General features: G+C 45.7%; 3 protein-coding genes across 8 annotated transcripts; 1 reads left to right on the forward strand and 2 right to left on the reverse strand.

The window, feature by feature from the left end:
- Positions 1 to 12557: 12557 nt before the first annotated feature.
- NKX2-5 (NK2 homeobox 5) lies at positions 12558 to 14985 on the forward strand (the record flags this gene model as incomplete). Its single annotated transcript, XM_081302559.1, has 2 exons — positions 12558 to 12885; positions 14345 to 14985. 2 exons carry the CDS (start codon positions 12558 to 12560, stop codon positions 14983 to 14985), a joined length of 969 nt encoding a protein of 322 aa, XP_081158685.1.
- A 23466-nt stretch (positions 14986 to 38451) lies between these two features.
- Positions 38452 to 49606, reverse strand: BNIP1 (BCL2 interacting protein 1). The gene is made up of 6 exons (XM_081284270.1): positions 49450 to 49606; positions 47699 to 47791; positions 44492 to 44583; positions 42099 to 42200; positions 41236 to 41354; positions 38452 to 39034 (listed from the first exon to the last, which is right to left on the reverse strand). Exons 1-6 carry the CDS (start codon positions 49531 to 49533, stop codon positions 38838 to 38840), a joined length of 687 nt encoding a protein of 228 aa, XP_081140396.1. The 5' UTR covers positions 49534 to 49606; the 3' UTR covers positions 38452 to 38837.
- Positions 49607 to 53848: 4242 nt separating this feature from the next.
- Positions 53849 to 104672, reverse strand: CREBRF (CREB3 regulatory factor). Of its 6 annotated transcripts, none has more exons than XM_081284210.1 (10): positions 104532 to 104672; positions 85633 to 85818; positions 83651 to 83776; positions 80970 to 82056; positions 69374 to 69568; positions 67610 to 67799; positions 66152 to 66225; positions 65093 to 65215; positions 59340 to 59475; positions 53849 to 54318 (listed from the first exon to the last, which is right to left on the reverse strand). In XM_081284210.1, the coding sequence occupies exons 2-9, from the start codon at positions 85639 to 85641 to the stop codon at positions 59360 to 59362; spliced, it is 1920 nt and encodes a 639-aa protein (XP_081140336.1). In that variant the 5' UTR covers positions 85642 to 85818; positions 104532 to 104672; the 3' UTR covers positions 53849 to 54318; positions 59340 to 59359. The 6 variants fall into 6 exon arrangements, with proteins under 6 accessions (XP_081140336.1, XP_081140335.1, XP_081140337.1 ...); XM_081284213.1 differs by lacking the exon at positions 53849 to 54318 and adding an exon at positions 62248 to 62310 and having other exon boundaries at positions 59374 to 59475; XM_081284209.1 differs by lacking the exon at positions 53849 to 54318 and having other exon boundaries at positions 54427 to 59475.
- Between the last annotated feature and the right edge of the window lie 3948 nt (positions 104673 to 108620).

Below are 108620 nucleotides of genomic sequence, written 5' to 3' on the forward strand. Positions count from 1 at the left end.
AGTTAGGGTTGCTCAATCTATAGAACATTAATAAAATAAATTGCCACACAGCAGTGAAAGGGGGCTTGACTAGGGCTACAAACAATGTGGATGGATCTCACCAACATAGGTTGCATAAAAATCGCCCTACACAGTCCACATCCTCTATAAGCAGACACAGAGTGAAGTTCAAAACTGGGCAAAAGCAATCTATGCAGGATGTCAGACAGGGATTACCCAGAGGGAAAGGTGATCCAAGGGGCTCCCAGGTGCCAGCATGTTCCGTTTCTTGGACCACGTGCTACTACAAGGCTGAGTTGGGCTTGTGAAAATTCCCAGGGCTGTTCATTTTTATTCTGGGCACTTCTGGGTTATGCTGGAGTAAAAGGTTCCTGAAAGCTAGGAAGGCTGCAAAGCCACACACTCCCGTCCAGAAAGGGGAGCAAGAGCATTGCTGGATCTGGGAGGGGGCTGAGGCACCCCAAGGTTGGTCACAGCAATGGAAAGCTCACTCCTGTCCTAAATAGGAACTAGGAAAGCTCACTTTCCTAAATGTCCTAAATAGGAAAGCTTACTTTCCTATCTAAGAAGCACGTCCCGGAGCCTAGGATCCAGGATTAGGCTGAGAGTTGCTCCCAGTCTTACCTGTCTCACCTCCCCCTCTGGTCACTTTCCACTGAACAGGCAGTACAGCTTCCCCTAAAGAAAAGGACCTAAGGGTCCCACAGGGCAGTCACATCTAGGGAAAGGGCAATGGGAGATGTCCATACCAAAAGCCGGCTGTTCTTATCACTCTGCATCTTGTAAATGTTCCAACTTCCCCATCTCACCCCACACATTTTGTTATAAGAAAAGAATTCAGGCACCCTGGCCCCCTCCTAACAGGTGCCCACTCAAAGGCAGCCCTCCCAGGAGGGCCCTGTCCTGGCAGAGGAGATGGCTGCCCCTCCACAAAGGCCTTCTCCGTCAGTCTACCCAGGACTGAACAGCTGGGTCCTCAGAGTCACTCAAGGAGAGTGCATGAAACCATTGGGCCCAGAATGCAATGGTGCTGTCCAACTCACACAGCACAGCACAGCACAGCCCAGGATATGTGGGACCACTCTTCCAGAGAACACAGCACGCACTCCCTTTCCACACCACCAACCTTTGGCAATCGCTAATAATCAAATTATTTTCTTTCTTTCCTTTAAATGAGGGCTGAGATGATATGGAAAGACCCACAAGGAGAAGGAAGACCTAAAGAAGATTCAGGAATGCTCTACCTCACCAGGATGGAGAAAAGTGATGTTTGCCCCTATTCTATTTCCCGACAGAAATTTCTATTTTAGAGAAATAAATCCTGATAAACGGGAAAACAACGTTTTCCAAGGTCTGGGTTTTCCCCTGGTTGTTTTGGTGGGTGGTCCTCCCCCAGCAGTTGGAGCAATCCAGAATGATCCTGGGCGATTTGCAAGGGAGCAAGTCTGATTTGAAGCCAAGAAGTCACTCCTCCTACTACTTCCCAGGAGAAAGAGCCCTGTGGGGAATTCTGAGTCTAGAAACACCGGGGAGCTTATGCCCTGTTGCCCAGATGGCTGGTGGACTGGTGCATGATTTGGGGATGGGAGAGTGGAGGGCAACAAGTTTTTATTATTGTAATTTGATTTATTTTCTTAAAAAAAATAGATAAAGCAGACTCTGAATTGAGGCCGGGTGCACGAAGAGATGTGCATAACAGTGCTTAGACATTGGAAGAGGCCCGGGGTCTTCCTGGTCTTAGAGATTGTTCCAACCCCTAGAAAGACTTGGGCACAAGGCCTGGCCCGCAGAAGATCTTCGAGGATTGTTCCAGGGTTTGCCACTTCACCGCTGTGCGGAAGGTGACCACCGGCCAGGCAGCGCTTTCTAAAATCTGAGCAGTCCTCTCGGAAGGACAAGCCTAGTTTTCCTGCAGGCACCGACCGGCAATTCAGGTTGTGCGCCTAGCTGCCGTTCACTGCTCCCAGTTAGCTGCAGTCCAGCTATTTTTGTAGTTAGAAGAAGCCCATCCCTGAGTGGTATGAACCCAAATGATTCCCCCTTCCCCGGACGGAGCCCCCAGAGCCTCTATCCTGTCCCCCACCTCATCTTCCCACCCCCCCCAGGACCCCAAAGAGGCAGCAGGGCCCGAGCTGAGGGCGCAGCGCGTGACCCCGAGCGGAAGGGCCCCAGTCTGGGTCCTAATGCGGGTGGCGTCTCCCTTGACAGGCAGCGTTTGGGGACAACAGCGGGGACGGGAGATAAGGTGACATACCAGAGCAGATTTGGTGCACACGCTGATACTCCTCGCCGGACAGGAAACGCGGAGCTATTTAAAAGACCCTATCGATTACTTTATCTCTCCCGGAGGAAAGCTTCTTGCCGAGAGACAAAAGATGTCCCCTACCTAAAGATACAGGGCCACACAGCAGAAGGACTGCCCAGGCGACGTCCAGCTAGGGCACAGGGAGAGCAGACTCGTTTACACCGTGGAGTGCACGAATACGTGCGCGCCAGGAGCAGCCTGGAGCCCTGTAGGAACGGAGGGGACAGCAAGGGGCACTTCACCATGTCGCCTCTGTACCCCTGGAAAATTTTTTTGACCGTGCGCTCGTAAAACACACGCAAAGAGAGACAAAAAGTGACTGTGCGCTCAGAGAACACGTTTGTGTCCTCGCGTGGTCTCAGTATGCTTAAAGCACACCAGCATGCACATTCGAAGCGGTTTCTGGTCGCTGTGAACGTGCCCACCGATGCAGGTCTACACCGTAAACGCTGCATTGTGCTCCTTTTAAGGGCTTGAATGTCTACAACCGTCACGTGTACGCTCAAAGTAGGGGATGTGTCCATTACGCTCATTTGGCGTTCGAATCCCCGCATTTTGCCAATTCTGTCAGGCGAACAGAAGGCTCTTGGCGGCATCCTGCGACATCCTGCTGCCGGTCCTTAACGTGCTCCGGAATCCCGGAGCTCGTTGGCCTCCTGGCCCCCCGCGTCATGCCCCGGGACACTCTCCATAGAAACTGATGGAACCCAGTTGTACGGAATCGAATGGGGCTTTTCCTGTGCCCGATTTCCCACCTATTGGTCTCCGTTGGGCAGTGGAAATGTCGCAGCCCTTCCGCAGAGCAGGTTGAAAGGAAGAAAGCCGGTGAAGAGGGAGTAAGGGCGGCGACCTGAGAAGGTTTGATCGTCCGCCCACCCGGCGGTTTCCAGCCAGAATTCGACACTGACCAGGCATCAGCCTGCGGGGTGGGGGAAGCTCCCGGGACCGCGGCTGGGGCTCAGCCGGAGCCAGGATCCGTCCAGACCCGCGACACTTCTTCCCCCGAGCTGTGCCGGATCACCCAAGCCCAGCCCCCAGCTCGCCCCTGCGCTTTGGGCAAAAACTGGCGGCGTCAGTCAGCCCAAGAAGCTTGGCGTTTACCAGCCCGAGCGCCCAGCCTAAAGTTCTTCCAAACCGCGGCTCCCCAGGTTCACGCCCGCTGGGCATTTTCCTCTTCATCATTTTCTGAATCGTCATCTCTCCGACTCGAATGTCACCTGATTTTTCCAGCTGTGGCCTCCCACGACAGGATCCTAAAGGACTGCGCCCTGCCTCTCCACGCGGTGTTCGTCACCGGGCGGCTGCAGCCGTCGGGGGAGCAGGGATGGAATGTCCTCGGCCGTCCGCCCAGCCCGGGGAGGAAAGAGGACGAAATTAATGCGAAAGGACAACGGAAGTTGAAAAGTGACTCCCTCGTACCCGGCAGCCCTAAGACGAGTTTTAAAGTCGATCATGCCCAATGACCCAGGACAAATTCGGTTTTAGAAACTTACTCCCAAAAGCATTAGGAAAGTGACTTCCACCAAGATTCTAACAAAAACCGCCAACAGCAAGAATGCAAAGGGAACACAGTTGCTCTCAGAGGACCAAAAAAAAAGAAAGAAAGAAAGAAAGAAAGAAAGAAAGAAAGAAAGAAAGAAAGAAAGAAAGAAAGAAAGAAAGAAAGAAAGAAAAATGCATTCTACGATATAACTTAATTAGTAACAAATAAAATTCACAGAAAATATCTTCAGACACTTTTAAAAATATCTTTAAAAACCAGTGACAGTCTGTGTGGCAATTAACTAGGAAGAAGCAGGAAAAAAAAAAAACTTTGGGATGATGTCAATGTTTCTCTTCTCTTGATTATTGGTGGTCTTTCCACAAGCTCAGGCACGTGTCCCAGAGCCTTGGAAATGTAGCTCCAACTGTTCATTTTGTTCTAAGAACATTATGCCTTGATAAAGTGGGTTTTAAAACCAGGGCTTTCCTAGCACATGCAAAGCCTTGAGTTGGATCCCCAGCACCCAGAGGAGGGAGGAGGAGAAAACCCAAATCAGCCTTTGGGGGAGGTAATTGGGTGACTGCTGGAAAGACCTGGTCCCCTGAGTCCCTCTTTTTTACATGCTTGTTTTGTGTTGTGTTGTGTTGTTTTTACGATGCATTACTTGTTTTTAAATATATTATTTGAGCAGTCTTTGATGTGCCTGTAAATCAGTTGTTAAGAAAATCAAAGTGGGACCAGGAACCAAGCCCGGGAACCCTCTGGGGAGGGAGACGGCTGCAACATGCCGCTTTGTTTTGTTTGGGCTTTACTCATTATTTAACACCACCAGAAAAAGAGGACCCAGAACTTTCCTGGTGGTTAGGTGTGCTGTGTGTGGCTGTCATATCCCCCTCGAGGGCCATAGGGCGCTTGGGCACAGGGGAGCAGGATGTAGATCTCAGGGGTGACAGCAAGAAGGGTTCAGTTAGCTGCTCAGGCTCCCGCCGGCCCACAGTCCCGCTTGGAGCAAAGATATGGTGGCGGCTGCGCTGCAGCTTAAGGCCAGACCCTGGCGAATTCAGGACCCTGGGCTCCCTCTGGGAAGGGGGAGGGGGTCGCCCAGATGGAAGGGACCTTGATAACCTGAAGGGTCCAGAGAAGCCAGAAGCCGTGCCACCTGTGTCCATCAGAGCTTCAGGGAGCTGCTGGGTCCACCTCACTGCAGCACGCAACCAGTGGCTGTAAAGGTCCCCACGTGTTTGGGGGGGACAAGATATGAAATACTTCTGTCACCCAAGATTGGGGATTGTCACTTCAGTCTTTTGAGGACATTCCAGTGCCTCTGGAGGCTGGCTCTCAGGAGAAGCTGAACAGTAGGCCCAAGGACAGGCTCCGGAACTGAGGGACCTCCACACTTCACCCTGGGCGTGGGGGCAGAGCCAGGAGGGGGTTCCCGAGCCTGTGGGCCAGCCTCATCGTGCCACTCACCGGGACCAGCAGGACCGCGCGCACTGACCACAGTGGGGGAACTGCATCCCCAATGACCCCAAAACTTGGGCCCTTAAGACCAAAGCACAGTTCGGGGAGAGTCTTTGCCTTATGCAGCCAGAAACATTAAGGTCTTGTCCTCAGACAATGCTGGACAAGGCCACCGCTCCTCCTACCTCTGGGGCTCTGCTGACCACCGTACTGGGTCTCCCTACCAGGCAGGCTTCCCTCGCTGCTGCTGCCGGGAACTACAGGCACCTTTGATTTTTAACTTCCAGGATGAGGGTCGGACCCAGGAATTGCATTTTTAACAAATGTCTCAGGGGATTCTGACCTAGATATTTATTTCCCCAGCCCTGAAAGTGAAAAAGCAAGTGTCCCCCGAAATGTAGTATTTAAAATGCCATGTTTTATACCTGAGCCCCGTTCCCAAGTACTCTTCCCCAGGCGATTCCCTGCCATGTTGTTTACCCTTCAAAAAAAAAAAAAATTCCACGGCTGGAAATGTAGCTCAGCGGAGGAGTGCTGCGCACACACAGCCCCCAAGTCCCCAGCATCACAAAGAAAACAACAACGACAAACAAACAAACAACTCCATAGAACCATATGAGTGAGTGTGTGTGAGTATGCCCATATTTAAAATATGTTTTTTAAATTTCTGAATCTTGGTTTGATATTTAATGTATCACAAAGTGTATCCGTAAGAACATGTATAAATGAAACTAATTAGTTCTTATAGCTGCTGGTATTGGTGTAACATGATTTTTTTAACCAGTCCCTAATGTGGATATATTGTTGTGTGTGTGTGTGTGTGTGTGTGTGTGTGTGTGGCGCTGGGGATTGAACCCAGGGCTTGTGCAGGCAAGGGAAGCACTCTACCAACTGAGCTGTATCCTCAGCCCTTGCATTGTTTTTTAAATATTTTCATTGTTAAAAAATATGAAAACCTGCCATGAAAAGACTGTGGGTGCATGTGTCTATACCTATAGTCCTAGAAGGGGAAATATCTGCTTGAAGGACTTTTGCATTTAAAATTTTGTCAGTACCCAATTGCTCCAAAGAGGTTTACCACCTTACACGCCCAATCAACCATATAAAAAGGTGAGCAGGCACAGTCATTCTCTAACTTGGGGATGGAACCCAGGCCTCAGGAACACAGGCACGCCTTCCACCACTGAGCTACACTCCCTGGCCCCAATTGAATTTTTTCTTATTTCACTCAGTTTCTTTCTTTTTCCTTTTCCCTTTTTCTCTTCTTTTTTTCTTTCTTTCTTTCTTTTTTTTTGTACTGCTGAAAATATCAAACTTTTTGATCTTTGACAATCTGATCAGTGTTTTAATTTGCAAGTTCTTTATTTTTATTTGTTTTTCTCTCCTGTTTTCAGCAAGGCCCTACTGCTCTCAACCATTTTTTCAATTTTATTGAGTCGTGTTTTTGTTGGTTTACAGGAACTCTTTCCATATTATGGACATCCTTTTTGTCACATATTTCTAGCATTTTCCTTTTGTGTTGTGTCCTCTGTGTTGTTGGTTTTTTCCCCTGTATGACAGTTTTTACACAATCTTGTATGGTTTCTATGTCTTTTTTTCCTCCTCATCCACCCTCCAAAATATACAAACACTCCAAAATTATTATCTTATCATGTATAGCAATCCTATACTTCATTTTTAGATTTAAATTTGCAATCTATATGGTATTGAGTATATTCATCATGAGACTAATCCATTATATTTCCCTTAGTTTGAAGGTGCACTGCCCTATGGGCTATGCTCTCACCCCCACTGAACAGTATAATACTACATTGGCAGGGGCCTATTTCTCACTTTATTGTATAGGTTAGATGACCGCCAACATTGCTCTATGCCCCTCCTAACTGTTCAGGTGAGTCCAGCACAGCTGGAAAGAGCAGGGGTGTACCTGATGCCCCTAAGGAGGCAAATACAAATGGCGGGCCTGAGAGGGGACAGGAGGAGGAAGTTGGCTGCTTGTGAGTAAGGCAGGACTGTGTCCAGTACTGGCTCCACTACCCCTTCTCATACAGCTGGGCCTCCCTCAGGGCCTGGGGAGCGCTGTGCACCCCTGCACCAGGTGGTTGCTGGGCACCCAGTCAATGTGGGTGAAGGATGTGGCTCAAGCGGTAGCGCGCTCTCCTGGCATGCATGCGGCCTGGGTTCGATTCTCAGCACCACATACAAACAAAGATGTTGTGTCCGCCGATAACTAAAAAATAAATATTAAAATTCTCTCTCTCTCTTTCTCTCTCTCCCTCTCTCACTCTCTCTTTAAAAAAAAAAAAAAGGAACGGAGGAAATGGAGCCAAGCACCCAATAGTGGGTGGGAGTTCTGACCTACTACTCTCTCTCTCCCTCCGTGTTCTCTCTCTCTCTCTCTCTCTCTCTCTCTCTCTCTCTCTCTCACACACACACACACACACACACACACACACAGGTGGATTTGCTCTTCCCTTTGATGGCTCAAGGTCCTTGGGCTAAGCCACTTTGCATAGAGTCTTTGAATCAGCTCCTGAGGCTTCCTGCCTGCCCCTATTGACTAGCAGGAGCTAGATCCTGGGGAAAGGAAGCCAAATGCCAGACCAGGAGAAGTGAGCTGGGAGATTGTTCACAATAGCAAAAGTGGAAACAACCCAATGACCACCAACTGATGAATGGATAAAATGTGGCATATCCATACAGTGGAATATTATTCAGCCATTAAAAGGGACACTGCTGATACATGGTTCTACATGGATGAACCTTAGAACATGAGGCAGATACAGAAGGTCACATAGGAAAGGATTCTGTTTATGTGAAACATCCAGAATAGGCAAATCCTTGTAGGCAGAGCACAGACTAGTGGCTGCCTAACAAAGGTAGGGGTGGGCAGGGGCAATGAGTAATGGTTACAGCTCTGGGGTCTGTGACATTCTAAACTCGATGGTGGAGATGGTGGCACAACTATGTGCATATACTGAAAAATCACTGAATTGTATACTTTAAGCAGGTGAATTGTATGTTGTATCAATTATATTTCAGTAAAGCTGATCCCAAAAGAGAAGGGGGAGGGGAAAGTGAGATGGGAGCATCTTAAATAATTCTTCTTTTTCTTTCTTTCTCTCTCTCCATCCCCTCTCCCCTCCCTCCCTCTCTCTAGTTTCCCTTGATCCAGGAGGTTGTGGGAGACCCAGCATCTCAACTCCAGGAGCCCTAGCCCTGTTCTCTAGCTGCCTGGGGAGGGGCTGTCTTGCTCCTTCTGCAATCAATAGAAGCAGCAAAGTGCAAGGAAGGAAAACAGTCCCACCTCTGGAGTCCGGTCTACGTTGGAATCCTGACATCCTGACACCGACACACTGGAGATCTGTGCGCGCTCCAGCTAGTCACTCCACCTCTCTGAGCCTCATTCCCTTCGGACAAGTAATCGAGAGAAGAGAGTCCACCACAACGTCTTGTGAGCGCGCGTGGAACACAGGGGGCTCTCAAGCAATTGGCAGAATTAGGACTTGGTCCCGGCTGTGCCACACGAGGGGCTGGGCCTGTCCCTGGGCAGGAAAAATCCGGTGTCTTGGAGGCCGCGGACACCCACCCTGCCCCCGCAACCGGGGCCAGGAAGGAAGCCAGGGCGCGCAGGGGCGCGGAGGCCGGGCCGGGAGCCCAGGCGGAGGCCGGGAGCCGGGCCGCAGCCGCCGCTGCTCATCCATCAGCCGGACGAAGAGCAGAGTCGCGCTCTCCGCCCTCTGTTTGCTTTCTCGCCAATTATTGCCGCGCCGCAGCCCCTTTGTTGATACAGTAGTCCGAAAAAGTGCTAATGTCCATTTATCAGGGGGCCCGCCGGGGACTCCCACGAGTTGCGATTCTTCCCAAAATATAAACACGGGGCGAGCGTCCCAGACAGAAACCCCCATCTGTTTCCCCGGCGCGGCCGAGAGCGAGGCGTTGTTGAAGATAAAGCCGCGGATAACGCCGCCTGTCTCCAGTGGACGTCTCCCCGGCGCATTAATGACATTCCCGGCGATAGTTCCCGCTTATCTTTCAATTAATCATATATACCTTTTGCGGGCGGCCCCCGCGGATTGCAGGAAAGGGAGACCGGCTCTAGCAGCCCCCGTTCGCTTTTCAATTAATAATAATTTATTTGCGCAGAATGCGCTCGAGTCACCCTGGAAGGTCACTAATCTTAAAGCACCAAGTCTCTAAAAGGCAACGAAGTCGGTGCACAGCTTTCCCGTCCCTCATTCTGTCTTTCAGCTGAGGACTGTCTGTCCTGCCAGGTTGGTCAAAGTGCGGCCAGAGAGGCGGCCAGGTTGGGCCCTCCGCCCTTGGAAGAAAGACGCATCCGGGCTGGGGCTGGAGAATCAAATTTCGACCCACCCCACCCGCAGCCATTGCGTATTTAAAGAAAAAAAATGTTTTTGCTTTTGTTTTTGTTTTTGTTTTTTTGTACTCGCTCAGAAACAATCAAGACTGCAAAGCAAGATGCCCCGATTTTGATTTTACGCGGTATTTATCCAGTTTTGCCCTGTTTCCTCTCTCCCCAAATTCCAGGGCTTTTTCTGCAGCCGAGAGAAACTAATATCAGATTTGCAGAGGATATAAGGGTGGAAAAGTCAGATTTTTTTCTCCAAATAGGACGGGTTTTCTTCCCTTCCCTCTTCATGAACCTGACCCACAGATCTATCTACTGGGGGGGGGGGGAGAACTCCTATATCTGAAAATAGGTGATAAATCTTCACTGCCTTGATTTGCAAAGGAAATGCATTTTTTTTCTTTCTTAGGACTATCTCCTTTAAAAAAATTCTCAAAACAGGGATCCCGGATGCAGCCTCGATGTCCCCCATTAAACGGTAATATTTCAGGCGACGGGCCCACACTAATCTTTCAAACTGTCATCGCGAGCCGCCGGCCAGCGGATTCACTTAACAGCGCTCCCAGGACCCCAGCTCCGAGCTCTTTTCAGCGAGACGTTTAATTGAATCGGATGTGGCTCGTTTGCCAGACATCACCGCCTTGGTGATAGGCATCCTCTCCCACACCCCAAAAACAGTCTTCAAAGGCCAGCGGCGGGCCCCCAAGCTAGGTGAGTCGAGAGCTAGTGAAGAAGAAAAAACAGGTTGCATGAGAGTCGAGGGAGAAGCGGTGGTGGGACCAGAAGTGTTCCTGAGGCCGAAGAGCCCACGCTTGGGGAAAAGGCATTCTCCGTTCACAAGTCCCAGGACTAGCGACATCCCTGACTGCGGCCCCGGGCCTGGGCCTGACGGCTGGCGCCTAGAAGCCTGGGTTGCCGGCAGCGCCCTCGCAGGGAGGCTGCAGGCCTTGGGAGTTTGGATTTGATGAGAGGCAGTTTGGGACCCAACCAGGCCAACGCTAGTCACCGCTGGGCCCCCGACGCTGGTGCCGCCCGATGGCTCACAGTCCGCTAGAGCACAACATTCATATCCTGGACGGGACTCCCGGGTAGCCCCTGCGCTTTGCTCGTTCCCGCTGCGCTTCGGGCGAGCATTCAAGGCCCTCGGGTTGGTGATGTCCTGAGCCAGTCTTTGGCGCTGCATCCCCTTTCTCCTATTTAAGACCCTCTTGCCAGGTGCCCGACCAGCCCTCCCCAGGAGCTGAGCCCTCCCCAACTCCTTCTTCTGCAAGCCCGCGCACCCTGCCCAGGCCCTGCCTCCACTAGCTAGGCTTTTCCAAAGACAGGCCTCTCCATCCCAGGCGGTAGGTAGGGTAAGGCGATGTCCTTCGCCTGGCCCCTCTGTCTAGAAACTACCAACAAATAAGCGCCACTGTGCAGCGTTCTAGACTGGGGGTTGGGGGCTAAAGGCCCAGTTTTCCTCAGCTCTCCCAAGGAATGCAGCGTCTCCTGGGAATAAGGCCGGCCACCCAGCATCTGGCAACTTCATTTGTGCTTCCTAAACCCTGGCAGATGTGTCTGGCAGAAGCGACCTGCTTTAGTGACCCTGGACTAAAAATGACCATCTCACCTGTCCTGTCCCCCCTGCTGCCTGAGCCTGAAGTCAGGAAGCCCTACTCGGAGCACAACCCAGATGCCTGGGAGAGTCCCTGGCCTCCAGAGCTGGGGTTGTGGCTCATTGGTAGAGCGCTTGCCTAGCTGGTGTGAAGCACTGGGTTTCATCCTCGGCACCACATAAAAATATTAATTAAATAAGCATATAAAATGCAATAGTGTATTCTACTATTATATATAACTAATTAAAGCAAATTTAAAATTTTTAAGAATGCAATTTTTTTTTAAAAGAAAGAAATCCTGGCCTCCTTGCCTGAGAGCTGAACCTGGTCTGGGGCTCAGGGGAACTGGAGATGGCAGAGGCTAGAGGGCCTTGAAGCTGGACAGGGAGAGTAGACGAAAAAGGGGGGCAGGATTGGTGGGCTCCAGAAGAGGAAAAAGGGGGCGCTGGTCTTGCTGTGCCCCCCCTAGAGAGAGCTCCCTCCTGTCTCATTATTAAGGGGTGAGTCACTGCCCTGGGAGGGTACTGGTGTAAATGGCAGCCCTGGAGTTGTGGCTAGCAACTTGCTCTGTTGAAAGTGGCCCCTTTCACCCACAGTCACCCACCTTGAATTTTCTTAAAATGTGACTTACCCAGGAGCCCTCCGGGCCTGGGATACCTGGGAAGGAGGGACCTCTGGGACATGACTGTGTGTAAAACCGAGATGCTCCTCTAGATTTCCAGAATCCCCCCTCTTGCCCTCACCCCAGAACAACCTTCTCTTCTTATTCATTCTCTTCCCAGCCAGGCACACCTCTGCAGTAAAGCCTTAAAGACCCCTGGAAATAACCCCTCTCCCCCAACTTCTTACCCCACCCTTCACTCTCCCCTTCAGCTGTGGGTGCCATTTTTTCCCCAAATTCCAGATCTACCCCAACTGGCCCAGAAGCCCAACTAGGAGGAGAATAAGGTCCTTGCCCACGTCTGGGTTTTTCAGGCTAATGTAGAACAATCTCAGGCTCCTGGAGCAAAAGGAGAGTTCCAAATGCGTCGTGGCCCCTTTAAAAAAGCTGAGCAGGATTTTTTTTTTTTCCTAGCCGTATGACTATATTAGGTGACACGAAACTGCCCGTCGCTCCTGTCATCGAGGCCCCTGGCCCAATGGCAAGCTGAATCCCCCTCCTCGGTCCTGGTCCCGCCTCTCCTACCCCTTGTGCTCAGCGCTACCTGCCGCCCAGCCACATCCAGAGCAGGAAGGCGGGTGCGCAGGCGGTGGGCGGCGGGCACCATGCAGGGAGGCTGCCCGGAGCCGCGGGCAGCGCCACTCTCTGCCGCCCACCTGGCGCTGTGAGACTGGCGTGCCACCATGTTCCCCAGCCCTGCACTCACGCCCACGCCGTTCTCGGTCAAAGACATCCTGAACCTGGAGCAGCAGCAGCGCAGCCTGGCCGCCGGGGAGCTCTCCGCGCGCCTGGAGGCCACCCTGGCGCCCGCCTCCTGCATGCTGGCCGCCTTCAAGCCCGAGGCCTACTCCCGGCCGGAGGCGGCGCCTGGCCTCCCAGAGCTGCGCGCAGAGCTGGGTCCTGCGTCTTCGCCCCCCAAGTGCCCGCCTGCTTTTCCCGCCGGCCCCACCTTCTATCCGCGAGCCTACAGCGACTCCGACCCGGTCAAGGACCCTCGAGCGGATAAGAAAGGTAAGGGGGAAACACCGGCCCCTTTCCCCTCTCGGGTCGCTTTCACCCCCAGACCTCTCCGCCCAGGAACCCGGGCCCTGGAGGAGGAGGAGCGCGCTTGGGCCAAGGGCTGGTCGCAGAGAGCTCCAAGTGTGAGATGCTAAGTTGTCGTGAGGGTCCCCGCGACCAGTGTTTAGAGGAAATGCCGGAATGAGGGGATCAGAAAGGAGAGACCAAAAACCGTGGGGGTTTTCAGCCTAACAAAGCCTCCGGCGGCTGCGGCCCTGCTCTTGGATCTGTGGCGAAGTCCAGCGATCACTTGTGGTAGAACAAAGCAAGAAACAGAATCTCTGCGCCAGAGGATTTAGTATCGCTTTGGGGTGTCGGGTCTGTTGGGGATCTAGGAGAGTGCTAAACAGAAATCAGAGCGCCGCACAGCAGACAGGCTTGGGCGCACAATTGGAGAGGAATCCTGGCCTCCGCAGTTTGGGGGGCCTTTTCTCCTTTGGGCCAAGAGCAGTGCAGTCTTTGGGAACAAGGACCTGGACTTTAAAATGGGATACTGCGGACCCTCTGGAAAATGCTTTAGTTTTATTTTTCCAGCACGGTTTCAGGACAGGGCCAGGGCCAAGAGGTTCTCTCATGGGATACGTTAGAAAATGCCGCGGCACTGATGGCCCCGGGAAGAGAAGACTGTGAAAAGTGACCGGATTCACTCTCAGGACATCTCGTGGAAGTGGGTAGTGGGGAGCCTGATCTGCTCACAGAAAGGCGGGGGCTAGGGAGACCAGGGCCCAGCTCCGGGTCAGCCGCCAGCCGGTTGGAGGGCCGGGGTGCTGTAAACCCCAGTAAGCCAGAAAAGGATTCCTAGGTTTGTCTAGGAGCAGAGATGAGGCCCAGGAGCCTCTGTGGGCGACTAGAATTGATTGCGAACTGAATCCGGCTTGAGTAAGCGGGCAAGGTTCCCCTGCCAACCCGCGGCAGCTTGGACATTGCGTAAATGCTGCGACGGCTACCAGGAGTCTTTGATTACCAAACCAGCACCTCTTGGCCTCTGTTTCTTTGTTTCCTTAATTTTGACACAAAGTGATCCGCCTCCAGGGTGAGAACTCCCTTCACTTCACTCCTCAAACCAAAATAATCCAAATATAATTCACCCCAGAGCATCACTGGTTTTTGTTTTTATTTTTTCTTTCTTGGCAGTCAGATATCTTAACCACGGGTCTCGCTCACCAGGATGAACTGCCCCAGGGCAAACACTTCTCTTCTCCAGCGCCTAGGGCTTTCCCTGGCACTTAGGTTTTCAACAAATGCTTAACTGTCAAGGGAAAATCGCTCGGCGTCCATGGAGCCTAGTGCCAAGTTGGTCGCTCCAGGCAGGACAGGGTGGCACCCACGAGGACCTGTTACCTGCTACCTGGTGCTACTGGCTTCGGGCCGCTCTGATTAAACGTCTTTCTACCTTTCTGTTCCCGCTCAGAGCTGTGCGCGCTGCAGAAGGTGGTGGAGCTGGAGAAGCCGGAGGCGGACAGCGCGGAGCGTCCCCGGGCGCGACGACGGAGGAAGCCACGCGTGCTCTTCTCGCAGGCGCAAGTCTATGAGTTGGAGCGCCGCTTCAAGCAACAGCGGTATTTGTCCGCTCCGGAGCGCGACCAGCTAGCCAGCGTGCTGAAGCTCACGTCCACGCAGGTCAAAATCTGGTTCCAGAACCGGCGCTACAAGTGCAAGCGGCAACGACAGGACCAGACTCTGGAGCTGGTGGGGCTGCCCCCGCCTCCGCCGCCGCCTGCCCGCAGGATCGCGGTGCCGGTACTGGTGCGCGACGGCAAGCCGTGCTTAGGGGACTCGGCACCCTACGCACCTGCCTATGGCGTGGGCCTCAACGCCTATGGCTATAACGCCTACCCCGCCTACCCCGGCTACGGTGGTGCGGCCTGCAGCCCGGGCTACAGCTGCGCCGCGGCTTACCCCGCTGCATCTCCCGCGGCGCAACCCGCTTCGGCTGCAGCCAATAGCAACTTCGTGAGCTTTGGCGTCGGGGACTTGAACGCTGTGCAGAGCCCCGGTGTTCCGCAGGGTAACTCGGGAGTGTCCACCCTGCACGGTATCCGAGCCTGGTAGGGAAGGGACCCGACCGGATCCCACCTTAGGAGAAGGGCATTGACTCTGGGGAGAGGAAGGGCCCCCGCCACGACCCTGGCCCTGCGTCCTTGGGTTTCACATTTACTCCTGGGGGGGGGGGGTCTTGGAACTTTTTCCCGCCTTATTTACCTTTTCCCCAGGCGCGTTCACACAGCCTGCGGTGAGTGATCGTGCAGTCTGGTGTCTTGGTTACTGCCCTGGGAGTGCCCTCCGAGCGCCCAAGGGCACCTCCGACTGACCCAACACCAGCGATTCGGGACCGAGAGCCCGGACGCGCGCGGGCCTAAGATCCAGCCGCTTTTTCCCGAGCCTGGGCCGGGTGCCTGGGATCTTGCTGCCTTGACGCTGCCCACCCACCCACCCGTATTTATGTTTTTTACCTATTGCTGTAAGAAATGAGAATCCCCTTTCCATTAAAGTGAGTGCGCTGACCCGGTACGTGTGCTTCTTTCAGCTCGCGCGGTTCAAAAACGGACTTTCTAAGGAGGAGACAGCCAGAGGATCCCAGGGCCAGGCTTGTTCTGTGCCAATTAACCCACGCGGGGCCCCTTATCAGGACTTTCTAGGATTGTCTCATATAATCTAAGAGAAATCCTATGTTGAAGTTTAGCAACTGTGGCCTGCAGAGGTTTAATGACTTGCCTCCAACGAACTAGCCAGAATCAATGGAGCTAGCTGTTTGATTCTTTCACTTTAGTGACTGATGGTGCTGGTCTGGTCCCCAACCACATCTTCTTGGATTCTAAAATGTGCCAGGCAGGCACTGTTACAGGTCCTGGGCACTAAATGAAAGGCAAAAGTGCAGTGTTCTATGCTATTGGAACAGCACCATGACTGATCCTATTTAAAAGAATGCCTTAGCGTATTTCACAGATGCAAAAAACGGAGAACCAAGGCCCTGGCCCTGTTCCTATTGGACAAGGTACTCCTAATGGATTTGTACCTCACGGTCCCCTGCCTAGGCTTCAACTGCTGCCCAGCTAGGTTGAGCAGACCCTAGAAGCAAACAGGGCTCACCTTCGGCTGTGGCCAGACGGCAAGAATCCACATGGGCAGGGAAGACCCTGTGCCCTAACCTGGCTGGTGTGTTTCCTTAGGACACTCAACTAATTTCACCATAGATGGCCCAATTTTATAAAATGCTATTGCTGTACCAGTTTTACAGATGAGAAAACTAAGACTTGATGAAATCAAGATAAAAAACGTGCTAGTGGGAGGGTTCACCTACTGTGCCCATTCGTGGTTGTTGTGTGTAAACTGGGGGAAAAGAGAACCTAGCTCCAAGTCCTGGCCTCATAAGTCCCTAGGGGCTCAGACCCAACCTCTAACTTGTCTATCCCCAACCCCCAGGGCCAGAGGAGGAACTATTCCAGCCTTATAAAAGGAACAAAAGGGAGGGGGACTTGGTGTTTTGTGTACCCAAGGAATAAGGGGGTTTTGTTTCTTTTGTGTTTGATATTTGTTCGGAAAGCGCTGGGCTGGCTGCATTGGGCATCAGGGCATCGGCCGAGAGCTTTCAGAAGCAGCAAAATATTGCCAATGGAGTCCAGGGACAGCGCTGCTCACTGTGCCCCTGATACCAGGAAAAGTAGCCTGACCAAATCTGGAGCAATCAGGGGCTGTCTTGATGCCTCTATGGGAATCCCACAGCTCTGCCAGTGCCTTTGAGTCATCTCTTTGGGTAAGTGCAGCCCCACCCCCGATGCCAGCCCCATGCGCCTGAGGAAGAGGGTAAGATTTGAGCTAATACAGCCACTTATTTAAAGCCCCACCCCGACTTGTTCAGTGGTAAGCCACATTGGATAAGGGAGCACTCAAGATGGGCTGGGCTGTGGGAAGCCACGGGAAAGGGCTGTGCCCAAGGCTTGGCTAGGAGTCACCAGCCCTGAATTCCCTCTGTTGTCAGGTCCAGGCTGGGCTGGCATGTCCACAGGTAGCTGGGCATGTTCAGCCTAAGAGCCTGCTGGACCAAGGATCCCAGTCCCTCTGTAGTGAATGCTGTGCTCTCTGCTCCTCTGTGCTGAGCACAGTGGTTCTGTCAGCCCCGGGTGCTTCCCTAGCACATAGTCTGACTCGCTGTCTGGGAAGCCCTGCTACCCAGAGCCATCCACTTGTGCACTCATAAGGAGATCCTCTGGGCCTTGCATACCCCTGAGCTGCTTTCATCTACTTCATGTGACATTTGTCTGCAATGACATTAGAAGCAAAATTTCTTTCACTTAACAGCCACACTTCATCTCCCCCACATTTGGTGATGTTGAGGATGGAACCCGGCCTCTAGCACAGGCGCCCTATCCCTGAGCTCCGTCCCCAGCCCTCCGGAGGATTTTTCCAGGATGCCTTCTCTTTGTCACCCTGTTTTCAGGGACCAGGTGAGTGACTCCAGGGTCTCCTGAGCTAAGAGAGGGATAGCAACGATGGGCGTTTGCGGAAGGATAGCGAAAAGCCCGAGTCGGACCAACTTGCTCTACAAACTTTTTCTAATATAACCGATTCTCCTTTGCAGACTGGGAAACCAAAGAGGTAACGCCAACGGTCCAAGCCATGTGGTGGTAGGCGAGGCCGGGAAATGCGCGGAGCCCCTCCTGGAGGGCGGAGGGGAGAGTGGCTTTAAAGCCAGCGCGGGCGTATTAGGGGCGACCCTCCAGTTCGGACGCCACGGACTGGCCCCAGCAGCAGCACGGAGTGGACCCCTGGCGAAGTGACTAGCCTCAGGGGTCGGGTCAGCCGCACTCTGCAGTGGGAGTTGCTCTGGGGAGAGGCGCCAGGGGGCTGGCCGGCCCAGCTCCCGAGCCCTCAGCCCTCGCCCAGGCTCTCATCCAAGTGGGTTGGAGCCGGAGCCAAAGCGCACTGCGGGGAAGGTCCGCGGCTCCCCGCCCGCCGCGATTGGATGGGTGTTGTTTTGTTTATCAATTATTATATAAACGACGTGATCGGGGTGAGGACAGTGGAGAGGACAGAGAAATGGAGAGAAAGGAAAAGCGAGTCGGTGGAAAGCCTTCGGGTTGGGGCCGTGCAGCGTGGGCTCCGCAGGCCTGGAGCGCCAGGGACATGCGACGGTTTTTACTAATTTTTGAAGAAATCAAAAAAGCTCAAGAGACGTTTCAAAGTAATCAGAAATAAACTGATTTTTATAGAAGGCTTCCCGGCCTGGGTTGAACTTGTTTCCTCTGAGGGCCCCTTGCTGCAGAGGCCCTAGGATGGAGGCCTGGCCCCTGCCCTCCCAGCCTGCGCCCTCCCAGCCTGGGCACCGGCTAGTCTGCCCCTATCTGCCCGCGCAGGCTTTGCCAAATGGGAAGAGCTCCCGTCCTCTGGTTTAGATTTCTCCTTCTTTCTCCTTACGATGACTGAATCTAGATGAACCTGCAGGGCCCGCCGCCTTCCCAGGACCTCAGAAGCAGCCATCCAGCGCTGGGCTCTGCCTCCGGGGGCCACCTCTGACTCCTTATCCGTCTCCCTACCTCCCAAGACACATTCCTTCTGGGGACACCTCCAGGGCCCCCACCTCTTGCTGACCACCCTACTAGATTGGTCTCCCAAAGAAAGGGGCCTGTGACCTGGATTTCATTTAGATATCACTCACAGAATTTGCCTCCTGCCAAGGGCTGCCCTGAGCTCTTGACAATGAACTTATTTAATCCTCTTTTACTCCTCTGAGGAAGCAGCTGAAGAATTCACCTTAAACTGGGAGAGGGGGAGTGACTTGCTCAAGGTCACACAGCTAGTCAGTGCCACCACTTGGTTTCAAATCTAGGGAACCCAGCTCCAGAGCCTGAGGGCCCCGGAGCCATTCCATGCCCAGCTCAGGGCTAGCAAAGAGCGGTCACTGTGACATGTTGGTTAACTGGTTAAAGAGGACAGAGATAGCATTAGCGACCACCTCTTGGAAGACTCATGGTGAGATCAGCTGCTATGGTTCCCTGGGAGCAGGAAGGAATGACAGCTGGGCCCTGGCCAGCGGTCTGTCCCTCTGGCCCCACTCTGCTGCTCTCAGAGGACAGCTTATTCCAGAAACAGTGGGCAGTGGAGAGACCCGGCAGGCGGGTCACCCAGAGCCACCCTGGACTACTACCCTGCCCCACCCACAGCTGCACAGGGTAACGGCAAGGAGTGTTGCCTAACATCTGTTGGCCCTTACTCTGTGCCAGGGCCAGCACTAAACATTGTCCCTTCAAATCCCCTTCTGCCATTTTCCAAGAGGAAATTGAAACCCAGACAAGTCCAGGACATCACCCACCTAAGACCTCCCCTGGAGTAGTGTGGAGTGCTTGAATCCAGAAGGTTCCACCAGAGCCCTGGCTCTTTAGACACTCCCAACAGTTCCGGAGCTTTCCTGCAGACACAGAGGCTAAGGCTGGGACAGACCCAAGCCCTGGCTTCGAAGCTCCTTCCCTGGGTTCTGCAGACCCAGGCCTGCAAAACTGCCTTGGTAGCAGGTGACTCTCGTCATTTAGCAAGTTGGAGAAGCACAACCTGCAGGGGCCCCAGACCTCCCGGGCACCAGCAATTGAAGGCCTGGGAGAAACCTGGAGTCAGATTTCCTGCTCCTCTGTCTCAGGGCCTCCACATTCATTGGGACCCACTGGACCCACCCTGGGGAGGGAGGAAGGGGCAGGGAAAGTAGCTGGAACAGGCTAGGAGAGGGACTCTGAGACCCCTCAGTGTGGCCCAGAAGGGGAAGCCACCCTTGCCTCCTGCACAGGCCGGTGCTCCAGAGAAGAGGGACTGGGGGACTATTCAGAGACACCCACCTGATCTGGATCCAACTCCACCCTGGGGTCCTGCAGGAAGGGGAGCAGGAAAGCCAGCCCCGGGGGCCCTCAGCCTGCCGGCTCTCTCTGCAAGATCCCTGGTGCCTGCACTCAGCTGCTCCCAGAGCCAGCCTTGAAAGGCTCTACCACTTGCCCTGTCCCCAGAGTTGAGAAGGAGCCAAGCCAAATCAGACCCCAAAGCCTCTTCTCTAGCTCAGCCCCACGCCCTGTGCTCCTGCTGCTAGAGACCTCCCTTCCCGCCAGCTCCGCCTCTTGCTTGGCTTCCCTGTTTCAGGGCAAGCTTGGTGGGCAGCTCTGGGGAAGGAGCCCTGGGTGTCAGTGACGCAGCAGTCGTTATTCTTCTCATTCTCAGGGGCCCTGCAGTCTCAGCTGGGTCTGGTTGGTGGCCGTTGCTTAGATTTTTCTTTTACAAATTAAATTAAAAAGATCTGTTTTCCTTTCCCCCCAAATTCAGGCAAATATGATGCCCCATTATTCCCTCAAACTTGCCCTCACTGGTGGCTCCGTGTGACTTCTTCCCATGATCTGGATTTCCTCATCACCTAATATAAACACCGCAGAAGACTTGAGAAGATTTGAGGTTTAAAAACATGTAAAGAATTGATGGTTTAAAATGTCCCTATTATTATTATTATTTTTTTGAGGTACTGGGGATTGAGCCCAGGGGCACTCTATAGCTGAGCCACATCACCAGCCCTTTTTATTTTTTATTTTGAGATCAGAGTCTCCATCAGTCACCCAGGCTGGCCTTGGACTTGGGATCCTCTTGCCCCAGGCTCCTGAGTGGCTGGGATTACAGGTGTGGCCCAACCACCTGCCACAGGTAAGGTAAAGGTTTCAGTGAGGTCCCAGGCTGCTCCTGCCCACTCTGTAACTTTGCAAGTGGGTCAGAAACCTGTAGAAATGCAGAGCTGGAAGACCAGCCAGGAGGTTCTCAGATGGGGGGATGAGGTGGGGTTCTGTACCAGTGACCAGGGTGGCACAGCTGTGGTAATGAACTGCGTGCTACAGGGAGGACAAAGGCCAGTCGAACAGAAGAGCGTGCCCAGAATCAGACCCACACATTGGCGATCTGTGACAGATGTGTTCTTAAGGTCAGCAGAGGAAGGGGGAACCTCCTAGAAACCATTCCCTAGAGGACAAAACTCAAGGCAAATTAGACCCCTACCTCACACATTCCTGAAAATCAAATCAAGGTCAATTAAAAACCCACCTGTGACTCAATACCCAGGACCCCCCCCAACACACACACATCATAATAATAAATAATGAATTAAATAAAACTCACCTGTGAGAAGCAAAACCACACAACACTTAGAAGACAATATTGGAAACTATCCTTATGACCTTATGGTAGGAAAAGGCACTTAAATATAATACCAAAAAGCACACACCTTAAAGAAAGATGGACTATATTAAAATTTAAACTGGATATTCCCTAAGACACCACGGGAGAGTGAAAAGACAGGCCACGAGATAGGAGAAGACACTGGAACACATACCACCAACAAAGCCCTGGCTTCCGGCATGCAGCGGGCGTCCAAACTGGCCCTGGCCGCTGCTTGCTGGCTTCCTTGCTGTTTGCCCCCAAAAGCCAGGCACGTTCCTGCCTCAGGGCCTTTGCATGGCTATTCCCTTTACTTGGAATGCCTTCCTTCCTGGTGAAGTGCTCACTCAAAGGCCGCCTCACCGTGAGGCCCAGCCCGGTGCCCCCACACATCCCCAGAAGCTTCTGCTGAAGCCAGGGTCCTGTGGAGTTTTGTGACTTAGTCTCAGCATCAGGAGGTTCCACCCCAAGACAAAATTTAAAGGGAAAGACAATAAAATGAAAGAGGCCTCAATCATGCAAACCAAACAAGCAGGAAGGCGCAGACATCCTAATGCCCGGCCTGACATGAGTTTATCCTGTCTTCTGCCGCTTTTCCTGGGTTTCAGGTATTACTTAGCCGGCTGTCCCTGCACCTTTAAAGGGACATGCCCAACTGGGAACTCCCAGCTGCCCCAAGGGCGCAGGTGCTGCTGCTGAGGACACTGGGTGAATCTGGAGCTTGTAGGAGCTGAGTCAAAGCCAGGACAGGGACTTCTGTCTCCCCGTGGGGGGTCACTGTCCCCCGCAAGACAGGGGTTGGTGGGGAGGAGGTGGAGAGGAAACCCATCACTACAGCCTGGCCCACGTGACTCCGTGACTCCGACTTCACACCTCCCAGGACCACTGAGGCCACAGGTTGGCGGGAAAGTGCAGTTCCTGGTGTCAGATGTGCACCAGAGGGAAGCGATGGGCGTGCCTGCCTGCAGGAGTACAGGATTGCAGGTTTTATTATCATCAAACTTACCGACACCTGTTCATTGTGCCCATGGATGGGGTTCACTGGCCATCCCCAGTAGGCATGCATCGCGATGGGTTGTGCCACTCACCCCCTTCTACCTGCTCCCCAGCTCCCTGAGTCCCCTCCCTGTCTCCTGACCCCTGTACCTTCTCTTCTGCCCCCAGATGGCTTCGTTTGTTTCTCAGTTTCCACATTTGAGACAAAACTTGCGGCACATGTCTTTGGGTCTGACCTATCTCACTCAGCACAAAGTCCTCCAGTTCCTTCTATTTCCCAGCATAATGCCAGGATTTTGAGGCCACTTCTCCCCAGCGTGATTCCTGGCACCTTGGTGGAACACCAGCTGGCCGAGGGGTCTCAGGGAGGGACTTCCCAGTCCTCTGCTGATGCAGATTCATACATAGAATACAACTGGCCCCTCCAGCCCGTCCTCTATAATGAGCGACGAGATCAGAGTTTAAAAATGCAAATACTAAATATAAGTCAGCGGGTGGGCGGGCCTGCAGCAGGAGCTTCCAGAGCTATGAACAGGGTCCAGGCCGGAGGAAATGCCCATGTCATCCTTGCTCCTGTCTCGAAGCTGCCCTGGAGGCCCCGTGAGGACTGAGGCTCTGGGCTCCCCTGTTGAGGGCCACAGCCGAGTCGGGATGACGCATGGCACTTTTGCCAGAAGTAGTGGTTGAGAGGTGACGCCAGCGAGCCATTAAGATGATGACTTTTGAGTTCTCGCGGAGTTCCCATTGAGTTTCGGTTGAGCTCTCTCGGGGATTCCTGAAGAGTTCCCACTGGTTGGGGAGGTGCCGGAGGAGGGATTTCCGGTTGGTGGTTCCTGGAGGAGCCGCGTAGCGTTCGGGAGAGTTCCCGGGGAGTGTGTGTGGAGTGTGCTGGTGGAGTTCAGAAACAAAGTTTGTTCCTCTTGAGTGGCTCATGATTCTTGCCCAGCCAGACTGTGGCACTCCCCGGTCCTAGGACACTTCCTGGGAGACGTGGACTCAGCCTCGGCTACTCAGGGCTTGGCACTGGCTCTGTCTCCCCACCTTGCCCATCACCCAGGTTCCCAACAGGGACCTGCCTCCTGGCCTCCCACAGGGGCTCTTGCAGCTGGTCTCCCAGGCGAGGCCCAGCTGACCCCAGGTTGGCCATTGCCTACTGTGCGGAGGGGACCGCAGGAGGAAGAAGGAGGCCGGGCCTGCTGCAGGAACGTGGCTCCATGGCCCCGGCAGCCCGTCTCCATGGCCAGGTGGCAGGCAGTGGGCAGCCCACCAGCACCCACATGTCCTCCTGGGTGACATGAGGATGGCCCCTTCACCCCATGTGAGGTGGGCCCAGGGTGCGCTGGTCACCTGCTTGTCTGAGTAGGGGGGCAGCAGCCATGTGCGCCGCCCATGGCCAGATCCGCGGGCAGCAAGGGCCAGGGCCAGGCTTCACTGCGAGCTGTCCCCAGGTTCCCAGGCGCAGGAAGCTGCGGGGGGGGGGGGGGCGCGGGGGACACCGTCCTGCCTGCAGTGTGTCTCTGGCCAGGAGGCCCTGTGAAGTGGCCCACCATGGGGTGTGCACCTTGGGGCACCAGGACACCCGGGCTCGAGTGCAGATGGACACCTGTGGGGAGGGGGACTGGCCCTGGCTCCCCACGGCCACTCTGTCCAGCCACACTGCAGATCTCTCCTCAGCCACCGTGGCCTGTCCCTGGTACCCTCAGGACCCGGCCTGAAGGCCCCTTCTCAGGCTGGACCTCCCGCGCCCTCGGGTCGCTCTGCGGCTCTCGTTTGCGGCTCATTGGTTTTTTTTTTTTTTTTAATTAACTTGTACTTCGTGGTAGTGGGGGTTGGGCCCCAGCGCTCTCCTCTGAGACGGGGTCTCACTGAGGTGCCAAGGCTGGCCTGGGACTTGAGACCCTCCTGCCTCAGGCTCCCGGGCAGCTGGGGTACAGGCCCAGGCCCCCAGGCCTGGCTGACCTACCGTCCTCCCTCCTAGACGTCAAGCACACGATGGCAGGGAGGTGTCATCACAGCTCATCTTACTCAGCAATGGCACTCTCCACGTGAGGCACGGCCCTCGTGGGAGCCTAAGGCAGACAGCACCGTCGCCTGCACTGCTCAGACAGGCCCAGGACGCAGAGGGCCAGGAGCAGAGCCAGGACCGGGAAGGCTGCCTCCAGCACCTGCACCCAGGGCCCTGCTGACCGCCTGGCTCACCATTGCCTGGCACACAGTAGTCACTCAATAAATGTGTAGCAAATGAATGGCTGTGATCTACAAGTATCCTGGGTACGCAGACAGTGTGAGGGTGTGCCCAAATGTTCACTGTGTCGCACACTTGGCCATGTTAAGAGGTGGTAGTGCCTGTAAGAGGTGGGACCCAAGTCTTCAAGGGAATTAACCTAGTTCTCAGGTGCCCTCTGGTAGCCTTTCTCGCACGTGGTCACTCCCATTTGCATCCTTGACATTGCAATGCCATCTGTCACGAAGTGATGGAGCCAGGGGGCGCCTCACCAGAGCCTGCACCATGCTGTGAGGACTTTCAGCCTCCAAAACTATGAGCTAAACAAACCTCTTTTCTTTACAAGTTACCCAGCCTCAAGCACTTTGTTACAGTAAGGAAAGTGGATAAGCAGGAGATGCAGCAGCAAGGTGGAGAATTAGACATCCTCTGATGGGAAGAGTGACCTCCGTTTAAATAAAGACACACAAATGAAAATCAAAAGAGAACAACATCAAACTACTCGGGGCCATAACTGCCCATCTGTTCCCTGTGCTGCCCTGTTCTCATCAAGTGCAAGCTCGCTGGAGGGGTTTGATCTTGCTAAAGCTGAAAGCAAGTCCCCCCTCAGCAGTGTTGACAGAGGGCTGGGCCGCGGGGAATGAGCGCTTTCAAACCTGCGTTTCCCAGCGAGGAAATAAACTCATGGCTCCTGCAGGCGTCGTCGTCTTCAAAGCCAGGGGGCCTGGTTTAAGCACCACATTTAGAAGGAGCCACTCGCACCCCCAACCAGATGGCGGGCCCTCCTTTCCCTTGTGGAATAAGGGGCCTGACTCATCCAGCTGTCCAAGTGCGGGCGAAATCAAGATTCTGAACTGATCCTCTCTGCTCTTTCATCTGCAGCCTCTGGGGCCTGCGGTCCAGAGTCAAGTGTGGGTCGAGCCCCCCCCCCCCCCCCCCCCCCCCCCCCCCCCCCCCGTCGCCGGCAGGTGAGGCAATTAGGCCCCCTGCCTAGACGGCACTTCTTTTCATGTTCCTGGTGTTTTAACCAGAAACGTGGTTTTGCCCTGAGCTGTGCTCCTGGGCGGCAGGCACCCCTGGGGGCTCAGGAAGGCAGGTGTTTTTAACAGTAGGTCCCTTGTGACCATGGCCCCACTCTGGCCCCACTTGGTAGTAATGAGTTCCAGAAGAACAAGAGGCTACCGGAGAAAGTGACAGTCCGACACACAGAGGACACGTTAGGAAACATCAAATTTACAAACATCAAAATTACAAACTTTTATAAAGAACACTGTCACCAGAATGAAAGGCCATACACAAAAGGCAGAAAATATTGCAGCTCATGTATCTGATAACAAACTGGTATCCAGAATATATAAAGAACTATGGCAATTCAACAACAATGATGGTCCACATCACTAGTCGGGGAAAGGCAGATCAAACCAGAGTGCGGGGAAGGCACAGTGGGGCAGCTGCTATAGTGACCAGGATGGCAATGGCCAAAAAAGAAACCAAATGTCCATATGATGTAGCAATCCAACTTCTGAGTACATAATCCAAAGAAGTAAAAGCAGGAACCAGCATAGACACTGAACACCCACAGCCACAGCAGTGTTGCTCACAATAGCCAAATGGTGGAAGCACTCAAGTGTCAGTCAACAGACAGAGAATAAACAAAAAGTGGTATGTGTGAACAGTGGAATATTATTCGGCCATAAAAAGGACAGAAATTTTGACCCACGCCGCAACATGACCAAGTCTTGAAGACACTATGCTAAGTGAAGTAAGCAAGATGCCAAAGGACAAATACTGTATGATTTCATTTATATAAGGGGTGCCTACAGCAGTAAAGCTCCTGGAGGGTGGTGGGTCCCAGGGTTGGAGCGGGAAGGGGAGTCACTGCTTACTGTGTACAGGGTTTCAGTTGAGAAGATGCAAAGATGGCGGAGGTGATGGCTGTGCGATGCGAGTGTGCTCACTACCATCGAGCCGTTTGCTTGAAAATGGCTAAAATGGAACATTCCGTGTTATGAGTATTTTACCACAATTAAAAAAAAAAAAGAATTGTTCATCCAGCAACCAAACTGCAGGCTCCCCCTTGAGTTCCTGCTTATCTTTATCTGATAAACTCCTGTTTCTGATAAGGAACCCACACATTCAAGTTCCCAGCGTTTAAGCTCTTGGTGTCTGTGGCTGGTTGATGACAGAATGGCCCCTCAGCCCCCTCTGGACCTGCACCCTTACCATGTGACCTCGTGAGGAGGTGAGCCAGGGGACGGCCTTCCTTCTCCACCGGGTCGTGGAATGAGGGCGTCAGCTTTGAGCCTAGCATTCAAGAGGGTTGGTGATTCTGCTCACTGTCTTGGAACCCTGTCCCTGTCATTAAGGCATGACAGAGGTAGCCTGCCAGAGGGGGAGACAGGCCATCCAGACCAGCCTCCCGCAAGCTGGCCTTCGGCAGGGCAGAGTCCAGCCAAGATCAGTAGAGCTTGTGGGGAGAACACACACTGGCTCACAGCCCAGCCAACCCTGCCCCACCAGAAAGTGCCTAGTTACCTGGAAACTCAAGAGTAGCAGCAAGCGCCCGTGACGTAAGCCCTGCTGGGCGTTGTTTGTTACACAGCGAGTGCTGACTGCTACAACATATTTTCTATCCATTCCCTCTTTTTTTTAATTTTTTTTAAAGAGAGAGAGAGAGAGAATTTTAATATTTATTTATTTTTTTAGTTATTGGCAGACACAACATCTTTGTTTGTATGTGGTGCTGAGGATCGAACCTGGGCCGCACGCATGCCAGGTGAGCGCGCTACCGCTTGAGCCACATCCCCAGCCCCTATCCATTCCCTCTTTATCTTCACCACTGTCAGTAACTACTCAGGGCCTTGGTGAACTTATGCACATTTCTGTATAAATTACTTCTTCTTGTGTGCCTTTGGTTTACTTTTTATCTTCTTGAATTAGAAGCATGGAATATTGAATATAGCCTGTTTATTATATGACTCCTCTGTGTGTGTATTTTGCCTAGTTGGTTAAATAATACCCTACTAGATTTTATTAAAGTCTCCATGACACGGTGATCTTGTCAAATACTTCCTGTATTTCTAGTTTTTGAATCATTTGTTACTGTCCTGTTCCTTGGCATATGGTTATCTATGTGTTCCACGGTGTGTTTATCCATTAGTACTCTCTTGGTAGACACCAGGCGATATTCTCAATACTTTGTCCAGTTTTGTGAGTGGGAAGTCCACTCCCATTTCCATTGCCTTCCTGGTGCCATGGTCCAGTTCGTCAGAAGGCAGATCCGAGGTAAAGCTGCCCGTCTCCTGCTGGTGGGTGGCCCCAGGGGGTCAGCTCCCCCGTTTGTGGGTTTTGTGTGCATGGGGACCCACATACAGGCACAGCGTGGCCCTCAGGGGGCGCAGGGCAGCCCTAGCACAGGCATAAGAGGCCTGATGTGTGGCCTAGGGCTGGCGCCATTGGGCGGTGCCCAGGTGAATTTCACGGAGCTCCTGGGGCGGGAGGCTGCTGCAGCAGGGACCACGGTGACCCAAGGACAGGTGAGGCCCAGGAGACCTCGGATACTCCTGTGTATCACCCATCCAGCCTCCCGTGCCCTTCGCTTTCAGACCACCATGGTGTTTATTATGTGTAAGGGACTTTGTGGACAGATGGGGTTGGGACAGCCAGAGAGAACGGGGGTCAGTAAGCACCCCCATGGGACCACCCCTTACAGCCCCACCCCCCACCATGGCCACAGGGGGACCAAGCTCCCAGCACGTGACCCTTGGGGGTCACAGTCCACCCTAGCGATGCCCTTAGTAATGAAGCCTGGGGGGAGGGGCGGGTGACATCCCCAGTAGCCACTCTGTCCACCCGTGTGCCACCTGCCGTGCCCTCTGTGCAGAAGCCTCCCCTGGTGGCCCTGGTAAGACCCCCTCAGCCTTCCAGTCTCGGCCGGGCTGCTTCTCCTGCCCACTCCTGCCCTGCCCACCCGAGCCCAGCCTTCCCCTGGCGAGCGCTCGGCCCTGTGGGTCAGACTCTGCGGGGCCACCGGGCTGTGTTCTGACTCCCACTCATGAAGCCCTTCACCTGGAACACGTTACTGAACTCCCGTGCATCCCAGTATTCTCCTCCACAAATGGGGAACGTCAGGACCTGCACCAGAGTGGCTGAGACAGATGAGAAAACCCAGCTCAAGTGTATCACGGCACCTGCACATAATAGGTGCTCAGACAACAGTAGTGATGTGTTCCTGTCTGTCGAGGGCCTACTGTGGGAGCCCCCCGCCAAGGACTAGGAATCCAGCAATCGGCAAGGGTCCCAGGGAGCCGTGGGATGCAGTAGATGCATTTATTACTACAACATATTTATCATTACATTTCTCTTTTCTCCACTTTTATAGGCAGAAAATACATCCTAGCAAACAACATGGCAGTAGAGGCTGGAGCAGCTTTTGCACAGTTAGGTTGTGCTCCGTGTGTCTCCCTGTGGCTCAGGAGGTGGGGAGGCCCCTGGAGTGAGGTCTGCCAGCCCAGACCAGCCCGTCCCTACCAGTCCCCAGCTGGCCCACTAGGGCCAGAGAGCTCATTTCATGTTTGCCTCTGAGGTCTGGGGTACTCTTTGTTATGCAGCATTATTGGGGCCATTGCTAACTGATACAGAAAGGATTATAAATGGATGAGTGTGACAGGATGTGGCAAATGCTATGATGGCAGTGGCAACAGCTGCAGGAGCCAGAGCATCAACCAGGCAGCCTCGATTCAGAATTCATGCCAACGATTTTCCCATGAGAGGTCAAGGTCACATTCAAGAGTGTCTCAACCTTGGACCTTGTCCACCTTCGTAGGTTTTCCACAGAGTAACCTCACTCTCAAATCCTGCTGGCCCACAAGGGCCACAGAGTCACTTGGGTCTCTCTCTACCCAGGCCTCATGCACATGAAGGCTGCTTCCATCCCTCGATGCTACCCCGTCTTGCCCAGCAGTCCCCACCCTCCTGTCTCCCAAAGGGCAGGGAGAGCCAGTCACATCCTGCAGCCACGAGCAGGTGGCCCGTAGAGGGCTGGGCCTGGAGCAGGAGTCCCTGGTGTGACAGATAGGGACCTGATGACTGGGGAGCAAGAGGACCAGGAGGCTTCTTCCAGAAGAGACCACAGGGTACCTGTTTTAGCATCCGATGACCAAGACCGATCCCCACTCCACCATCACTATCAGACAGCCCCTCTGCCCCTCTGATTCCCTTGCCTGCAAAATGAGGCTCAAATCCCGTTATGGCTGCTGCTGGACACTAAAGCCAGATGATGACAAAGGTCGATCCCTTCCCGTGGTTCCCCGATGCGGTTCCTGGGAGACACTCCAGGGCAGGCGGAACTGGGTTGGATGGTGCAGTGGTCAGGGAACAGGCTTGGGACTCACCAGCTGTTTGACCTGCGCCCACGGGCCTCTGGCTCCTCCCCTGCCCCTGGGATAACAGCATCCCCATCTCAAGAGCGGCTGCGAGGGGCTGAGGCGAGGCCCTCACTGAGTGGCAGCTGTCGCAGGATTTGGAAACCACTAAGCGGAGGAGCTGGAGTAATGGCTCTGCCGGGTCTGATCCCTGGCCAACATGACTGATTCTTGCAGGTTTGCTAAGGGCACCAGCCCGCTCCCCTGTCACTGTCCCTAGGCACCTTGAGCCCCAGAAAGCAAAGGGGGAGCAGGCTCCAGGGCCGGGGGCGGGGCGGGGGGGGGGGGCGTGCGACCCCGCGGTCCGACCCGGGGCGGCAGAAGGAGGCGGTTATCGCGGGGCGGCTGTATTTTGCTTTCAGGTTAAGTCTCCGCAAATCAAATGTCCAGTGATTTCCTCTAGATGACCGCCATGGCTGCGGCCACCTCCCCGTCCCCCTGGATCCAGCCTCAGCGTGGTTCAAGGGCGCTTTGTCCACCCGTGGAGCCCAGGGGACGGCATCGACCGGATGGGCCTATCCCAGCACCCCCCTCCCCCGCCCGCTGGGGCGCTAAGGTGACGCACGGGACCCGCCCTTCCTGGCCCTTAGAATGGGCAACACTGGCGGGTTGAGGTGAGGGCCACCTGCAGGGAGGAGCAGAAGGACCCTTGGTTTTCCATAGAGTAACCTCTATGGACAGCACCCTCTCCCGGCAGGGGACACATCAGGGCCCCCAGAAGCCCCTGAGGTGCCGCAGGGGGTGCCTGATGGACCCCTCCAGGCCTGGCTCTCCCCCTTCTCCCACTGACTCCGAAGACCTTGGAGCAGCAGCACAGGGTCGGTCCTTGTCCCTAGGGTGAACCAGGTTATCCAGGCTATTCAGGGTGGATTGTGTCCCCTGTAATGACGCAGCCAAGTCCTGCCCAAGTACGTCAGAATGTGACCTTAAGGTAGGATGTGGTCATCAGGTGAGCCCTAATCCAGCAGGACTGATATCCTTACAGTAAAGGTCACAGAGCCTGGGCATAGAGGGGAGTTGGGGGCAGGGTCACAGGAGAAGATGACGTGGGGGTGGAGGCTGGGGCTGGGTGGGTGGCAGCAAGCCAGGCCACGGGCAGCGATGGCCAGCAGGCCCCGGAAGCGGGAAGAGGCTGGGAGGGTTCTCCACGGAGGCCCAGGGGCGTGGCCCTCGCACACCTTGACTGCAGCCCTGGGGCCTCGGGTACCAGGAGGTGGCAGATTCCCACCTTAAGCCACCTGGTTTATGGTACTTGGTTACAATGACCCAGGAAGCTGACAAATGTGCTCAAAGGGTGATGTCAAGTGTCTTGCCATAAAAAAAATAATTAATTAATAAAAAATGCAGCAAACGTGGACGGGATCACTTGGTATCAGGTCAGCAAATTCTCCTGAGCACCAGCCCTGTGGGAAACCAACCTGCGGCCTTCATTCAGGGCCAAGCACTGAGGGGGCAACTGTCGTGTGCCAGCTCTGTGCTGGGTGCGGGCACACCTGGAGGTGGGCAGGAGGGAGGCCCGGCCAGAGGTGGCAGGACTGGAGCACTGAGTGGTCCTGCAGAAGCTCCTGTGGGAGAGGGGGTGCCCTCCCTGGAGGCCTCTGGGGCACCTTCCCCTATCAGCCCAGTGGAGCCCATTGACAGCCTGGTCCCCGAGACGGGCACCTGGTTCCCGAGAAGGCCTTCTGCTTCAGAATCTCCAGTCCCTTCCAATCGCCAAGTCTCCAGCGGCAAAAACTCCAGCACTTTTGTGTGTGTGTGTGTGTGTGTGTGTGTGTGTGGTCCTGGGGATTGAACCCCGGGCCTTGTGCATGCAAGACAAGCACTTTTCCAACTGAGCTACATCCCCAACCCCAAACCCTGGCATTCTAATGTTCTGTAGCCAATGATTCCGACAATGCACCGTGTGGATGGCTCCTTCCTACTCCACAAGGTCTGTCGCAGCCTCCGCTGGGAGACTGGAAGGGTGTGGGCTCGGGTTATCCGGAGGCCTCTTCACTCCTCTGGTGCCAGAGTGGGACGACTCGGAGACAGGACTCGGAACTGTGAGCCAGAGTGCCTTGCGGTGGCCTCTCCACGTGGCTTGAGACAGGGTCTGCCGGGTGGCTCCCACCTCCCCAGTGCAGTGTGGCTGTGGGCGGAGTCTCTTGAGGAGGCCAGACTGTCTGCACCAGAGCCTCCTTGGCCTTGCTCATTTCTGGTGTCCAGAGACTCCGGAGCCCACCTGCCTGGATTTGAATTGAAGCCCAGATCCACCAGCTCCTGGCTGTTGCCTTGGGTAGGTTCCTTGACTTTCCTGGGCCTCAGTTGCCTCAGCTGACTGTACGTCTACTGCCTCCCTGGTGGAATTCCTGGATAAAGTGAAATATTTGCACACAGTAAGTGCTCAGATTTATTAATACGGTGTGGACCTGCAGTCCCAGCACTGGGGAGGGTGAGGCAGTTCAAGACCAACTGGGCAACACAGCAAAACCTCATCTCAAAAAATAAAAATTTTAAAAGTAGCATCATCACATACTGAACTGAAACTCTTCATCAAATATTGCACCCTCCAGTCCTCCCATCCACTATCCTGCAGCCTGTCCAGATGAAGGTGGAGGACCCCAGGAGAGTCATCTTGTGAAACCAGGAACCCCTTTCTTAGAAACTCAGCTGTGTCCGGGGCACTTTGGTTTCCACACCAGCGAGTGCTCCATGTATAACAGCTAATCGTTAATTTTATTTTGAGCACCATTGTTTCTAAGTGGTTCAAAGGAATTGTCACTTTAGGCTCCCCTGGGATCCCTGGGCCTCCTCTTGAGTACTTAACACTCTCCGGAGCACCCGTTGGGACTCAGGTCAGCCTCCAGCAGGCTGCTGGCTCTGCAGAGCAGGTGGGATCTTGTATTCTTGTCCTCAGGACTCAGCACAGAGTGTGGCCCAATGACACAGCAGTACCTTAGTGGAAAGGGGAGGGAAGGGGAGGTCACGGGGCAGCCAGGAGCTTACAGTTTAACGCACGCACTCCGGTCCTCCCAACCACTGTCCTGCAGCCTGTCCAAATGAAGGTAGAGGACCCCTGAGAGCTGTTTTGTGCAAACCAGGAAACCCTTTCTTAGAAACTCAGCTGGTCTGCCGAGCCCAGCCCAGAACGCTCGGCTTTAAACCAGTCAGTGCCATCCTCATTCCACATCTGCTTCCCTGTGGAATAATTTGATCTGGGAGCACTCTTTGCCAGAGAACAAGATGGCAAGAGGAGAAGGGAAACAAAGATTCAAGTTTAAAAGTGAAGATCACTTCACATGGAGCTACTTCCACGCCTGCCCTTTCCCCCGGTTGGAAGGCCGGCTGTCTGCCACCGCTTGCCCACTCTGCCGAGTGCCATTTGAGGAATCCCTCCCTCCCTGGATCCTGACTCCTTGCCAACCCCTGCTAGACACTGTTCTCTTAAAGTTAAGTCCAAAGTGAGGTTGCTTGGCTTCTGTTTGATGTAGAATGTGTCACCTGTGGGGGCCACTCTGAGAGGCACCATGTGAGCTCTTGGGGAAGAGGTGCAACTTAGAATCCCCCAGCACGACTAGGGTCAGAGCTGCCCAGCTGTCCCTGTGATGTAGATGAGCAACCCATATCAGAGAGGGCAATCCTGTGCCCAGGGACATATGGCCAGCAAGAGTGCAATTAGAACCCAGGCCTCTCTGCCACCAAAGGCCACGCTTTTAAAGGCACTGTGACCCATTGAGGTGCAGTTGACCAACACCGTGCTGGAGGCCGTGGGCCTGGGGCCTCTGGTGTGGAGCCTGGGCTGCTGGGTCTGAAGGGACACTGGGGGGGGGGGTGATAACACCAACCCTCCCCTCGCTCCCAGGCTGTAGCCCTTCGTTCCTGACAACACCACTGAGACTGCCTCCTGCTATCTCTTAGATTAGCCCACAGCTATTTTTATTCTGTCCTTGCTTAGGGGAGAAACGCAGCATGGGCCAACCCTGGCCAGGGCCCCAGGAAGACCACCGTGAGCCGGGGAGAAAACTACTTGTTTTACTTCCTTTTTTTTAATATATAAATTTTTGTTGTAGATGGACACCATCTCTCTATTTGTTTGTTTATTTATTTATACATGGTGCTGAGGATGGAACCCTGCGCCTCACACGTGCCAGGCAAGCGCTCCACCACTGAGCCACAGCCTTAAAGAAACAAATTTTTTTTTTAAATTACCTTTGTCCCCTGAGACGTATCCACACGTCTATCCGCACGTCGAGTCCCCTGTGGAAGCGCCTCCCACAGGGAGTCCTGGCCGCCTACACAGAGAACACGGTGCACCAAAGCCTGCCCTGAGCGCCACCATGAGTGCCACTTGCAGTGACGTCTTGTCCCCTGGTTCCATGGGAGGGAGGCTTGGGGAAGGGAAAGGAGCGGTAATGGAGGGAAATATGGCTTCCCTCCCGCCTTTAGGTTCTTTGGATAATGAATTAAATATACGGAAGACAGATGAACGGGGAGAAGCCACGTTTGAGGAGGGGAGCCGCAAAAAACACAAGGTGAGGGAGGGCCGGTGACTGAAGCTTGTCCAGCCTCCTGAGCTCCAGGAAGGACCACGGCCATGGGCCCCGGGGAGGGGCGGGTTATGGGGGGCCAGGGGAGTGTGAGTGACAGCTCTCTCTTCCCCCTGCAGATGCGTGCTACTGTGGGTTGGCCCTGTGCACCAAAGTGCTGTCTAGAGGACAGCTCTGCAGGTGTACTTTGGGACAGCATATTCTGGTCTCGCAGTCACATTTTGGGATGGTGTTCGCTGAGCCCCACAGGACCCCTGAGGACAGTGTGGTTGGCCAGCCTCAGGGAGGCCAGGAGGTCTGCCGAGCCCAGGACAGGGGAATGGAGACAGTTTGGGTCCACAGCTCTGCCGGGAAGTCCGTGGCACGGCTGTGGCTTGGGAACCACTGGAGGTCCTCCCACAGTACAAGGGCTTGCTGTGGGGCCGCGGCCACCTTGTCTTTGAGAGAGGTTCAGGACAGGGGGAGAGAACCCGAGCTAAGTCTGCACTTAAGGTTAAAAAGATGAACCAAAATTGAGAGTGTCCAAGAAGAGGAAAACCCAGAGAGCCTGGTACCCGGGACAGGGAAGTTTCTGGGGGAACCAGTGTCCACGTGATCATTGCCTCTGGGAGGGATTCGGTGTAGAGTCTTCAGGACAGGGAGACCTTGCGCTCTGCTCCGGCCACACTGGATTCCCTGCAGTTCCCGTAGGTGCCTGGCCTCCGCTCCCCCTGCTCTCAGCAGGACCCTCCCCCAGCTCACCCCCTGACCATGCAGAAGGTGGCTATAAGGTTTAACTGTGGCACGTCACATAACATTGGCCATCCAGACCATCCTTCAGCACATAGGTCAGTAGTTCTGAGTTCGTCGTCCAACACATCTCCAGAGACCAGACGCCGTGGAATAGCAAGCCCACGCGGCTCTCCCTGGCTGTGACTGCCTGCCTCAGACTCCTCAGGTAAGAGGAGCTGCCCAGCCTTGTCTATTTGTGACATTGAGCTTTGCCACTGCCCTCAGGTCCAATCAGATCCCGTTTTAAATCCTTTTAAAAGCCCTCCCATAAACAAGACAGTTTTGATGATTTTTGTGGCAAAATACACATAAAATTTGCCATTAGTGATGCTTCGTGCATGGGTGCCTCCAGAACATTGTCATGAGCCCCCAAAGAAAATCCCACACTCCTTAAGCAGTCACTGCAGTTTCCTCCTTGCCTGGCCCCAGCCCTGGCCCTGGCCACCACCACAGCTGTCCACATGGGTACTTCATATAAATGGAATCACATGACCTGTGGCCTTTCATAGCTGGCTTCTTAAACGACCAGCAGCGTTTTCAAAGCTTGGTGCGCAGTGGTGGCTCAGCCTCCTTCCCTAGCTGAGCGGCATCCATTGTGCACATACACCATTCTGTTCACCCACTTGCCAAAGGACCTCTGGATCCTGGGGGGAGTGCTGCTGCCAACATGTGTATATGAGTTTTTCTTTGAATGCATTTAAAATGATTTAGACCATAGATCTAAAATTTGTGACATTTTATTAAATAATTTTTCTTGTTTTTTAAAAAGCCACCCTGGACTGCTCTTCTTCCTGCTTATTGCACACCTGCCCATTCCCATGTCCCACATAGCCATGAGCCTGTTCCCCTTCCCCAAAGGCACTATTGTCCACTGTGTCCAAAGGGACCAGTTCCAGGACCCCTGAGGACACCAAACCCCACAGAGCTCAAGTTCCTCATATAAAATGGCACAGGATCTGCACAGAACCCATGCACAACCTCCTGTGCATTTTATTTTAAAAAAATATTTTTTAGTTGCCAATAGATTTTTCACTTTATTTATATGCAGTGCTGAGGATCGAACCCAGGGCCTCTCACACACACGCCAGGCGAGTGCTCTACCACTGAGCCCCAGCCCCTCCTGTGCACTTTGAATCCCCTCTAGGTGACCTGCAATGCCTAAGACATGTGAATGTCTGTGAATAGCTATGCTAATTGGGGGTAATGACAGGGAATGAAGTCACACACATTTTCAACCCAAGAATGGTTGAATCCAAGGGATGCAGAGAGCCAGCTGCATTTTCCAACCCAGACTTCGTGTATGAATTACCTGCTTACCCTCCCCCACAAATCATCAGCTCCACGACAAAGGGACTCTTGTGTTCACTGTGTCCCTAACACAAATGCCTGGCAAATAGTGGGTGCTCAGAAACACTTCTTGAATGAAAACCGTCTTGAGGGCTGCTGTGTTTTAATTCCTTGACTGTAGGCTCATCGAAATGTAGCACATGAACTCACCTTATTGCTTAAGAGTGAAAACTAAAGCCACTCATGAAATATACTCCAAAACCAAAAGATGGGTAAGCTTCACACATTGATTAAGAAAAAAAAAACTGGAAAGAAAAAGAAAAAAAAAAATCCACAAGAGTTTTTCAAATGGCCTAAGGAGCCCTTCATACCTACCTCAAGACAGAGCGAATGTGGACACTGCCCTCTCATGGCTGATAGCAGGAGGGCCGATTCCTGCAGGCCAGTCTGGCAGGGTTGTAGGACAGGACGTTTCAAAATGGGTCAAGTTTGATGCTATATTCAGGCGGCAGGTCAGAGGGAGAATTTCAGGAAGTATGGAGCCACACATCTCCATACTGTGAGGAGGCTGTTCCAATTAGCAGGAAGTAGTGAAGAGAAATGTTGAGACAAGAAAATCCCGACTTGAGGGCGCCCATCTGCTGCACGTACAGCTGGAATCTGAGTGGGAACTTCCCATCTGTGCTTTATTCTCAGCTTTAATTTGACCCAAAATAAGACACATGTGTGTATAATTTGTGCTGAATGTCTTTTGGGGCCAAGAACTGTTTAAAGATGATCTATGTAAAGTATGTTTCCATCGCAGTGGCCCACACAACAGCTCTCCATCCCAGGCTGGCTCTGAAACCCCTGGTGGGTGCTGCAGTGCGGCCAGCACAGACCCTGTGCACTGCGATCCCCAGCAGTGCATCGCCAGCTGACCAGGCCGCCGAAGGGCTAACGGGAGGCAAAAGGCACAGTGTGGACGTGTTGGACAAAGGGACAACTCACATCCTGGGAAGGAGGAAGTAGAATGGCCTGAGAGCTCACTGTGCTGCTCAGAAGAGCATACAATTAAAGCTTGCAAACTCTTCATTTCCAGAACTTTCCATTTAACATTTTCAGATCATGGTTGACCATAGGTAACTGGGACCACAGAACCATCGAAACACAATGTACTACTCAGGACCTACTGTGAAGCTAGCACGAGAACTGCAGGTAATCCAGCGTGGTCCTTGGTACTGCTCCCCACACCGCCCCAGCCCTCAACACCCTCCACTCCCACAGGTCTAAAGACCGGCCTCTGCCTGGCTAGCTCTTCTGGAAGCCAGGGGCTTCTGCTGCAGGACATTTCAGGGCCCAGAGCCCCGGGGATGGCAGCATTCAGGAAGCCCAGCCAGGGGCTGCATCTACTTCTTCACACTGTCCTCTGATTCTCAAATTTGACTATGAACTTTAAACCAACGGTCACCCCCACTCTACAAATGGGTAACCCACTCTGGGTCGTGTATTAGCACCAATCGTAGAGCCCCAGACTCCAAGCCCAGTGCTTCAACCAAGTCCAAAATCCATGTTCTTTCCACTGACTCTTCTTCCTCCACATCACCTCTTCCAGGTCCTCTGGGGCAGTGGGGAGGGGGACTTCAAGTGTGAGGTCAAGCAGGCCTACATCTCAAGAAGACACTGACAGCTCCAGGACTGGCCAGGCCCAGGCCCTGCCCCTGGCCTTGGCAGAACTCGGGTCCAAGTGGGCCTCAGCTTTCCTTGGCTTCCCTCTCCTTGCTTCCACTTGGTCTGGACCTCAGAAAGGGGTCAGCTGGCCCCACAGTCACTGCCCAGCGCTGGACTCGCCAGGCTGCTGTGGTCAGAAAGCCTCTCCCTCTGCACTGTCAGACATTGGCCTGAGTCACCTCGCTGGAGCAGTCGGCAGGCCCCTCCCGACAGACACTCTGCTGCTTGAGGGAGGAGCATGCTGGCCTCCCAACCTCGGTAACCACCAGCAGCATCTGGGACATGGTGCTGCGGCTGCCTAACAAGGCTTTACTGAACAAATGGACAGACTGTTTAAATTCATGTCTGAGAAACCAGAACAAGAGGCACATGGATCCCAGAGCGAATCCTGAGAAACAGACACACTGCATCCACTGAATACAGGCCGGTTTATTCAAGGAATGACCAGGAGTTTGTGTCACCCTTCTTCCACCTCTTCTCTCGTCCCCCTACCAGACTGGGCACTAAGCTTCCAGGGGGGCAGGGCATCTGGAGCTGGTGCCCCTGTGGCAGCCACCCACAGTGCTCAACTGCCCAGTGCCCTTGGATTCCCTGTGTCACACAAGCAGCCCGTTGCTCTGCCTGCCCTTTACACACCAGTCACCTCAGAAAAGCTGGGGGCCGAGTCTCCTCCCTGACCCGCTGAGCAACCGGAGCCGATGGGGACTGGCTCAGTTTGGCAGCCTGGCCGGAGCTCGGGCTGGATGGCTCCTGAGACAGTGGCCTGAGGAGAACCAAGCTGGCCGCTCCCGGAAGTTAGAGAAATGGAAAGAGGCGCTTCTTCACGATGTAGAGGACTGTGGCCAGAAAGAGGGCCAGCGCCAGGAAGATGAGCAGCTTGTCGGTCAGCTCACGGCGGTTGTATTTCGTGATGAGCTTCCGGCCCAGCTGGATGGTCCCGGACATGGATTTGAATTCCTCGTTTGCATCCAGGATGGTCCGCGAAGAATTGACTGAAAGAGAAGAGGGAGGGCCTGACTCAGAGACCCTTTGCACGTGTGGCCAGGAGCTTGCTGCCGCTGGCTGTCAAGAAGGCACACTGCGTTGGGAGCAGAGAACGGCCTGGACAGGGAGGCTCCTCCCAAAGCCCAGTCAGCTGATGGGGTTGGCTCAGGAGTATGGAAGAGGGACACTAGCAAGGAGAAGGGAGGCAGGTGGGCCACCCAGGCACCAAACTCAGCTCTCCAAAGTAGACAGGCTCTACCAAGACCCACCAGCCACCAAACCAACTGGGTGATCATGGACAGGTGCCATGAGGCTAGGTCAGCTCATGGGCTGGGGGCACCGGTACCTTCCACCTGTGAGCTGTGGCTCCCCCAGGACACCTGAGGTCAGATGCGCTCTTTGCAATCCACACAAAGGCAAGGACGGCCTGGGCCCTGGCAAGAGTCATCCCATGTACCAGCCCTTCAATCCTGGACACTGGCTGCAGCTTTAAAGATGTAACTAACACCTATGCTCCACCTGGGTGACTCCCAAGAGGTCTGTGTCCTTTAAGGGCTCACTGTGCCAAGTCAGGAGTCCTTCTGAGTGCAGACTGTGGGCCTGACACTCAGAGAAGAAGGTCTGCCTGGCCAGCTTCACCTACAAAGCCCAGTAAGGTGTCCTCAGAATATCCACTGAACAAGCGTCGCACGTGAAGGCAGGAGCTAAAGGTGACAGCCACTCCGCTTGCGCAGGAAGGGGCATTGGGGATGTTCATTTGCTTGTGTTCACAGCCTGGAGGACCCCGGATGTAAAAGAAAATGGAAGCCCAGGTGGGCTCTGGAGAGGGAACCGGAGGGATGAAGGTCAGGGGTCTCTGACCTCTCGGGACAGTGGTCTGTTGTATTTTCTTTTTGTTCTACTCGGTTGGGCACCTTTTGCACTGATAATACAGCAGCTGTGACACACTCATGACTCCTGACCATGTAAGATATGGCGAATGCAAACTGAGAGATCTGGAGGTATAAAATACACACGTGGTCTCAAGACAGCAGGAGGGCACAGCGTACAACACAGGCCTCCGACACCTCCTCAGGCTCCACACCCCTGGATTCCACCAACCTCAGGATGGATGTGTGGAAAAAAAATGTATCCATAATAAACATGTAGAAATTTTTTTCTTGTCCTATTCCCCTGAAGGACACAGCGTGCCGACTATTACACAGCATTCCCACTGTGTTAGGTATTGTAAATCATCCAGAGGTACCTTAAGGTCCACAGGAGCATGTGAGTAGGTTGTATGCAAATACTGTGCCATTTTACATGAGGGACTTGAGCACCCTCAGATCCTGACATCTGTGTGGTTCTTGAACCAATCCCTCAGGGACACTGAGCTGTGACTATTTCAATAATTTTACTACTAACTGCCTAATGAAATGGGAATATTTTACATATAATGGCTTAAATGAAATAAATCATTCAAATTAACTTCACATTTCTTTTTACTGTTTATAACGTATCTACCAGAAAATTCAAAGTCACATGCGTGGCTCCCATTATGTTTCTACCAGGCAGCACATGGACAGCATCTTTCCTTTAACCATGTTATGTATTTTACCTTTTCACAAAATTAAGCTAATAAATGAATCATCGGAGGAAACAGAGCATTTTGAAAATGACAGATAGACCGGCTGGAGCCAGGGGGCGGTCAGGGCTGCACTCTACCATGCTCTCTACTTCTGCCTACTGTGACTCTTCCAAGTTCAGCAGCCTCTGACTGGTCCTGGGAAAAGGAGCTCGCGGTAAATAATGCTCAGGAGTACAGCCGTAGCAGTCTGGGCATCTCGACAGCAGTCGTGATTCCCAACCTGCCTGGTCACACAGGACCCCAGAGCACTCACTGAAAACCAGACGCCAGGCCTCCTGCCCCCGGCTGCTGGCACACAGTCCCCAGGGGAGGGCCGGAATCCCTGAGGCCCTGGGAATGCTCTACTGGAAACGCTGCTGGGGCTGTCTGTGGCACACCTGCAGGCACAGACAGGAGAGGCAGGAGCAGTGTGCCCTACTCTGGACAGGGCCAAGATGTCACCTCACCTCACGAGCAAGATGCCACATAAGCCAGGAAGCTTCAGGTGGGCAGAGGCGAAGGAGCCCTGGGCAAAAGTGGGGGGGGGCAGCCGCCCTGGAGCTGGCAACCCTGGGAGAAGACTCCCGCCCAGGCTGGGCTCACCTAGAGTCTGCATGGCCTCCTCGCTCTGCTGCACCTGCTGCGACATCACCCTGCTGATGCCCATGAGGCTCTCCGTGATGGCACTCGACGTCTGCGCAAGGCTCTCTTTGGTGGTTTTCCTAAAAGCCCAGAGGAGGGGAAGGAATGTCAACTAAAATGCCCTCAAGAAAGCCCCATGTTCAAACGAGGGCCCCAATTCTTCGTCTATCACATTAGTGGGCATTTTAAATGACTGGTCAGTGCCAGAAAGGGTGTGTGTAGAGACGGGGCTTGTGCAGACTGTGACAGCGCGACAGGGACGGAATCAGTGACGCCGTCTGCAGAGCACGTTAGACACGTTCATCCTTGACGCGGCAATCTCATGCCTGGGATGCCTCCCAAGGAACCACCCAAAACGTGGATAAAGCCTTTCATTCTAAGGTGTGCCGCTCACCGCACCGAAAAACCAGACTCGGGGACACATGCAAGCAGGAGCTGGCTAAACGATGGCATTCTGGACACTTTAAAGTGATGTTTTGTGCATTGTTTAAAAAAAGAACTGAGTCTTTGTGCCATAGTTCAAAATGCAGAAGTGTAGGATGCTAAATTTATATATAGTACAATTTTGACTTTGTAAAAGATATGAAAGGAAAAGTAACAGGGGAGGCAATATGCCAAATGTTTATGGGCAATGAGATCACAGCTATGCTCATTCTGTAAGTGGCATTTTTCTTTATTTTACTCATTTACTACCAATAAGCATACACTTCTTTCATACTTTAAAAATATAATAATATTAAGCACGAATGTTGTCCCACAGAGGGTTGGACAGCAGGCCAACTGTTACCTGTTATCTGAGCCCAGAAAGGCAAAAGGCAGGTTACCTTTGCCTTAGCGGGTCTCCTCCCTGGAGAAGCTCTGCCTTCTCTAGGTTGTCAATTGCAATTTTGCAGGTGAGGTTGGCTTTCCTCCAGGAGGTCTGGTTGCTGAAAGAAGAAGGGTCCCATCTGAGTTTCCATCAACTCCCCCGACTATCAGCCAGCTGTCACAGCAGTCCGTCCTTCCAAGCGTAGCCTGTGGCGCCCATCCCTGCCCCTCAGTTGCCCTGGCAACTGATGTAGCTCAGGTCCTAACAGCTCTCCTCTGGACCCCAGAAGCTGTCTCCAGGATGTCCTATCATTGCCACTCTCCCTGCAGGCACAGTTTATAGCCCCATGACACCTCCAGACTGCAGGGTGGCATCCAACCCCTCAGCTGGGCACAAAAAGCCCCATTCTGTCAAGTGACCTCTAAGGCATTAGAGGTCTGCTGTGTGTGTCTTGGTGCGGCCATTCCTCAAGAGCCCCAACCCACTAGGCCCCTTCCCATCACTGGAAGAACACTTAGCTGCTCAGTGAATGTGTGTTGTTATAGAAGGAAAAAGACCAAATGCACCACCTTTGTCAGTATTTCTCCAAAATCTGCAGTTCTTTACAGACCACTCAAGAGCAGTGCAAATACACCGTATCGGCAGGGGCCTTATTGACATGATTTATTTACATTCTTTATCTAATCTACTTTGTGGGTTACAACTCCAATTTGGTGAACAGCTCCCTGAGATATAGCAATACAGCTGACAGACCATAAAAAAGCTAACTGTGGGGCTGGGATACAGCTCAGTGGCAGAGCACTTGCCTAGCATGCTCAAGGCCCTGGGTTCAATCCCCAGCACTGCAAAAAACATAAAAAAATAAAAGTTAACTGTACCCCTCTGGGGATGAAACCCATGCTCCCATGCACCAGCTCACAGCAACTGCACTAATCCCTGGAAATATTCAAAACCAAAGCAGAGCACATGAACTCAGGTGGTTTCTAATAACACCTAAACGCCAAAGGTCTCCCAAGGGCTCTCTGATGCTGTGCAGCACCTGCCATGCCACTTCACACTTGCCATCTTAAAAGAATCAACTGTATCTTCAAAGAATTTGCAAGAGAGTTCTGCAAGGCCCGGTGTGCAGCAACCAGGGGGCACAGTGCCTGCCCTTCCGGGGCTCACAACATACCGGGTGAGGACAGGTGAACAGATACTCACTGCACAGTGTGACAAGTGTGGCTATCCAAGCCTGCTCAAGTACTGTCCCCACCACAGAAGCCACCAATACGTACTCAGGCACTGCTTTCTCGCCTCCACGTCTACGCCAGCCAGCTCCACATCGTGCATGGCCATTCGCAGCTCAAGCCTGTCCTGAGCTGACCATGTCTGGAGCAGCTTGCTGAACTTGACACAAGGCTCCTCTCTATTCCAGGTTGAGATGGGAGTATACGCGGTGGAACAGGAAAGCAAAAGTATCCTAACACAAAGCAGTCACTAACACAAAAGCCCCAGACACTGATCCACCCACCCTGTCCACCAGTCAGTGCCTCCCCAAGGGCACGCAGCTTCGGCCAGCGGGGATGCTGCTGGAAGATGACTCAGAAGCAAAGCCAAGGAGGAGGGCCTTAGAGAAAACCCCCAGGAACACAGACACAGCAGGGCTTCAGGTGAGAGCGCCCCAAGACCAGGGACTGGGAAAGCTCCTGGAGCCCGCAGAATCTCTGCAGCAACCACCCTTACCCTTCGAGATGACCCCACATAAGCCAAATGTGAAAGGAAAGGTAGTGCTTCGTGTTATCAGATCACCCAGTTCGAAAAGTTATTCCCCTCTCAATTCAAATCAAGAAATAGCTCAGGGCTAGGGTGCAGACGGGTAGAGTGCTTGCCTCGTTAGCATGAGGCCCTGAGTTCATCCCCAGCACCACATAAATACATAAACACACACAGGAACAAAGGTTATAATCGTTTTAAAAAGTAGCACATAGCTGTGGTTTTATAGACAGGATTGGCACAAAGCTGGATTAAAATTCCATTTTGTTGGACATAACAGAAGCTCATTTACATCTTTAGTGTGACATTTTTTTAGATAACGTTATCTAAAATTTTGTTCCCTCAAGTAGGTTCACTTCCACTGGAGTTTTCCTAGTACCAATTACTCTTAGATAAAATTGACCCTGTATTATAAAACTAATCATGGGTTTTGTTTTGTTTCGAAAATATAAAATACAGTATGATGTTAAATGTGCTCCTATGTGTGAACTATGCACAGCTCCCCTGCCCCCTCCACTGCAGAATCACTGCTGGAGAGCACCCTCAGCCCTGTGAAAACCACTCAATGAGCCTGGGTTTATTAGGCAAATACTCCCCTAAGCTTCATGGGAGCAAGGGACCCAGAGGCGCTGGCGTGAGGCCAGGCCCTGCTACCTGAGCATCTGCTTTTTGTGATTCTCCACTTCCTGCAGTAGAAGCTGCTTCTCCGACTCTTTGTCTTGCTCCTTAGCTGACTGCTCAAGTTCCTTCAAGGAGAAAACAGCTCTGTGTTAGACAGTTTTGAAAGCCGATATGAAAACAGAAGAGCACTTCTATTTCTAGCAAAGGTGCATAAGAGCACTTGAAGCCCCCCCTTAAAACAGAACATCCAGGAAGGATAGATAACGTATATCCTTTTAAGTTTACAGTCCAGTCTGCAAGAAGTAAGGAAAATCCCCAGGGCCCAAAAGTGAGTAGTAATCTCAAGCCAGAGTGCTCAGCCCGCAAGGATGTGGGAGCTGCTACCCTATGACCAGGGTATGCCTGACATGAAAAGCCACTGACCCCACACTTAGCCATCATGAGAAGATCAAATGGCCACGTTTCCAAATGCTCTCTCTCGGCTACTGTCCCTAGTTCATCAGAGAATGGTTACGAAGAGTTTGAGAGTTTGAAAGCTCATGTAGGGACAGAAAAATGAAGATTCAGGCCATCTGAGGCTGAGATTTGGAACTGAAAACATCACAAATCCAGGACCCATGAAAGGCCACACCCTCAGCAAAGAGGTCTAGAAAATGTCTATCCATCAACAGAGTGAAAACAGAGACACAGTGGGGGCACTATGGGGTTCTGGATAGAGATGCAAAAACAAAAAAGCAACAAAAAGCAAGACTTCCCTGGGTATTTATAATTAGAGAAGCTGCTCTAAATTGATCTGGGGTTCAAATTTAGAGAAATTAATAGAAAGCACGCCTAGGTTTGATAATCTCAGGAGACCAGCAGAAGCAGAAAGCCTCTGGAGGGACCAGCCTGGGGCTAGGCCACAGCCTCACAGTAAGGTCTGCAGAAGATGAGGCTCATGGCCCGGAAACCAACACCAGCACACTCCAGCCTGCGTAGGAGCTGCAGACTTGAACAGCAAACAGCCTATCTCTGACCCCTGTGGAGTCAGCACACAGTAATTAAAGCTGTCCCTGCACCTCAAGTCTCAAGTCACACTTTTTTGTTTACAAATTGAAACAAGTTCCAGTTTCAATCCAGCTATTCATCTAAAACCTTTCTGTTAGCTTATTTGTATCTAATTTATTTATTTACATGCTTATTTGCATGCGCTAATTTGGAACAAGTTATGTATCCACCATTTCAATAGCTCAGAAATTACTTCCAATTTATTTCCCCAAATACCAGCTAATGCAGAGAAAATTGTGAATTGGAAAATTTTTGCAAATGTCATCAGATGTTTGCATAACTGTTTGTTTAAAATTCCCTAGTAGGATGAAAACCAAAGGCAGAACTGTTGTTCGCTACCTTTATCCCTCATGCCTGGTATGTAGTAGGCACTGAATTACTGAATGGAAGAATGGAGGCACAGGGAGAGGAGACATGGAGGACAGGAGGGAGCAATGTATGATTTCCTCATGAAAAGCTGCCTGGAGTTCTGTCACAGAGAACCAGCATCAGTTCTGGAGAAAAGCAAGGGGGTAGAGTAATTCTCAAATTCCAGGTTGAGAAATAAGACATTTACAGTCAATACTGACTACCTGTAGAACAGTGTATTTTGAGAATATATGGCCATTTCTCTTCTAGTATCACAATTTTGTTGCAAATGCACAAAAAAGACAATCACATAAGAGCTACAAACATCAAACAAACAGAAATCTCTTATATAATTCCAGGCATGAAGAGAACATGTACATACGCAGGAATGCAGATTAGAATTGCGGTGGGGTTATTCATTCACTGGGTATGAGCCTGTCACCTTGACAGATGCAGACATACCTGTGCTGAGGAGCTAATGGGGACAAGGAGCACAGTAAATATGTAAATATATTAGTGAGGCAATTTACATAAATTAGTGAAGAAAATAAACATCAGGTAAGCATGTAAATACTTAAGCAGAACAAGGAAATACTTGTATTGAAGGTAGAGGGTGTAAGGGATTACCTGAAGAAAGCCTTTTAGGCAATAAATTAGCTTTTGAAAGCAAAAAAAAAAAAAAAAAGTGGAAGCAATCCAAATCAATCCTCCTTGATAGAGAAGAGGCCAAAACAAATCACAGCTATACAAAAAGACCAAGGAAGCTCTTTAATTCCTGGTATAAAAAGTCCTCCAATACATACTGTAAGATTACAAAAGTGATGTTATAATTAGGCCAACTTTTAAATGAGAAATGGAAAATAAATAAGAAATTACATTTGTCTTTTTAAATATCTGAGTAGAGAAATTCTGGAAAGATACATAAGTAAAAAATGAAAAATGGGTACCTGTGTGAGGGGTGGGAGACAGAAACAAATAAGGGGTATAACTGAGCAACTTATTTATGATCATACGCACACAAACATAAACCATGAAAGTAACAATCTTTCAAAAATTAAGATGATTGTAAGTGCCAGAGATAGAGAGACAAAGAGATGAGCTAGGTAGAGTGACTGCTAAAATTCTAAAGTTAACTCTACGGGAAAAACTGCGTATTTTCAGAATTGAACTAAAGACCCCCAGGAAGGCCACACGTAGGACACAACATCCTGTTGCCCTGTGACCCAACAGGCCAGTGTTTCTGCAGCTTTGGAACAGACTATCTTCATCTGCTGAACACCAACAAAGCTGCTGGCTGGCTTCCGGGTGACATCATATGCGAGGCACAAGTCTTTACCACAGGGAGCAAGGCCAAATGCCTCTAGAGTCACCAGGGATGGGCAGACCCTGCCACCCCTCTCACACTTGCTGGGCAGGCAGTGGAGAGGCTCCACTGCTCCAACAGCTCCTTCTCACGCCCTGGTGTGCTTGGAGAGACACCTAGCCCATCGCTGAACGCAGGCATACTAATGTGACCCATGCCTCCATAAACAGGAAGACACATGCAAGAAAAGCAGTTGACAGACTGAGGTGGAGAATGAGTGGGCCAGAGAGAGCAGTAGACAAGAGAAAATAGTTGAAGTGACCTTAGGGTCTTCAAGTTCAAAATTTCCAGCTGGCATTCAAGTTCCTCACTGCTCCCTCGCTGGGGAGAAGTTAGCGGTCACCCTCGCTCTCCAAATGTAATGACCCATTCCAGCTAGTGTCTGAGGGACCTGGACAACTTTCAAGCAGAGACTACACAGGGGACACAGCTCTCTTTGTTGTGACCCATTCTCCACATCTCAGTTCTGCAGCCACACTCACCTGTATTCTGTGCCGTAGCTGTTGAAATTTCTCTTTCACTTTAGTATTCAGTTGGGTAAGTGCACTTAAGGGTCCAGAACAGTCTTGGATATCCTAGGAGACATGGAAGAGATGAGGGGCCTTTCTCGTGGCAACAAAATGAAATCATGTCATCTGTACAGCAAGAAAGCTGACTCAGCCCACTAAGGTTGGCCTAACTATAATTCATCCTGATCTTTGCTGTTTACCTTTGTGACACAAGCAAAACCATTATCTCTTGCATTTTCCTCATCCTTCTTTAGATTATGTTGAACCAATAATATAAGAGCAGGCTAGGGGTATAGCTCAATAGTAGGGCACTTGCCTAGCACGTGGAAGGCCCTGGATTTGATCACCAACACCACACACACACAAAAAAAATATCAAGTACATAGAATCATAACTATGCTTTGACCCAATTATTAGCCCCTTAAGTTTGACAAAGCATCACCCAGTCAGCATGAAGACTTAAAGCAGCTTGCATGTCCAACAAGAATGGGCACCCAAAAGTAATACTGTAACTTTAGATCCTTCCAACTTGAAAACCAGAATGCTTAAATTCCTGGCAAAGTATGAGAAGATTAACTTGATCTGATTTTACAAACCATCTGTTATAAGTCACAGTGTTTACAGACATGTTTAAGGGTAGATTTAGAATTTGTTTCTGAAAATAAATTCAGAATCACTGGGGCCAGGTTTCAGAGCAGGCTCTAGATCCAGATTATGTGCAAATTCTGGCTGTAAGAACTGACTGTGCAATCTTTAAAAGTTACTTAAGTTCTCTGTACCTCAATATCATCATCACAGCACCTGTCCTAAGGCCATATATCTGTGTAAGGCACTCAATGGAGCAGATGGAACACGGTCAGAGTGTAATACATCTAGTTACAACCACTCTTTCTTTCTTGTTAGCAACCACAAGAACCCAAGCCTAGAAGGAGAAGGGGGTCCAGGCAATTCAGAGAGCTTAAAAGGGTCATTTCTTTCTTTCCTGGTGCTGCGGATTAAACGGCCTTGCACATGCTGAGCACACATTCTACCACCGATCCACACGCTCAGACCCCAGTCATTCATTTGTGTTAATCCAATCCCCAGTTTCTTTTTTCCAGAATTGGCCCCGACCTTCAGGAGATTGTATATCGGAGAAGTGAAGTTCAGGAAATTCCAACGTTGGCACCAAGCCTCTTCTCTTGTCTGGGGTTCACTCAGCCTGGATCGTTCTGCGGCTGGTCTGCCTGGGGAGACCCACTGTCCTTCATTTTTAGCCACAGCTGGTCGCCACCTCTGCAATCTACCTCTACTATCGGGAGGCGCTCCTAGCAAAGGGAAGCAGCTTGTCTGGATTCTCGGTTTCTTCCTGTGCACCCGCGGAACCCATTCGGCCTCCTCCGCTCAGCGGCTCGATGCACCGCGGCCTCGACCCTCCCAAGGCTCGGCGAAGCCCAGGGGACCCTCTGCCGGCGGGGCGGAGGCGCTCGCTGGAGCCTTCCCCCGGACTTTCCGCGTCCGGGTCCGGGTCCGGGTCCGGGTTTTGCCTGGGTCCGCCTCTGGCCCTTTACTCGATTTCTCCATTCACGACCACAGCGAGGTGAGGGCGGTCTGCGCCAGGCGGCGGCTGCCACCCTCGGGGACGCCGCCGGGCGCGCGGGGGGTGGGGCGGACTCGAGGGAGCCCGGAAAAGACCGCGCTCGGCACCGCGGGAGGGCGAGGCCGGCAGGGCCCGGGAACAGTACCTGGATAAGCGCTTTCACCTCCAGGTCGAACTTGACGATCTCCTGGTTACAGATCCGGACGTGGACATCTTGGGGGGCCGCCATGTTGGAGACGCCGGCTACGGGCCGTAGCGGGGCCCACGTTCGAACGCGTTTTCGCACCGCCTTCTTTTGCTTCCCTCCCGACTCGGGGCAGCGCCCCCTAGAGACCGCCGCGAGCGGCGAGCGACAGGCGACAGGCTGACAGTCGGGAGCACTCGCCGGTCCTCTCGGTTTGGCCCTAATAAAACGGAGAGGAAAAGAAAGAATTTCAAGAATGCTTAACAGTGGTCCCTGTCCATCTTCTACCTATCGGGAATTCTAATGACTACATTTTTTTTTGCATAGAAGAAAAAAACATAAGAAAAGTATCAGTTGGGATGTGTCATTTTGTTTTTTTAAATTTCCTTGTATTTTTCATATTTTCTACTATATGAATTGTGATCAACTTTTTTTAAACGTATGCAATCTCTATCAAAGGGATGCTTCTAAATTACGGAACTAGGACGTGCTTATAGTCCTTCAGTTCCCTTTTCTTGTATAATCGGATTATATTTGGCTGGAATAGTTTTGATGGGGATAATGTCAGAGCAAACCTTCAACAAGTGGTAGCTCCTGCATTTGATCAGTTGACCTCAAGGCCCTCAGCCACCCACTTGCCCCACCCTTTCCTGGACTCCGCAGGCTCCTTTGACTCTGGCCTTGAAAGGCCAGGCTAGCCAGGAGCTTCCTGTGCTCCACTGCTGAGCCACATCCCCTGCCCCATCTACTTTTCACGTCCCCTCAGCCACCACAGATTCTGAGGACCTGAGAGCCTACAGATGTTCATCTCTCTTAATCCTCACAGCTACCCTTGAAATTGGTAATTCCCTGGAGATGGACTCAAACACACAAAACCAATATGGCCCCTGGAGGGCTGGGGTGGTTGGTACTGCACATGTGTACAAGGCCCTGGGCCCTGGGTTCCATCCTTAGCACCACCAAAAAGAAAGAAAGAAATTTCCCTATAGGTAGAATGGTACAAGCAGGGCTATGTGCTGGCCCATCTGCGTTCCTAGGGGACTCCGCGAACCTTCCCTTTAAGTGTTTGCTTCACCACATCTGATACAGAAGCAGGAGGCTGTTGTGTGGAATGAGACAATTCACAGAAATGAGACACAGATAATGTGGCAGTGCTAAGAGCTCAATGCCTGTTAGTTGCTGATGCCCTATTACTAACCAGTACTATGGGATCACATCAATGTTACAGTCACTTTATCATAAGGGCTTTACTGACATCATCTCTTAATTCTCAGAACTCTACAAGGTTAAAAGATAGGACAGAGAGGAAGAGTGACTTGCCCAGTGCAAGGATATGTCCCTTCTAAAATTCTGACCCATCCTGTCAAAATGACTCTTCATGGGGGTTATGTTGATTTACACTCCCACCAGACAAGTGGTACAAATGCTGGTCCCCCATAGCCTTTCCACAAACGTGGATTTTTTTCACGCATCAGATTAGGCCAAAAAAAAAAAAAAAAAAAAAAAAAAAGAGCCTCTATTTATTTTGCATTTCTCTTATCATAAATGATATTGAAAACTTTTCCTTTCTGTATTTGCTTTGCTCAATTTTGTATCAGGTCATTTGTCTTTCATATTAGTTTCTAGCAGCTCTTTATATAGCAATCATTAGAGATGTGTTGAGAATCTTTTATTGGGGGGGTCTCTAGAATTTCAAATTGTTTTTATTGTTCTTCTTCTTAAAGAAGATTTTGTTTTACACAGAATTTGATTGGTCTTCATTTAAGGCTCCTGGATTTGGGGTCCAAGTTGAAAAGGCCTTCCCCACACCCAGGGCTTTAAAGGATTGCCTTTAGGGATTTTATGGTTTTCTTTCTATTTTACATTTATATCTTTATCCATTTTGAAATATATTGGCTTATGGAGTGAGGTATGGAGTCACTGCACATTTTCTGGGCTGCCCAGTGGACCCAACACCACTGACTGCAGCCATCCTCTCTCTGTGGTCCTGCCACACTCACCAACTGAATGCTGGTATGTGGTGGAGTCGATTTCCAGACTTTCTATCTGCTTTACTGGCCTGGCCACTCATGGGCTTCTTAATATCTGACTAGGATAACACACCCCATTGATCCCTTTCCTCCAACGTCTTCCAGCTTGTATTTCCCTCGGGTGAACATCGTGTCTTTTAACCCTCTGCGACTAGTGTTTTACTAGGAGCAGGATGTTTTTAATGTAATTTAGAGCTGGTAGCTCTGATTGCTCCTGTTCGAGAACTTGGAATATCTTCCCGTTTGTTCAAGTTTTCTTCTGTATCCTCAGTAGTGTTTTTCTTTATCTAGTCTTTATATATTTTTTGTTTATTCCTGATAATATTTTAAGACTAAAATTTTCTATTTCATGAAAATAGAAGGAAGACCAGTAGAGCAGAGAAAGAGGACTGAGAGGGAGGGGATGGGAGGTGAGGTGCTGGGGACGGAACGGACACACTGTGTCGCTGTGTGTCAGGTACAAACATAACAGCACACCCCACAGTCACAGGTGATCATAATGCCTTAATAAAAATTTTTTAACTGAAAATAAAAGGTAGGGGCTGGGGCTGTAGCTCAGTGGTAGAGCACTTGCCTAGCATGTGTATGGCACGCGGTTCAATTCTCAGCACCACATATAAATAAATGAACAAAATAAAGGCCCATTGATAACTAAAAGTACATATAAAATTTTTTTTTTTAAAAAGTCAGCTTCCTCTTGAGGAGGTTGGAGAAACCCAGAGCCAGCACTGGTGCCCCTGTCCGCGGCTCCTCCCACCATGCTCCTGGTGAGACATCTCTGTGCCATCGATCAGTGGCCTCGGCTGCACCTCAACACAGCAGCTAGAGAAAACAGCCCCCCTTCCTCCACTCCCAACACACTTCCTTCTCACCAAGGGACCCACTCCTGTGCCCTTGAGTTGGAGGTCATCACTGAGGGACAGGGTGCACAATCTTGTGACCTGCAAACCCCGTCACCGATTGTTCCCAACTCTCTTTGCTCTGCCTCTTATCTTTATGCACTGATCCCGAGACTGGCTTTTGGTTACTACATCTGCTAGGTTTGGGCTTTCATTCCTTTTGATTTTCAGAGTCTAAGCCCATTACTTACTTCCTACACAGACATCTTTCCAATATTGCCTGTCACTTGGCCTGGTCCAACAGAGAGCAGTGTGAATCGTCCCTGAGTGACTAGGACTGGGCTGTCACGCAGCTGGACTGAGTCGTGCCTGCTCTTCTGTAAATGGACATGACCCCCACCCAGCCTCACTGGCCTTGGGAGCAGCAGCAGAGCTCCCTAGCAGGGGTTGGAGGATTTCCACCCCGCCCCTCAGGACATGGAGGACCTTCCTGTTTTCTACTTTCTAGCTGGGATGCAAGTGTACTTCCTGTTCTTTCAAATCATTCACTGCACTGTAGCTAACAAACTCGCCTCCTTCCAAATTCACCTTCAGTGGGGAGGAACTACCAAAGGACTTACCTAACTGGATGTGACCCACAGTAAATTGTTTTCTAAGGCCTGTACTGACCTGCTCACCCAATTCATGTTCCAGGACCACCAGGAGGCTCCTGTGCACAGTGGTCTTGAGAGAAAAGTCCTGGGGAAGAACCAGTTCACGGGAGGCCCTGTCTACTTTGCTTCCTGATGACCCCAGTGTCACTCAATTAAAGTAAAAGGGTCTAGCCTGTCAATCACAGCAGGATGTCAAGTCTTAACATGTTCACTGGTGTGAAGCCTAGTGCCCTTGCCAGTTGCTGGTAAAACTCTGAGGTCCTTGCATGTGGCCTGCGTCTGGGCTGAGCTCTGGGAGGCCCCTTCAGTCGCTCTACAGCCTGGTATCTTGCACAAGTCCTGGCAAAGTTAAATGCTACCTAGGGTCTGTCAGCTGCAGGAGCACATGCTGCCATGGAGGCGACACTCTGGCTAGTGGCTTTAGGCTTTCTGTACATGCCTGGCCTAGCCTAAAGATCAGAATAATTAAACACTCCAACACCAATGTTTAAACCAGGAGAGACCCTGGATATTTTGGAGAAATCATTTGCCCCCCAAATCAAAAAGAATTAAGTATAAACTATGCCCTAAAACTATAAGAACACAAATGTTTATATCAATAAATCTATGTCATATCTGAGTATCACTGAAATATTGAAAACTCTGTTTAAAGTGTCAAAAAAAATCACTTCGCTCCTTGTACACTACCAAGAGAAGTAGCAGGTGGCTCCCTGCTCTCTGCACTTGGGAACTGCTTTGGGATAGGCTGTGGAGGAGTGGATGGTCCTCTTGGGAGGCAATGGAAAGGCAGGAGAGAAGGGAAGGACAAAAATATGAGGCAAACAATCCAAAATCTTTTCATCTTTTTTTTTATTTTAAATTACAAAGGGTGTTGCATACACTGATGAATCTGTATCTGACTGGAAGTGCCAGGGGGGGAAGGGACAGAAAGCAAGGGCAGCCTTGGCACGGCCTTCTCGTCTAAAATGAAAAACTGCACAACTATTAACCAACATTGAATAGAATAGTTTTTAAACAGCTCATGCGTCAGTAAGACAAAATTCTTTCCAGACAAGAGACAAGACTGAATCCAATAAAAGGTGTCATAGCTCCAGGTGGTGGGGGTGGGGGGGCAGGAAAAATAAACAAAAACTACAGAATATTCATGATAACGTTACAAACTGGATCCTAAGCAACTATGCAAAAGAGGTTGCCACAGTGTAGAAACGAATGCTTTGACTTCTCGCCTTTCCACTCTTCTCTTGTGACTTCTGTGCTGGTAGCCCTAGTGTTACTGTTGATCACAAATGCTAAGCTACAAGACAAATCCTGGGGAGAGAAGGTCAAAAAGCAGTCAGCGGATTACAGTGTCGTAACAGTGGGTGGAGAGGCAGATACAGTACACACATACACACGTTTCTGTTATTTGGTTCTGAAAAAAAAAAAACAAAGGGTGAAGGGCAAGACTCAGTACCCGTCTCGCTCCTGTCACCCAGGACAGCTCACGACACCACTGTTTGCATCACTAGAAAGAGGCAGCCTGGTCCACCCAAACTTGGCACACTTAATACCCACTCCGGGCTCATGAGTAACCAAGTCTTCAAAATACTATCTGGAGGTCATCGTGAGGCTCTGTTCCCTCGCGACCACTCCAAATCTCTCTTTTCTAAACAAAAATGGCAATTTGGCATAGTTCAGTCCCTAGGTGTGTTTCCTACAATTTCCGTCAGCGTACAGGACAGCACGGGGACCATGCTTCAACACACAGTCTCCCCTGCTGTGGAAGTGCTCCTCTCAGTAGTACATTTTCACCATCTTTCCCCGACACGCTGATTCCTTAAAACGAAACAACCACTCCTACAGTTGACATTCATTGTTATATCCCAATGTGTTTGAAATATTAAAAAACATGGAGTCATCTTCTCGTAATGCCCTTATTAAGATTACAAAGATTACAAAAGAATCCACAAGTAATACGGCACTGTGTGAGACTTATTTGTCATGATCCAAGGGAAGAACAAGACTGCAGTTCTGTGCAAAGTTGTGGAAATGGCCTCAGTTCCATGGGAAATGTTTTCCACAATAGACTTCACCAGAAGGATAATTGAAACCTTTTACTTTTAACACTGAAAGCATAATTCAATGCATTCTCAAAATTCAAGTTTCAAGATTTGGAGAGATGCTGACATTCTGTTACACAATTAACTAGAAAATACTTGAACAGAATTTTAGGAAGACTATATAAAATATAGACAGGGAACATAAGTTTTTGTTAATTCCTGCTGAAGGCAACTTGAATTCATTTCTTACAAAGTTAACTAAATCTTAGCAGCTAAAATATTTTAAATGTATGGAATAAAGAAAAGCACATCCATTCTTGACATTTTGGTGAATAAACTAACAGCTTTATTAATGAAGGCAAACATCATATAACTGTATGAATATTATATATATATATAAAAAAGAAATCCAAACTAACAGCATTGTATTTCAAAAGTACTGTTCTTCTGTTTCTTTTAAAGAGACTTGTCATCTGTTGTATAAAACAAACAAAATGGGAACTCTTCTCCTAAAAAGTCTGGAAAATGAAAGCAGATGAACTGAATACACCTTTCTCTAAATGCAGACTATTGCTGAGACGCAAATAAAGTCAAGCATCAGAAAGAAGATGTATGAGAAATCCATGAAAGTCAGAGGAAGGGGATGTAGTGAAATTACTGCTACCCTTTCCCTCTCTTATTCAAAGACCATTTAAAATTGGTCTTTCATACAAATATAAAATAACTATAAAGAGAGGGAATATGAAACCATACCCATCTGAAAATCCTTCATGATGCTTTTGTAACAGCTCAGATTCTCTTACCAAAAAGGTCAAAAGTCTAGGAAGTGGAAGGGAATGGAGACATGGAGTTGTAAATGTACAAGTAAGGCACAATATAAAGCCACATCATAATCTGTCATGGAGGGCAGAGGAAAGGACAAGAATCCTACATGGTGCAGCAGAACAAGCAATCGTACTGACTGAGGAGGTGTGGCACCCAACTCAACACGCAGACAGTATCTTAACAAGAGCAACTGGACAGCATGCTTTCATGGAGACAAATTCAGAAAGAATCCAGTGTATCTGAAACTAGGAAGAAAGTTGTTTTTGTTTTTGTTTTTTTCTGAAAATCATAATAGTACTAGAGTCAACGTTTATCATTGCTTTTGGAACAATGGGTTTATTTGAGGTGAATTCACAATGCCTTCACTTAAAGTAAGATTCTGGACTTCATTATGAGCAATCTGTATACCATGTATGAGCACAGAAAACCTTTAGAGAGATCTTCTCTAACGATCTTCACCCAAAAATACACGCCACAATTTTCAAAAACAGAACATGTACAACTGTTGGGGTTTTTACATTACCTTATAAGATTGGTTTGTGTGATACACTAAACATACATATTTTAATGACAATAGAGGAAGCAGATTATTACTGGCATTAAAGTACAACCATTTCTAGACGGTTTAAATGCCACAGAGTCCCCTGGTTAAAACGTAAAGCTGCACAGCTTGCCTATGTCATCTTTATGATAAAGTTAAAACAGCAAGAGGATTTAACTTTCACTCTACATTTTACTGCCAGGTTTTTATTTAGATCAAGTATCGCTGCAGCATTCTGACCAGCCCAGATTTAGCAGCAAATGGCAGGAATCATATAAAATGCAATTTTTTTTTAACAAAGTGCTTTTCTAAGATATACATACAAATATAAATAGGTACAAAATAAAGTGTCAACATTAAAAAGCTCAACTATTTAAAAGCTTTTAACTATTTAACTTAAGTAGTACATATAAAACACTGAAATGCAAGGATATGGAATCTACTAAACAGATTCAAAGTCTTTTTTTTATTCTTTTTTTTTTTTTTTTGAAATGCAAGACCAAAAAATCAAATTCTGGTTTGCAGACAGGAAAAAAGTATCAAAAACCAGAATTCCTAAGAGAGCAGCTAGAAAGGGGCAATTTTATAAACCTTGCCAGATAAATCGCTATCATGAAGCAATTTTTACTGACTGCAAAACTGCCATATTTTGGAACAAAATATGTCTGGTCAATTTACCAGACACACTCTGTTCAAGACTTCATATACCTCCAAGTTGCAAACCTGTGCTTTGCCTTCTCCCACCTAAAAGGAAAAACCCCACACTATGAACTCACATTCTATGAGACTTGAGTTCATCATCTGCTTCTCGTGAATGCACTAGCCAGGTGCATTTTCACCAAACGCAGTCCAGCTAAAGTGTTAGACAGTCCTTCCCAGCTTCATATGTTTCATGGTGTCAAAGAAGCGAGCAAGCAACAGAGCAGGCTGTCATTGTATGTTGCAGAATGGAACCCTCGTGTGCCAGAGCTTACAAATGGGGAAGGTGAGGGAGTGGAAGAAAAGGAAATGTACCAGAGATACAAAGTATAATGAAGGAATATAGTCTATTACAAGTAATGAAGAAAACGATTCTTTTTCAGTAGGTAGGTCTGAAATTTTCAGGCTTTTTTAATTTTTGGTTTTTAATTTTTATTTATTTATTTATTTATTTTTTGCTAAATGTTTGTTTTTTTCTTTTAAATATAGTGTTTAAGCCACCAGTTTTCATAGTTCCAAAAGCAAAATTTGAGAATAGAACAGTCTGAGAGACAGAAGGGAAAGATCTGTGGGGAAGGGTATAATGCTGCCTTGATAGAAGAGATTTTTCAAGAGGTAAAGCTTGAACAGTTAAAACACTGACTAGTGAAGCCGTTTTATGTGAGCAAAAAAGAGCACCTAAAAACTAAATGTGTTAATGTTTCTCAATTCTAGAAACCATAGAAGAATAAGTCACATGTAAGTCTGAAGAAGCTAGTCTGAAAATACCTGTACAAAAATATAAAAATCTATAAATTTTTTTGTTTGTTTTAAGCTTGTGTTGATCTTTGAAAATATTACATGCACAATAATACATCAATTGGAAAAGTGGCAACTAAAGAATTAGATATTTTTAGCTTTTTTCTTTCTTTACACATATATACATAATACAATAAAAATAATCTATATTTTGGTTGTTTGGTGGAAGTATACTACAATAAGCTAAATAAACTTTAATTTTCAAAGTCAAAAACTATTTTATCAATAGCTTACTAAAATGAAATATATTAAAATTTCCTACAATAAGTGCAGAAATAAAAGACTTACAGATACCTAAATGGCCACCAACTTATCTACTATGGAAGCGAACTAGAGGAACAGCAAAATAACATTTGTATGTATGGATGCTCCTTCTGTAGATAATTGGACCCAAACAGAAATAAAATTCACAGTTCAATAAGATCCCTAACCCTGACCTTTTAATTTTTAATTTTTTCTTTTTTTTCTCCTTTTTTTCATACATTCATACAGTATCATGTAAGCTGTGCAAAACTTTACTTAGACTGGCAGTTTGCCATATCAGTTGCATTTGTCTTTGGTACAAAAAATAAAACAATCGCAATAATGTGCAAGTATTTGTCTTCTTCCGGTCAAGTACCGAAATATGAGTTTTTCTAGAGCCATCTTTTTTTTGTTATTTTTTTGTTTTGTTTTTTATACAATACACAGACTCTGTGGCATATATCTACATTTCAACATAGTCCTATATACATTCAAAAAATCTGAAAAAGAGTTGGAACAAAAAAACATTTAAACCCCATAATTTTTCCATCTATATATCTTATTTTTCCTCATTAGGGTTTTCATCATACAAAATATTACCAGTTTTATAGTTTCCCCAAAATACAAGGCACAAAGAATATGCTTTTTTTCTTACTTGCACAGACACATATATATTTACGTATATATATATATATATATCTATATATATTATATATATCATGTTGGGCTCTGAAAATGAACATCTAACATGGCACACTGGTGTGAGTGCTGGGTGTGCCATGTACAAGTGAGATTTATGGTTGTGGAAAATTAGAACAAAAAGCAGAATTCTAAAAACAATCTAACGGACTGCTTAAAAAATGCTTCCTCAATATTTTATGTGGTGCAGAGCACAGCCTGGCACCACGCTGGGCATCAGATGAACACGCTCCTGCCTCCACAATGTTCTGCTCTGACGGGTGTTTGCATTCTGCACGTGTGTTTCAATTCTAATGCCAGTAGCCGATTAACCATGGTTTACGCTCTGAAAATGCAATAATCAAGTATTTTGGATCATGCTTCACTTATGCTACAAGTTCTTAAAACAATGTAACCTAATTATAAATGTTTACATAATGCTAACTGACATGCAAAACAGAATGAAATTTACAATGGATAATGTGACAAAAACAGACATTTCTGACCAGTGGTCCAACGGGGCTGATTACACTTTTGATGTTGGAATCCTTAGTCCTACAAGGCCTCCGGTGGGGTTGCCCTCTGCAGTCTTCTCTAACACTTGGTTAACAAATTCTGAGGTTTGCCCAGCGACTGGGAGACCTGAAGAAAATACAAAGTACATTTAGACTGAGAAATGCAGAGAACATCAAGGAAAGGAAAGGGAAGTCGGGTGTGGTCCTCAGCTTGACACTGGTCCCAAGCAGGTGCTCTGCTGCTTCTACTCCGAGAAAACCACTCCACCCATAAAATTTGGGTCTATAATTTTAAGACTAGAAGAGTCAAAACCAAGAATTTCCAGGAACAGTGATTAATCAACATCTTAAGGTGGGGTAGATGACAAGCTATAACAGTACAAAGCCAGGCTCAAAGCCTGTCAGGGGACAATACCTCTTACGCCCACTGCCCTTGCTTTCCCTCTTCTCCCAGCCTCCACCCACACCCATCCCAACTGCTCTATCCTCACCTGCTCCTCAGGTAGGTCTCACCCGCACAACTGAAGCTATAGAACCAAAAGATATTCTTCCGTTCTTTTTTACAGAAAAGTAAATAAGAAAAAGTGGAAGAGATGAGGGAAAAAAGATAGGAGCAGCATAAAGAGGTGACTTTATCTTCTAGATCTATGTCAAAGCTATGATATACTTAAAGTCAATAAGAGTATTAAGAGTCAATAGGAGAAGCCAGTAAATTTACACCTGTAATCCCAGCGGGCTTGGGAGGCTGAGGCAGGAGGATGGAGAGTTCAAAGCCAGTCTCAGCAAAAGTAAGGTGCTAAGCAACACAGTGAGACCCTGTCTCTAAATAAAATACAAAATAGGGCTGGGGATGGGGTTCAGTGGTAGAGTACCCTGAGTTCAATCCCTGGTACTCCCCCCAAAAAAAGAGTAAATAAGAGTACTAAGAAAAACAAAAGAGTAGGAGGAAAATATATTTAGTCACAGCTCATAGAAAGAAGTCAAAAGATAAGGTAAAAACTATCAAGAATACCTTCTAACCCTGTGATCATACTTAACTTGACTAGTAACAGGACTGATACCATGTGCTTCTAAATGAATAGAGATGAATGCATTATAGAGAGAAAATATGATGAATCCTTCCAAAAGGAAATTGCATCTTTCCATGAGGAAGCAAATAAACTCAAATGCTAGCAATGTTTTTTAAAAAACAACTACTTGAACTTTTCATTTAAAAAGATGAGAAGACTGAAGTAGGTTAAAGACTACAAAAGACATTATTTTTATTTTGGGGGTACTTAGGATCAAACCCTAGGATGCTTTACCACTGAGCTATGCCCCCAGTCCTTTTTGAGACAGGGTCTTGCCTAGTTGCCCAGGCTGGCCTCATATTTGCAATTCTCCTCCCTTAGCCTCCTGAGTTGCTGGGATCACAGGCATGTACTACTTTGCCTGGCTCAAAGGACATTATTGATACAACTGGGGAAATGCAAATATCAGCTCTTTAGTAATGTTACATCAATGTTCAAGTACTTGGATATAATATTGATACTGTGGGTGAGTAGAAGAATGCTCTTATCTTCAAAAGATACATGCATAAATAGGAATAAATAATCATGATGCTTACAAGTTACCTTCAAATACCTTCTCCCCAAAATACACGTAGACAGGAGCAGAAAACAAATATTAAAAACTGATGGACTGAGTTGAATGAAATAAAGATCTACACAATAGTACAGTGAACGACTGAAATTTTAAATGGGAAGGAGAAAAAATTAAGTATATATTTTATATTCTAGTGAAAATGCAACCCACAAGACACAAAATAAAGTTCATAAATTATCACTGCACACAAACAAAAGTGAAACCATAATAATGGATTATAGAGTGAACAATTTAAAAAGGCAAAAAAGGTCACATAAACAAATCCTATCAGATCTTTTGATGACAGAACTATGCAGAAGTATACTTTAAAATGATAAAAATTATAATCCATATGAAGATCTATCAGTAATGAAGCCTGTTCAAGCAACTCAGCATTCAAAAATCAAAAACACAGAAAACGTGAGATAAAACTGAAACCATTTGTGAGAGCCCCTGCAGAATGGACTCCCCACAAGAAAAAAGGGGGGTACTCCCCATGAGAACCAAGGGGGAGGTATAGGACTCATTGATAAAGCAGAGAATATGCCTTCTTTTTCAAAGACCCACAGAACATTTAAAACTTGATCATATAGATAAGAAAAATCCATAAATGAAAAATGAAAGTAATAAAATTAAAACAGAAGGGCTGGGCTGTGGCTCCGTGTCAGAGCGCTTGCCTAGCATGCATGAGGCACTGGATTCATCCTCAGCACCACATAAAAAATTTTTAAAAAATAAAACAACGGTATTCTGTCCATCTACAACTGCAAAAAAATAAAAACAATCTAAAAAAGTAATAATTCTGACCTTCTGGGAAATTTTAAATCTCCAAAAATTCTTGGTAAAAAAGTAAATCAAACCTAAAATTTCCAAATACTCAGAAAACAATGCAAATCAAATTTAGATGGAGAGGCTGGAGTTGTAGCTCAGTGGTAGAGCGCTTGTCTAGCACGTGTGTGGCACTGGGCTTGATTATCAGCACCACATATAAATAAATAAAATAAAGGTCTATCAACAATTTAAAAAAATTAGTAAAAAAATTTTAGGGGGAAGAGCTAAAGCAAGTGTCAAAAGAAATTTTCAGAGGTTTTGTTTATATTAATAAACATAGAATTTAAAAAAATGACTTAAGAATTAATAACTCAAAAAATTATAAGAATTGGTAAATTCAAGAGTTGGTTCTTTGCAGGGAAAAGTAGAATAACTTAACTAATTCATAAAGAAATATAGAAGGACACAACAGACACAAAATAAGGAATAAAAATGAAGCACTAACCATGAATATGGAGGAAATAAAAAGATGAAATCTACTTGGCTCAATTTTAATAAACTTGAAGGCCTGGAGGAAGTGAATAATTTTGTAGGAATATATAATTAGTAATCAAAACTTGACTCCAAAAGAGGCTATAATTTTTTATATATCATAAAAGATAGAGAAAAGTTTTCAAAGAGTTAATCACAAAAACCCTGTAGCCAGATAGTTTCAAAGAATATTCTTCCAAATCTTTAAGAAAAAATAAAAAATTGCAATGTATGTAAGTTACTGCAGAGAAAAATTCTGAGAAGGTAGCTGTATGGCAGCAGAGATTTTTAATCTCCATCTCCCCATAAACAAGCAGAACAACCAATCTGGCCATGGTGGTGCGTGCCTGTGTTCCCAGCTGGCAGGAGGATTACTTGAGTCCAAGTGAACAGAGCCAGCCTGGGCCACACAGTAAGACCCTGTTTCTTAACAAATCCACAAAAAACACTGACAAATTTCAAGGTATTCCCATATATCCCAACATTTAAGAGGATGGGAAAAAACTACCAAAAGCTGTAAGACCTGCATGGTGACATCATTATCTGTTTTATATGGGCTGACCCAAAAGAAGTCATGTACTTAAGAGCAAAAGAAGTCTAATAGCCAATCTGTAATTCACTGGACAGCACAGGGGGCCAGCTTGAGAACTGCAGGTAGAGCTGTGAGATTCTGGCCAGCTCAACAGTGAACCCAAGGGAATGCCTGGGACCTAAGGTAAGATGGGAAGGGCCCACACTCCAGGTTCTAGGACTCTTCCAGTACCGATAAGAAACCTCTGAAGCTGGAACCAAAATTAAGCAAGATAGGAGAAAAGATATAAAAGAGATGGTCCAAATAAAGTGGGGATGGCAGGTACAGAATAAGAAATGTCATAGGGGCTGGGGATATGGCTCAAGCGGTAGCGCGCTTGCCTGGTATGCATGCGGCCCAGTTTGATCTTCAGCACCACATACAAAAAAAGATGTTGTGTCCGCCAAAAAACTAAAAAATTAATAAAATTCTCTCTCTCTCTCTCTAAGAAAAAAAAAAAGAAATGTCAGAAAGCAAGCTGGCCTGGTTTTAAACATTTGACCAAAAAAAAAAAAAAAAGTCTGTGTGGGGGCAATCTTTAAAGCTAGAAAAAGTATTCTGACCCAGGCCTTCTTTTTAAAAGTTCGGGAAAGCTAGCCCTGTGAGGTGGCACACACCTATAATCCCAGCAACTCAGGAGGCTGAGGCAGGAGGATCACAAGTTCAAAGCCAGCCTCAGCAAAGTTAAGACACTAAGCAACTCAGCGAGACCCTGTCTCTAATAAGGCTGGGGATGTGGCTCAGTGGTCGAGTGCCCCCGAGTTCAATCCCCAGCATTAAAAAAAAAAAAAAAGTTCAGGAAAGCTAATTGTGCATATAAATGAGCAACAGAAAGATATCAAGTTTAGAATCCCATAAAAGTATTCTATGAAAAAAATATATAAATATAAAAATATTTCTGCAAACAGAGAATAGATGCCTCTAGATAAGACCTTGAATTGGATGAAAATCATATATAACATACTAGTATTTCAAAATGAATTAAAAGACAGTAAAGAAAATACCACAAGACATGAAAGAAAATGAACCAGAAATAGAAAAACTCAGAAATAAGATAACAGAATACAAAAAATAATTAGAATAAAAGGAAAAATTAATTCCTGGAATTAAAAACAAATTAAAAGGAACACAATGGGTTGGGAAATGGCTCAGTAGCAAATTGCATGTTGAGCATGTTAGAGTCCCGGGGTTCCATCCTCAGCAGGACACAAGAGGAACAAAAAATAATGCTTTAACAAAGAAACAGGAGGGTTGGAGATATAGCTCAGTTTTGCCTCGCATGCACAAGACCCTGGGTTCAATCCCCAGCACCACAAAAAAAAAAAAAAAAAAAAAAGAAAGAAAAGAAAAATAAGAAACAGAATCCCAGAGGGAGGGAGCAAAGCACAGCCTGTAATCCCAACTGCTCAGAAGGATGAGGCAGGAGGATTGTAGCACAGGGCCAGCCTGGGCAGCTTAGTGAGACTTTACCTCAAAATAAAAAAAATCAAAAGGACCAAGGATGTAGCTCAGAGTGTCACTAGGCTCAATCCCCAGTGCTGGGGCTGGGGGAGGGGTGGAGAAAGAAAGAGAAAAGAGGAGATGTATATAAGTCTTTTATTGCCTGAATTTAATTTTTAGATTTTCATGGGATGAATGTGAAGCCCTTGGGATGCTACAATCCATAGGGTGATTTGCTCCTGTACATTCTTTCTGTCGAGACTGGCTTGCTCTTTCCTCCCTACCAGCTACCCATCAGCGTGGCTTCTGGGTGCCTGCCTCTCTGCTCTTCCCCACACTGTGCATCTGTTCAGGGTGGAAGCCAGAGAGCCAAGGTGGCTAGAAGCCCGTGACATGCAAGCGATGAAGGATGCCCCACTGCAGTGCCAGCTGCAGGCCTTCAGCTCAGGGTCTTCTCCCCACAGAGGTTCAAGTTGTTACAAGTTCTTTCTTAGGCACTAACACAGTTCAGTGTTTAAACCTAAATTACAAATTGTGGCAGACAGTAGTCATTTATGAATACTAAATATCAAAAGGCAAAATCACTCTTTTTGTAACTATGGGATGTGGTGTAGCTCAGTGTTCGAGCACTTGCCTTACATGCAAGAGGCGCAAGTTCAAACCACAGCATAGGAAAATAAAAGAGAGAGAGAAAGAGTAACCATTATGAGAACACTTGAGTTTTTCCTTAAAGAAATTTTAATATCTCCTTCAATCATATTATCTACATGTTATTACTGGTTGTGAATTTATCTAATATTATTCTTACCAAGAGTATCTTTAATGAGGATTTCAAGCTTCTGCCCCATGTTGGGTCCTCTCTCCTCTCTTGGATTCTGTACCCGGTTTACAATCTCTTGCTTGATGGAATTGATGACAAACAATAAATTATCTGTAAGACAGAACAAAATACTTTATGTCACAGACATGGAAGAAATTGCTTTTAATGATGTAATAACAGATACAGGGGCATAGCTTAGTGGTAGAACACTTGCCCCTAACCCTGGGTTTGATCCCTAGCACTGCAAAAAAAAAAAAAAAAAAAAAAGAAGAAGAAGAAGAAGAAGAAGAGGAGGAGGAGGAGTCGTCGTCATTGTCGTAGTCTGGGGAGTAACAAAAATACAGATTCCCAGCCAGGCAGAGTGGGGCCACCCGTGATTCCAGTTGCTCAGGAGGCTGAGGCAGGAGGATCACCAATTCAAAGTTCAGCCTCAGCAACTTAGCAAGGCCCTAAGACCCTGCTCAAAAATGGAAAAAAAAAAATAAGGTTGGAGATATGGCTCAGTGGTAAAGCATCTCTGGGTTCAATTCCGGGTACAAAAATATACAGAGAGATAGATAGATAGAGATGTATAGATATAGATTCCTTGGTTCTATTTCAATGGAGAAGCTCTGGGGAGAAGCCTAGAAATCTGTATTTTAACAAGTACACAGACATTCTAATGAGCAATCAAATTGGAAACATGGATCTAAACTATCCACACAGAGGTTAAAATACCATTAATCAATTCAAGAAAAGTGTTAACACCAGACAACAAAACTGGCTAATCCAGCATCATTATATTATAGAAGAAAGGACTGTGGTCCAAGTGGACCAGCTACTAGCCCAGACATGAGATCTGGCTCAGAGCCACAGATGCAGACGTTCCCGCCAGGAGAAGAACAAGAATGAATGAAGCATGCATGTGGCTTACTAAATGGATGAACACAAAGGCAGCTAGCCAAACACTGGGCAGCATATGGGGAAAGACAACAACAAAACTAAAGGGAAACGGTGGTCAGCAAAGTTCACAGAGGGTTAATCAAATTCTTCAATACTCAGGTTTACCATATTCAGTGTTGAGGCCCCATAATTTCACTTTATTAGCTTCATACTGGGCTTTTTTCTTTAACCGACAAGCTCTGCAAAAGGAAGGAGCTATTAGTTCACTTTTTAAGAGAATATTTGGAATACACTTTTTTGCTGTTGTCAGACATTTTCTAATAGCAACCAAAAATCACTGCCTACTAGTGTGTATCAAGGAACTGAATTATAAAACACACTCATTATAATAATCTAACTAAATTTTTAAAATTTAGCACTCATTCAGAAATAAAGCTGTAACCAATACACAACTATTAAGTGTGGGTAAAACAAAACCTGACAATACCAAGTACTATACAGGGTGTGAAGCAAGTAGTGCCCCATCTGTTCTGGTGGGAATATAAAACAAAACATAGAAGTTCCTCTGAGAAACAGTTTGGTAGTTTCCTACAAAGTTGAACATATACACCTGGTCATCTATCCAAAAGAAATGAAAACCTATGTTCACTCAAACTACCAGTAAGTCAATGTTTATGGTGGTTTTATTCATACTTGCCAAAAACTAGAAGCAACCCAAAGATCCTTCAAATGGTAAACAGAGGAAACTGTAGTATATCCCTGCAAAGGACTATTACTCAGTAATAAAAAAGAACAATTACTCCATGAGACCATATGGATGAACCTCAAATGCATCATGTTATATGAAGGAAGCCAAACTCTAAGCTACATAATCTTCCATCTATAAGGCATTCAAGAAAAGCAAAATTGTAAGGACAGAAAACAGAGCAGAGCTGGTGAGAGCCTAAGATGAGAGAATTTTATAATTTTTAAGGCGATGAAAATGTTCAATATCTTGATTGTGGTGGTAATGTTATGACTGGATATGTTTGTCAAAACTTGTACTATAATACATTAAAATGGGTGAATTTTACTTTTACATTATACCTCAATAAACCTGATTTACTAAAAAAAAAAAAAAAAAAAAAAAAAAAAGCAAACAGAAAATACAGTTATAAAAATCTCCCATTGTTGCCAGGTACTGTGACCCACACCTGTCATCCCAGCAGCTCGGGAGACTGAGATAAGAGAATCTCGAGTTCGAAGCCAGTCTCAGCACTGGTGAGGTGCTAAGAAACTCAGTGAGACTCTGCTCTAAATAAAATACAAAGTAGGGTTGTGGATGTGGCTCGATGGTCGAGTATCCCTTAGTTCAATCCCCGGTACAAAAATTTAAAAAAACCTAAAACATTATTATATTATAATGCACTTGAAATCCATTCACCTCTTCCACCTTAGAACCTTTTCCAGAAAGCATAAATGCCATCTTTTACTTTAACAGGAAAAAACACAATATTCTCATTGTAGTATTTACAAAAGAAAAATATTTCTGAATGGAGTTGAAGGTCACCTCTCCTACTAAAGCCTAGGGTCTAATCTCACTCCTAGACTTGATTCACATGAGTGAACATTATCAGCATGTACCTGGAAGCCAGCTTATTCTTCTCCTTTCTTGACCTTGGCCGGGCTGTTAAGGGCAGCTCACTGACTGGAGTCAGGTCACTAATCACCTTGTTCAGTTTCCTCAGCTCATTGCCTATCTGGAGTAGTTTTTTAGGATTTGGAGTCAAGTCTTCCACATCAGTTCTCCGTGACTTCTTTACTGCATATTTCCCTATAGACAGTTTAAAAGAAATTTAAGTTAGATTATTTTAGTGAACACTTTCCGCAGCTACTACACCATCACCTTTTCATGCTGTAAGTCCTGGCATGTTTAACAACCTAAGCAAGAGAGGTGAGCCTTCTCTCCTTCCCCTGGCTATACAGGTGGGCTGCAGGTATGGCTCAGTGCCAGAGCACTGAACTGGCATGAATAAGGCCCTGGGTTCCATCTCCAGAAACACACACACACACACACACACACACACACACACACACACACACGCACGCATACAGAAATGGGAACGATATGGCACAATTCCAAGCTTTTCCAAGTCCTTCTCTACCCCTAAGTTTTAGCCTCGGGATAACAGGTTCTTAACTCTTTGAAAGATAGTACTAAATATCTCAAATCTCAGGAATGAAGTTCAAGTTCCAACTACAGACAAGAATCAAGGATAGGATATAACATATGGTCAGAAGAGAGTTTGTACATTTTACCCAAACCCAGGCATTTTGAGGCTAGTACTGAAATTTTTGTCAGACATATACATTTGTGTGTCAGACTAAAAATCCTACAGGAAATAAAGAATATGTTTGAAAGCTCTTCTTCAGCTGCTTTGATACATAACATTACAGGATAATCCAGGGGTCTTGCCTTATCACTCCAGGCAAAAAGGATGGCTCTGTCCTCTAAACTCCTACAATATTAACAACAACTTTTCTAGAGCTCATCACAAGCACCTAGTAGACTTACCTTTTCATTTCTGGTAGCAAATCAATCTGAATATAAAAATTTCACAATTATTCACTGAGAGAAGAGTCTCCAGGTGCTGATGATAGGGAAAATGAGGCACAAATACTCTTAAGATAAAATCCCTATCCTCAAAAATGCTTGTGACTTAAATCTGCAGCCTGAATGAACACTAAAGTCTTTGTTGAACACCAAGCTTCCTAGTACTTCCCCTCTCTGCCTTTTTTGGGTAAAAACTTTGAATTACTGTAAAAATACTTTTGCAGAAGAAACTCTTACTTAATTACAGCTTTCTTAGTTCACAATTCAAAATCTGACCTTAGATTGTAAATGTCTTTGATTTCTACCATTTAACTCTTCCTTCCACCCTTTTCCACAACCACCCTTTCTCTTCTTTCCTTCTCTTTTCCCCACCACCTTGGTATTCCAGTCTCCCAGATTCCATTCAAATCTGGAGACCAGAAAAGTACAGAATAGAGAGATGCTAAAGCCATTTGTTTCTCACCAATGCTTCTGGTTATAGTGACTATGACAGGCCAGGGCCCACAAGCCTCCTAGATGGTGGTAAGTAGAATAAGAATGGACTAGAAACAACTGCCGTCTCTCTAGGTAATGTTCCTCTTTCTCTTCTTTCAGTGCTGGGAATCCATTGAACCTGAAGCCTCCCATGCTAGGCATGTGCTCTGCCACTAAGGCACCCTCAGCCTGGGGACAGCTCTAGACACTACTCTCTAGTGGGGCTCAGGAGTGCTGGACTATAAAGCACACCGGCATCATGGTTCAGTATCCTCATTTTTAGCAACACTAAATGTTTTACTGCAATCCCCCCCTCTTACCATGATGTAAGCCATTTTTCTGATACATATTACTTGGCAAGGTATCTCGGCTCCATTCGGACGGCCTCAGAATCCTCTCTTGCTGTGATGGTGTCAGCTGTTCACTATACTCCCAGAAGTACCTCCTTTTGCCTCTCTTCCGAGAGGATATTGAAGTCATTTCCTTCAAGTCTTCTACAGAATCATTTTCATAGCCTTAAAAAAAAAAAAAAGGCCCCACCAATTTGTTAAGCTCCTTAAATTTCAATAAACTAATCAGTACAAATAAAAAGACCCTTCTATTTGTAAGCTGAGATACTTCCTTTCATCTAAAAACATAACTGGCATATCAAAGATTATAAATCAGGTCTATAAAGTAACTCAAAAGGTAAATCTATAATTCATAAAATATCAGAGATTAAGACACATAGCTAACTATACTGTTTATCTTTGTTAGGTTTCTCTTTGGTTTTTCTAAGTTGATGTATGACACTTCTTTTAGTATCTTCACATGGGATTGAAAGAACAAACACAGCTACAGGAATGTCAAAAGCTCCAATCAATAATGTACTTAGACACTATAGTGTGTGTCTGTTTTAAATTTTTTTAGTTGTAAACGGACAAAATGCCTTTACTTGTTTATTTTTATATAGTGCTGAGGATGGAACCCAGTGTCTTACATATGCTAGGCAAGCGCTCTACCACTGAGCTACCACCCCAACTAATAACTTAGTTATTACCATAACTAAGCTAATAACTAGTAACTAAGCTATAGTGTGATTTTTTAAAATGTCCTCCTTTTAGCTTTTATATATCTAATACATCTCCAACCAAAGCTGTGTATTCTTCTGATTTTTGAGGCAGCAATGGTTTTCTACCCACCCACCCAGCCCCACTTTGGAAACGTACAAAAGACAATTCTCACCCAGACTATCAAATAAAAATTTATATGCCTATTCTAGCTGATATTTCAGTAGAAGCAATATATATTTCCTTCACTTTTTTTTTTAGATGGAGATCTAGCCATTGCCCACACTGGTCTTCTCCTGGGCTCAAGTGCTCCTGCTGCTTGAGCCTCACAAGGAGTTGGGACTACTGGTGTGCGCCACCATCACCCAGATACTTCACTTTTAAAGGAGCTATTTTTGTTTACTAATAAGAAGCTTCAGAAAATACTTAATTGTAAGCTACTACATCTGTTGATTAGACCCAGTACAGGATGCCCTACATACCTAAAGTTCCCCAGAGAAGGAGGTGTACTCTCCAGTGCTCAGTACGTGGGACAGAGGGGGGACCACGCACAGCATGTACACCATCCAAACCTGAAGCAGCAGGGAAACCAGCAGCACTAGCCAAGCAAAACAACCATTTCCTGCTAAAAACCAAGACTCCTCTGGACCATCACTAAGAAATTGATGGCATCTGTTTGTTTTGGGAGAAAAGTCTGAATTTCAGAATTTTACCAAGTTTTCTTCAAAGTAGGAATCAATCAGGAGTATAGTTCCATTTATATGACATCCTGGAAAAGGCAAAGCCAGAGTCACAGTGGTTGCCAGGAGGGGTGTGGAGGAAGGGGATGGCCGTAAAGGAGCATAAGGGAATCTGGGGGCTGACCAAACCATCCTGTGTTATGACTGGGGAGGTGGCTACATGATGACATGCGTTTATCAAGACCTACACCCAGGACTGCAGAAAACCAAAACTCACAGGAGCACACTCTGCAAGAAGAGTGAATGTGACTGAAAATTATATTCCATAACCATGGCTTTAAAAAAGAGATGAATTTGGAAAGCAGAGTGATTTTCTGAGCAATGGTCAAGGCAAGATCTTTGTGGCAATTCTGGCATGAATGATACAATTATGTGTCACTTAATAACAGTAAGAAATATTTGAGAAATACGTCATTAGGTGGTTTGTTGGTGTTTGAACACCACAGAGTGTACTTCACAAACCTGTGAAGTATATACTGGTGCACATGTGGTACTTTAAAGAAATATAGCAATCAGTTTGACAGTGAACCTTAGGTTCTTCTTTTAAAATGATGCACTAGTTGAGTGACATAACCATTTTCAGAAGTCTGAATTTTCCCCTCAGTACTAGGGATCAAAAACCCAGAGCTTCATGCATGCAAGGTAGGCCCTCCACCTGAGCTATGCCCCTAGGCCCCAAAAGTCTGATTTTTTAAAAAAATTGTCAGACAATAAAGCTTTGAACTATTTACTTGTGCTTATGTTTCATTTCAAATTAAAGGATTTTGTTCCAGATATCAACCCAGCTTAGGAAAAGGCACAAGGGGCACACTGTATTACCATAACTAAGCTAATAACTAAGCTAGGAATGTCTCAACAGAGGTATTAAAAAAAAGAGTTCTACCTACCTACTGATGGCCACAACTTCTGGTCCACAAGTCTAGCACAGCCCAAGGCATAGAGATATTTTTCATATAGCTCCCAGGCAATCCATCCCCTGGATTTTTTTTTTTTTTTTTTTTTTTTGGCACTGGGGATTGAACCCAGGGACTCTCTACCTCTGAGCTACATTCCCAGAGCTTTTTAATTTATTTATTTTATTTTTGTTTAATATTAATACAATATCTTTATTTTTATTTATTTATTTTTTATGTGGTGCTGAAGATCAAACCCAGTTGCCTCATGCTTGCTAGGTAAGCGCTCTACCACTGAGCTACAACCCCAGCCCTTTAATTTAATGTTGAACTGGCAATCCTCTGGCCTCAGCCCCCTGAGTCACTTGTTCCTGGATACTCTATATGTTCCCTTAGCTAGCATCTTTTTTTGCCTATCCTCAGATGGCAAAATATTGTCTCCCTCACTTAATGTACTCATATGTTTAATCTGAAGCTTCTAAGAACCTGGTAAGGAAGAGGTTGTTGACCCCATTTGTACAAACACACACACTCATGGAGGGGTAACAAGATCCAGCAGAGGTAAGTCCAAGTCAGGTCACATGACTGACGGAGTTTACCTCCAAGTGGACTTCCTGTTTTCCCTGTGCCTAACTCATTACATGGTCTGAATGGATTTTATTCACATTCTATGTTGAGTTCAGAGTCAGGAAGATTTTCATTTCTTCTTGCCTTACCCAAATTAGTTATTAATTATTAGTATTATTTAGTCACACACATCCAGCCTTTTCCCAAAAAGTAGTTAAGGGTCATTGGTTTTCTCCAACTCAGTACATTAATATATTCTAATAACAAATACCAAAAATTCACCATCCTTCTCTCTCTCCTGTTCTCTCTATCCCTATTTCCCTGCCCCCCACACACTAAATTTGTTGCCTCAAACCATCCATTTTTCAATATAAAAACTATGGAGAAAAATTACCTTTCCCCATATCAACTCTTAAGTTTCATGAAGACAAGGATTATGTTTGTTTTGTTTATCTCTGTATAGCCAATACCTAACCCAAAGTAGATACTTGAAAAAAAAATTTTTTCCAGTACTAGGGACTGAACCTAGGACCCCCCCCCCCCATGCTAGCACAGAGGCACATCCTCAGTCCCTTTTTAAACTTAATTTTAAGACAGTTCTTGTTAAACTGCCCAGGCTGGCCTCAAACTTGTGATCCTCCTGTCTTAACCTCTCCAGAACCAGGGGATTATAGGTGTGGCCACCACATCCAGCTCAAAAAAACCTTTATTTAATAAATAATTTTTGAATGCAACATTTCTCATGAAGCCCTTTTCTATTTCCATTTGCTATATCACTGTAAAGATATCATTCCTTCTTGATATGATTATCAAAAGGAAATCAAGAAGACCATTTAAATTCTAATCAAACATCAGTGGTTAGCAGACTACTGCCATTAAGCTGGTAAAGTCAACTGTGAAAATGATTAGTGGGGATTAACAAAACAAACTCTCACTCTAGGGGCCCCACTTTTAGTCTTAGAACCATGTAATTTCATGACTCCTAACAGTTGTAGCCTGTCCACAGAATAGGCTCTATTAAAACTTGGCAGTCAGTCCAGAATAGGCACTGAAACTCCATTTTGCACCTTTCCTGGAACTGTGCAGGCTCATGAACTGATGCAACCATTTGCCAAGAAGCAGCATCCAGAGAGCGAGTCACCACAAAAGGGCCTTTGTAAACCATCTGCTGCACACTCAACCCTCAGCCCACCCTAAAACTAGCACTGGGAAGGAAGTTTATCCTTACTTTTTGGATTCAAAGAATTTCTTTCTCTCACCAATAATTCATTTTCATATCCCTGAAGTTGCTTGTTTAGCTCTTTATTTCAAGAAAAGGGGAGATTTTCATTAGCAAATGTGAATAAAACCCAAATAATATCACAAAAATGTGTTAATTTTATGATTAAAGCATGTTGTTCATTAACATTTGAGAGAGTTGACCAAGTAATACTACCCAAAAGGGTTTTACTTCAAGTCAACTGGAAATGATGATTTAAACACCTTCCACACATTCAGTAGCATTATTAAATAGGTCCAAGAAAAGAACTTGACCCTGCTAAGTGCCAGATAATGCACAGTAACTGCCTGGTTGCTTCAGAACAACAAGCTCATAATCAAGGGTTCTGCTATGAGGAACAGGGAAGGGAATATGGCATGACAGGACACCAACTACAAAAATATATTCTCTCTTTCTATGCTAGTCAAAAAGGCTGACAAAAATAGAAATAGGGATCAATTTACAATGTGACAATTTACAATTGTCACTTTACGTGTCTTTACACGTAAAGAGGTCAATGTGACCTCTTTACATGGACTTCAACTCTCAACCTATTTATCAAGATGGAACCAAGTGAAAAGACTGACAGTAAATTTAAAGTGGAGATAAAAGTCAATCAAGGGCTCAGTGGCAGAGCGCTTGCCTAGCACATGTGAGGCAATGAGTTCAATCCTTAGCATCACATAAAAATAAAATAAATGAAATGAAAGTATTGTGTCCATCTACAACTAAAAACATTTTTTTAAAAAAAGTCAATTAAAGGAGAGCCAGGCATGATGGCACACACCTGTAATCCCAGCGATTTGGGAGGCTGAGGGGAGGATCACAAGTGCAAGACCAGCCTGGGCAAATCAGTGAGATCCCATTTCAAAAATAAAATAAACACAAGTAAAAATGAAAAACCAAAGAAAGGACATAGGCATGGTGGCACATGCCTGTCATCCTAGCCACTCAGGAGATTGAGGCAGAAGGACTGCAAGTTAGAGGCCAGCCAAGGCAATTTAGCAAGATCTTGTCTCAAAATAAAAAGTAAAAAGGGCTGGGGATGTGGTTGAGTGGTAGAGCACTTTCCTAGCATAAGTGAAGCCCTAAGTTCTATCCCTAGTATCAGGGTTGAAAAAAGGTTGAAAGCTACAGACCCAGAGCAGCCCCATATCCCTGGCTCCAGGTGCTGGGATGGCCTCTATAGACACCCAGGGCCCATGCCCATCCCTGTTCCAGGTCAGCCAGGTTTCAGGGCTGATCCCCATGGACCCAGCCATCATGCCCATCTGCCCACTGACCCAAGTAGCAGGCTAGCCACCATGAGACTCCAGCAACAAGCCACATATGGACCTGTCCAGCTAGCCTCCATTTCTGGATAGGCTACCAGTGGACCGCTTTCATGGCAAAGCCTGTCTGTAAAGCTTGAAGAGGTATTTACATCTTCAACTGCATGGACACCAACACAAGGCCACAAGATTATAAATAATCAGAAAAATAGAATACCACCAAAGGAAACAAAAAGAAGACATCAGTAACTACCCAAAATAAATGGGGAATCTAAGAACTGCCCAGTAAGGAACTCAAAATAATTATCTTAAATAAATTCAGAAAACTGTAGAAGAATATGGACAGACATCTAAATGAGTCAGGAAAATAACAAATGGGAAAAATGAAAAATTCAGCAAAGAGAAACTATGAAAAAACAGCAGAAATTCTGGAACTAAAGAACTAAATTGAAAAAAAAAAATTCCACACTAAGCTTCAACAGCAGACTTGATCAGCAGAATTCAAAGATAGGTGATTTGAAATTACCCAGTTGGAGGAACAAGAAGAAATAAGAATAAAAAACAGTATAAGAAAGCATAACAGGACTTATATGATACCATCAAGGGAAACAATATGTATATTACAGAAATACCAGAGGAAACAGAAAAAACGGGAGGGCAGCAGGCTCATTTAAAGGAATAACCACTGACTTAGCCAGACACAGTGGTGCATACCTGTAATCCCAGCAATTGGGGAGACTGAGGCAGGGGGGTCTCAAGTTTGACGCCAACTTAGGCCTTAAGCAACTTAGCAAGACCCTGACTCAAAATAAAAAATAAAAAGGGCTGGGGATGTGGCTCAGTGATTAAGTGCCCTAAGTTCAACCCCCAGTACCAAAAAGAAAAAAAAAGGAAGACAGACACAAACAGATTACAAAAGGAAATGAACATCTAGATCAGTAAAGCTCAAAGAATCTTAATAGATTAAAAATAAAAGATTCCCATCAAGATACACTGCAATCAAAGAAACAAACATATACAAAAGATAAATAAAAAGAGATATTTCAATTAAATTCTAAAAATTTAAAGTGAAGAATTTTGAGACAGGAAAAGTAACTGTGTTACATACAAGGGAACCATTATAAACTACCAATGGTTTTCTCAGCAGAAATCTTGCAGGCCAGAAGACAGGAGGATAGTATATTCAAAGTGCTAAAAGAAAAAAAACCTGTCAACCAAGAATACTAGGAAAAGTTGTCCTTCAGGAATAAAGTCTAGACTTCCTCAGACAAAAACTGAGGAAATTCATCACTACTAAATGGGTCTTATGAAAAACATGAACATGAGTTCTTTGCATTGAAATGATGCTAGCTAACAACAAAAACATATGAAAATATAAAACTAACTGTGTAAAAGTAGGAATATAGCCAAATTTGGAATGCTCTGATACTAAAATAGTAGTATGTAAATCACACTTTTATCTGTAGTCCAAAAGTCAAAAGGCAAAGTTATTAAAAACTATATGTCAATGAATTCAAAATATAAAGGATGTAAACTGTGACATCAAACACAAAGTATCAAAGTTAAAATGGAGTTATTGTATACAGTTGAAGTTAAACTATTATCAGTTTAAAACAAACTAAAGACTAAGACAAACTAAGCTTCATAATACCCACAAAGAAAAAAAACCTGTAGTAGATTAGATGATAAAGGAATCAAAGTACACTAGGAAAAAAAATCAACAAATCACAAAGGAAGAGAGAAGAATGTAACAAAAGAACAAAAAAGTCAGAAGATTAGCAAAATGGCAATAGTAAATCTTCATCTTACCTATCAATATCAATCAAAAGATCTAGAGTAGCTAAATGAATAAAAACAAGCATAAACTATATGCTGCCTGTAATAGACTAACTTTAATTTTTTCGTTGTTGTTGGTGGTGGTTGTTGGATGTTTGGTTGATTGGCTGGTTGTACTTGGATTGTTCTTAGGGGCATGTGTACCACTGAGTCACATACCCATCCTTAATTTTTTTTTTAAATTTTGAGACAGGGTCTCTCTAAATTATCTCAAATTTGTAATCTTCCTGCCCCAGACTCCCCAGACACTGGGATTACAGGTGTGTGCCACCACACCCCACAATTTTAAGAACACATGCAAGGACTGGAGATGTAGCTCTACTCAGTGGTAGAGCATTTGCCTAGCATGTACAGGGCTCTGGGTTCAATCCCCAATAAATACCACAAAAAATAAATAAATGAAGGCAAACTGAAAGACATGGAAAAAGATAGTTCATACAAACTGTAACCAAAAAGACCTGGGGTGGGGGAATAATACTTGGACAAAACAGGCTTTCAGTTAAAAACTAAAGGGTATAACAATTATAAATATATAGTACCTGTGTCAGAGCACCTAAAATAAAGCATACATTAACATAACTGAAAGGAGAAACAGATGTAATACAAAAGTAGGGGACTTAAACACCCACTTGCAAAAATGGACAGATGGTCCAGACAGAATATCAACCAGGAAATCACTAAAAAACAAATGGGCCAGGCGCGGTGGCACACACCTGTAATCCAGTGGCTCGGGAGACTGAGGCAGGAGGATCCTGAGTTCACAGCCAGCCTCAGCAATGGCAAGGCACTAAGCAACTCAGTGAGACCCTATCTCTAAATAAAACACAAAACAGGGCTGGGATATGGCTCAGTGGTCAAGTGTTCCCTAGTTTAATCCCCAGGACCAAAAAAAAACACAACAAATGGTCCTAAAAAACACACATAGAAAATCCAACCTACAGCAGCAGAACACACATTTTTGTCAAGCATAAAAAGAATATTGTCCAGAATAGATTATAAATTAGCTACAAAACTAGTCTTAATAAATTTAAAAGGCTGAAATTCACACCAATTATTTTAAAAATTTATATCTGACCACAATGGCATGAAACTAGAAAGCAATAAAGAGAAGAAAATTGGAAAAAATCAAATATGTACAAATTAAACTCCTGAACAACCAATGAGTCAAAAAACAAAAGAAACAAAAAACCTTGAGAGAAATTAAAATGGAAACAACATATCCATTTTACTTACGAGATGTAGCAGAAAGAGTTTTAAGAAGGAATTTTACAATAATAAATGTCTACATTAAGAAAAAAGATTTCAAGTGAACAAGTAAACTTTACACCTCAAGAACTAGAAAAAAGAAACCAACTGAAAGTTAGCTGAAGGAGGGAAATAACAATGATCATGTCAGTAAGTGAAATAAAGATTTGAAAACAATAGAAAATATCAATGAAGGTTTTTTAAAAAAAAGAAATAAAATTAATAAGGCATTAGCTAGACTAAGGAAAAGAAGACTCTAAGGTTGTAAATGAAAGGAAAAACATTTAAAATAACACAGAAATACAAAGGATCAAAAGAGACCCTGTGAGTAATTTTACACACCAACAAATTGGATAACCTAGAATAAATAAATTCTTGAACAGACATCCTACCAAGACTGAGTCACAAAGAAACAGAAGCCCTGCCAGGCTCAAGGCTGCATGCCTGCAGTCCCAGCTACTTGAGAGGCTGCAGCAGGAGGAGTCAGAGTTCAAGGCCAGCTTGGACAAAACAGTAAGACTGCCTCTCAGAAAGAAGGAAGGAAAGAAGAAACAAAAACTCTGAACAGACCAGTAACAAGTAAGGAGAATGAATCAGTAATCAAAAATTCTCAAAAAATAAAAGCCCAGGGCATGATGGCTTCGGTGGTGAATTCTACTAAATATTTAAGGACAAATTAACACAGATCCTCAAATTCCTCCAAAACAGTAAAGAGGAGGGAACAACTCCGACCTCATTCTACAAGGGTAACATTACCATGATACCAAAGCCAGACTAGAGGACAACAGAAAAGAAAAATTACAGGCCCATTCACCTGATAAATACAGACACAAAAGTTTTGAACAAAATGCTGGGTAAGCATCCTAACCGCAAATCTGAAATGTTTCAAAATCCAAAGTTTTTTTGAGTACTAGATGACCAAAAAGTTCTATATTTTGGAGCATTCTGGTGTAAGGATACTAAACCAATGAAGTCTATGCAAACATTTCAAAATCTGAAAAAAATCCCACACCTAAAACACTGCAGACACTGCATGCCTAGAATCCCAGGGACACAGGAGGCTGAAGCAGAAGGATCTCAGCCTTAGCAACTCAGTGAGGTGCTGAGCGACTCAACAAGACCCTGTCTCAAACAATAAAATGAGACAGGGATGTGGATCAGTGGTAGAGCACTTGCCTACAATGTGTGAGGCCCTGGGTTGGATCCCCAGCACCACAAAAATAAATAGATAGATAGATAGATAGATAGTTGGGGATCAAACACTGTGGTAAAGCACCCCTGGGTTCGATCTCCAGTACCAAAAAAGAAAAAATTAAAACAGACTTACCATATGCTTCAACAATCCTACTTCCAGGAACACAGCCAAAGGAAACAAAATCAGTCTCTAGAACATATCTGCATTCCTACATCTACTGCAACATTATTCACAATATGCAAGATACAGAATTGCCTTTAAGGACATCGTGGACATATAGAGAGAAAACGTGTGTACACACACTCAGAGAAAAATATTCTCAAGTTTTTAAAAAGGCTGATCCTGAAGCACGGTATGTTTAGTGAACACACCAGGCATGGAAAGAGGACTACAGACTCATATGTGGAATCTAGAATGTGGAGTGTAGAATGGTGGTTTCCAGGGGCTGGCAGGTGGGAGAAATGGGGAGAGTTGATCAAAGACAACAGCATCAGTTCTGCGGGATGAATGAGTTCTGGATATAGCTTGCTGACTATGGTAAATAACACTGCATTGTGTACTCAAGATTTGTGATGGGCAGATCTTAAATGTTCAATACTATTTTTTAAGCAAATAATCTTTTATAACAATTTTTTCTAATTGGTTACATATGACAGAAGAATACATTTTGGCATACTGTACACAAATGGAGCACAGCTTCTCCTTCCTCTGGCTGAACATGGTAAGCAAATAACTTTTGTTTGAATTTGAAGATCTTAATTTTTTTTTTTTTTTGGACTAGGGATTTAACCCAGGCATACTCTACCACTAAGCTACCTACATTCTTAGTCTTTTAATTTTAATTTTGAGACAAGGTCTCACTAAGTTGCTGAGGGTCTCATTAATTTGCTAAGGTAGCCTAAAACTTGGTGATCCTCCTGCCTCAGCTTCCCAAGTCACTGAGATTATAAGTGTGTGCCAAAGGGTCTGGCTCAAAGACCTTCACTTCCTTGTGCATTTTTAACTGTGTGTCACTTGGCAATAAACAGACTACACCAGCCTACAAAGATAATGGCCCAAACCTGGAAATGCTGAAGTCATCCAGTTCCCTGCAAGTTTCAACTTCTTTCTCCCATTTATTTACATGCACTGCACAAAATGAATAGGGGTCTCCCCAATGCTCAAATTATAACATTATTTTTCTTAAATGAGAAAATACTGTGGAAATGAACATATGACAGAAAAAAAGCCCACCATTACATCATTAAACAGGATTTGTTGGTTATAGGCCTGAGTAACATGAACTATCATTACTTGGTTCAATATCTAGATATTTCTAATATACTGTGACTGTCGTAGAGGATCATATTTAGATAGTAATATATTTTAGACCAAAAGATTCTTGGCATCTTTACACAACTGCTCAAGGACAGTGACAAATCAGGTCACAACATAAGATATTTAAGAAAGGAACCCAGTATATGAATTACTGTATGAGGAGAAGCAATCATTTTAGAGCTGTTTGAATAGAAAAAAGAAATTACAAGCTGGACATTACAATGCACACCTGTGATCCCAGCCACTTGGAAGGCTGAGACAGAAGGATCACAGGTTCAAGACCAGCCTGGGCAACTTAGACTCTTGTTTCAAAATGAAAAATGAAAAGGGTTAATGATTTAGTTCAGTGGTGGAGCATCCCTGAGTTCAATCCCTCAATCCTCAGTATCAAAAAAAGAAAAAAAAAGATTTTTAAGAAAGCAATTATATATCCAGGTCAATATAGTCATTTAATCCTCAAACTAAAATAAACCACCCACACAAAATCTTTCCACTTCAAAACAGAGATAGAAAGGTCAGTTTGTAAGCCTCCAAACATTTAATACCTGGTTCAGAGAAAGTGTCACTAATATCATCATCTTTGTCATCTTCGTAATCCTCTTCCTCCTCCTCTTCCTCCTCATTTTCAGAAAGTTCATGCTCGCTGCCAAACCCTTCATCATGGTCCTCATCGTCAACATCCTCCTCGTCATCCTCCTCTTCTTCAGGACTGCATTTGGTAGGCTGTTCTCCCAAGTTGTCAGAAACAAAAAGAGAGTAATTGTGCTCTTCTTTTTTCTGGGATGAATCTGAGACCGACGTGCTGGCAGAAAGGCTACTACTCTCTCCTGTGGCAACCGACCCTGGACCTTCCTGGGGCAGGGGACTAAGTAATAGTTCCTGGGTTTCTTTGAAGGGCAAGGTGGGGGTGGCATGGCCCTGGAGAGGTTCCAACCCCTTTTTCTCTGGCCTCTTTGCCACGGCACCACAGTAGCACATGTTCTCCTTCGCAGCATCTGCATGCGCCTGGCTCAGCAAGGACCGGCTCTGTTGCACGGGGCTGATCTTTACCTTTGCCTTTTTTACATAGTCTTTACATTCAACATGAAAGTTCACCTTTTCGTTATGATACACGTTGGTCTTCACCATGATTTGTGTGCTTGAAGTGGGTTTACTTGCTTTTTGGACACAGTCTGACAAAGGAACCTCAGCCTGAAGAGTCTTTGAAGAACACACAGGGGCAGCTGCTCTGCTTGTGATCTTTTTACCAGGGAATGAAGAGGATAAGGGATTTTGTTTGATACTGAAAAGTGAATCAGGATAATAAAGGGAATCAGAAACAGACTGAGAGTCCTCACTATTAAGCTGGGCCAAAGTTGGAGTTTTACTTATGACCTCTTCATCTTGGTAAGGGCTAGAGAAGTCATCAAGACCCAAGTAATCCACTTCTTTTGTTCCCCAGATGTCGCAGCTGGTTAGTTTGGTGTACTTGGTTAAGTCTTCACAGTATGTATCCCACTGTTCCCAGTTTGAGGCTAAAGCACCCTCATTATCCAGAACATCTGTGAAGGACTCCAGATTTTCAATGTCCTTGCAGTCCTCCAAAGAAAGTAAGTTGTCTCTAGGATTCTGTTGATAGTTCATCTCTCTATCCTAAGAAAGGTTTAAAAAAACAAGTCACACACCATATTTTCAGAATAATTACTTCCATCATCACTTGCACATATCAAACTGATAGATAACTACTCTACCTCTGGTCTGCTTTAAGAACGCTACTGACATGACACCTACATCATCATTTCACTGGGCAAGAAAAAAAAAGGAGGGAAAATATGTTCCTCAAGAGGCTTAGGCATGGTCCAAACACCAAGGGCTCTGGAGCTTTACTATGAATGCTTCCTAAAATGAGTTTACATTTCCTGGTCTTGGGGGGATTTGGCAGGGTATCTTTAGCTTCAATTAAGAAGCAAATAATGAAGACCTCACCTTCATTACAGAAGAATATGTGTTCCTAAGTAGATTAAATATAGAGGCAAAGAGCACCCCAAAGAAAGCTGGAACTCAGCCACAGAATGTAAGATCTTTTGCAAGACACTGTAACAATTTCTGGACAGGGAAGTAAAATATTCCTCATGCAATTTAGAGATGTGATTTTAAAAGTCCGTAACACTTTGTAGCCATTAAAAAGAATGAAGGTTAGTCCTAAAAAAGACAATTCATATATTTCTATGTTTAAAAAGCAAGTGAAAGAATACTGCATCTAAAAGTATGTCATCTAATTAAGAAACATACCCATATGTTTATAAATGCACAGGAAAAATTTGGTTTAATAGTAGTTACCTTTTGAGAAAAGGTCTGGAAGGTGGAGGCTCAGTAAAGAAATGAGAAAGGGTCTAGGGATATAGCTCAATTGGTAGAGTGCTTGCCTCTCATGCATAAGGCCCTGGGTTCAATCCCCAGCACCATAAGAAAAAAAAAAAAAAAAAAAAAAAGAAAAGGAACCAGGAAGTTTTCCATTTCTACTCTATTTGTTCATCTAGGTTGTTTTAGCTTGTGTAACTGTGTTTTAACAGCTTCACTGCAGTAGGTTTAGATACCATAAAACTCAATTTTATTAAGTGTATGATTCAATGATTTTTAAATAAATTTACATTTTGTGCACTCAGTTTTCCAGTTTTATATACTTCCATATTACTTATGTCATATGTATCAAAATTATTTTTAGAAGATGTTAAGAATTTTATCTCATAAAAAGTATATTCAAGTATTACTTTGAATTTCTACTTTTGCCTCACATACTCTGTATCTTACCACCTTGCTCAATGCATCATTCCTTAATTTTCTAGCTAAAAAACCAGAAGCAGGCAAAAACAAAAAGAAACCACAGCTTCTGGGCTGGGGATGTAGATCAGTGGTAGAGCACTTGCCTAACAGTCGAGAAGCCCTGGATTCAATCCCCAGCACCTCAAAACAAACAAATGAACAAGCCAGATTCTTATTCTCCTCATGAAAAACTTGAAGATACTTATAACCTCTTCTCTATTTTCAATGGGTTTATATATCCTTCTAAAATTACTAGACATATAGTCACAAAAATCAAATATCACAATTTTTTTTTCTTTTCAGGCATTTATAGATTAAGAAAATCTACCACAACTTTTACCCCAAATCAACCAAAGCTGAAATTTTTAAAAAATGTGTGTGTATATATATATATATATATATATATATTTATATATATGCTTACCAGTTCATACATGAAATCTGGATCAGAACTGTTTGCTAAGAGATCTGTGCTCATCAGAGTCTGCTCTGAAAAGGCGTGGCTTCGAAAGGCATCCCCAAAAGGTGGGTCCATTCCGCTGACACTAGGCTATAATACAGTGATTTCATTTTAGAAAGCTAAACAGTACTTAAGACCAATTTATTACACATGAACCCCACTCCAAGCAATTTATTTTCAGAAAATAATTCTGAATTTTTTTCTACTGTATAGAAACATTTAAGAGCTTTTACTAGCATTTAACTGTGGAATTACATGAGGAAAATACCTAAGGTGCATTAAAAAATAGAAAAAAAATAGTAGCAATTGCTAATAATATCTAACTTATAAAAATAAAGTTTATTTAGCACCAGAGTCAGTGTGCAGCACTTAATGAACACTTTTATAACATTTCTTCAAATTCTTCCTAAAGTAGAGAATCCTGGCATTTCCTGGGACCTGCAAAGGTTCACATCAGCTCTACTCTATACTGCTGAGTGAGATTAGCATCTCATTTCCCAGAACAAACTGGGGGACAATTATGACATCTTTACTCCAACAAATAGGATCAACAAAATAGCCCCCAAATCTCCTGGCTGTGATCAGAAACTTGGGCATGACCTCTGTAGCTTTCATCTTGAATCCTGGGAAGTACACTTCATTCTATAATAAACAAGAAAGGAAAAAAAGACTCTGCATTCAAAGTTAATACTCCTCTGTTTTCTTTCTATTGCCTTTTTACATTTCAACATCTATCCAAAATCACTTCAAAGTCAAAACTCACACTTGTAAAGCAGCTCAAATAACACAAAGGCCTCATTCTGAAATCTAACTCTGATGAGAAAGAATAAAATGTTTCTCTTTACCTTTTTTTGTTTTTCTTCTGCAAATTTCTGCACAAGTTTTTAAAATGCTTTTAGTCTATTGGCTTAAGATTCTACCTACACCTTCTGCTTACCATGACTGGCCTTTCACATACTCTCTTCCCATTTTTCTTTCTTGATGCTCCCCATCCCATTCTTTCTTTCTCTCACTTTCCCTACCCCTTCCAGACCTGTGGGACCTTATTTCCTCAAAATATTTAGGCTGGGAAAAAGTTGTATAGTCCTAAATTCAAGTAGTCGATAACAATAAACTAAATCTTGTTTGGGCAAGAATCCTAAAACCCATGTGCAGTCCATGTGGCACAGGGCTGGGGGAGGTGGCCCTCTGGCATTTTTAGTATCAGCTAGCAAGTTCCCTTCTTCGCCTCTGCTGGAAGTCATTGACTCCCTGCGTTTAAGGAATACTTCTGTACAGAACTTACAGAAAGCTGCCTAAATCTCTGCCCACTCATTAGTTCTTGGTTTCTTCCCAGCACTGAAACAAACAGGGAGTGCAGGAGCTAACCACTAAAAGGCAAGGAGTTTGGGAAAGAACAGGGACTAAGAGGGCTCTACTTATTGTTTCAGTGATTGCCTCAAACCCGAACTGATCAATTCAAATAACTGCCTAATATAATCATCCTTAGACATATTTTTCAAGAGGTATATGCATGTGCATGCACACACATGTGAGACACAGATGGGATGGGAAGAGGCTGAGAGCCCTGTTTCCTTTTAACTACTTCTCAACCGTCATAAATGAAAGGAAGGAGTTGGAAATTAGGAAGAAACCAAAGGAGATGGAAAATGGATTGCTGTAGCAGATTCATTTTTAGGGAGCTGGTTTAGCCCCCATAAAGCTATCAGATCTACCCACTTCCTAACCTACCTATTCATCATGCTTCCTGTGACAAATTCATTGGAGTTCAAAGCTGTGGCTGGGAGAAAACAGAAGGCAAAGGAAGGAGGACACAATTTCCAAACAAGTTGAGATCAGCAATAACAGCAACATGCCAAATTGTGTTAAGACTCAGAACTTATAAGCCCATGGTGCTAGCTTTCTACAGGAGGAAAACAACTTGGCACCTATTCCTTATGATTTACCTGAGGCATTTCCAAGCCCAGATCCTGTGAGTCCAATTTCAAACTTCTTTTTTTCGTCTGTAAATTCCTTTCCAGCTTTACTTTTTATTCCAAAATCAAAGATGATTTTCACAATAAATAGCAGGTTTCCTCAGAATGCCTTCAACTCAATTGCTTGGGTCACTGTTTTAATAATTCTGTGCGATTCTGTCAAACAACACAAAGTAACTTCACTGAGCTCCATTGAAAACAAGTTGACCTTTCAAAAACAACATTAACAAAGAATACTTTAAATGAGGAAGTCTTCTGATTATTATCAAAAATTCAGTCATGTCTTTGTACCTAGTATCCTGAAATTCACCTTATTTGTAAAAATAGAATTGATCAATAACCAACTGGTAAAGCTCAAAAATAACCTATTGTGATAAAATGAATATATCCTCATCTTTCCCATGATCAGAAAAAGTATTTTACTTAACAGTAAATCAAGCTCTCATTCACTTGAGAGGAAACATACCTCATTTAATCTCATCAATTATAAATCATTACTGCTAAATTATGTCTTATATCTCATAAATCTACAAGGAGAGTAATGAATCCACAATAGCAATGAAATTTAACATACAGGCTACATTAAAAAAAAAATCAGACCTGTAATGGTATACACCAATATTATTCTTTGAGATATAACTAAAAACTGTCCTTGGGAAAAAAAAAAGAATTACTCCAGCAGGTTTTTAAAACAGGGTGTAAGTTGAGGCAGTATGGAATGGGGATTCCTTTGCCCAGTGGTTTCAAGGGTTAAGTTAAATATGACTGCAAATCATCTGGCATGGGGTCTTGCAAGGTGCAGACTAATAGGTTAATTCCCTTTCCCTTATTGTAAAGACCTCAATGAGGAGAAAGAAAAATAGCTATACCTAGAACTCATTTTCTTGTCCTAAGTCAGTAGTTCTCAAAAGTGCAATCCCAGGACCACCACAATCAACCTAGGAATTGTTAGAAATGCAAAATCTTGGGCCCAAGCCCCATTACCAAACAGAAGCCCTAGAGTGGGGCTCAGGAGTAGTTTATAAACAAGTCTCCCAGGAGACTCTGACCCACCCTGATGTTGGAGGACTGCTGCTTACCCTTGCCATGGTTCAGTCTAAATGCAGTGACATTTCTTAAATTAATATAAAGAGCCAATTTAAACTGATCTGCCCTCTGTAATTCATACATTCTCTGAGCTAGACTGGTAAATTATTTCAATTCCAAAAGCCTCTTACTGAACAAATAAGAGTTGAGAAAGCACTAAGTAACTGTTCTATTTAATTAGATTAATAAATTGACTACAATTTCCTGGATCTTTGTTGGGCTCTCCTCTCATGGATGTCATTCCAGCTCACTGGTCTCACCTAGGAAGCACCGTCAAATACCCAGCCAGGGCCTAGAAACAGAGTTAAGCTGTGCTTTCCAGTTCAGTGAAATTGTCCAAGTGGACTGAACCCTGCTCCTGCCAAAGATAAGTTCTTGCTCAAATGACTTCATACCTTGGTCCCATTACCAGTAAGTAGTCCTAGTCAAAACTCTTCCCCTGATTCCTGTGAAAGATAAGATCAGTCATCTATTCTAGATCTATTATTTAGGCCCCAAGAAGGCAATGAATTCAAGTCATACATCATCAAAATGAACTAGTATAATCCTGGTCTCAAACCTGGATCTGAAAGAAAAGCCTGACAACCTTTAAAACCTAAAAACTTACACTGACTAGTAACAGACTGAGGCTGAAGACTCAGGCAGGGGTTGAGTCCTAGTCAACATATACTTGCTGGCTTCTTCTAAAGATCTAATTGCCATGAGTCTAATTTATCAGAAACACTGGATAGAAAAGGGCTAAGTGTTAGTCACAGTTCTCACTTGCAAGCTATACAACACCAGGTGAAAATCTTTCTAAGCCTTAATTTTCTCATTTCAAGACAAAAAACAAAAACACTATGACCCTCTCCTGGCTACTAGATTGTCTAAGCCATGAAACTTCCATACAAATACAAGAATTTCTTTGGAATTTTATTTTAAAACATCAAGACCAAATTTCACTTAATGTAGTTATCAAAAAAAGAGCACTTGTTTGATCAATAAGAAATGTGGTTCCACGGAACTGAGGCTGTGGCTCAGTGGTAGAGTGCTTGCCTAGCACACATGAGGCCCTGGGTTTAATCCTCAGCACCACATAAAAAATAAAATAAAGGTATTTTAAAAATTCAGAATCCATTAAAAAAAAAGAAAGAAATGTGGTTCTAGTCCCCCACTCCCCAGTACTGGAGACTGAACCCAAGGAAAATCCACCACTGAGCTGCATCCCCAACCCTTTCTATTTTTTTATTTTGAGACAAGGTCTCACTGAGTTGCTGAGGCTGGCCTTGAACTTATTTGCTCTTCCCGTCCCCACCTCCAAGTAGTTTTTCTCCTTTTTTTTTTTTTTCAATGCTCGTGATTGAACCGAGGAATTTGTACTTGCTAAGCAACCACTGTTACTCCCCAGCCTTTTTTATTTTTATTTTTCCTAAATCAACGAGGCTAGTGTCAAACTTGCAATTCTCCTACCTCAGTCTCCCAAGTCATGAGAATTATAGGATTTACCATCACATCTGACTCCTGATTCCAGTTGTAATCTCATGATTAAATTCAAACAGCCATATGAATTAAAACATGTTACTTATTTATGCCTTAGCTCACGAACCTGAGATCTGTTATTCTCCTTTATGTAATAGGGATGCTATGAGAATTAATGAGATTATCAGATTAAAAAGTAGTAATAATACAAATTTAGAAGGGTTATTATGGCTAATAGGTATACTTTGCCAATGCTTTCTTTGTCCCATGGAGCCCAGCTCAGAAACTCAATATTTGTGACAACTGTTGGTAGCAAAGCTGAGCGCTGTTGATAGCAAAGATGTGGGTTCCAAAGAGTAGGCACCCACCAAGTGAAGGGTTAAACTCCCAAGTGAAGGGCTGCTGAAGGTCCTAATAAGTTGCTTCTCCTTGTTTCTCAAACAGCACAAAACAGAGGCTGTGGCATACCTATAATCCCACAGCTCTAGAGGCTGAGGTAAGAGAATCGCAAGTTCAAAGCCAACGTCAACAACTTAGCAAGGCCTTAGGCGACTTAGAGAAACCCTGTCTCAAAATAAAAAAGAGCTGGGATGTGGCTCAGTGGTTAAGTGTCCCTGAGTTCAATCCCCTGTAACCCCAAAAAATAAATAAATAAAAATCAAACAGGAGGAAACAGGATGAGAGAAGCACCAATTCTACTCCAAGCAGTGGGGCTCCTCTCAGTAATGAACTCCCAGTCCTAGGTTGTTTCTCACTCAACATTTTGGACCCATTTCCCAGAAATTTAGAGTATTGTTCTAAACATGAGCTGGGAAACAACCATGAAGAACAAAATTCCCCATCTGAAAGTGGAAGCAAAAAATAAAGGATTCTACAGCAGTTACCATTATATACCAACTTCCAATAAACTGTGTCCTATACCAGGGAGCCACACAGGGAGGCATTAATGCTTAGTGGCAGAATAACACTGAGGAGGAATGTGTGACAACTTGCTTTTCAGGATGGCTTCACACTTTTTTTATTCTCAAGCTTTGATACTGAAATGCATTGAAAGCAATGGTCTAATTTCCCAAAGTACGACTGAGGAATGTCTGTTCCAAGGAAGGTGAAATGACTGGCTACCTCTCCTGCAGGACTTCTTGGATAGGCCAAGGAGCTGCTGTGCACGCAAATCACAATAGGGGAAAGAGCAGCGCCATTTCCCAGACTTGAGTATAATCGCCCTCCCTCCCTGAAGATGAGTGCTTTTTCCAGAAATACAAACTAGCAAACACCAGAGGAGCTAAATTCTCCCAGGCATCACTTCTTGACAGCGCTGGCTCACCAGTTCTCAGTACTGTTTTGTGGGTTTCTCAAGGAAGAAAGAACTATGGTTCATCAGACATAATATTTACCAATATATTTTCTGTACCTGGGCTCATTCAAAAATATTCAACACCACCTCCTAGGCACAGGAAAACAATCCTGAAACACAGAACTAGCTCTTTGAAGCAATGAGGAGGACTAAAAACTAAATTTTGAGCAGCAATGGGACAACTTAAGACAACCAACATCTCAATTTCTTCCACATCCCTTTCTACTAGGTTCTGTGCTGGGTTTTTGGTTACTGAGCATTGTTGAGGCATCTGTCAGGCAAGGCAACAGGTAGAGTAAGATAATAGGTTCAGTCAAAGGACTTCTTACCAAAGCTTAGGACTGCCCAAACCATTACTTGCAACTCTAAAAGCCAAATATAAAAGCTGATATGTATCCTGCAACTGTGTCTCATCTCAATCTGAGGGTCTCAGCTGATCCATGAACCCACATATTTTTAAAAAGGTCACATCAAGAAAAATATAAACCTCTTTATGAATGAAATATCTTATGTATACACTGATACTGTATAAATGGCCAGAATCCCACACCTTCCCTTTCATATGGCCACTGACACCTTTTAGTAACCTGAAGGAAATGGCTCCTCATGATGGTAAGTTGCCCTTCTGAGTCATCCAACAAAGATCAGAATAAATGTTAAAAATTTTGACACACCCACTAGGATGGCTATTAACCATGGAAAGTAACACATGTTGGTGAGGATCTAGAGAAACCAGAATGGCTGGTGGGAATGAAAGTGGTGCAGCTGGTGTGGGAAATAATTTAGCAGTTCCTCAAAAAGTTAAACATAGAATGACCAAATGTTCCAGCAATTCCATTCCTAGGTATGTGCCCAGAAGAACTGAAAGCAAGCACTCAGGCAGGTATGTAACTTGTGTTCACAGCAGCACTCTTCATAAACCAAAGACATGAACAAACTCAAGTGCCCACCAATAGACAATGGATAAACAAACCACAGCACAAAAACAATGAATAACTCAGTCATAAAAAGGAATAAAATTCTTCCTTTTTAAGATGAATATATTAGGGCTGGGTTAGTTTGTCCTCCCTAGATATACTGAAATTATATACAATTTTATTTATCTGTGGCGCTGGGGATCAAACCCAGAACTTTATGCACACTGGGTGAGCACTCTACCGCTGAGCTATAGCTCCAGCCCCAGGAATGAAATTCTGATGCATCCTACAACCAGTATGAACCTTGAAAACATTATGTTAAGTGAAATGAACCAGACACAAAAGGACAAATAATGTATGATTCAATTTATAGGAAGTGTCTAGAAAAGGCAAATTCATAAAGATTGAAAGTAGATTACCAAGGGCTGGAAGAGTTATTTAATGGGTTCAGAGCTTCCGTTTGGGATGATGACAATATGCTAGAAACAAATATGGTGAAGATGACATACCATGTCAATGTACTTATCATAAGTGAAATGGTTAAAATTATAAATGTATATTTTATCACAATGAAATGTTTTTCTAATTTTTTAGTTTAAGAATACCATTACTTAATGATGTTACATAATTCATATACCATGGTTCATTTTGACCTTTCCTAAGCTTTGCTGGAAATGCTCAACATTTTTTTCATGTGGTCAGAGATCCTGGTCTTTGCTCCACTGCTTTTAAATTGTGCCAGATCCACAGTTCTAAGAGTTGGGGAACTGTCTCAAGACCTAATTTAAACAAACCATTTATCCTGAGGCTTAAAGAAGGAAAGGAAGAGACTGGAAGAATGAAGGGAAGGGAGATCGAAAGGGGAGGAGGGGAAGAGGACAGAGAGAGAAAACCAAACCACTCACCGACTTGCTAATTTGAAAGGTATGCCCCATTATGGACTTCTTTATGTGACAAGAAAGACAGCTCTTCACTTTGTCCAAGCACCTCAGCCAATCAGGATCCATCTGCCACATCATCAAGCCACCCTGCTGTACTTAACAGGTCCCATTCAACAATTCTTTTCCTTTTGAGAACTTTTCTAGTGGGGACATTGTGGTGTGCCTGTAATCCCAGCAACTTGAGAGGTTGAAGTGGGAGGGCCTCAAGTTCAAAGACAGCTTCAGCAACTTAGACCCTGTCTTTAAAAAAAAAAAAAAAAGGCTGGGGTTGTAGCTCAGTGATCATCCTAAACAAAAACTTCTCTGCAAGACTTGAGCAGAATAGTCTTGCCAGTCCTTCAGATGCTTACTAAATCAAGCCACTACTTTCTGGTGCAGCAGAAATCAGATCCCCAAATCTCCAAACCACAGAGGAAGCAAAGACTGCCTAATGGGAGGAATATACTGCTGTTCAAGATCCTTCCCCTCCTTTTTTTGGTTCTGGGGATTTAACCCAGGGATATTGGTACTGAGGATTTAACCCAGGATTTTGCCACTGGGCCATACTCCCAGCCCATTTTTTATTTTGAGACAGAGTCTCACTAAGTGGCTGAGAGCCTTGCTAAGTAGCTGGGGCTGGCCTCAAACTTGTGATTCTCCTGCCTCAGCCATCCAAGTCACCAGGATTACAGGCCTGTGCCACCACACCTGACTCAATATCCCCCTTTATCATGTAATATGAACCTATAAGTCCAATAGTAGGCAGATGGCTATCCCTTCAATAGCAGTTCTCTAGACTTCAAAATTTAGACACATGCAAATAAATAAAATGGTTATAGATTATGTCAGGAATAATTAGCAAAAGACTCTCATTATTTTCCAAGTCCTGCTGTTGCTAGTCTTTAAGGATCTAAGACAAAGTAAAGGCCAGAATAAGGAGGGAAAAGACATATCCTTCCCCTCAGGTTGAGTAAAAAAGATCCTTTTCCTAGCCAAAACAGAACAGTTGTGATCTTTCTATTCATATCACCTTGAGACTCCTTTATCCAGGTCAATCCAAAGGACTCTTTTTAATCCTAATACTCAGAATTTTAAAAATACAAGGGTTGAATTAGTTTGCCATAAAAATTTAATTAAACAAAATAATTAAAGCCACATTTTACTGAGAATCCTAAGGGACTAAGAAAGATACCAAATCTGAAAAGTGTTGTCTCCTTGGAACATAGTCTTGAGAGAAGACACAAGATCTCTCAGAATTTTGTTCAATTCCTTTCCAAAGGTTTCTGCTAGACAACATATGGCAGCTCAGTGAAAGATCTTTAGGAACCAATAAATCAACACTCTGGATCAATCCAAGTTTTATGGAAAGGGCTACTTTTTATTTTGAGAATGATCAACTAGAAGATACTGGAGACTTTCTGCCGCCTAGGCCCCTGGTAATTAAGCTGTTCAGGGCACAAGAGCAAGAACAATTCCAGTCAGAAGCAGAGAATGCATTCTAACCTCAGGGACTGCTGGTTACCCCAGGGACAACACATTCAGAGTTCATATTTGGGTGGCCGTTTACAGATTACAAATCACACTGATAAAACCTGGTGAAGTAATAAGAACCAGTACTTTGATAAAGTATCTCAGTGAAGTAGTCAGGGTAAGTACTGTCGCCTCTCCCCTGTCCAACCCTTTTTGAACTAATAAAAAAAAAGTTCAGCAAGGAAGAGAAATTTATGAACAGACGCCTCTGAGCAAACCTAAAAGCATAGAAACCATCTCTATTCTCACCCCTCAAAGGTGATGTCTACTGGCCTCCCAGTCATCCATGTTTAGCCCCAACACAAAAGTTCACGAGCCAACCATCTGGGATCAGGACACCTCTGTGTTTGCTCACACACAACATCCCACCATCTCACCCAAGCCTGCTGTTCTGACAGTCTGGCACAGAGGGCTGATCTCAACGTTGACTCTCTTATCCTCCTCCCCAGTCGCTTTATTAAATCATGCAGATTCTCTTTAAGGTACACTAGCTGTTTACCTTGCGCTGAGCGCAAATGTATCCATCTGACTCTGCCCTTCACACTCACTCAGCCTTTATGTGGCTCTCATCAACTTAAATTTACCACATGCAGTCTTCCTGCCTTCAGCCTTTCCTTCTCTCCAGTTCTCTGGCCCCAATTCAAAATCCACTGCCTTCAGCAACTCCCAAAAATCTCTTGGATATCCAAGATATTCAGATACCAGGTTCTGTGCTGGGTTCTCAACTCCATCATCCACTACTCTTCTATAAATAAACAATAATACTAGATTGATCTTCCCATCACTCCAAATCCTTGAGGTACTTATAATCTCACTTTACTAAAGATCCCAAAACAGTAAGACTCTGGCTTTCATTATCTTGCTCACATTTTTCTTCCTCTGCCTCACCAGCCCCTTGCTTCTTACTACCAGACTGCAAAATCTTTGAGGCTGACCATTATCTCTTGTCTATTTCACTAGAGTCCTCAGCAGAGCCTTTCCCAGAACAAGACTCAAACAAGCTGGCTGGGAATGAATGCAAAAGACCACAGGTCTTTATAGAAAAGGAACCAGGTATGACACTCTGCATACAAAATGAGGACATTACAAAAAGTTGTCATTCAATATCTATTTATTGAGCATCTCTAACATGCTCCAAAGTATCTGAGTGGCTTATTAATGAATCTTGAACCACTGTGGTAACATATAGTAAAATATTAAAAACTGAACTCCTGAATTTTCAATATCCCCAGTTAAGTGTTCTGTTTGCAGTTGATTTTAAAGATTTGAGATAATTCTTGTCTAATGAGGAAAGAACAGAGGAAGGAGTAGGATTAAAAATTATTTAAATACACTGAATCCAGGCACTGAACTGATAACGTGTTACATTATGCTCATATTCCTCCTCCCTCCCTCCCTCCCTCCCTCTCTCTCTCTTTCTCTAACACACACACACACACACACACACACACACACACACCATTTTATGTTAAAGATTTGAATCTCTTGTCTCTTTGTATTAGGGACTGAACTCAGGGATGCTTAACATCCCCAGTCCCTTTTTTGAGATAGGGCCTTGCTAAGTTACTGGGACTGGCCTCAAACTTGGGATCCTCCTGCTTCAGCCTCCTGAGTTGCTAGAATCACAGGCATGTGCCACCATGCCCAGCAAAGATTTGAATCTTTAACAGTGGTGCAAGCCTGTAATCCCAGCAACTCAGGAAGCTGAAGCAGGAGGACCCCAAATCCAAGGGCAGCCTGGGCAATTCTGGCAGACCCTGTCTCAAAATAAAAAAGGGCTGGGGATGTAGCTCAGTGGTAGAACACTTGCCTAGTATGCATGAGGCCTTGGGTTTAATGCCCAGAATTGGAATTTTTTTTTTTTTAGTTTTAAGGAATCACTTGGTTTTCTAAGTTGTTTTGCAGAAATCTACTCAATGCAAAAAGAGAAGAGTACAATGAAAGGCAGCAGCACAAACACAGAGTGTTGAGAACACATTAGAGCACACAGGAAACAGCCCTCACAGGATTTGGCAGATATACTCTTACATCCCAGGCTCCTATTGCAGGGATCCATGCCCACCATCAGGTTGACTGGGTTCCCTCTCTTCTTTCTCAGATCCAACTTTTTTGAAAGAGGCATGTACATACACTGGAGGCAATTTTCAAATTCATTCTTACTGTGTGAAACAGGGTACACCATCAGCACAAGACTGTACAACAGCTATCTGGAACCTGGGGACACCGGACTACAAGGTGTCCTACATGGAGTTCCACAGCCACTCTTCCAATACGCAGGAGGGCTGAGTGCCTCTTTAGTTCTAATACCCCCGAAAGCCTTCTTCTAAGGGAAGCAAACTCTTAAGGCTCTTCTTTACAAGCCAATATTTGGAATTTCATTCCAGATGCCTACCTGACTTCTTTTAAGAATTCCAGGTCTTACTTTGCAGGGATACTGTGACACAGGCTGGAGCACAAAACAGACACTCAATAAATGGTGGTTATTTTTACTCAGATTCCTTCTTGATAATGAAATTCCTGAGATGATGCAGTTATGGTATAAACCTAAATTCAACTCAGAATCTTTCTAAATTCCCCACTTAATTACTGTGAAAACTCAGCTGCCTGGAATTAGGGTGAAAGGGATACCCAAGCAACACAGATCATTTAACACCTTGTCTCCAGCTTTATGAGGGTGATTTGTCAATTATGCTGGTTTAATCAGCAAAATAATCTTTGTATTTGCAAAGCAATTCATAAACTTACAAACTAGTCATCTTTATATAAAGAATTACTTGATAAATTACAAGAGGAATGAGCCTCCAGAGAGATTACTGCTCTTACTATGCAATTACATGATTTATCACTTTTTTAAATATTGTGGCTTCTCCATAGATTCTGGGCAACTTGAAGAACATATGTAAAAGTTAGTGTTTACGCATAACACTTTAGTTTCTTATAGTGTTTGATATGTACCATACTTGTCTCGAAATGGTTCAAAAACAACCAAACAAGGGAGGCAGAGTATCCGAATTTCTGAGAAAACAGCATTGAATAAAATCAGCTGCTCTCAGAGAAGTATTAAGAGTGACCAGAACCCTGTCCCAGCCCTCCATCATGCTCTTAGCATTTGGGGGGTGGGTGGGCACTGGGATTGAACCCAGAGGCTCTCAACCACTGAGCCACATCCCCAGCCCTATTTTGTATTTTATTTAGAAAAAGAGTCTCACTGAGTTGCTTAGCACCTCGCTTTTGCTGAGGCTGACTTTAAACTCGCGATTCTCCTGCCTCAGCCTCCTGAGCCGCTGGGATTACAGTGCACCACCACACCCCATTCATTTGCTTTTAATTTGGGAGGAGGGACAACCAGCAAGCTATTAAGCTAAGCTATAAAACAAAATAACAGAAACCTAATAAATGCACTCTACTAGTAGTAGTACATTTAGAAACAGAAAACAAAGTTAACTAAAGATTTAAAGCAGAGGTCTCAAACTGGACTGCAGCCAGAAATCAATGCCCACAGATTGGTTTTGTTCAGCCCACACACAGGTTTTTAAACTCTTTAATTTTAACTGCCAATGCTTAACTGGAAAATTTCGAGGAAAATTTCTGACTCCTGATATCAAATATCACTCTTTTGTGAGAGTGAAAAATGAGATCTGACAACACTGGGTACATAGTCCTGGTAAGATGATGACTTGAACAAGAATGTGCTCCTCAGCTTGCTTCAGGCTCCACCTCGCCCCATTTTACAGATGGGGAATCTAAGCTGAGAAATGCTCAGAACCACAGGGCAGGACAAGGTCTGTGAAGGCAGCTAACTCCAGGACGTTCACTCTAGACCGCACTGCAACTTGACTTCCAAATAAAAGGTAGTTAATGTTAGGACAGGTATTTAAGTGATCATTACATGAATGTTTATAGCAGCTTTATTCTCAACAGCCTTAAATATGGAAGCAACCCAAATATTCAACTGGCAAATGACAGGGTAATCAAACTATGGTATATCCAATACATAAAAACAAGAGTGCAACTGAAAAACAAAACATGAGTACCTGAAAAGCACTGTTAGGTGAGAGAAGTCAGACTCAAAAGACAACACACCCTATGATTGCATTTATATGAAATTCCAAAAAGACAAAACCACAGTGATACAAAGTGAATCTGTGATTGGAGCCAGGGGTGGGGGAGAACTGACTGCTGAGGGATCAAGATGGACCTTTCTGCAGTGAAGGAGATGTTTCAGACACAGCTAGTGGTGGTTAGATGACAGCATGTATTTGTAGAAACTTTTTTGGGGGGGAGTGCTGGGTATCAAAAGAAATTTCTATGTAAATTATACTTTAATAAGGCTAATTTTGGGGGGGCTGGGGATGTGGCTCAAGCGGTAGCACGCTTGCCTGGCATGCGTGCGGCCCGGGTTCGATCCTAAGCACCACATGCAAAACAAAGATGTTGTGTCCGCCGAGAACTAAAAAATAAATATTAAAATTCTCTCTCTCTCCCTCTCCTCTCTCTTTAAAAAAAAAAAAAAGGCTAATTTTTAAAAAGAGTTACTTAGAAAACATTAGAAAATTGCCAGGTATGGTGGTGCACACGTATAATCCCAGCCACTTGGAGGCTGAGGCAGGAGGATGGCAAGTTCAAGATCAGCCTGGGAAACTTAGTGAGACCCTGCTTAAAAATAAAAAGATTGAGGAGATAGCTCAGTTGTAGAGCACTTCTATCATGCAAAAGGCTCTGCATTCAAATCCCCAATAGTACCAAAAAAAAAAAGAAAACCAGACTAGAATACTACCAATTCTACCTGAGACAATCTGGGAAAGCCTATGGGGGAGGGAATATTTGAATTGGATTTCATTTTAAAAATTTTACTTTATTGTTTTGATATGGGGATTGAATCCAGGGTACTTTACAAATAAGTCACATCAACAGTCTTTGTTTTTTAGTTGTTTTGTTTTTAAGAAAGGGTCTAAACTGCTAAGCCTGGCCTCAAAATTGTGATTCTCCTATTTCCAGAGTTGCTGGGATTAACTGCACTGCACCCAACTAGATCTCAATATATATATTAACTACTGAAATCTGGAAGCAACCCAAATATTCAAAACAATTTTACACAAAGCAATTTTAAGGTGAATAGAAAGGAGAAAGTTGGCCCACAAGTAGTCACATTCTGAACTGTTGCCTATGAGAGGTGGCATATTTGAATATAAAGAAAAATGTTTTATAAAAGGAAACAGAGATAAGTAGTACTTAGATGGGTGTCGAGGACAGTTGATATGCTGAGCACACACCTATAATACCAGTTACTGGATTGACTGAGGCAGGAAGATCTTAAATTAGAGGCCAGCCTCTGCAACTTAGCCAGATCCTATCTCAAAAAAAAAAAAAAAAAAAAAAAAAAAAAAGGGGGAGGCTGGGGATGTGGCTCAGTGGTAGAACACCTCTGGGTTCAAAACCCCAGAATACAAAAAAAAAAAAAAAAAAAAAAGACTAGTTCATTTTATAATATTTCCCAAGAGGGAATCACAGAAAAAAAAAAAAGACTGTGAAAACATCTATTTATCTGTTTTGCTTTTAAATAAAGCAAAAGGAAGGAAAGGCACAAGTCAAAATGAAAATCTAAGAAAACAAATGATGAGAATGAGGCCACAGTCAAATGAAGGTAAGGGACACACAGGATCAAAACGAAAGGTACTGTACCTGCAGATTAGAAGAGAGGAAGGAATTGGGTCAGACTTTGACTACAGATTTAAAAAATCTAAAAAATAGGGGAAAGACCAACTAACCAAAGTCAGGGCTACAGAAGAGAAAAACAAAGAGTCCAAGCAACTTGACAGTCTAGAGCAGGCCCAAGAGAATTAGAGGGCAAGGTAAAAGTAAACCAGTTCTTTCCTCCTACATCCTACAGTCAGTTTTCCTCTTCCATCCTTCCCACCTTTGCCTTAGCTCAAGCCCCCTTAGAACCAGCCCTACCTATACATGTTGTACCCTTGTACCTCAACTAGGCCAGAAGGCTTCCTTCACTATTCTTCAAAACTCAGTTTGAATGCTACTTTTTCAGTGAGGCTTCTCCAACGTTTCAAGACAGAGTTAGAAGTCCCCATCCTTCATGTTCAGAACATTTTTTTCCCCAAAATACTATAACACTGGACCACAAAGGATGTCTTCCTTCCTAGTCTTTCAGCAACTCCAGTAGAGGATTCAACAGTAAGGATGGAAATGTTACCCAAAAGCAGTTTAAAAAAAAAAAAAAACTGTGCAACTCCCTTAATCTTTATTTGTGGCACTGGGAATTGAACCCAGGGGTGCCCTACCACTGAGCTATACAACCGCAGTCCTTGTCATTTTTTATTTAAGACAGGGTCTTTCTAAATTGCATAGGCAGGCCTTGAACTTGCAATCCTCCTGCCTCAGTCTACCCAGTAGCTGGGATTACACTCCACCTCATTTTACATAACACAAGTAGGGTGCTAGGTGTCTTGCCATTATTTTATGGCATTCTAAAATTAATCTTTTGAACACAAGTACATCTACCCTACCCAGAACTCCTCCCCACAATCATCAAGGACCTTTTTTAAGTTCTATTTTTGTTAATATTTTAAATTTCTTGGTAAATAACAATACTTTAATAGAAAAGGTGGCAATTTCAGCAGGTGTGTAGCAGCCAAAGTGGGAACTTTAAACCCTCAAAGACAAAACATTATACTGAAGAAAGCGTACAAGAAGAACGTGAAGAAAACTGAACAAGAAATCAGCAAGCTCATGAGGCTTTCATTTTCACAGGAAATAGTAACACCCAAAGATATACAAGTGAAAAGTGGTTGTGGTGTTGAGATGGAATGATGAGAAGACAAGAATTGCTTGGAATGAGCAGGGAGGTCAGCAGCAGTTTAGAAAACTGCTTAACAAGAATGGTTTTACAGGGCTGGGATGTGGCTCGTGGTAGAGTGCTAAGTCTAGCATGCATGAGGCCCTGGGTTCCATCCTCAGCACCACACACACAGCAGAATAAATAGTGCTCCCTCTCCCAGAAGGGAAAAAGTTCCATTCATACCCCTCAAAGACTCAGAACCAAGGTAAAATACTAGTATGTTTAAAGCACAAGAGCCTGAGAACACAATAACTAAAAATTTCCCAAAACCCATTCCTGAGATGGAAACAACATTAATCCCCACCATTACCAATTAACTGAGATTACCCATAGCATCTAGACAAATCTTAGGCTAACTAAAATATCTTCACTTCAAAAAGGCCAATGTATTCTCCTTTCAAAACTTTTATGCTTTCACCAAAAAATCCAGTTTAAGTCAACAAAAAGGAAGAATTACGTTAAAACAAAGCAAAAGCAACAGATGAAAAAAATTAAGTATTTGCCTGAATAATACTTTTAAATTGTGATGTCTCTGCTTCACCAGACACTTAGTACCACTTGACATTCTTCGAAGGAGGAGAGAGAAGACAACCTGCATCTTTTGAGGCTTTAAAAATAATTCTATAAGTATCTCAGGCAACAGCATGTTCAGTGTGGCTTCTAAATTAATGTATATCTGAATATAAGAACTCTGGGGTTACCTAGTCACTTAATATTTCTTGAAATAGCTGCACACAGTTTCGTTAGGAATGATATACCAATTGAACTTTAAAAAAAAAAATTGGGGATTAAACAGACGCACCTAACCACTGAGCTATATCCCCAGCCCTTTTTATTTTTTATTTTGAGGCAGGGTCTAAGTTACTGAGGCTGACCCTGAACTTGTGAACCTCCAGAGTATCTTGGATTACAGGCATGCACCACACCACCACATGTAGTGCTAACTGTACTTTTAAACCTCATTAGGACCATATCCTGAATATATGATTCTTAGATATCCTACCTTAAAGAGTCAAAATTTTCTCAATCAGAATACATCTCTAAAATACACAGGATTTATACCAATATATACTTTAAACATCTTTTCAGGAAAATATCTATATGGAAATAAAATAAAAATATAATGTTGCCATATGCTCTTGTACAAAAAATTTCAAGGCAGGATATATACCCCACACACACACACACACAGTCAGCTAATACTCAAATATTACCTGAAGTGTGTATTTTCACACTTTGCAGCACCTTAACTTCTGAGTACTTAAAACTCAGTGAATGTCTTCCAAAACCAAATGGGGTTGACAAACAATGGCTATGGGTCACATGGAGGTACAGCCTGTTCTTAGAAATAAAATTTTATTGCAATACAGCCCCAACATATTTTTCTGTGGCTCTTTTAAATCAGTTATCATGCTACAGATTGCAGAGTCCAGTTGTTATGAAATGAGATTATATGGTCCACAAAGCCTACATAGTAACTATTTGGTTGTGTACAGAAAAAGTCTTGTCAATCCCGGTCTTAAAACAATCACAACAATTTGACAAATGTATCTAGCCTGGAATGAAATGCTGAATATAATGCAAGATTCAATGAATTCTTTCCCCAAATATCCAAGTACAAGACCAAACAGAAGCAAGCCTCTGCTAATTCATTTCAAAATCACATAACTGCCAATCCTGAATAAAAATTAAACTTCAAAAGCAAATAGTGAATTTAGCCCTCTTAATTTCTTAAAAACTGATACTACACTGAGTCAAGATGCAAATTCCCTGTGCTTCCATTGTCACCAATTTATTTACCCATCACCAGCAACCATATTAGTTACTCCTTTACTCCTTACTCTGGTACTCAGAACCCACACACATCCAGCCAATAAACTAAGCAGGTCAGTGTCTTTGTAAAAATTTATTTGCACCTTTCACGACAGAATGATAGTAAGTAAAGCATTCAAAATCTATTACTGATGTATTTATTTAGCCTTTTCTGAGATTGCTAGACAAGCACAGAAAAACCCCAGAGCTCAGATGGGTGGAATGGACCTACAGTCCCAGAGCTGAAGGACTGCTTGAACCTAATCACTGAAAACGTAGCCTGGGCAACAGAGAGAAATCCTCTCTAAATGAATAAATACCTAAAAATAAAAAATTCAAAGCTGCTATATGGGTCATATAAAATAATCCCATCCAAGAAAGGTGTTAGATGTATTTGCTGTTCTTAGAATGAGAATATTAAATAAGCAACACTAATTGATTTTATCAACCAATTCAACAATAAAACCTGCCTTAAGTATTCTAGATATCAAACAGTTTTTGTTTGGTTTTAATTTTAGCTATATACTCTTACAACTGACATTGTAAAGGGCTAGGGTTTAGAAAACAACACATTACTAATAAGAACTAATATGTATTAACCTTTTTTTATGGTTGTATCTGCCCTTTTATTTTGAAACAATGTCTAGCCTATTTGCCCAGGCTGGCCTACAACTGGGAATTCTCCTTCCTCAGCCTCTGAGTAGCTGGTAATATAAGTATGTGCCACATGCCCAGCTTTAACATGACATAATACCCTAATATTTTTATTAACTGTAAGTCATGCTTAAGTAAAAAGTTTACCAAATTATCTGGGATAATATTTTTACTGTGTGTGGGTGTGTGTATATGTGTTGTGGAGGATGAAACCCAAGGCCTTGTGCATGCAAACTCAAGCACTCTACCAGAGCTATATCACCAGTTCTTTACATATCATTATAACTGATTCAATCATACAAAACTAATACCAAAAAAAAACTTTAAATCATTTATTTACCAATTACTTTTCTCCAGTTGATAAAGGAGAGAATGCAAATTTCTAAATAAATACAATCAAAAAGACCCTGCATGATATATCTAAGGCATGTTTCTACCCCTAAGTGCTTAACCAAAGATGCATCAATAGCCTGGTACCCTTGACAATACCGATGTAGTCGAAAATTATTATGTTAACGTTAAGTTTATATTAAGCACTTAGCAAGGCCAAGAGGATGCTGAAGTAATCACGGTGCAATTAAATGAGTGATTTTCTAGTTGCATACCATTTCCCTGCCCTTGTGAATCTCTTAGCTGTTCTGAATTAAAAGAAACCGGGAAAAAATATATTTTAGAGAACAATCAAGTGACAATCAGTTTACCAAAAATCACAAAATATCAGTCGTTTCCTTTTTTAAAAAAAAAAAAAAAAAAAGATCAGACTTTGATCCTTTTTTTCACTTGCAGAGTATTAGCAAAAGAAAGTCCCAAGGAACTACTGAACCTAAATCATATTCTCAAGGCTCAGTTTTCTCATGAAGTTCATTTACGTGAACTACCAATTTATGTGAGCAAGAGGGGCAAATTAGTACCAGGCCTAGGACAACCACTGGACCTGATCTTTAGAAGGCATCCTGGCGAAAAAAACAGAAACCCCACCCAGTCCTCAACTTCCTTGGCTTTTCCAGTCCCGGTTTTCTATCGGTAAAACCCAGAAAAGCAGAACTTCCCCCTCGCTGCCTGCCTCCATCTGAGGCCTGGTGCAGAAATTCAGACCGCTAGCTATCCAAGTACCTCCTTAAGGTAGTCTTAAGGCTCAAGCCCGCTCACAGACAGTAGAGGGTCTGCTTTCTTGGGTTAAAGGAGGGCGACTACAGGGTTTGGCGGCCGGGTTTGTCAGGAAGCGCAGGGCCGAGCGGGACTGAGAATCCAGAGGCTGAGCTCCATCGAGTCCCAGGAACCACCCCCAGGGGAGGCTTGGCTGCCTTCGGTACTTCCCTGCCTCCTCCGCTCGTGGGAGGAGAGCGGTAGGTTGGGGCCAGGTCCCCCTGAGCTACTTCCTGGACCCAGCGGACTCGCCTCCGGACACTCGAGACGCCCCCGGCCCGGCTCGCTCGCCCTTTGCCCTGTCTCCTCCCCTTCAGTGACCCATCACCACAGGTCCCCTCCCATCTAACATGGCCGCCCCACCAGGCCCACCCCCTGCACAGCCTAACCAATTGGGGGGCCCATGGCACCGCCTCCCCTGTGCCTATTGGTAGGGAGTCCTCCTCCCGCCTTTCCCATTGGGCAACATCGGATGCCATTCAGCTCTGAGAGCTCCGCCTCCGAGCCGCTACAAGCTGCTTTGAGAAGACATATAAACAAATCCCGAGAGGGAGGCCCCGCTCGCCTGTCGCCTCTGGGGCGGGGACGGAAGGGGGTGCGGCCACCCCCGAAACACCCCTGCCAGGACCCCCCACCCCAGCCCGCGCCTCCCCGTCTCCTGCCAGCCGGGCTCCAACCTCCGCGGCCCGGCCCTTCCCCACACGCCCCTCTCCTCCTCCCCCGCCAGCGTCGCCTCCCTCCCCTCCCAGCCCCTCCCACCCGCTCGCTGCTCTGACAGGCCGGTTGCCGGCAGCCGTGGCCCGGGGCTCCGAGACAGCGGAGAAGGGACCGGCGGACCCCCGGCGTTGCCCACCCCCGGCCTAGCCTGCCGCCCGCCCGCGGGTCCCATCCACCGCTGCCCCGCGCTTTTATGTAACCGTCCCGGGCCAGAGTGGGGGAGGGGAGTGGAGCCCCCGTGACCAGCAGGCGGCCGCCAGCGCTCCGCGCGACCTCAGCCCGAGCCCCGGTCCCCGCCCCGCGCCGGCCCGGCCCAGAGCCCCGGCGCTACTGCCTCCTAGGCCAGCGGCCCTCCTCCGCCCCCCGGCCGGTCCCCCAGCCCAGAGCCCTACGAGCCCCGGACGGCGGGCAGCGGCACTTACCTGTAAGTGAGGGGGCCGCTCAGGGGCTGGGTCCGGTTCCACTGCAGGGGCCGCGGCCCCTCTCCATGCTGCCTCGGGTTTGTTTTGTTTATGTCCTTCCTGACGGGTTCCCGGAAATCGCGTGACTCGCCCCCCTCACGTGGGCCGCGGCGAGGAGGAGGAGGGAGGCGGAGGCCCGCCGGCCTCGGGCCAATCGCAAGGCGTTCTGAAGCTCGGCCAATGGGGACGCGGCCCGGCCGGGCACCCCTGTCACGTGATGCCGGAGGGGCGGGTTGCCGGGGAAAACCAGGAAGAGCGGGTGTAGCGGGGGCTGGTACTTGTAGCTGCAGCGTGGGCGTGGGTCGTCGCCGGTGTGAGTCATGCTCTCACGTTCTTAGAGGATGTGCCTTTTTCAGAAGCTTTCCTACCCAGCGTTTTATCCGGTTGCAAAACTACACAGCGGGGCCTGAAGTGTCTGTTCGCGCATTTTACAGTTTTAGTTGCCCGAAACTTGAAGGGTTAAGGGAACATCGACGTTTTATGAGTGGCCTTCCCATTCTCCCAAAGACTGACCTTGCCTTCAGTTCGTTCATTGATTCACGGATTCAACTCACATTTATTGAGCAAGTATCCCCAGACCCAGGGATCAGCTTGACTGAGTGCACTTAATAAGAGAGAACCATACGCAACTGTACAAACAATACTATTAGCTGCACCGGGGAAAACGGGCATTCGTAATACCTGTTCCTGAGCGGTTTTTGTGCTTCTAATTAGACTCCTCGATGAGCACATGCAATAGTAGTAACTTATTTCTTAAGGAAGTAAGACTAAGAGGGATTATTCACCCAAGGCCACATAGCTGGTAAATCACCTGGCTAGTACCAGAACCTAGGTCTGTTGGCACCGCTCATACTTCCAGAGTGCACTCTATGCGCCCCCCTTACTGGGGGTTGAACCCAGGGCCTCAACCATGCTAGAAACAGTCTACTACTGTTAGATCCCAGGCCCTTTTTATTTTTTTTATTTTTTTGAGACAAGGTCTTGCTAAACTTGCCCCCAGGCTGGCCTCAAATGTAGGATCCTCATTCCTCAACCCAGTAGCTGAATCACATAGATGTGCCCCACTGGGCCAGCCTTCTTTAATACTTCTTGTGGGCACAAAAATTTTTTAACCTCTATGAGCCCCAGTTTCCAACCTACGTAAGTAACTTATGGTGTTGATGTGAGAAGTAACTGAAATATCCCTATAGAGCACTTATCATAGTGCCAGCATATAGTTAGGTAAGGGATGGCAGGGTCATTATATTGCTTCCAGGACACCATTTGGAACACTAAACAGCAAGAAAGGCAACTCTAAACATTAGCAGTTTGACAGCCACTAAAATAATAGTTCTGTACACAAAATTAATAGATAGGAGTATGTAGACAGACACCTATGAGGAGGGTAGAAGAGTGCATCTCTCCTCTGAGTTCCCCACGAGGCCCAGCACACAGTAAGGCCTCAGGACCCTGTGAAGCAAATGAGTATTTATTGCACAGAAAGTGGCAGGATTGTAATTCGTCTCTTTGTTAAGTCTAACACAGACCACATTCCAATTTTCCACAGCAACTGGAGTTTAAAATCAAAACCTGAATTGAAGAACTAGTTTGGGAAGTTTGAGCCAGGTTCTCTGACTTGTTCACATGATTCTTGCATTAAACCTCCATGGAGGGCTGGAGATTTAGCTCAGTCATAAAGCACTTGCTTAGCAGGTGTGAAGCCTTGGGTTCAATTCCCAGTTCTGAAAAAAAATCTCTCCTTATGGACTACATCACTGACTGTCCTCTCTTCTGTTACTACAACTGGAAAAGCTTCAGCAGATGGCTCACTTTTCCCTTGCAACACTCCCCTGTAGACACTGCTTTTGCACCTTGGTTGCCATGGAAAGGACAGAGCTCAAGGAGACCTTTCCATCAAGGTTTGTTAATGACTGTTGCTTGCTCTGAAGTGAATGAAATCATGGCTCCTAATTGATTTGTGTTTCTCTGGGTTTTATCCAATCAGATTCTACCACAGTTAAAGTTGGCAGGAACTTGGGACTCTGGGACAGCATTGGCTTGAGGTTCAGGAGGCTCCTCTTGTTCTACCACAAGGTGTAACCAACTGGCGTTGCCACTTCCACCTTGCTCCTGGGGAATCATTTACACACTGGAGTAACCTGAGTCAGAAAGCCATGCCTTACACCATTATGAGATAATGGGGAAAACAGAGCAGTGGAGACTTAGGGTGTCATCGAGTTCTTTAAAATATATTTATTTTTTGATTAGGTAACACATTTATGGTACAAAATTCTAAAACATATTAAGTGGATATTAAGTCTCCCTCCTCCCAATGTTTCTTGCCACTCATTTTCCCTTCCCAGTTACCACCCTCTGGGAATCTTTCCAGATATTCTCTGGATATGGAAAATTTCATCCACTTTAAACCTTGATGTGTGGGAGACTGAGACAGGTGGATTGCTTGAGCCTGGGGATTCAAGGCCAGCCTAGGCAACAGAACAAGACTGGCTCTCAAAAATAAAATAAACCTTGATGAGTTTGGAAGACTGCTCTTGGAGCCATGACCTGATTTGAGCTCTGTCACTGTAAGATGCCCTCTTCTCCATGAGGAATCTGGACTAGAACTAGATGTTCTTGAAGATCCTTCTAGCTTTATCAGTGACTCTACATCTTTAAAGAATTGAAACAGTTGCTGGGCATGCAGTACAGCTGGGAGCTTCAGAGCCGCAGGGGAAGCAGTTAAGAGAAGTCTAAAACTCAGACCTTGCAAAAAAAATTAAATCTTAAAAAAGTTGCCACAGGTCCTCACTTTCCTATGGCTGAGTCCGCAGTGTCTAAGTCCTAATTAAAGCCGCCTGGGCCCGCCTGCTGGTTCTAGACAAGCTTTTCAAGTGAGTGTCACCTCTCTGGGCCTGTTTTCTTTCCAGACCCCTCTGGACCTGTGTGATATGTTCAGATTTCACAGCTTCAGAAGTGAGATTAATTAACTCGAAGCTGGAAGATCTCCAGGAAAAGCTGTGTCCCTCTGACACTAAACACAGAGCTTCTTCCTGAGAAGAAGGGACTATTGCTGAGGGTGAATGTAAAAGAGACTCATTGACTGTCACCCATTGGCACCCATCCCTCATTCATCTCACCCAAAAAATATTCTTTGGAGGAAGAAGAAAAGATTCTTCTTCTGATCACTCAGTAGAACAGTGTTCTTTATGTGACAGGTCTGAGCCACAGATTCTGGGGCTTTTTTTTTTTGATACTGGGGCACTTTATCACTGAGCTACATCCTGGCCCTTTTTAAAATTTTTAATATTTATTTTTTAGTTTTAGGTGGAAACAGTATCTTTACATTTATGTGGTGCTGGGGATCAAACCCAGTGCCTCCTGCATGCCAGCACTCTACCACTGAGCCACACCCCAACCCCCTGGCCTTTTTATTTTTTGAGATAGTGTCTTGCTATGTTGTGATCCCCCTGCCTGAAGCTCCCGAGGTGCTGGGATAGCAGACATGTGCCACCATGCCTGACAAGCCTCGGTTTCTTTTCCCAGAAAGCACCAGATTCAGTCCCAAGGACCCTTCCCTAGTGTATCACTTATTAAGAATTTCTCAACACCCCACCTCATCCGCCAGCACCAAGCCTGCCATGGGATAGAAGCAGGCTGTGGTGTAAAGATAAAGATCCAAATCCTGTTCCCTTGGTGGCTCAAGATCCCTCTTTCATAGAATCTGGTTCCACCATGTATGCTGCTTGCTTGTTTGGCAGGGGAGGAAGGGGTATTGGGGATTGAACCATGGAGTTCTTTTTTTAAAATTTTTTTAAAATTCTCAGATAGGGTCTTACTAAATGCCCAGGCTGGCCTCAGATTTGCAATCCTCCTGCCTCAGCCTCCTGCATTGCTGGGATTAGAGGTGTGCGGTCCCTAATGTGTACATAGGTCCCTAATGAAGACATAGTCCTTGCACTAAAGGAACTGAGAACCCAGTGAGGGAGACTGACACGGAACCTGACCACATGACAGAGTTCATAAGAAGGGTGCTTGGTGCCTTAGAAGTGGGACATGTGTATTCAGTGCCAC

The sequence above is a fragment of the Spermophilus citellus genome (genome assembly GCF_964194105.1).
Source record: "Spermophilus citellus genome assembly, chromosome: 1".
Taxonomy (NCBI): domain Eukaryota; kingdom Metazoa; phylum Chordata; class Mammalia; order Rodentia; family Sciuridae; genus Spermophilus; species Spermophilus citellus.

What these genes read in the sequence shown, in the direction of transcription:
- BNIP1 (XM_081284270.1), bottom strand. Translation starts at nt 49,533, where the DNA reads ATGGCGGCCCCCCAAGATGTCCACGTCCGGATCTGTAACCAGGAGATC. An exon ending in CACAAAAAGCAGATGCTCAG is followed by an intron (nt 42,201 to 44,491) that starts GTAGCAGGGCCT and finishes TTCTTCTTTCAG; the next exon opens with CAACCAGACCTCCTGGAGGA. An exon ending in GGAGGCCATGCAGACTCTAG is followed by an intron (nt 39,035 to 41,235) that starts GTGAGCCCAGCC and finishes CTTCTCTTTCAG; the next exon opens with TCAATTCTTCGCGGACCATC.
- CREBRF (XM_081284210.1), bottom strand. An exon ending in TGACACTTTCTCTGAACCAG is followed by an intron (nt 69,569 to 80,969) that starts GTATTAAATGTT and finishes TTTTTTTTTAAG; the next exon opens with GCTATGAAAATGATTCTGTA. An exon ending in AAGAATAAGCTGGCTTCCAG is followed by an intron (nt 66,226 to 67,609) that starts GTACATGCTGAT and finishes TTCCTTTTGCAG; the next exon opens with AGCTTGTCGGTTAAAGAAAA.